This window comes from Cetorhinus maximus, chromosome 8, assembly GCF_964194155.1.
Source record: "Cetorhinus maximus chromosome 8, sCetMax3.hap1.1, whole genome shotgun sequence".
Classification (NCBI taxonomy): Eukaryota; Metazoa; Chordata; class Chondrichthyes; order Lamniformes; family Cetorhinidae; genus Cetorhinus; species Cetorhinus maximus.
Genome location: NC_135886.1, coordinates 18131967 through 18248167, shown reverse-complemented (window position 1 = coordinate 18248167; position 116201 = coordinate 18131967). Strand labels below are relative to the sequence as shown.

The following is a 116201-nucleotide window of genomic DNA, read 5'->3' as shown; positions in this document are numbered from 1 at the left end:
AGTATTTTAGAATTGATGGGGAAAATATTAGATCCTAATTGAACTGTGACCGGCAGACTTTTTTTTGCATATATCAAAAAGATATAACACAATCATTTGTGAAGTGTCCTTCCATATCTTGGCATTTCGAACCAGTTATTAAACTTTTCCCCTCCCTCTGCTTTGGGTAACTTTTCTCTTTCTGCAAGATGTTGTTTGATCAAAACTTTTTTGGATTCACTGCTGTAGCATTGTCTTTTAAATTTTGGAACTCTGCTGGGTTTTCAACTTGAGTACCTTTGGTGTGGCATTATTAAGTTGAATATAAGTTGTTGAGTCATGAATCAATTTGAATACTCTTGTAAAATGTTTACAAGCCAGCTCTGCACACCTAAGTGAATTTTGGATTGCTGCCTTGCCAGGAATTTGATGACTGCAGTTTGGGGATTAGTGGGAGGATACTATCATGCTGATGTTAAAATTAAGGCAGAGAACTGCAGTGCTCACTGACAGTGAGGGATTCATAGCTTGCTGAATGGTCAACAAATGAGGTGGGAGAACTAGCACCAGCTGCCTAGAGAATAGCTAAGATCAAGCAGCACTTTAAATTAAGCCAGGCCATTAAATTAACAGCGTTATAACACACTCAGCATTACTGTATTGTTACAGCGGCTTGTGTCCCTTGAAATTTAAATCAACTTCATCTGCTCTATTTAAAAAGTTGACAGATATTCTGCTGAAGCCTGAGCCAATTGACAATCAATGGAAATTAGCTGCTAGCTTTTCTCTTGTTACATTAATGTATTGCACTGAGTTTTAGAGCTTACTGCATTTAAAAATGAGGTGCCAGGAGATGTGATTTGAAGTTAGTGGTGTACTTGCACCCTAACTTGACGGCTGCCAACAAAACAGCAGGTTCATTTTTAATAAAAACACATACCTGAATGTGGAGTCAGGTATTCCATTTAACCACAAATTGAAATCCTCTGTACCAGCTAGCTGTGTGGGAACACACTAGGTGGCTGCGTCTTATTTATTAAATGAAGCCCAAGGCCCAATATTAGGAATGCATCAGGCTTGCATGTCCCACTTTTCTCTCCTGAGGAGCCATTCACTTCACCCATTTCATCCCTCTCTGCATTCCACTCAGCTTCTATTCTTGGCTGGATGGATTTCTTGCTGTTGGCACTCCCCCAGAAAATGGATCTAGTCTCTTAACCTCAAAAGGCATAGAAACTAAGAGCAGGAGTAGGCCATTCGGCCCTTCGTGCCTGCTCCGCCATCCATTATGATCATGGCTGATCATCCAACCCAATAGCCTGCTCCCGCTTTCTCCCCATATCCTTTGATCCCTTTCGCCCCAAGAGCTATATCTAACTCCTTCTTGAAAACATACAATGTTTTGGCCTCAACCACTTTCTGTGGTATGGAATTCCATACCACCACTCTCTGGGTGAAGAAATTTCTCCTCATCTCAGTCCTAAATGGTCTACCCTGCATCCTCGGACTGTGACCCCTGGTTCTGGACTCCCCCACCATCGGGAACATCCTTCCTGCATCTACCCTGTCTAGTCATGTTAGAATTTTATAGGTTTCTATGAGATACCCCCCATCATTCTTCTGAACTCCAGCGAATATAATCTTAACTGACTCAATCTCTCATATGTCAGTCCCGCCATCCCAGGAATCTGTCTGGTAAACCTTCACTGTATTCTCTCTATAGCAAGAACATTCTTCCTCAGATAAGGAGACCAAAACTGCACACAATATTCCAGGTGTGATCTCATCAAGTCCCTGTATAATTGCAGCAAGACATCCCTGTTCCTGTACTCGAATCCTCTGGCTACGAAGGCCAACATACCATTTGCCTTCTTTACTGTCTGCTGCACCTGCATGCTTACCTTCAGCGATTGGTGTACGAGGACACCCAAGTCTCGTTGCACATTCCCCTCTCTCAATTTATAGTCATTCAGATAATAATCTGCTTTCCTGTTTTTGCTACCAAAGTGCATACCCTCACATTTATCCACATTATACTGCATCTGCCATGCACTTGCCCACTCACTCAGCTTGTCCAAATCACACGGAAGCATCTCTGCATCCTCCTCACAGCTCACCCTCCCACCCAGCTTTGTGTCATCTGCAAATTTGGAGACATTACATTTAGTTCCCTCATCTAAATGATTACTATATATTGTGAATTTCTGGGGTCCCAGCACTGATCCCTGTGGTACCCCACTAGTCACTGCCTGCCATTCGGAAAAAGACCCGTTTTTTCCCTACTCTTTGTTTCCTGTCTGCCAACCAGTTTTCCATCCATTTCAATACACTACCCCCAATCCCATGCGCTTTAATTTTACACACTAATCTCATATGTGGGACTTTGTCGAAAGCCCTATGAAAGTCCAAATAAACCACATCCACTGGCTCCCCCTCATCAACTCTGCTAGTTACATCCTCGAAAAATTCCAGTAGATTTGTCAAGCGTGATTTCCCTTTCGTAAATCCAGAACTCTGTCCGATTCTGACACTGTTTTTGAAGTGCTCAGCTATTAAATCTTTTATAATTGACTCTAGAATTTTCCCCACCTACCAAAGTCAAAAATGGTTGAAAATTCCCTGTTTTCTCTCTACCTCCCTTTTTAAATAGTGGGGTTACATTAGCTACCCTCCAATCTGTAGGAACTGTTCCAGAGTCTATAGAATTTCGGAAGATGACCACCAATGCATCCACTATTTCTAGGGCCACTTCCTTAAGTACTCTGGGACGTAGATTAGCAGGCTCTGGTGATTTATCAGCCTTCAATCCTATCAATTTCCCCAACACCATTTCCCTACTAATAATAATTTCTTTCAGTTCCTCCCTCTCTCTAAACCCTGTGTTCCCCAACATTTCTGGTATGTTATTTGTGTCCTCCTTTGTGAAACAGAACCAAAGTATGTATTTAGTTGGTCAGCCATTTCTTTGTCCCACATTATAAATTCACCTGTAAGGGACTTACATTTGTCTTCACCAATCTTTCTCTTTTCACATACCTCCATAGCATACACCATTGGCTGGATGCTTCCACTGGCTTGTGTATTGCAACAATCACCACAATGTATTGCCTTTCCCATTGCAGCATCCACTAACTCCCACCTAAAAAGAAATGAGGTGGAGAAAGAGAAAACTGGAAAATACATAGGGCAGCATTTTCCCACTGTCGGGGGGGGTTGTGCGGGAGCGGGCGGGTTCCTGATCGGAATTAAAGTCCGTCCAGCGTGATGTCCGCTTGGAAGCGCTGAGCACTCCCTGTGTGGGTTGGGGGGAGGGGGGATTCCCTGAGCTGGGAGCGTGCTCTTTCACGCATGCGCGCGGAAGAGCGCACAGATCTCTTTGCCTCAGGGAGATCAGCTGAAGTTATAAAAAATTTTTAAAGTTTAGAAAAAATTTTCCTGACTTCCCCTCATATGACACCATCACATGAGCTGGGACAAGTCCGTTACTTTTATTTAAAAGCATTGCGAAAATTTTAAATCCCTCATGAAACCTCATCCCGCCCGTGGATGAGGTTTCATACTTTTTCGGAAGGCCGCCTGGACTTAAGGTTGGATGAGCAGGTCCATCAATCATTTCAATTACTTTTTGAATAGTATTAATAGGCCGCTAACAGGTCGGCGCCCACCAAACTGAAAATCTAAATGACACGGGGAGATGTCGGGACGCACGTCTCCCCGCCCCCGCTTGCCGACTGGAAGAAGCTGCCCATAGAATTGTGAAAGTGTGCAGGGTGGGAAGGGGGTATGAAAGAGAGGCACACAAAGATTATTTTGAGAATTACCATTAGCAGTTCTATGGAAGATCCAGTCTATATATTTTTAAATCTATTAAACAAAAGTTCTCAAGTTTGCAATAAGGTAGATTTTATTTGATTTGGAGAAGTATTTAAGATTTGACTAATAACCAATAGGATTATTCAATTTAGATCAAATGCAACTTTGGATTTGTCTGAATGTCCTAGGCTTTCCAGAGGCAAGTATTGGACCAATCCAAAGTATTCAGTTTATGATGAAGCCAAAGTTCAGAAAGCTCCTTGCAACTACTTACTAAAATCAAGATATAACAATGAGCGTTCAAATACTAAAAGCATTATAACTGATAACACTTATGCTGATTCTTTAAGAAAAAAACAACCTGAAGGTAACATTTTGAGATTCATGCCAAGCTGTAACTAATGGATAAGTTTTAAGCCCTTGATTCTTGTTTTTAGCAATGGCTAATAACTTCGTAGCAGGCAAGAGGTAGAAGAAATAAAATGTGAAAATAGTGTGTGCAGTATTCAATGTTAAAAGTACTTTAGATCTGTAATGTTATCATTTAACTTGCATTCTGGTTTAAGCACCAGTTGCAGCATATACATGCATCGGAAAAAAATAGTGCCTCAGGACAATCTCGCTGGAAGGCCTGGTGATTAGCAAGAATACAGAATTTTGTAGTGTTAGCATAGTTATTTGTTGACACAGAAATGGCCATGAGGTGGGCTGGGAGGAGGAGCAACTCCTCCATGGCAAATCTATGCAGAGAACTACAGGACCATCTGCCTGATGTCTGTTATTGGCACGATGCTAGAAAGGATTGCAAGAGATACCTTTAATGATTGCTGGCAAGGGAAAGAATCATTTGAAATTCACAACATGGCTACCAAAAAACAGGTTGCACTGTACACATGGATTTTTTAAAAAATTAAGTCTATATGGTTGTGGACGAGGGAGATCTGATAGATATCGTCTACCTGGACGAAAGCTTTTAAGGTACCTAACAGCAGGTTACTTCAAGATAGAATTTTGTTAAGTCAAGAATTTGAAATGCTTGTTTAGGAATTGGCTCCAAACCTGCAGCCTAACTGTTGGAGTTAATGAATGTGGTTTAGCTGGGAGGCATATTCCTAGTGGTATCTTACTACTGTTGCCTATCTATATCAAGGGGGTGGGTGGTGTGGTACGTAATGCTTTTGGGGATGGGTGGCAGAGGGTGATGTGTATTATTTACCAGCCTTATGAGGAGTTGCTACTTTTTTAGGCCAATTGCAACACCTGCAGTCTGCATCAAAGACCAGTCCATCAGCACAGCGCTCATGGGTGGTTAGTTGATCACAGCGATAGAATCTGGTAGGATCTCGTGGGTCAGCGTAAATTCCAGTTGGTTTATTGAGGCACCAAGGCCCATTAATACGTATTTCTGTGCTGCCATCGGTTTTTCCCTTAATTCCACTGGAAGATGAATTCACTGATAGTTTACAGCCTGGAAGAGAAAAATGTAATATTTATATTTACTGAGATTCACTTGAACATATGAACATACAAATTGGGAGCAGGAATAGGCCATCTGGCCCCTCAAGCCTGCACTGCCATTCAATAAGATCATAGCAGATCTGAATGTAACCTCAACTCCACATTCCTGTCTACCCTTAATAACCTTTCACTCTCTTGTTTATCAAGAATCTATCTATCTCTACCTTAAAAATATTCAAAGACTCTGCTTTCACTGCCTTTTGAGGAAGATAGTTCCACAGACACTCTACCCTCTGAGAGAAAAGAATTCTCATCTCCATCTTAAATGAGTGACCCCTAGTTTGAGATTCTCCCACAGAAGAAAACATCTTTTCCATATCCACCCTGTCAAGACCCTTCAGGATCTTATGTTTAAAAGAAATTGTATCTTACTCTTCTAAACTCCAGTGGATACAAGCCTAGCCTGTTCAGTCTTTCCTCATAAGACAACCTGCCCATTCCAGGTATTAGTCTAGTAAACCTTCTCATTTACACCCTTATACGTACACCGTACTCAGAATCTTAACGGCACAGGAGGCGGCTCTCCAAATGAGCATTATGACCTAGTGCCATTGCCCTGCCATAAAGACGGATGCAAAGTATCCCTTTGATACCTCAGCCATGGCCCCTTCGTCCATGTGTAAATTCCCTTTTAGGTCCCTAATCGGCACTACTCCTTTTACCACCCTTTTACTATTCATGTGCCTATAGGAGACTTTGGGATTCCCCTTTATGTTGGCTGCCAGTCTTTTCTCATAATCCCTCTTTGCTTCTCTAATATGCTTTTTCACCTCCCATCTGGACCTTCTGTATTCCTCTTGGTTCTCAACTGTCCTTTCTACCTGACACCTGTCATAAGCGCACTTTTTCTTCTTTATCTTAATTTCAATTTCCTTTTTCATCTAGGGAGCTCTGGATGTGTTTGTCGTACCTTTCCCTTTCAATGGAATATACCTTGACTGTGCCCGAACCAATTCTTTTTTGAAGGTACTCCAGATATGGTCTCACCAATGCCCTGTACAACTGAAGCATAACTGTCCTACATTTGTATTCAATTCCCCTTGCAATGGACAATAACATTCTTTTAGTTTTCCTAATTACTTGCTGTACCTGCATACTAACATTTTGCAATTCATGCACTAGGACATCCAGATCCCTCTGCATCTCAGAGCTCTACAATCTCTCACCATTTAGGTAATGTACTTTTTCATTCTACCTGCCAAAATGGCCAATTTCACATTTTCCACATTATACTCCATTTGCCAGATCTTTGACCACTCATTTAACCTACCTGTATCCCTTTGTAGCCTCCTTATGTCCTCTTCACAACTTATTATCCAACCTATCTTTGTGTCATCAGCAAAGTTAGAAACCATACCTTCGGTCCCTTTATCCAAGTCATTTATATAAATTGTAAGTTGAGGCCCCAGTACTGATCCCCGTGACACACCACTCGTTACATCTTGCCAAACAGAAAATGACCCATTTATGCCTACTGTTTCCTGTTAGCTAGCCAATCTTCTATCCATGTCAATATGTTACCTCCTGTACCATAAATTTTTATTTTCTGCAGTAACCTTTGATGTGGCACCTTATAGAATACCTTCTGGAAATCTAAGTACAGTACATCTGCTGGTTCCTCTTTATCCACAGCACATGTAACTCCTGCAAAGAGCTCCAATAAATTGATTAAACATGGTTTCCTTTTCACAAAACCATGTTGACTCTGCCTGATTACCTTGAACTTATCCAAGTCCCCTGCCATAACATCTTTAATAATAGCTTCTAACATTTCCCCTAAGACAGATGTTAAGCTAACTGGCCTGTAGTTTCCTGCTTTCTGTCTTTCTTTTTGAATAAAGGAGTTACTTTCGCTATTTTCCAATCTAATGGCATCTTCCCTGAATCTAGGGAATTTTGGAAAATTAAAACCAACGCATCAACTACCTCACTATCTACTTTTAAGACCCTAGGACAAAGTCCATCAGGACCTGGGGACTTGTCAGCCCACAGCTCCAACAATTTACTCAGTGATTATCTTGTTCCTTCCATTTCCTGATTTGCAGCTATTTCTGGGATATCCTCTATAGTGAAGACCGATGCAAAATACTTATTCAATTCATCTGTCATCTCCTTATTTTCTGTTATTAATTCACCAGACTCACTTTCTATAGGACCAACACTCACTTTAATTTTTCTTTTTAAAATACCTATAGAATCTCTTACTATGTCTTTATATTCCTAGCTAGCTTACTCTCGTACTCTGATTTTTCCCTCCTTATTAATCTTTTAGTCATTCCTTGCTTTTTTTTTCATAATCGGTCCAATTTTCTGACTTATCAACCATCTTTGCGCAATTATACTTTTTCTTTCAGCTTGATACTATCTTTAACTTTTTTAGTTAAGCATGGATGATGGGTCCTCCCCTTGGAATTTTTCTGTTTCATTGGAGTGTATCTAGTCAGCAAACCTACAACTGATTGAAGTAACTACTCTCCTCTTCCTTAAACCTAATGTAAAATTCAATCATATTAAGGGAAATATCCCCTTAAATGTCTGCCACTGCATCTCTATTGACCTATTCCTTAACCTAATTGCTAGCTCTACTTTCGTGCCTGCATAATACCTCTTATTTAAGTTTAAAGACTAGACTTAGACCCACTCTTCTCTCCCTCAAACTCAATGTAAAATTCAATGATAGTATAATCGCTGCTACCTAGGGGCACCTTCACTATGAATTAATTAATCCTATCTCATTGCACAATACCAGGTCTAGTTTAGCCTGCTCTCTGGTTGAAGCCAGAATGTGCTATTCTAAGAAACTATCCCAAAAACATTTTATGAATTCCTCATCTAGGCTACCTTTGCCCACCTGATTTTTCCAGTCTATGTAGATTAAAATCCCCCATGATTATTGCCATACCTTTGTGACAAGCTCCCATTATTTCTCCCTTTATACCCTGTACTACCATGTGGTTACTCTTGGAGGACCTGTACATCACTCCTACAAGTGACTTCTTCCCTTTATCATTTCTCATATCTAACCAAGCTGCTTCTGCATCCTGGTTTCTTGAACTCAGGTCATCCCACTCTATTGTGTTAACAGCATCATCGATTAACAGAGCCACCCCTCCACCTTTTCCTAGTTTCCTGTCCTTCTTAAGTGTCATGTACCCTTCAATATTCAGGTTCCAATCTATGTCATCCTGCAACCATGTCTCTGTAATGGCTATCAGATAGTATTTATTTATTTCTATTTGTGCTATCAGTTCATCTGTTTTGTTCTGAGTGCTACGTGCATTCAGATACAGAGCCTTGAGTTTTTTTTTTACTGCAGCAGTTCAAGAAAGTAGCTCACCACCACCTTCTCAAGGGCAACTAGGGATGGGCAAAGCAAAATGAGTGAATAAAAAAAAGGTAAATATTTTACCTGGATTTATTTTAAGAAGTTTATTCAATTTGGTTGTTAGAGGAAGTACTCCCTGTTTGCAATGATTATGGAAATCATCGAGATCTATTGTCCACACAAAGGCACCTCCATATTTATTCTTTTTTAGCCACTGGATCTATAATGATAAAGTAGCAACAAAATTGTTTTAACTCCTGTTTAGGCAGCATTTACAAATCTCACTGCATTTATTTAACTTTCATTGTTTTTGTTCAGGCAGTCCCAGTGACCCAAGCTTTTGGTATCATCCTTGATTGGGGTGAAACTCTGGAGGACTAGGAACCACCATGGAGATGTCCCATGATACTGGCCAACTTTAAGGCTTCAGGGTCATTATCATATTAGTAATAATGCTCCTGTCAGACTGCAGCATTTGTAATTTCTACATATGGATTATTAAATTGGGTTTGGAGGATGATGGATCATGAAAAGTCCATTGTGGACCACTCACCAAACATCATGATTTAAATATTTTTTTCTGTAGATTCTTTGGAAAGAATGATGCTGTCTTATTTTCATTGTTCGTTAGATAAAGTGTATGATATGGAATGGACCAATTAGCTCAACCAATTTGTGCTGATGTTTATCCTTCAAGCGAGCATTTGTCTAAATTAGCCATGCCAATCTTGCTCTCTCAGCTCATTATTTCCCTTTCCTTCAATTGTTTAGTGAACCTATTCTCAAATGTTAAATAGACAATCTCCAATTCATCATATGTAAACTGCTCAAACGTCCAGAGATTGGAAAAAATGCTAGTAATTGTTTTGAAACTGCTGCCTGTGGGCCATATGGGACTCCGGGCCTTCACAATTGGATCCTGAAAGACTAACCAACTCTGCCCTACTTGTTACTTACATTTCTTATTTGTTAGTTTGTTCTGTTTGAATTCCAAGGGTCTAATAGTTTGAAATTAATGCCTCATTGATGGATAAATCCTAAATCATAACTCCAAGATGTGTTAAAAATTTGATAGATGTAAATTAATATTTGGCTTCCGAGATTCTGTGGCGTGTCTATATCTGACCCATATCAACAAATAATTCAAATATCCCTCCTTTATATATAGATTAGTGTAGCAATGTGCACAAATATAACAATATTTTCTAAAATTTGTCTCAACTAGAACAATATAGCTCACAATACACAAAACCATACTTTGGCCTCATAGCTGTCCAGGTTATCATATCCAAGCCATACATCTTTCTTAATGGCATATGAGACCATCTGGTCCTTCAGGAATTTGGATTTGGCGCCTTTCAAAAAGTCACAAATCTGTCAATGAGAAGGATTGGATATTTTTACTGTTAAGTTCCATGAGAAAGATTAGGCACCTTTATTGATCTTTGTGTGTCTCTGTCTACCTCTCTATATGCTTAACTCTAGCTATAATCTCTAGTTGGATAACTCCCTCCCTCGAGTGTATCATGTAGACTGATACCTCAGTGCAGTAGTGCTGCATATAGTCATAAGTGCCATTTTCTGAATGGGTATTAAACTATTTGCAGTCTACCTTGTAGGCAGTTATAAAGATTGAATGCCACAATTTCAGGAGGCAGAGAATTTTCCTGCCATTCCCTCATTTACTCACTTAATTCTTTGGGGCCTTGATGTGCATAAAGTAGCTGTATTACAGTGTATTTTAAAAGTTTCATTGTTTGTACATTTCTCTGGAACACCATGAAAATATGATGGGGTGTTACATAAGTGAAAATTTTCTCTGTGCAATTTTAGATGTAAAGAAAAGGATTATTTAAGGAAAATACCAATTTAATTGGTGGCAAAATAACAGCTAAAGGTGTACTGCATTATTTGCATTTTTTTTAAAATCCAGCAATTTATGGTGAGGAAGAGATAAGCTGAGAGTTTTGAATTGTTACACATTGCTGGATGATTTGTATCAATCCATCATTAATCTTGCAAAAAGAAGATTTCACTCAGTATTCCCATGAATTTCAAAAAATTGTATGTGCACTGTAAATATGAATTAAACTCATCACACAGTTATGGCTGGTATCTCACAACGTGAGGGCCCTTTTAATGAGATTATGTTCCTGCAATGCTATTCGACCTTCAAAGGGAACAGCTGAAAGCGGAATCTCAATCCTACATGTTATAAGCTGTTCCTAGAAGTCTTTGAAATTTAAAAGTTCATATTTTTCTTTCTTTTCCTTTGTCTTTTCCTGTCTCCATCTTAACCTTTCCTCTCTGTATCCAATTTGTCTCGAATTCACCATAGATTGTTGTCTCTGTCTGTTTATTGATTTCTGTCTGTTTATTTAAACTTCGTTGGTTAAGGGGATAGACGGATAGCCCTGTTGTTAAGCAAGGCCCCTGTTATTGGCCTCTTTGCACCTTTATCAACTCTCACTTGCAGCAATTGATGATGCAAAATGAATTGGGTGAGAAAAAAACCCAACTCTCAACGTTCACCATCAGATGTCCTCCTCCAGCAAAGTCTGAGCCAATTTAGTCACGTGGCTGGGGCAAAATAATTACTGGGAAATACCATGCTGCATGGTGACATATTTGTGCAAATAATTAATGGATTAGAAATAAACGTATTCGTATTTTATCACCTCATAATAAGATAGGAAGCCGGCTTCTTTTGTGTAATTGCCAGGTGGTCCAGGACCTTTTGCAGTAGCACCAACGCTTTCATTAGAAGTCTTGAGCTTGAAGGTCTTTCCAAAAGTTGAAAATCCAATTACCATTTTGTTTGTTGGCAAACCATTACGGATCCAATGTTTGGCGGCAAAATCCTGCAGTGGAAACAATGAACGGGTTTTTGGAGTTTTAAACTTCATATTATACTTTGGTTGAGTGCAAATCACACCCATAAGGCAACTTTATATATCCTCTACAAGCCAGAGTGCGCCTTTAATTGCTGAATAACTGGATAAATGGTCAGACCTCGATTCTATTCTGCTTTACTTTACCAAAATGCTGCAATATAAATGGATGATTATCCAAAATTAGCCTGAAGCTTAACTATAACCCCACCAGACAAATTTCTGTGATTTCGGTATTTCAGTAAATTTCTAATCTTCCTTAAGCTCAATCTATCTCAACATCAATTTTAATGTATGAAACATGAGACTGAATTTTATGGATTTCCTAATTAAAGATGGCAGGCAGGCTCCTGATGGTACCAGCCCAGTCAGAGGGTGAGCAGCTCTGAAGCCTCAAACACTGGGAGAGGTGGTAGCCATAAGGAATGCAGGACATTTTGTGCCGACAGCTGATCCATTTTTTTGAAAAACGCTTATCGATGTGTCAGAGTGGAAATTCTCCTGGGGAAATCTTTGTCGCCAGTTTAGCTGGAGGCTTCCCCTCGCGGTGGGGTGTTGCCCTGCTTTTGATAAAATGTCAATAGTATTTTAAAATGGTCCTTGCCCTTTAATAATGGTAATTGATTGCTCACCTCCTTGGAGCAGGCAGTTTCTGCACTTCTGGTTCCGCTGCTCGTAAAATACCCCTACATTGGGGCTGCGTCAGGGAGTTGATCTGACATGGCCCCCCGTGATTTTACCGGACCTCCCGCCCCCCAGTCCACCTTCCAGAGACTGGTAAAATTTTGGTCAGGGTTTTTCCTCAGGTGGAAAACTACTACCACGGAGCCAGCTCTAGCTTAGTGTCTCTACTATCTTAACCTCTCTGATTCAATTTTGTTCTCCCAATTTTTGGAGGTGGGCAGAGCAGTAGGAGTGACTGTCCAGTAGACAATCTGTTCAATTTTCTGGGCTACCTCTCGTTGGTAAATAACAGGCAAACTGCCAACCCGAAATACATTTTCCAATGGCAGCTTACCAATTAGTAGATAGAAATTGCATCGTTAAAGCAGGATCTTAATGGTCTGCAGCAGCTTTAAGGGGAAGGGAACTTTAGTTGTGGACAAGCAGCAAAGATAGGTTGTGGAACTGCAGGAATGTGGCTTGATTCAATGCTGACAATGCTATTGGAGAAAATTCATGAGCGGAGGGAAGCAGTGCTTTTCCCCCCAGTGATTGGCAAGCACCAATGTGAGTTACTGAACAGGCATGGCATGAGGTAGCACAGGACTGTAGGTGTGTTTGTACCAGGAACTGGGTGCAGTGCAGATAGAAATTTAATGATCTCACCAGGAGTGCTGAGGTAAAATTCTCCATCTAGTCTTTCACTCTTTCTGTCCAGTCTTAAGGACCCTACCTCCATCTCTGCACAATTAATAATTTTCTTCTCCATTTCCTATGGATGTCCACAATTCAGCAAAGAAGCATTCAGTACACTTCTGCTTTTACTCACACACTCAGTTACTCCTTTCTGCTGTTTGGCCACAGTTGCTGCTTTCTGACCTTATGCACGTGGGCAGACTGGTTCAAACATAGTGAGGATACTTCCCAGGTAACACATTTATTCAATATGTCTGGCAGCATCTGTGGAAAGACAAACAGAGTTAACGTTTCAGGTCACGGGAATTGAACTCTAACTTTTCCCAGTTCTGATGAAAGGCCCTTGACCTGAAACATTAACTCTGTTTCTCTCTCAACAGATTCTTTCTGACCTGTTGAGTGTTTCCTGTATTTTCTGTTCTAATTTCAGATTTTCAACATCTGTGGTATTCTGCTTTTTGATTAATGCCATTAGAATGTTGAACTACTTAGACAAAACAATTAATTGAAGTGGTGATCAAACTGTACAATGATCTGGTCAGATCACACTTTCAGTATTGCATCCAGTTGTGGTTGTGGAGTATTGAGGAAGACATTCAAGGGCTGGAAAAAGCGACAAGGCTAATCTTCAGTGTCAGAAATATGAGGAAAGTCTGGAAAACCTTCAACTTTCCAGACGGTAATGATATATTTGGGAGTTGATCTCGTTGAGTTAAAACAAAGGAAAAATGGTAGAGGCAAGTTTAATCTGGAATGCAACTTAAACAGAGTAGAACAAGAGTACATGTGTTCAAGCTAGAAAAAGCTAAAAAGACTGATAGCCGAAGATTGTTCTTAATGCAGAACATATGGAATGGCCTTCTGAGCAGAGTGATGGAGCAGAAAATTTTGAATCACTCAAGAAAAGAAACGCCATGCAGCAATGGGGGATTGTAAGGTTGTTCTGAATATATGTATTAAGATGAGTGAAATAGCCTACCTCATTTAGTAAACTTGTGAATGTTGGGAGATTGTATACATACCACGTTAGAATTTGCATAAGCACCCTTATCAGCAGTGCCACGATATAAAGGACTGATGTGTCCAGTGAACTGGTTCCAAGCCCCATGGAAACCATATGAAACCAAATTGATAAAATCTAAATTTCTGTGGAAATAAAAGTAGTTAGCCTTAACTCCAAGTATAATCAGTTGAATACTGATACATCTCAACTGTGCCGACATGATCATTTTAATGGAAAGATGTGCTATTGGTAGCAACATCTTGCCCTTTGCTGAATCCTCACCATCTGGTTATACTTTCCCCCAATCTGCCCTGCCCAAGTTGCCACGGTAATGGTGTGGCCTTTTGGCACTTAATCAAACCTTGATAACTCTCCAACTGCTCTGGTACAACCTTTTTTTTTCAAATCTTTTATGGGTTTTGAGAGCTGCTGGCAAGGCCAGCATTTGTTGCCCACCGCTAATTGCCCTTGAGAAGGTAGTGGTGAGCCACTGCCTTAAACCATTGCTGTCCATGTGGTACACCCATAGTGTTGTTATGGAGGGATTTTCAGGCTTTTGAACGAGTGCCAGTGATGGAACGGCAATATATTTGCCAGTCAGGATGGTGTGTGGGTTGGGGGGTAACTTGCAGGTAGTGGTGTTCCCAAGCATCTGCTGCCCTTGTCCTTCTATGTGGCAGAGGCAATGGATTTGGAAGGCACTGCTGAAGGAAGCTTGGCAAGTTGCTGTAATGCAAGTTGTAGACAGTACAAACTGCTGCCATTGTGCGTTGGTGGTGAAGGGGGTCCTGATGAAGCAGGCTGCTTTGTCCTGGATAGTGTTGAGCTTCTTGAGTATTGTTGGAACTGCACTCATCCAGGCAAGTGGAAAGTATTCCATTACAATCCTGACTTGCACCTGTGGATGGTGGACAGACTTTGGGGAGTCAGAAGGTCGCAGAAATTCCAAGCCTCCGACTTGCTCTTGTAACAGCTGATATATACGGCTGTCCAGTTCAGTTTCTGGTCAAAGGACGCTGATGCTGGGGGATTTACTGATGGTACTTTGAATATCAAGGGGAAATGGTTAGATTATCTCCTGGGGGTGATGGTCATTGCGAATGATATTTGCAACATATCAGCCCATGGCTGCATGTTCTCTAGTTCTTGCTGCATACGGACTACTTCAGGATCAAATGAATCACGAATGATACTGAACGCTATGCAATCATCAGTGAACATCCCCACTTCTGACTTTATGATGGAGGGAAGGTCATTGATGAAGCAGCTGAAGATGGTTAGGCCTGGAACACTACCTTGAGGAACTCTTGCAGTAATATCCTGATGCTGAGATGATTGGCCTCCAACAACCACAACAAACTTCCATTGTACCAGCTATGGCTCCAAGTAGAGAGTTTTCCCCCTGATTCCCATTGACTCCAGTTTTGCTGGGGCTCATCAGTCAAATGCTGTTTTGACCTTAGGAATTCAGCTCTTTAGTCCATGTTTGGATCAGGGCTGTAATGAGGTCAGGAGTGAAGTGGCCCTGGCAGAACCCAAACTGAGCATTGGTGAACAGGTTATTGCTAAGTAGGTGCTGCTTGATAGCACTATCGATGACACCTTCCATCGCTTTGATCGAGAATAGACTGACGGGGCGGTGATTGACTGGATTGGATTTGTTCTGATTTTTCATGGATCTACCTGGGCAATTTTCCACATTGCTGGGTAGATGCCAGTGTTGTAGCTGTCCTGGAACAGCTTGGTTAGGGGCGTGGCTAGTTCTGGAGCACCAGTATTGTTGCTGGAATGTTATTAGGGTCCATAGCCTTGGAGTACCCAGTGTCTTCAGCCATTTTGTGATATTATGTGGAGTGAATCGAATTGGCTGAAGACTGGCCTCAATGATGGAGACATCTGGAGGAGGCAGAGATGCACTCCTGGCTGAATAAGGTTGCAAATGTTACAGCCTTGTCTTTCGTACTGACATGCTGGGCTTCCCCCATCATTGAGGATGGGAATATTTGTGGTCACTCCCCCTCTGGTTAGTTGTTTAAATGTCCACCCATTCACCACTTTGTGTGGCACGACTGCACAGCCTTGATCTGATCAGATGGTTGTAGGATCAAAACAGTTCAGCTGTTTTGCAGGCATGTAGTCTGTGTTGAAGCTTTACCAGGTTACCACCTCATTTATAGGTATGCTTGGTGCTTCTTTTAGCATGCTCTCCTGGACTCCTCATTGAACCAGTGTTGGTGTAATGGTAGAGTGGGGAATATGCCAGGTTACAGATTGTGGTTGAGTACAATTCTACTGCTATTGGCCCACAGCGCCTCGTGAACGCCCAGTGTCAACCTGCTAGATCTGTTCTAAATAAATCTCATTTAGCACTGTGGTCGTGCCACACAACACGACGGATGATATTCTTGGTGTGAAGACGGGACCTTGTACCCAGAAGGACTTTGTGGTGGTCACTTCTACCAATTCTGTCATGGACAGATGTACCTGTGACAGGTAGATTGGTGAGGATGAAGCCTAGTAGGTTCATCCCACTTGTTGGCTTCCTTATCACTTGTCACAGGCTGAATTTGGCAAATATGTCCTCAGGACTTGGCCAGTTCAGCCATTAATGGTGCAATGGAGCCACACTTGGTGATGGGCATTGAAGTCCCCCACCAGAGTACGTTCGGTGTCCTTGCTACCCTTGGTGTTTCTTCCAAGTGGTGTTCAACATGGAGGACTCATCAGCTGAGGGAGGGTGGTAGATGGTAATTAGTAGGAGGTTTCCTTGGCCAGGTTTGACTTGATGCCATGAGACTTCATGGGGTCTGGAGTCAATGTTGAGGACTCCCAGGGAACCTTCTCCTCTATCCCACTTGCCTCGACTTTAAAATTCTAGTTTGCTGCCCCACCCTGACTTTCTCATTAAGACATCCTCCCTTCTTCTCCTCGACTGAATGACTCCTCATCCTGAGTGTTTTCACTTTGTCTTCTCTCTCACATGTCATTGCCCTTGAGTCCTCCCTTAACCTCTTCCTCCAATCTTTGTGATCTCCAGCCCCACATCCCTCCAAGATATTGGAACTCCTCCAAGTATGGCCTCTTGAGCACCCCCTTATTTCAGTCGCTCCACTGTTGGTGGCTGTTCCTTTAGCTGCCTGGGCCCAAAGATCTGGAACTCCTTCCCTAAACCTCTCCATTTCTCTCCCTCATTTTCTTACTTCAAGATGCTCCTTAAATCTATTTCTTTGACCAAGCTTTTAGTCATCTACTCTAATATATCGCCTTATGTGACTCAGCGCCACATTTTGATTTATAATACTCCAGTGAAGCACCTTGGGATGTTTTATTAAATTAAAGATACTATACTAGCAAATCAACAGAAAATTGGATTATGATGATCAAAATAGTTCACTCTCATTTATTTCCAGGGCTTCAAATCTATGGAAATCCTTATTTGTTCAACTGGCCCTTCCTCTTAGTTGTTACAGGCTTTAAATTCTAATTTGCAATCACTAAATTACAACTTTTAATTCATTTACTGGTCCACTACCCTCTTTTTTTTCCCCCAACCTTGTGAATGTCCTGCTTTATGGTCCTGACTCTTCACATAAGTTTCTCAAGCAAAGAAAAAGCTTTGTCCAGTCTGGACTCAAATAAAAGCCTTCAGAGGCTGATTTACATTTGTACAGTATCATTGGGGTTTGATCTAAACATCACTGCTTAGCAGCTATTGTGAAAATTGCAGAGGAAAAAAACCAAATGTATTGAAAGAATGAATACTTACTGAGCAACCTTTTTAATCTCGAAACCAGCGTCAATTTGTTTTTTATGAGCTGCCACAGCTGCTGTAAGTAGTAGCTTATCCTTTTTAGTTTCTTTTGCTTCTTGTTGAAAGGCTTTTTTCAATTCCTGGAGAAATAAAGAGGATAAAATATGGACTTTGAATAAAATCCACCATATTTCTTTATTTGGTGCCTAACCGATTTAATTATAATAAAGTAGCTTATGATTACAAGGGTTTTTCTGGACAAACATTGATGTCAGTTTTGCTAACCAAGTGAACAGAGAAATGTATATAGCAGACACATTTGATGATGGCATTGTGTTAGGGATGGTGCCATCCATTGCTGGTGTAAGCACCTTTCCTAGTTTTGGAGTTTGCCCCCAAGTCATCCTCAATCTTGATTTGATCCTTCCATGACAGTATAACAGCTACAATCCATTTTGATGTGAAGTAATCAGACAGTTTTGAAATCGGTAGTATTGTCAAAAAGGGATGCATTTTTGCACCAATACTTTGGGATATTCTTCTTGCTTTGTTTACCTTTTCTCATTTTGAGCCCCCAAAATTCTTTTACTCCAAACAAGATTAAATGGAAATCTTTTCCAAATTGTATGTCTAACAGCAAATTGGAAAACCCAACCCCTGTTGAGAAGCGAACTTACTTTTGCTGATGACGCAGTGCCCGTTTTGCATTCACTGTGAAGTGAACCTTCACCAACTTAGCAAGCTAGTGAAAAGCTATTGCAATGAATTTGGACCAGCCACCAGTTTAAAGGTGACTGTCAGCATGACAATAGGGTGTACTATAAGTTTCAATGGTGATCAGCACATGAGGAGTTGTACACAAATTCTGCTACCTATAGGATCAATTATACTGGATAACCTATCCAGATGATGAGCTAGACTCTCTCCTCGGAAGGACAGTGTAATAATTAAGGAATCGCCAATCATGTCATTGGACAGCTGCATTTTTTTTATTTCATGGGATTTTTAAATTTAGGTATGGCTGGCAAGGCCAATGTTTATTGTCCATCCCTAATTGCCCTCGGACTGAGAGACTTGTTAGGCTATTTCAGAGGGCAGATAAGAATTCACTACGTGTAGGCCAGACCAGGTAAGGATAGCAAATTTCTTTCCCTAAAGGACATTAGTAAAATAGTTGGGTTTTTTCAATAATTGATGATAGTTGCCATGGTCACTATTTCTGAGGCTAGTTTTCAGTTCCAGAATTATTAATTTAAATTCCACCAGATGCCATTGTGGGATTTGAACTTATTCCCCCTAAGTATTAGCCTGGGCTGCTGGATTACTAGTCCAGTGACATTACCATTATGCCACCATCTCCCCCAGGTTTTGTAAAATGGCATGTTCCTGACTTTACTTGGATGAAATAATCTTGTTGAATAAAATTTGAACACTTCAGATTGAAAATGGGCTTAAATAGTGATATATCTGTTATTTTTCTTTTACTAATGTAACACTACATAAGTAATTCATGTTATAAAATTGAAAACTAGAATCCCTGCTAACTTATTGCTGTTATTGCCCTGAATGCTAACTACCAGATTGGATTGGTGGTATGTATTTGTTAGTTGACCTTATTATGGACAGCTGTGTACAATTGGGTTCTGGGCAATTTTCCACATTGCCAGGTAGGTGTCAGTGTTGCAGCTGTACTGGAACAGCTTGGCTAGGGGTGCATTCTGGAACACAAGTCTTCAGTGCTATTGCTGGGAAGTTATTAGGGCCCACTTGCAGTATCCAATGCCTTCAGAGTTCAGAAGGGAACAAAAAGGACAACTAAGGTGCTTGTCCCAGTTTGGTTTGAATAATGATGGCATCTGGAAAGTTTGTGTGTGCATTTGTGGACTGGGCAAGGACTGAACATGCTTGATTGTGATGCTTCTCAATAACTGAAACACTTGTTGACATTTATTGACCACTCTGAAGGCATTGGATACTGCAAGTGGGCCCTGATAACTTCCCAGCAATATTACTGAAGACTTGTGTTCCAGAATGCTCCCCTAGCCAAGCTGTTCCAGTACAGCTGCAACACTGACATCTCCTGGCAATGTGGAAAATTGCCCAGGTATGTCCTGTCCATGAAATGCAGACCAAAGCCAATCCAGCCAATTACTTTCCTATCTGTCTACTCTCAATAATCAACAAAGAGATGGAAAGTGTCATTGACGCTATCAAGTGGCACTTACACAGCAATAACCTGTTGACCGATGCTGAGTTTGGGTTCTAAACCTCATTATATCCTTGGTCCAAACTTGGACAAAGGAGCTTAATTCCAAAGGTGAGGAGAGAGTGACTGCCCTTGACATCAAGGCAGCAGTTGACTGAACGTGGCATCAAGGAGCCCTAACAAAATTTGAGTCAATGGAAATCAGGGGGAAAGCTCTCTACTAGTTGTTGTCATACCTAGCGAGTGGTTGTTGGAAGCCAGTCATCGCAGGCCCAGCTCATCACTGTAGGAGTTCCTCGGGGTAGTGTCCTAAGCCCAAATTCCGCTCTTTCATCAATGACCTTCACTTCATCATAAATATACAAGTGGGGATGTTCGCTGATGATTGCACAATGTTCAGCACCATTCATGATTCCTCTGATACTGAAGCAGTCTGTGCCAATGTGCCACTAGACCTGGCCAATATTCAGGCTTGGGCTGATAAGTGGAAAGTAACATTTGTGCCACGCAAATGCCAGGCAATGACCATCTCCAACAAGATAGAATCTAACCATTTCCCCTTGACTTTCAACTGCATTACTATTACCAAATCCCCCACCATCAAAATCCTATGAGTTACCTTTGACCAGAAACGCAACTAGAACACTCATATAAATACTGTGGCTACAAGAGCAGGCCAGATTCTGGGAATTCTGTGGTGAGTAGCTCACCTCCTGATTCCCCAAATCCTATCCACAAGGCACAAGACAGGAGTGCTGGAATACTCTCCACTTGCCTGGACGAGTGCGGTTTCAACAACACCCAAGAAGCTTGACACAATCCAGGACAAAGCAGCCTGCTTGATCACCCCACCATCCACCACCTTAAACATTCACTCCCTTCACCATTGGTACACAGTAGCAGCAGTCTGTACCATCTTCAAGATGCACTGCAGCAACTCTTTTTAAGTCACAGCTCCTTCCAAACCTGCGACTTCTACCATCGAGGACAAGTGCAGCAGTGTCATGGGAACATCATTATCTCCAAGTGCTCTACCAAGCCACACACCATCCTGCCTTGGAAACATATCACTGTTCCTTCACTGTCGTTGGGTCAAAAACCTGGAATTCCCTTCCGAATAGCACTGTAGGTGTACGCCCATCAGATGGACTGCAACGGTTCAAGAAAGCTGCTTATCACTTACTTCTCAAAGGCAATTAGGGATAGTCAACGGATGCTGGTGTTGCCAGTAAAGTTCACATCACATGAAAAAATAAAAACAACTTCCTATATGAAGAATTGCTGCATGGAGAAGTTCCTTCAGGGTTGCTTTCCCCTTGGAAAAGGGGATAATGGCAGAAAATATTTGAAGGTTAACTCACCTCAATCAAAGTTGTGTACCTTTGTTTGTCTTCAGCTGGACTTCTCCTCGAACCTGGATATTTCCAGTCTAAATTTAAACCATCAAAGTTATGCTTCCTAAGTAATTTAATTGTCGTATTAATGAATATTGTACGATTCTTCCTGGCAGAAGCCATGCTGGTGAACCTGAGAAGACGGGGGTGAATGAATGAAAAGTTTTTAAATTGTGATATGTGGTTCAAGATATTTTTTTAAAGTATTTTAAAATTAAAATTTATCATCTCTCTTTCTGGGCCGAAAATTGCACGTGAATCAATGAGAACGCTTTCAAAATCCATTGCACATTTTATAAGAAAGCACATCTTTAAGAAGCATATTTTTAAATCTAATTCATTATTCACATTCGGATGCCTATTGGAGCCTAATGCTGTTGAGCAATTTATAGAAAATATTGACACATTTTTGAATCACAACAGTTCTCAGTCTAAATGTTCTTGAATCTGAATCTGTAATGGTGGAAGCTAATGAAGGTTGCCTTTTTCTCATTGGAGATAGTAATTACCTGGCATTGATAGAATATTAATGTAATCTGCCACTTCTTAACCTAAGCCTTAATGTTATAGGTGAACAGCAAGCTTCTTCATTATTGGACTAGTTGAAACTGGAGCTGAACACTGTAGAATTGTCTGTGAACAGCATTACTCCTGATCTTATGTTGAAACAAAAGTCATTGAAGTACCTAAAGATGGCTGGACTAACATCACTTCCCTGTGAGATTCTTGCACTGATGTCCTGGGCTGCAGTGATTGGCTTCTGACAACACAATCCTCTTTCTTTGTGATGGATCTGAATCTAGCAACTGGAGGTTTTTCCCCTTTTTCCCCCTTAGGTCTCAGTTCTGATGGAGCTCTTTGTTGTCATCCACAAGTCGAATGCTAGCTCGCTGGTGAGGCAGCTCTTCTGATATTAATCTCTTGTGTCCATGTCTGGTAAAGGCTTTGACAAGTGCTGAAGCTGAACGGCTCATACAGAACCCAAACTGAGCATGAGAAAACAGATATCACTTGGTAAAACTACTGAAGACTCCTCCGTTGTTTTGCTGCTGATAAGTTAGTAACCAGACAGATTAGTTTATCTTCTTTTACATCAGACTGGGTGCCTTCACACCATTTCCTCTTTTTTTCCCTTGTTCTATTTCACCCTACACCCTGACAAGTGGCTTTAAACAACCACTTTTCTTGCTTTCTCTCCCTCTGCTCCCCCTTTACGCTTAAAGCTAACCCTTTATTCCCCCCTTTCACTTCAAATGCTAAAGGCGTGGACACATGTCTGTAGCCTGAGGAAGACAAGGCTAGCTTTCCCTGATGACATAGGGTCACACATTCTCGTCCTCGTAAACACGAGCTTCTCCTGTTCTCTGCTGTCTTTCTTGCTACTTCAGCTTGTCCACCATCCCTCAAGTCAGCTCCACCAGGCCATTTGTTTAGGTCCATAAGACAGCCAAAAACAATGCAACACTGCAAAATCATCATCTCACCAGTCCAACATAATTTTTCAGATTTGGAAAAAGTTACAAACCTTCCAGAAGTTACCAGCAACCTGAGAATATAAACCAGTAACTCAGCTGTTACTCCACAATCCTTTTTAATAATGCTGATGTAGGGTCTTTCCTGCCCATTAGTGTGGGAGTTATTAAGTTACCATGTGGCAAGTCAGGTATTGGGGCCTACCAAACTGGGAGAACCCTTATTCGTGTGAGTTAGGCATTGCTCTAAATAGTTCTGATGTGCACTCTGGACGTTCAATCCAATATAGTGTGTGGTGCACTTCCAGCTCAAAAGGAGCTTCCCATTTTCCACATTGGAGGCCTAAACACCTGATTAGTGCCAAAACAAATGGTCAAATCAAGATTCAATTTCTAGATCAGTAAATTGTGAAACATCATTGTGTGCATTGAAAAACAAACCAGCCTATAAAAACATATGGAACAGGAGTGGGAGTAAACCATCCACCCTCTTCAGCCTGTTTGACCATTCGTTACAATCATGATTGATCATTGGCATTAACTCCACTTTTCAGCCCACTCCCCACTGTCCCTTGATTCTCTGAGAGGCCAAAAATCTGTCCATCTCAGCCTTGAATAGGCTCAACAATGGAGCATCCAACAACCTCTGGGGACCGAATTCCAAAATTCACAAACCTCTGAGTGAAGAAATTTCTCTTCACTTCAGTCCTGTTCCCTTATCCTGAGATTGTGCTCCTGTGTTCTAGATTCCCCATCCAGGTGAAATAACCTCTCTGGTTACTCTGTCAATCCCCTTCAGGATCTTGTATATTTCAATGAGATGACACATTCATTTTTCTAAACTCCAGATAATATAGGCTGAATTTACTTGGTCTCTCATCATAGGAGAACCCTTTCACCCCCAGGAACCAATCTAGTGAACATCTGCTGTACTGTCCCAATGCATTGTTCCTTAGATATGGAGACCAAAACTGCACATAATACTCCAGGTGTGGTCTCACCAAAGCCCTATACATGTGCAGCAAGACTTCTTTGTTCCTGTACTACAAACTTAATGCAATAAAGGCCTACAATTCTTTGCCTTACTAATTGTTTACTGTACCTGCATGCTAACTTTGTTCCTTGTGCGAGTACACCCAAGTCCCTCCGAACATTAACATTTACAAGTCTCATGACTTTTTAAAAAACCCTGCTTTTCTCTCCTTAATAAGAAAGTGAATAACCTCACACTTCCCCGCATAATCCTGCATCTGCTACCTTGTAGTCCACTCACTTAACTTGTCTATATCTCTTTGTAGCTTCTTTGTGTCCTCCTCTCAGCTTATGTTTCCAACTAACTTCGTGTTGGCAGCAAATTTGGATATATTACCCTTGCTCTCTTTGTCTAAGTCATTTATGCAGTTTGTAAAAAGCTGAGCCTGAGCACTGATCTTTGCCACATTCCACTAGTTGCATTGTATTTATATGGGATGTGGGTGTCACTGGCTAAGCCAGCATTTATTGCCCATTCCTAATTGCCCTTGTTCAGGGGACATTTTAAGAGTCAACCACATTGCTGTGGGTTTGGCCAGACCAGGCGAGGACAGCAGATTTCCTTCCCTGAAGGACACTAGTGAACCAGATGGGTTTTTACAACAATCAACACTGATTTCATGGTCATCATTAGACTTTTAATTTCAGATTTTTTATTGAATTCACATTCCACCATCTGCCATGGTGGGATTTGAACCCTGCTCCTCAGAGTACTACCTTGGATCTCTGGATTACCAGCCCAGTCCAGTAGCAATACCACTACGCCACTGCCTCCCCAGGGGAGAGGTGGGAAAGCCTGTTCAATAATGGTGCTTCAAAGATGTCTTCTATTGCATCTTTGTGATTCGGGCCCACACATTAACATTTCAAACTCTGGTGTCTCCTGCTCTTGGTTTTCTAGCGCTGCTATCCAGTTGGAACACAAGGCAGCAGAACATACAAAGGCAGTGACCAAACCAGTCTTGGCCAAAAGAAAACCACAAGCTGATGGCCCATAAAAACAGGTAATTATTGATCCTCCTGGTCATAATGTAAAAGTCGATTGGCTGGTTGAAGGGAAGAAACTCTTTGCCTATCTTGTGCTAGGGATTACCTTTGCGTACCAAAATTCCATCCTCCAACACCCAGGAGTGTCTTCAATTGAGGACTCCTGTCAGGAAGAAAATTAATGATTATTTCAGTATTTTCCTTAAACCAACAATTTAACTTCTACCTCATAATCTTGGAAGCAAAGATAATCTTCAGTGAGAAAAGAAGGAACAGGTATCTGTGGAATATAGCCTTCTGGAAGGGAATCATTTAGTTTTCGCCTCTCTTTGTAGAAATGTTTTATTAAAAACCATTATTTTTGTCTAGTGAGAGGGACATGGTCATTCTGAGTCTATCATTCCTAATAAAGTATTAGGCTTGGATGTTGCATTGAGAATAATGGTGAGCCTAAGGACACTTAAAAGCATTATGGAGTATATCAGGAGGCTATTTTCAGAGTCCACACATGCATAGTTGAATACAGAAATCCAGTAGTTGCTGTCAGAGTTCTCCTGTTTCTCCACAGGCCATGCTAATCTGGTACCTTATCAATTGACTTGGCATTAAAATCCATGCAAGGGAATACATTTTGCTGTACTTAGCCATTAGTTACTCACTACACGGCAACAAGGCAGAAAAGATCAAGGCTAGTGCATTCAGATGTAAGTGAATATCTCACAGTGTGATCAGTCACAATTACTGTCAAACAACATTTATGGCTCTGAAGATTTCATTTTACATGTATGGAGTCTCATTCCTTCAAAATGTAATTAGCATTGGAGAGTTCAGAAAAAGTACTTTGACTTTCTGTATCTCAAGAAGAAATGTACTATAATTTAAAATGGCCAAATGATAGACAACTGACAGAAATATTTTTTAAAAAATCAGTGAAGTAAAAAACACAACCAAACAACATGACCTTTCATTTATATAGTGCTTCTAAACATAGAGAAACATCCCAAGACATTTCATTGAAGAGAAATGGAACAGATGCTAAACAGTTTGTGAAAGAGTGAGGGAAGATGACCAATGGCTGGATCAACAATTGGCTTATGAGAATTGAGGCTCGGAAAGGCTGAATGGTTTAGGCCCGGAGTCGCATTGAGGTGGTTGTTAGCTCTGCCATCAATAATTAAGGTCACATCATTGGGAAATACATAGGAGGGAAGAATCAAAGGACTAGATGGATGGTATGGGGTTGGTGAGATTTCTAATCCAGTAGAAGAAGCATAGATTTTATTTTTTTTTTAAATTTACATTTACATAGTAGCATTCATAATCTCAAGATGTCCCAAGGTGCTTTTCAGCCAATGGACTACTTTTGAAGTATACCTACTGTTGTAATGGAGTGAAACATGGCAGCCAATTTGTGCACAGTAAGTTCCCACAAACTGCAGTGAAGTGAGATAAATGACCAGATAATCTGTTTTAGTCATGTTGATTGAGAGATAAATGTTGACACATACTGAAGAATGTTACTGCTCTTTGAATAGTGTCATGAGACTTTATGAGCTCTTGAAGTATTCTTACATTAGTATTGTCCCTTGTGTAATATTAAGGCCATATAATTATGAATTCAGTGCAGTAACTGAAGATATTGACTTGCACCACTTTCTAAACTGGGCCCATGGCCACAAGATCACCTTCTCTGCAAATGTACAGTGCTTGATATTCTAATTCAGTGCCACAGGACCACCTCGTTCCTGCAGTGAAGTGCTGCCAGGAGATGTCTTTTTTCAGAATAATTGACCAGGTGAACATGCAGCCCTGCTTTGTGTGTTAAATTCCGATCATCCTGGCATCGGAAAAATCACACAATGTTTCTTTTTTATGTTAATGTATTCTCTTCCATTTAGATCCTTGAGTCAGCCAACTAGATCCTGGTACCTGATGAATGTTTAAACAAGTTTTTTTTAATGATTTACTTGACAAGGCTGAGATCTTGCGTTAGTGACACTCATATGTTTTTTGTAAATTGGCATGGTGACCTTAGTTCTGTCTCATTATTTTCTCACAGGATGCTCAAATGCACATCAAAAACAATTCATAAGGATGATACCATATCTGAGAAAGTATATTTTTGTGGAAAGGCTGAGTAGTCCCTCTTTTCTCCAGAAAAGATAAGGCTGAGGGGTAGCCTAATGGAGGTCTTTAAAATTTTTAAATGAAGGGATTTGATGGTGTAGGCATAGGGAAGAATTTTCCCCCCTGTCTGGGGAGGTTGTGCGGGGGTGGGTGGGAGCGAGCCCGAACTCGATCAGCGCCCCCCCAATTGGGTGTGTGCCGCCATCTTACATGGACGGGCCAGTTAAGGCCCACCCAGTGTGAAGCACACCCGAAGTGCTGTGTGCTCCCTGTGCGGGTAGGGGGGATTCCCTGAGTCGGCGCAGAGATTAGTTTAAGTTGTGGAAAGTTTAATAAAGGTGGAAAAAAATTTTAAGGACACGTCCCCTCTTGTGAAACTGTCACACGAGCTGGGACATGTCCATTAACTTTTTTCAAAATTTTTTATTTAATTAACAAACCCTTCATGAAACCTCATCCCCTTAAGGTTGGACGGGCAGCATTCTTAACAACTTTAATTATTTTCTTAATGGCCTTAATAGGCCTTTGCCATTTTGACGGGCACGCAGCCGACGCCACTGCGCGCCCACCGAACTGACAATCTAAATGACATGTGGTGGCGTCGGGACGCACACCCGACGTCACCGCGCGCCATTTTATGCGTTGGGAGATGTTGAGAGATAGGGAAGATGTTTCTACTTTGGGAGGGACCAAAACGAGGAGCCAAAGATATAAGATAATCACCAATAAATTCAATAGAGAATTGAGGAGAAATTTCTTCACCTAGAGGGTGGTTAGAATTTAGAACATGCTACTATAAAGAATAGGTGAGACAAATAGTGTGGATACATTCAAGGGGAAGCTGGATAAGCTCCTGAGGAAGAAAAGATGCATAGACTAATAGAATTAGATAAAGAGGGGTGGGGAGAAGCTCATGTGGAGCATAAATGCCAATGTAGACCAATTGTGCTAATTGGCCTGTTTCTGTGTAGTAGATTCTATGTAATTTTCTGTAATCATTTAATGATCTAATGCTTTTGATGTGGTGACATGTTGTAAGGCACCACACAGAGACAAAAACAGAAGCTGAGTAGGAGCATTATGGAAAGTGACCAAAAGAGAGTGGTTTTAAGGGTGAGAGAAAAATAGAAAGGGAGATAAATTTAGAGAGGGATCTCCAGAGAATGGGACAAGATAGCCCAAGACTCTGCCAGTGGAGCAGAAGGAGACTGATGTGCTACTAGGGTTAGAGATCTTCCTGGCCTTCTGTAGAATTTCCTGGAGTGTGGCATGGGTTTCTGTGTGTTCAATTCCTTTCCTTGGCAGCACTCACCTGCTCTGTGGCACCAAGCCCTCCCTCTATCACCTCAGCAGAGAGAATTGGCTGGCATGAACAATAACAACAATTTGTAATTATATAGCATCTTTAAGGTAATGAAATATTGAAAGGTGATTCATAGGAGCATTATAAAACAAAGTATGACACTGAGGAGATATTAGGTCAGGTGACCAAAAGCTTGGTCAATGGTTTCAAGGAGTGTCTTAGAGGAAAGTGTGGTAGAGATGTGTTGGGAGAGTATTTCAGTGGTTGTGGCCTTGGCAACTGAAGGCAAGGAAACTAAAATTGGGGTTGCACAAGAGGCTGGAATTAGAGAAACACATATGTCTTGGACGGTTGTGAGGCTGGAGGAGATTACAGACACTGGAAGGGATGAGGCCATGGAGGGATTTGAAAACATAGGTGAAAATTTTAAAATCAAGATGCTGCTTGACTGGGAGTGAGTGTAGGTCAGTAAGCACAGGTCTTACAGATGACATGAATATGAGGTCAGAAGCTTATCTCAGGATCAAATATGACACCAAAGTTGCAAACAAACTGGCTTAATCTCAGTCTGAAGGGTGTTGGGAGATGTGTTGAGGGTGGGGGAAACCTATGAAATGGTGGTTGGAGAACCTTGGGAGGGGGTGTGCCCACATAGAAGTGGGTGGGGGTGGGGGGGGATGTCGAGGGAGGGAGGCAGGAACGGGGGATCAGGAGCGAAATAGAGTCTGGTGATGAGACAGTTGTGACTGGGGAATGGTGTGGGTCTGAATGTGTGGGGACCAGCATTTTCTGCAGAGCTGGGAGTGGCAAGAACAACATAGTGAGTGGACCACTGTCATGAGAGGAACAGCCAATGAAAAGAATGAGTGAAACCTATGGACTTTACCATTGGTAAACATAGAAAAAATTGGTGCTGAATGAGGCTGAGGATTAAACTGAAAGAACCAAGGTAAAAACAATGTTCTTGAACTGAAGGCTATTAGATGCTTTAGACTAGGAAATAATTTAAAAGAGAATGAGATAAAAAATTTCCAAAGGAAGAATATTAACGGATTTGGGGGTACTGGGGTTACAGGAAAGAGCAGCAGTACCAGCATGGGCATTAAAGACCGAATGGCATCCTTCTGTGCTGTAATTTCTATCATTCCCAGAAAACTCTCCTTTATTGAGTGCTTTAAAAATATTGGCGCTAAACTGAGTTTAGGATGATGTGCCCTGTGAGAAGAGCCCATTCGGTGATCCACTGCCTGTATTTGATACATTATATATTAGAACTGTAACAGTGTCAGTTGTGGTTCAGCCCTCTGGTCTGAGTTAGATGATCATGATTTGACATCCAGCACCAGGGACTTGACCATAGAATTCTCAGACACTTCAGTAGTGGACATAAAATATCCTATGCACTATTTGATGAAGAGCAGGAGAATTCTGCTGCTTTGGCTAACATTTACCTATCAACCAAAGCCTGAAAAATCAGATTATCTAGTCATTTATTTCTTTGCTGTTTGTGGAGCTTGCTGCATGTAATTTGGCTGTTGCATTTGCTTTGTTACAACAGGGACTACACTTCTAAGGTTGTAAAGTGCTTTGGGATATTCAGTCGACATGAAAGGTTCTATATCAATGCATGACTTTCCTTTACAACAGCGTTGAAGGGACTTAACAGCAATGCAAGGAATCTTAACACTCACACTTTGCCATCACCTGCACTTGAAAAAATGTTGACAAACTTGTATTTAATGCCAAAAGTAGATTTCAATATGGAATATTTAACTGCCCCCTGTGCTGTGTCAAGCTATACACTCCAGGAACAGCCAGGGATGACTCCTGTTCTATGCTCCATTACCTGATCTCAGCTGGGATAGCAGTCCGAGAAATTCCATTGACCTCATCTTAAAAAAAAAGAAAGACTCACATTTATATAGTACTTTTCATGATCACTGGACATCCCTTACAGCCTATGAAATACTATTTGAAATGTTGCCACTATTGTATGGCAGCCAATTTGCACACAGTCATCTCCCATAGACGGCAATGTGATAATGAGCAGATAATCTGGTTTTTGTGATGTTGATTGAGGGACAAATATTGGCCAAAACACTGGGGTTAACTCTCCTTTGAAACAGTACCATGGGATTTTTTACATTCACGAGTAAGCAGATGGGCCCTCAGTCTAACGTCTCAGCAGCAAGATGGCACCTCTGACAGTGTAGCACACCCTCAAAACTGCACTGGCTGTCAGCCTTGATTTTTGTGTTTAAGCCCTGGAGCGAGACTTGAACCTGGACTCTTGTAACTCAGGGGCAAGAGTGCTACCAACTGAGCCACAGCTCACAAGGGAAGTGATTGGACAGGGTTCTTTTTCCTGATTGTTATCCAGTGATTCTTGCTGGAAAATGTGTTACAGGTGGGAATAGCTTCACATTCAGCTGTGATATCAATCAACAGTCAAGGAGTAAGCCACCTCATGGAATCATGGCTTAGGTGGCATAATGGGAGATCTCTGGACTGTGCTGTGCCAACATCATGTCTTTAGGAGAGGGGGTGGGGAAGAGTGCCAGGGGTGGGTGGGGTAGGGGTAGAGACATCATTGGAACCATTGATGGAGAAAACCTTCATCTGGCAAATGAACTGTTATGAAGTATATGTCTACTCACTGTTTTTTGAGATCATTGAATGATTTGTAAAGAGCTTCGTCATTCTGTTCCCTGGTAGCAATCTTGTGGTTACTACTGATGCTAGCAAATGCATAGATTAAATGAGTGCACAGGCAAGGGGGGATATTTTCTGGCATAAACTTGCCTATTCCTGGTCTGTGCTGGGCCCAGTTAGCAAAGTAACAAACCAGTTTGAAAGTAGTGCCTAAAAGCAGGAAGTAAAAGAATTGTAATAAAGTTTCCACCCTTGTTCAAAATTATTAGCTTTTTCAAAAAAAGTCTAAATATGGAGTTTAGTTCGAGTTTTTGTTCAGAAACTGATTGTTTAATGAAACTTAAATAGAATCTTTGGGAAAACAGGACATAATAGCAATGGGTAGAAGCATTTGCATTTGGCAGTACTGATGTGACTCACCCACTTGTAGTTGGGACAACAGGATGAACCCCACTAGAAAAATGAAAAGGAAAACGAGCATGAAATTAGTTAAAATAAAAACACAGATTTGCATTTATATCATGCTTTTCATGGCTACTGGGCCTCTCAAAGTGATTTCAACCAACAAAGAGGTGATCCGTTCTAATGTGGAATGCAATGATGCAGGCAGGTCAAGGGCTCCTGGATATTTCATCCCTCCCCCAGCCGCCACCACCATCATTTCACTGAAATTACTATTTTTTAATATTGTGCCAGTCCTTCTGTGTCTTACATGATTGGGCAGTACACATAAACAAGTTATTTAAGGGCTAGTTATTGCCGTGTTTTGCATTGCTGCTAATAATAGTGATGTTATCAATGGATTGGTGACGCATAACTATTTTTCTGCTTTACAAGTTTTGACTGACAAAATTTTTTCCTACATTTGCTGCAGTGAGTTGTTAGATTAATTCATGTTTATATTTGAATCTTTTTGTTAGTCACCCTTCTTCAACCACCATGTGGTGTAGTGATTTGATACGATTAACTGACTTGATGGGCCACTTCGGAAGGCAGTTAAGGGTTAACTACACTGGTGTGGAACTGATGTTGCAAATAGACTAGACTGGGTAAGGGCAGCTGGTTTTCTTCCCTCATGGACATTAGTGAACTAGTTGGGTTTTAATGATGATCTGATAACTTCATGGTCACTTTTTTTTAACTAATACAAATTTTTATTTCCAGAGTTCTTTTAACTGACATTCACAAACTGCCATTTGAACACATACTATAGATTATTAGTCCATGACTCTGGATTTCTAGTCCAGTCATATATCTTTTTTATTCGTTCATGGGACATGGGCATCGCTGGCTAGGCCAGCATTTATTGCCCATCCCTAATTGTCCTTATTCAGAGGGCAGTTAAGAGTCAACCACATTGCTGTGGGTCTGGAGTCACATGTAGGCCAGACCAGTTAAGAACAGCAGATTTCCTTCCCTACAGGACATTAGTGAACCAGATGGGTTTTTACAACAATCAGCAATGTTTTCATGGTCATCACCAGGCTTTTAGTTACAGATAGATTTTTATTGAATTCAAATTCCACCATCTACCATGAACATCCCCAGAACATTCTAATGAAGAGTCATACGGACTTGAAACGTTAACTGTATTCCTCTCCGCAGATGCTGTCAGGCCTGCTGAGTTTTTCCAGCTATTTTTGTTTTTGCCCCAGAACGTGACCCTCGGTCCAGTGACAACAGTGACCACTACACTACCAGATTTTATTTGGTCTGGCAAAAGGTAGCTTGCACTGCGTGTCTATTTCCAGATGACCAACAATGCTGCCATTTAGCCAGTCACTAAAAGATATAATCCTCCATTCGATTGTTCCCATTAATTTGCTGGACCTCTGCTCTGCTCCTCCTGACAGTGCAGCTCGGATTAGGAACTGAGTGGGGCAGTGAGGGATTGCACACGCATCCTCTTAATTCATGATCCTGCACGATGATTGAGGGGATGTTTTACATTTTAAAAAAAAGGTACCGGAAACTATGCCATACCTTATGCAGCTTTTAATGTGCTTTTTATATGCCACTACAACTAATAGGACTCCTTAGCAAAACAGCAATCAAACATTAGGCTGCAGCTTATATGTAGACACAATGTATACTCATGGATCATAGCACATGAGATTCCCAGTTTTACTTTTAGAACAAGTCATTGCCAATAATTTTTTACACAATAAGCTACTAAATTATATCTAGCACACATTATAGCAAGTGAGGCAAAGCTCAAAAATTTAGTATTTACTGCTTGTTGTTTACAGCAAATCTTTCTCAACACATCACTGCAATAATCCTTTGCTACACAGTTGAAAATTTAAAAATATAGTTTTGATTTTTCTTTAAAATCATACTTACCAGTTAAAGCAAGTACTCTCTGCATTTTTGGACTCGGTCACTGTCTCTCCAGCTTTATACTTGCTGTAATTGATGTCACTGAGGTACTGGAGCGACCATGCACTGCCACCACAGTTCCGACAACAGGTAATTATTAACTAGGAAGTTACAGTGATGGGGAAAATAGATAGACTTTGTGATGAACAGTGGTATACATTTGGAATCCACCACATAGGTTAGCAGAGTTAATGATATTAGGGGAGTACAGTGTTGCTGTTGGGTGCTGTTAGGTAGTTGAATTGGAATACTAGAGGGATGAGCTCATTTAAGCTAAATAGGCTTTTCTTCTCCTTTAATTTTCTTGTGCTGTTACTTGCAATTTCTAGTCCTCAATAAGGCACATCTCATTATTTCCTCACATTCCTGAATGTAAGCTCCATTTATCCAATGGATAGATATATTTATGAGAAAGAAATTCTGGTCTGTTCCCTTAGTCCACTATTTATAGCTCATCCAAAATTCTTCCCTTTACCTTTCATGCCATATTTCTCTATTTAGGCCAATATTCTCTGGTGTTTAGAAGAGCCAAAAGCGATCTCATTGAAACACACAAGATTCTGAAGGGGCTTGACAGTGTAGATGCTGAGAGGTAACCTTATATTGGAGATGCCCTCTGAAGACTTTAGTGGCTACAGTTGCCAGGCTGTCATTGTGGAGGGGGATCCTCACCACAGGATGGCCTGCAGCTGCAGCTATGGCTCTCTGGCAATCACAGTTGCAGTGGGGGAAAATTTAATAAAGCATTGTTGGTCCCTGGTAAGATTCACACTCCAGCTCAACCCCCCAACGTTGCCCTGTAACAACCTTCATGAAATTACACAGGACGCTGGAACATGCCCATCCCTAATTGCCCTTGAGAAGGTGGTGTTAAACTGCTGCTTTGAACTGCTGCAGGTCCTGCATTGCTATATTTTAATGGGCCAGTGGACATCCAGTTAGGAATATTAAATTCAGTCAAGTCTGCCTGTCACCACCTAGACAGGCATCCTGCTTCCTTTACTATGTTTATGCCTGTGAATTAAAATCAAGTCCTATGTCTTGAAGTCAGTATCTCTTCCCTACCCACCAGTCATAAGGAGCACTGTCCTGATCCCTCCCCCATCTGCAGCACACCATATTGTTTATCTTCTGTTTATCACCTCTCTCCTGAGCAGGTATTCATATAAATCAGAGAAAATTTACGACACAGAAGGAGACCATTGGCCCGTTGTGTCTGTGCCAGTCGGTGAAGAGCTACCCAGCCTAATCTCACCTTTTTACACTAGGTCCACAGTTCCACAGGTCATGGCTTTTCAAGTGGACACCCAGGTATGTTTTAAACATGTTGAGAGTTTTTGCCTCTATTGCCTTTTCAGGCAGAGTTTGCGGTCCCAACCGCCCTTTGGGCGAAAAAAATATTTCCCCAACTCCCTCTAATCCTTCAACCAATTACTTTAATTATTGGTTTTTGATCCCTCTGCTAAGGTAAATAAGTCATTCCTATTTGTCCTCTCTAGGCCTCTCATAATTTTATACATCTCAGTTAAGTCACTCTCAACCTCCTCTGTTCCAAGGAAAATTACCCCAGCCTATCCAATCTTGCCTCATAGCTAAAATTTTCCAGTCCTGGCGGCATCCTTGTACATCTCCTTTGTAGTCTCTCCACTGAAATCACATCTTTCCTGTAATGTGGTGCCCAGAACTGTACACAGTACTCAAGTTGTTGCCTAACTAGTTTTGTACACAGTTCTAGCATAACCTCCCTGCTCTTATATTCTGTGCCCTGTCTAACAAGGGAAGCATGCCATATACCAGTGCTTCCCAAGCTTTTCCCTGGAGTCACCCCATTTTAATGCCTCAGACTTTGTGTGACCCTAAAGTGAAAATCTGGTGGGTACAAAAGCTGTGGAGGGGAGGGGCGGGAGGGGGGCTTCAATTGCAGGAGGAAAACTTCAGTTGATGAGATGGGGGAACCTTCAGTTGTTGAGGGTGGGGGGAGGGCAACCTTCAGTTGCTGGAGAGAGGCAGGGAGACTTTCATTCTTGACCGGGGCGGGGTGGGGGAACAGGAGTTGAACATTGAGGGAGTTGCTGATAAGGCAGGATTTCAACCCCAAAAAATAAATACTTTTTCACAGGTTTTGTGTTTTTTGCAACAGCAATTGGACCTCAGAGAGCAATCCATTAGGCCACGCACCCAATAGAAAAAAGAAATGATGATTTAAGGGGTTTCGCAGCTTAAAGAAATCAGTCCGAGCTCCACGGCAGCCATTGCTGCCTTGGAGTTCACGACCTCAAAATCTTGTTTTGCGACCTCACCAGGGAGCTGTGACCCACAAATTGGGATATGCCTTCTTAACCACCTTATGGACCCGTCCTGCTAACTTTAAGAATCTGTGGTGCATACACTCCAAGGTCCCTCTGTTCCTACACACTACTCAGTAGCTTCCCATTTATTGTGTATTCCCTTGCTTTGTCACACCTCCCAAAATGCTTTACCTGACGCTCCTCTGGGTTGAATTCCATTTTGCACTTATCTACCCAACTGAGCAGGCCACACCCATATCTTCCTGCAGTCTAAAGCTTTCATCCTGATTGTCAACCACATGGTTAATTTTTGTATCACCTGAAAACTTCTTTATCATATCCCCCACATTGAGTCTAATTCATTAATATAAACAACAGTAAGCAAGCCACTGAACACTGAGTCCTGCGGAACCCCACCGGTAACAGCCTTCCAGTTGCAAAAACACCTGTCAATCAATATCCTTTGCTTACTGCCACTAAACTAATTTTGGATCCCGTTTGCCACTACCCCTTGGATCCCAAAGGCTTTTACTTTTTCGTCGGCCATGTTAAAATCGAGGTAGATTGCTCTCTAGGCACTGCCTTCATCAACGATGCTTGTCACATTCTCAAAAAATTCAGTCAAGGTACTCGGACGTGGGCTGGGATTTTCCAGCCCTGCCCACTGCCAGGATCCTCTGGTCCCGCTGAAAGTCAATAGCCTTTTGGCTGACCCGCTGCATCCCCTGTGGCGGGTCCAGCCATGGCCGGGCCAGAAAATCCAAGCCATGGTCTTCCCTCAACAAATCCATGCTGAGTCTCTTTGATTAATCTATACCTTTCTAAATGAAGGTTTATATTGTCCCTCAGAATTGATTCCAATAATTTGCCCACAACCAAAGGTAAGCTAACTAGCCTATAATTCCTTCCCACCCTAAGCACTCCATGCGCTTGCAACCTCCTGCCTTTCACCTTTCCCTCCCTGATGTTCACTGCTCATTAGTGTGGACCTGCAGCCTTGATCTCTTCCCAAACTCATGACCTGAAGCTCATGGCATAGCAGCACGCAGCACTGGCTAGATTCCTCCTGTTGCTCATGCTCTGAAACCACAACTACAACTGCTGTTCCTGCCCTGCTGCATCGTACACAACCCAGCAAAAGAGGAAAAGAAAAAGATAGGAAGGAGAAGCAGAAACGCAGAGCAAGGGGATGGTGGGGTGGGTGGGTGGGGGTGGGGTGGGTGGGTGGGTGGGGGTGGGGTGGGGGGTGGGGGGGGGGTGGAGAGAGAAAAAAAGATACAAACAGAAGTGGGTGGGAAGAAGGAGGTACAAAAAAGACCAATACAAGAGAGTTTTTATCATTGGCAGTGCTAAGATGATCCACCAGTAAATTTACTAAAAAGGTACTGAAAAGAAATTCTCACCATAGTTTGCAGTAAGGTTTTATTTTATTTAGTACAGTGAAGAATTTTAAATTTAACATTCATCGGGTCAAATTTGAGTTTGTGTTTTCATAATTCCTTAATCAGAATTGGACCACAAAAAAAAATCAAAGTATTCAGTCTGTGATGGAAGCTGAAGCTCATTGCTAATGCTTAGTAAAATTAGGGTACAATACAATGAGGCTACAAATAATGAATGATTGGTCGTTTTGTTACTCTGGCACCTTAAGAAAAAGCAAAGTGCGTGGGATGTTTGAGATTCATGCCATAGCTGTAACTAATTGATATATTTATGCGCTAGATTCTGATTTTACTGATGTACTAATAATATAGGAGGCAAAAGGTGGAAATAGAAATTAAATTTGAAAATAGTTTGTTGTGTTATTGGAAAATATTTTTGAAGAATGCTTATGATCATTTAACCTTGCCTCCGGGTTATGGCTACTTGCAGCATTTGCATGTTTTGTGAAACACCAGGCCCTTGGGACAGTCCCTCCAGAAGGTTTGGCGCTGAGCACAAATATAGAATTTTGAAACATTTTTTAGGTCAGTGTAAAATCCATCAAGTTTATTGGAACACCAGTTTGGTCCTTGAGGACCCCTAAGTTGAGGCTGTGTACAACACACGCAATCTTGATCAAAGACCTGCTTCTCAGCACAGCGTTCATGGATGGTTATCATAGCACAGTGGTAGAATTTGGATGCATCTGTTGGGTCAGCGTGAATACCAATCTTTTTATTGGCGCACCATCCCTGATCAAGATCCACAACTACTTTTCCATTGCCACTGTCCAAGTTACTGCTCATATTTGGTTTTGCACAGCCTGAAAAAGAAAAATGTGATAGCATTTAAATTCACCAAAATCAGATTGTTTCCGTTAAATATAAATTCTATTACTGTGGCAGTGAGATGGAATGGTGTGGTCAGACGCTGGATAGAAGGAAGAAGATCATTTTCCTGAACTCTTCTCTGGTCAATTTCCGCATTTATGCTCTTGAACAGTGACGAAAAATGTTTCAATCTTGGATTCTGCTCTATAAGACTTTACAAGAACATGCAACTGTGACCAATGGTTGAAGTAAGACTTCAGAGGCTCCAGTTAGGAGTATTAGAAATTCAGCCCTTTAATCACATTGGTTGCTGCTATAATTGCCATTCTAATCACTATTCTACATTCAGGTAGAAGACTGAGAAATTTAAAAGCTGGTGTATGCACTGGTTTATATTAGTTTTCTCAATCCTTGAATTTATGAGTTAGAAGTTTTCTTCCCTGAAGTTAGGCAAGCATTTGAAAATGGATACAATTTGACAAGCTTTGAATGTATTTATTTTAAATTTTATAGTAGTAAATAATATTTATATAATGAGATATATTTTACAGACACATCGCATATGCGGTAAACTACAATGAAGCATGTTGGCTGCAATCTAGATCGATGTGGTAGTCATTCTGCATGCAGTAATATCCATAAATTGCAATGAGGCTAATGGCCAATTAGCTTTGAAATAAATACTTGAGATAACACTTCTGCTTTCTCATAATGAACCGCCCTGGAACAGCTTTGACCACAAAGCACTTCAATTATAGTTCTCAGATAACACATATTTGCTTTTAAAAATGCAGTTAAAAACAGGGCAATTTGCTGAACCTAAAATTTTTTTAGTTTACTGCATATGCAAAGTGTCTGTAAACTATATCTCATTATATAAATATTATTTACTATTATAAAATCAAAATAAATACATTCAAAGCTTGTCAAATTGTATTCATTTTCAAATGCTTGCCTAACTCCAAAAAGAAAACTTCTAACTCATAAATTCAAGGATTGAGAAAACTAATATAAACCAATGCATACACCAGCTTTTAAATTTCTCAATCTTCTACCTGAATGTAGAATAGTGATTAGAATAGCGATTATAACAGCAACCAATGGGATTAAAGGGCAGAATTTCCAATACTCCTAACTGCAGCCTCTGAACAAGGCAGCCTTGTTAATCACAACATGCATCTGGAAGTGACAGAATCAGACACAGCCCAAGGGGAGCTGTATTTTCATACTTGAGCTTGGCTCATATTCCAGTGTATTGCTGAGAAATTAGTACGTTGTTATCCTTTAATTGGGAAATGCAACTTAGACCTTGGGTCAGGCTTTCAAAGCAGGGTCAGGAATCCGATGCCTGGATGAAATCCGCTCGTGCAACGCTATTTTGAAATGTAAGCGCCCTAATTAGAGAGGAGATGGGCTCCATATATGCTCACCTAACAGCGGTATAGGTGGACTTAATACTATTCAAAAAGGAAATGTTTTCCTTGTAATGGCCAACTGGCTCTCCCTCAACTAAAACCATCATACTTAATTAGTTCTTTATCGGATTGTAGTTCTGTGATCTTTCTGTGCACAAACTGAGTACCACCTTTGCCTACATAAGTCAAAGTTTAAGTAGCCAATTGCATGTGAAGTGCTTTGAGGTGTTCCTTACAGATACAAGGTGCTACAGAATGCAATTCTCTTGTGTTCAAATAGGCTCATTGAGTTGGTAAAATACCAATAAGAGTTATTCAGAAGGCAGGGTTCTAATGAAAAGTTACAGACCTGAAATGCTAACTCTGTTTTTCTTTCCACAAATGTTGGCAGAAATGCTGGGTATTTCCCACATTTTCTGTTTTTCTTTCAGAATCTGCAGTATTTTGCATTTGAATAACTTTTTTCCATTATCCTATTCAAGATTAACTATTCCGACTTTAATTCCAGTAAGTCCAGATCAGTGATTAAGGACATATTAATTGTTTCTGTGGTACTCAAGCTTATACTGGCAAGCTTTTCTTGGTGATGAAACTTATCAGTCTAATGTATATGTTTAGGTAGCAAAGTTGTTGATGTCTTAAACTGAAAACAGGCAGTTAAACAACAAAAAAAAAGTTCTACACACTAGATGTAGGTTGATGGGCATCCTGAATCAAGCCCAGGGGCTGAATTTTCAGCTCACAGGCGTGATTGGCCGCCGGGCCTAATGATGGCCAGTTTAGAAATCGCACAGGCAGCCCCTTGAAGGCTACTGGTGAAGGAGCATACAGCTTGCATTGCGGAGACAGTACCTATGACCTCGGCAGCGGCTGGAGATGCCAGGTGGGAGGGCAGGCCGGGTGGGCATTTGGCCCCCTGCTTTTCGATCGAGTGCCTCGCGGTCCTCCTGGAGGAGGTGGCTATCAGGTGGGACATCCTTATTCCAAGGGATGGAAGGAGGAGGCCACCACACCTAACAAAAAGAGCTTGGGAGGAGGTGGCAGTGCAGATCAGCAGTCATGATGTTGTGTGGCGCACATGGGTGCAGTGGCGCAAGAGGTTCAATGACCCTGCTGTGCTCAAGAAGGGTGAGCATCATGTTGGCATGGATCAGTGTGGTGAAGTGTTGAGGGCTGGCTGTCCCCCTCTGGAGCTCAGGGGTGTTACAGTATAAGTGCCAACTGTAAATGATGCTGAAGCTCGCCAAGGTGGGGTGAGCCCTCGCTGCTTGGACTTTCCCTTTCGGCTTGAGGGTCATGACTCAGATGTGCCCTGCGAGGTGTTCCTCAGGTGGGATTGGCCAGACTGCAATGGCGCTGCAGGTAGGGAGTGAACTAATCAATGCTCCTCTATCCTTTCAAGAGAAGATGAGCCATAACCAATTGTAGAGGTCACGGACAGGCGGAGACCCGCCCAACCTGCTGCTGCTGACCAGGTTTGAGCAGGACTCCCTGGAGCTGGAGAGCCAGCATGCTCCCTGTGCAACCGGTCATGGAGAGGCAGAGGTGTTAGATGAAGGTAAGAGCGTAGTGCACAGAAGTGAGAGTTTCGACTTGTGCAACCATTCTATTGTAGTCTCTTAACTGATGGGGGCCTCAAACCTGGAATCCCCATTGATCATTGAAAGACGATGGCACCGTGATGCAGATCTCCATTGTCTCACCAGGGTGCTTTAGCCAATTACATGTCCTTGTTATCCCTTAGATTCGCCCCAGCACACACTCATTCTCAGCACCCAGAATGGCCACCCTAACGCCAGAGGTCAGCCGGGTTTCATCCGCACCTGCGTCACGCCCACACTCTGAACCAGGCACCAGCGCAGATACTAGCACCTTGATGGGCATTAGATTGTCGGCTACATTGTCAGTGCGCATTGGTGAGGGCACTTCATACTCGCTTGAGGTGCAGGCAGAGGCAGAGAGTGCCCAAGGCACCGGCAGTCGGAGGACTGCTGAAGACCAGGACGATGCTGGGTCGAAGGCAGATGTTGAGCCTCTGGAGTCATCCATTAAGCGGCAGATGCTGGATGTCCAGCAGGATGTGCGGGAGGCTCTGGCAGAGATCCATGAGGGTATGCGTGCCATGGTCTCTGTTGTGGAGGAGTCCATGCAGAGCATCAGCACTGCGTTGACCCTCATGGCCGAGCGCACTGGCTCCTCCATTGAGAGAGTGGTGACTCTCATGGAGAGGCAGCTCCAGGGACAGAATCGGGGTTCCTGGCATTGCGCTCAGAGCTGCAAACCCTCACACAGGCACTGACCTCAGATGGTCAGTGCCAGTGTGCGAGATGGATGAGGAACCCAGTATCCCAGCTCGATGCCCATCCATCAATGGCAAGCAGGGAGGTCCAGAGCGACCTCACATTGGCGCATGGCCTGCTTGTCGTGTCTGCGGGCTCTTTCAGGGCGCTCCCGATGACGGCAGCAGCTCCTCAGCCAGTGTCCGTGCCATCTGAAGAGGCTGTGATGACTGGGAGATGCCAGCCGTGGCACTGGCCACTCCCTCCCAGGCAGGGCCAGCACAGGCTCCACTGACCAGAGGACGACTGCAAAGATCATCAAGACAGCAGAGTCAGCAGGCTGCCTCCAATGCCGCTGCCAGCAAAGGTGTGGGGAAGGGGTGGGGGGCTGCACCAAGATGTAGCATTCGCAAACGTAAGTTTAAGGCACCATGAGCACAAGAGGGACTGTTCATGGGTGACCCTCTGTTCAGTTATGTTTGGTTTATATGTCTACTGTTGTGATTTGAATGTGACAAATACTAATAAATTTGCTGTTGATGTGATGGCCTGAGTACGCTTCACCTTTTATTTTTGGTGCAGGGTAAGCCAGTATGTAATGCTGGACGTGAGTGGCTCTAAACTTTATTGCACAGACATTGAGTGGACTTTGGGTTCACATGACAGGGGCGTTTCAGACATCCTGGATGGAGGCGGCAGCCCTGGCATGAGGTGGGAGCAGATCTTTGGCAGCCTAGTTGAAGGAGCATTGGATCAAGGTGTCCCTGCCTGCCTGAAGGTTACAGAGGTCTGCCTCCACGCCCTCAGTGTTCTCCTCACTGTACTCCTCTTCTGACTCACTACAGGATTCATCCTTTATGGCCTGTGGAGCTGCGTCAAGATCCTCTTCCTCCAGTGGGTCACCCCTTGCCAGTCTCAGGTTGTGGAGAGCGCAGCATGCAACCACGATTAGTAGTGACACCCACTCTGGGTGCTCCCCCTGAAAGCCGCAGGCATCGGAAGCGCATCTTCAGAACACCTATGGTCCTCTCTATCACTGCCCTTGTGGAGGCATGACTCCTATTATAACCCTGCTCTGCCTTTGTTCTTAGGTGGTGGAGAGGTGTCATAAGCTACCTTTTCAATGGATAGCCCTTGTTGCCCAGCGGCCATCCACCCAGATCCAGCCGAGCTGGAGCACTGAACACTCTTGGCACCTGGGAGTGTCTGAGGGTGTAAGTGTCATGGGAGCTGCCAGGCTACCTTGCATAAACTTGCAGAATATGTGTCTTGTGGTCACAAACTATCTGCATGTTCATGGAGTGGAATCTATTCCTGTTGACGAAGGTACCCGGCTGACCCGCTGGCGCCTTGTTGGGCACTTGTGCAGTCGACTGCACCCTGGATGCGGGGGAACCCAGCAATCGCTGCAAACCCTCTGACTTGCTCAGCCTGGCTGGCCTCGTCCGTATGGAAATGAATAAATATCATTACCCTACTGAACAGAGCTTCTGTCACCTGCTTAAAAGAGATCCCCCACTGACCCTTGGAAAGAACTGGAGGCATAGAAGTTGAGGGTCACTGTGACCTTCAGAGCCACTGGCATGGGGTGTCCACCCACACAGTCGGAGGTGATCTCAAGCCAAATCACCTGACAAATGGGGGTCACGGTCTCTCTCAAGAGGGGGACCCTCCTTCGATATTGTAACTCTGACATGTTGAGGTAGCAGTATCACCACCTGTAAAAAAAACTGGCAGCAGGATAGTGGCGTCTTCTGTGGCCCCTTCTGCCTTGGGCTACCTGCTGGCCCTGCGCCTCTTGTGCCTGCGCCTCTCCTCCCAGAGGTCCCTCCCCTGGAAGCTGCATAGGGACACCTGGCCTCCTCTCCCTTTTGCCCCTCTCTTCATCCTTGGAGGAGGTGCCACCAGTGGAGAGCACAATCCCCAGGGTTATGGATGGCTGTCCGATACCTGGAAGGTTCCACACGGTCAAAATCCTCTGGAGGCCTTGGAGACACCAATGAGTCCTCGCAAGCAGCTTGGAAATGCTAACAATGAACAGAGATGAAGCTGCCAAGTACCAAAGAGCAACCAGCAGCAAGCTATCTCCAAAACTCCTCATTACTCACAATGGCAATGCTGCAGACCCTTTTTATCCCGCCCTTGGATGAGGTTTTGCAAAATGTCAGATGCCCGCCTGCCCGCTTTGCTGAAGAGTGCGAAATCGCATGGGCAACATGAAATCTTGGTCAATTGCCTTTTTAATGGCCTTAAATGGCCTTTTAATTGATGGCGGGCGCGGCTCTGACACCAACGTGTGTTCGCCGACCGAAATATCGTGCAAATGCGGAATGGCATTGGGACACTCACCCGATGTCATCTCATGTGATTTCGCGCCCGATCAGGTTGGGCGTGCGCCCACCCAATCAGCATAAAATTCAGCCCCAGAAACTTATCATTCCTTGAAGGAGCATTTGAAGGTTTTATAATAATTTAATGTCTAAAAACACATTTGAAGGAGGATTTATAGTTAATAACTAGTAACATATCTCAATTTGATTTTATGTAAGCTACATTATCATGACCTTTCTATCACTAATAATTTAGTTACCAATACCTTCAAAAAAGTGGTTGATTTTCAAAACTGCACTAGAATACAACAATACATTTAATAACCCTACCTTACTATTGTAATGCATATCCCAATATTGTAAGATTAGCTTGCTGCAATACTATTATTTCATTTACCAATGGTAATGGTAAGTTTTTTACCTGGATTTATTTCAAGAAGTTTATGCAATTTGGCTGTCAGAGGAAGTACTCCTTGTTTGCAATGACTATGCAAATCATCAAGGTCTATTGACCACACGAAGGCACCTCCGAATTTGTTAAATTTCAACCACTGGACCTACAAGGACAAATTAACAATGGAAATGATTTAATTTCTGTTCATCAATAACTTTCATATATCCTGCTGCATAGAACCTGTAATGACTTGATGAAGTGGACAGGAAAGGCTATACCTTCACTTACTACATTTCCTCCCCCTTTAATTTTTTACAGTTTCTATTTACAGAGAACAACACATACATACATACATACATCTTCGGGTGATTAAAGATTAATGGTGGGATTTTCAGCACCCGCCCACTACCGCGATCTTCTGGTCCTGCCACAAGTCAATGGACTTCTGGCTGGGGCGCCCCCTCGCCCGCAGCGGGTCCCACCCCCGATAGGGCCGGAAAATCCCGGCCTAAGTCTCTGAGATGCTTACCTAATTCGGTTCGAGCGGTATAGCTCTACCATTTGAAGTTCCTCCACAGGATCAACATAGAGTGCAGCATTAACATCAACGCGAGACACACCATTAGAAAGTGGCAGTTCTGGGTTAGGCAACTCAACAGAGACATCGGGCATGTCTATTCTAGATCGATCTGTCACCTCAGGAATTGATGGTTCGACGTTAATCAGAGGTGGAATAGTTGGCTGTTGGAAGAGTGGCATGACTGCTGAGTAGTCTTCTCTTTTATTAAGATTTGATGTACTCATGTTAACCAGGCGAGCTGCAGCATTGGAGCTATTTTACCCTCGTTCCCAAATGTAATGGCTTGACGGAGTGGACAGGTTTCAACAAGAAACAGAAGTTTTATTGCAGAGAGCTTTTCAGATGCTATACGCTCGATCAGGACTCTCATCAGGAAGCCCCATCCCCTGGATTACCCATGCTTAGGGCTCATTGGTCAGAGCTTCCAAGAACATCACGTGACCCCTGATAGACAGCAGAAGAGGCTATACCTTCAGTTACTACAGAACCATAGAAAAATTATAGTGCAGAAAGAGGCCATTCAGTCTGTGCCGGCCAAAAAGAGACTAGCCGCTCATTTTAATCCCATTTTCCAGCACATGGTCCGTAGCCTTGTGGGTTACAGCACTTCAGATGCTGATCCAGGTACCTTTTAAATGAGTTGAGCATCTTAGCCTCAACCATCAACTTAGGCAGTGAATTCCAGATGCCCACCAGGGCAGCACTCGCGGTCATCAGTGCCAGGCTTCGCAGGCAGCACCACATCAATTTAAGGGGGGCTCACAGGCAGGCCTCTACCAACCAGACTAGCCATAAGGTGAGGGTGGCTTTTCAATGGCTATAGCACTAGGGCTTGCTTGGGGAAGGGAGAGAAGTGGCTTCAGGCAAGGGAAGAGGCTGCAAGGCGAGGGCTGCTCTGGAGAAATGGGGTATCCTAGGGTTTGTGTGGGGATACATGTTGATCTGTGCAAGTGGCCTCAAGATGCTGAGGACTGAGGAGGCAGTCTCCGGAGGAGATGAGCCCAGATGAAAATGTGAGGGTGTCTGTGAGAGAGTAAGAGGTGATGTCCCATGAGCTGACAGTGAGCGAGATGCCAGTGAATGTGTGATGGCCTTGTGAGTGTGTGAGTTTAGTGTGATGATGGTTGCCTTACCCTGGCAGCATGGAGTTTTCTGCACTGGATGGCTGACCTTGTGTGCAGCGTTGGCACTGACCACCTCCATCACCGTCTCCCAAGCAGGATTGGTGAGACGCATGGGCCTCTTGCGGCCAAAGCAGGTGTAGAGGACATCACAGCGGGCCTCCATGACGTCCAGAAGGTGTCCCCGGGATGCGTCACTGAATCGGGAGGCTGCACTCTTCTTGGCCTTTGAGCCCATGTCTTCACTGGAGCAGTCCTGGGTTGCAATCATTGAGAAGTGTGCATGCGGCTGCAGTTTAAATATGGCGCCCTGTGTGAGGAAGCGGCTAGGTAACGGCATGGAGGGCACATTGGCGGGCGGCCACCATTGAAGCGGCTTGTTTCATGTGGCTGCATAATTAATGAGGTGGGTAGGGGACGATATGACACGAAAACCTGCAATTGCGGCCAACGGGTAAAACGTCTTTTTTCACACCCGCGACTGCGCTTAGTGCAGATCTGGGACAATTCCACCCATATTCTCTGAATCAGCTCTCTGCAATAGCAACTCAGCTAGTCCCACTTCTCCATCTTTTCCCTGTAGCCCTGTAAAATCTCTTCTCTTCAGATAATTATCCAATTCCATTTTGAAAACCACAACTGAATCTGTCTCCATCACATGCTCAGGCAGTGCATTCCAGATCCAAACCACTTGTTGCATAAGGAAGATTTTCCTCGTGTCACCTCTGGTTCTTTTGTTATTCACCTTAGGGTTCTTGACCTTCTGCCAATGGGAACAGTTTCTCCCCATTCACGCTCACCAGACCCCTCATGATTTTGAACACGTGTAACAAATTTCCTTTCAACCTTCTCTTCTCCAAGGAGCTTCACCAATCTATCCACATAAGTCAAGTCTCTCATCCTCAAAACCATTCTTGTTAATTTTTTCTGCACCCTTTCTAAAACCTTCACATCCTTCCCATTGAGGCTGAACCAATGTTTTATGAAGATTCATTACTTACTTGATTTAGTGCTTTGTGCCCCTATTTATAAAATCCAGGATTCAGTATAATTTATTAACTGCTTTCTCAACCTGCCCTGCCACTGTCAATGATTTTGCACATATAAACCCAGGTCCCTCTGCTCCTGCATTTCCTTTAGAATTGTACCCTTCATTTTATGTCACCTCTCCACATTCTTCTGACCAAAATGTATCACTTCACACTTCTTTACGTTAAATTTCATCTGCCTTGTGTCTGTCCTTTCCACTAGCATGTCTATATCCTCTTAAGTCTATCCCAATCCTCTTCACAGTTCACAATAGTTCCAAGTCTTGCATCATCTTCAAATTTTGAAATTATGCCCTGTACACCAAAGTCTAGGTCATTAATTTAAATCAAGAAAAGCAGTGGACTCTCTATATACCATCCCCCAGTCAGAGGTAAGTAAAGTTCTCTGTAATTCATGATTTTAGATAGGCTTGAATTAAATAATTAAACTGTTGCTTAATGAAATTCCAGCTATGTTAAAGACTAATAATTCAAAATACCACATGGTTCGAAATAAAATGCCTTCAAGCACTAATATTTTTCACTTAAAAAGCCTAGTTTTACTGATGTTTGGGGATTCAAATGATTAATACGTAGAAAAACAATGCAATAGTAGATTTAGAAAAGACATGGCCAACTTTCTTAGAGCTCCGGCACTTCAAAATTAGGCACGACACCTCTGGTGATGCCTCAGCCCTGCCCCATTTTTAAGCCCTGGGGTCATTGCTATAATTGGTGTTGGTTATTCTCAACAGAGGATGAAAGCTTCACCTGGAAAAACTTGGGGGCTTGCCGCAGCATTGGAATGCCGGCAGTTGCTGTGCTGTCAGCAGAGTGTCATTGTTCTAAACCAAATACTTTTACACCCTTTCTTGAGCTTGTGCAAAAGGGCATATCCTGAGTGCGTACACAAGCCACATTTGCAGTGGGATTTGAGCTGCCTACTTCTGACCCTTGATCACTGGACATGAAGGCCATGTTTTCCTTCTTTGCATAGATCTAACATATAACTAAATACCTAAATATGAGGGAGTGTATTGTGACCAACCAACTGTGGGGAGGTGTGAATGGACGCCTGAGTACTTTTTCATCCTCAGATCCCAGGCAAAAAAAGTGGAGGGGAAAAGGCCAAATGAAGACTTAAGTTACTTTGGTGGTTTATGAATGTGTTTTCCTAAGCACTGAGAAAGGGAAGATGCCCCCTGATGAAATGAAAGGCATCCCAGTCACTTGAACAGAAATAGCAGGAGAAAGTGACCTGGTAATCTGTCTACACTCTGAATTAGGAAATAATGGTTGCTTTCAAGGGGAAATTCAAAACCTATCTCTACTGTAGGGAGAATAATAGATATCTGTGATTTTGACTTCTGCATGAGGTCTCATCAAGGGAATTGCATTCCATTATAAACCGGAGAATGCACAACTTACAGCTCCTGGAAAATCACAACAAAAGCATACTCTGCAACTGGACTGCAACAATTGCATTTCTGCATCTGAAGTACTTACATGTGTTTAGAAGATGATAAAGCATGATAAGCCCATTATGGACCACTCACCTTGCACAACATCTCAAACTGAAATAGTTTTATTTGTAAATGGTTAATAGCAGGTTTGTAATTATTAACAAGTGAAAAGAACATTGCTGCAGTATTTTCATTTGTACTTCGATTTTGGTAAATGGTACCAAACTCCATTAATAAATGCAATTGTACAAGAGGCTTAAATAGGTCATGTAGATGGGCAAGAATAACAATAAAATCCTAGAACTCCTTTCCTAACAGCACTGTAGATGTACTTATACCACATGGACTGCAGCAGTTCAAGAAAGTAGCTCACGCCACTTGCTCGAGGGCAATTAGGGATGGGTAACAAACGCTGGCCTTGCCAGCAACACCTGCATCTAATGAAGGAATAGAAACAATCTTCCAGACTTTTTGGCAACCTTTTAGTAGAGTTAACTATGGCATGTGGGCATATCTCACCTTGAAGCTCTGGTTCGCTAGCCTGAGAAGACCCAGTCATGCGTGAATTATTTTCGATTTGCGCACTCGCGGGCTTACATTTTATTCCTTGTCCTGTTAGTTTTAACTTTTTGAGCTTTGTGAGCCTGGTGGATTTGGAAAAGTTGCTACCTTATTGGTGGAAGATGGTGGTGGCCCTCCATTGAAAGAAATGTACCAATGATGGAGGAAGCATTTTTTCTCTTCCTGTCACTGAAGTAGTAAACTTTTCCAAGCCTCCAAATATGAAAACAGTAACAACAGTGACGGAAGAAACTTATTCAGTAAACCATCAGCAAGAGAGAAAGATAATTAAGTTGCAGATAGGAGAGCGCTGAGCTGAAAATCTAATGGCCTTTCCTATCTGTTGCATTGTAAATTCAATTTTTGGTGCCTGCAAAAATAGTGCATTATTCCACTGCAAATGCACAATTGTGTGTATGTTAATATATTCCCTGAAGGCTACAAGGACCAAATGCAGTACCATTCTGATACAATTATAGATTAATTGTTCTTTGGCTGCTCCTCAGATCAATTTGAGGCCCGATCAGTTTTATACATTTAAAATATAATCTGTGATGCAACTTGGAAAACATTTGTGTTGGTTGGAAAGGTTCCCTGCATGTTGGACATAATAGGTTCACATACTTTTGTTAAAAATAAACACAGATTTGCACGTAGAATAGTGATGGCTAACTTGCGATGGGTGCATCTCAAAATTTATTTAAATAGAGTTTTGTTTATTGTTGTTGACAAGGATGGTACAAGATTTTCCAACCTTTGACTAAAAAATCTATGGGGAAACGTTTGTATGTGGCTTGTTAGGCTCCCTGGAGTGCAATGAAGTGGCTACTGAAACTTGATTTTGCAGAACAGGTTGGAACAATGAAAGAACTTATAGGTTATACAATTTATATAACTGTTCAAAGTTTAAAATCTGCAGAGCAGGAGTGTGGCACAACATGCCATACATATCACTTTTCAGAACCTTTTTACTAATACGTTCACCAGTACTTAATTGACGAAAGTGTTCTGTCCTTAATGTAATAGTGTTTAATTGGCCTGACCCTTTAAGGCCGCAGAACTTAACTGGAGTGGGGCATAAAAAATGATCTTGTGCTGCCTTTGACAAAGTGCTCAAAATGGGTAGATCCTGTGGTCAATTAGAAAACAGCTGCTGTTACTTAATGCACTTTATCTCTAGATTGGCTGCTGCGTCTGAATTCCCAGTTCTTCCTTTCGTGGAGAGGCCTGACTCGCAAGACTGGCAGGATATGAGTGACTTCTTTTCTCATGTCTTAAATAAGATTGCTTGGTTGTAAATTGTTCCAGTTTTATGAATGAGATATTTGACTGGTCGGATGTGAGTGTGTCTCATACAACATACATGATGGGTGTGTTACTTACTTGACTTTTAACACAGCTTGTCCTAACTGCAGCCTTGGAGCCACATGTGGTTTCCCAGCCCTGACAAAACCCAGCCAACTTGGTCTTATTTGTGTTTATATTTCTTACTTGTTGGTCTGTCCTGCTTAAATTCTATGGTTTGATGGTTTAAAATGCACTGTGGCCTTTATACGATGTTGAATTCAAAGTGGATAAATTCTAAGAACTGTTAGATCAGCAATTTGAGATATATGTAAACTGAAAAATTATTTTTCATGCAAAGAGTAATTAACATGCGGAATAAACCTCCGGATACAGTAGCGGAGTCCAAACCTCTGGATTATTCCCAAAGCAGCTGGATGCTACATTGGGAGAAGGTTTCTATAGAAGGTTCAAATAAAATGAGCTTATCAGTGACTGTCTTGTGATCTTGTAATTTATTGCCTCTGCAGTATACACCTATGTGGCCCAGGAAGACAAAGTGCTGACACTCCTGTTTTAAGGTGCAACAATGTGCACAAACATAACGGAATACTGTACGACATTTGATCCAACGAGAACAAAAATCTTTAGATTCAAATAACTCAGAATGCACAAACCGTACTTTGGCCTCAAAGCTGTTCATGTCATCGTATCCAAGCCACACCCTTCCATTGGATGCATATGGGACCTTCTGTTCCTTAATCATTTTGGATTTAGCATTCTTCAAGAAGTCACAGATCTATCAATGGAAGGATTGGATATTGTTTTATGATTAAGAGCCAGGAGAAGAATTGCATATTTGTGCATTGTTAAAACTTTTGAGTAGAAAATCGCTGATACCTTTGAAATTACATATAGATATTTGTCTTCACTGGGAAGTAATCTGATGGGGCAGATTGTTTATTTCAGTGGAATAACAGTTAGCCTTTTTCTAAAGAGGTGCCGGGCCCTACCAGATTACCGCAGGCATTAAAAGTTATAATCTACCTCTATATTTCTGGTTTCTGCAAATGTGTGCTGAAGCATTAGAGACTGTTCAATGTAGAACCTATTTTTAAAAAGTGATATTGAGCTAATTTGAGTGATTAAAATTAGCTTCATATCTGTGGTAGGGAAAATTTTCCACCTATTTAGATAAATAGAAATTTAGCAATGGCCAGCATGGATTTCAACAGAACATTCATCAGAACTTTGTATGGAATATGGGAATTTTAAGGTTTCCCTGGATTCTGGGTCCTGATGAAAGGTCACAGACCTCAAACGGTAACTCTGTTTCTTTCTCCACAGATGCTGCCAGATCTGCTGAGTATTTCCAGCGTTTTCTGTTTTTATGGCGGTTTCCAGCAATATTTTACATTTGGATTTCAACAGTTCTTGACAAACTTTATAGACTTCTTTGAGAAATTAACAGAAATGGTAGATGAGGAAATGAGGTGGATGCAGTGTGCATGAACTTTAGGAAAGCCTTTTACAAAGGTACCACGTGCAAGATTATTAGAGAAGGTTAGGGGATATGGAATTAGGGATACAATTGAAAAAATAATTTTAAAATTGTGTAGAAGGAAAAAAAAAGAGTAGTAGTTAAGGGCAGATTTTCAAAGTGGTTGGTGGAATCCCATAGGCTTCAGTTTTGGAACCACTTCTGAATTAATATTCAATGTTGGCATCAAAATGCCAATAATATTAGTTATAGATGTAATGGGAATAGTGTAAAAAATGTGAAGATGATACCAAAAAAGGAGGTAGGAATCATTGTCATAACTTATTGCATCAAACCAGAGCTGGATCTGGTGTTGTCATTTATCTTGTGTTGTTCCTCAGGAGTACAGGACGTTGACTGCTTCAGGCAATGTTTAAATGCTCATCTAGGCTTGGCCTAGAGATTGTTTCTCAGCTTTCACTTATTTATATTGTCACCAGTCTTTGCCACCCTACCTCTGGTTGATTGAGGATACTTTTTGTTCAAGGTCAGTGTCTGGATGAAGTTTTTCTAAAAGATCATGTTCTCCAATATTATTAGCAAGTGGTGCCATTTTGTTACTCTGGAGACTGCAATAGGAGATAAACTAATTCTTCAGGAGACTAAAGAAAGCTTCAAAGTGATCTTGATGAGATGGGAGAATGGGCTGAAAAGTCACAAATGGAGTTCAATATCAATAAGTGTGATGTGATAGATTCTGGTTTTAAAAAAGCAGTTATACTGTGAATGGAAGCAGGCTTCATGCTGTGGAAAGGCAGAGAATCAGGGCTACAGGTTCATAGGACATAAAATGCAACACTGGTGACCCTGCACTCCTGCCACTGGTCAATCAACATGTTTATACACACGCCACACTGCCATTTTATGCAAATTGAAAAGTGAATAGACTTAATTACCAATTGGATAATTCTTTACTCTTGGTTAAACAGTCGTTTTTGGCCATGCCCAAAAAATGCATTTTTAAAAACACAATTTCTCTGTGCCAATGCTTTTTCTCCTGGCTTGCTTGCCCTGGAGATTAGTCTTTCATTCTGGAGGACTTCAGGGCAATCCTGGAGGATTGGCGATCCTATTGCTTTAGATTGATGTAAAAGAGTCCATGACACTATTTTAGGAAGCAGAGTGTTTTGCTGGCACCCTGGCCAACATTCCTGGCTCATCTAGCAGCTCAAACAGATTATCTGTTCGTAGGGCTGGGATGTGCATAAATTAACTGCTGTATTTGTGTGCATAAAAATGGTGACTATTTTGCAAAGTAATCTATTGTTGCAAATGATTCTGTGATATATTGACGATGTGATTGGGTGCTTTACTCTTTCTTCCTTCTATGTAATTTCAGCTATAAAGGAATATTTTATCACTCGAAAGGAATAAAAGATTTTACTGGGAAACATCAGGCTTAATATTTTCAGCAGAAGCAGGGAGATATTCACACATTTAATGATGTTTAAAAATGAATTACCTGGATGCAGGCATCACTGGCTAGGCCAGTATTATTGCCCATCCCTTCATCTTGAGTGATGCATCTGAGTAGTTGGCTAGACCACTTCAGAAGGCAGTCAAGAATCAATCATATTAATATGGGACTGGAGACCTATATAAATCAGACCAGGCTAGAATGTTTAGGTTTCCTTCCCTAAGAGCTTTAATGAAACCAGCTGGGTTTGTGTGACAATCCAACAGCTTTGTGTTCACTTTCACTAATACCAGAGTTTCATTCCCAGTTCTTATGGCTGAATTCAAATTCGTGGTGGGATTTTAATTTTCATTCTCTAGATCTAATCCAGTAACCAAAAAATATACTCAAGTTTTGTCACCTCATAATAAGCCCAGTAACCAGGATCTTTAGTGTAGATACCAGCTGGTCCTGGTCCAACTGCTGGAGCACCAACGCTTTGATTGGTGGAAGTCTTAAGCGTGAAGGTTCGTCCATATGTTGGGAATCCAATTATCATTTTGTCTGCTGGTAAACCATTATCTCTCCAGTATTTGGCAGCAAAATCCTACAGCAGAAACAATAAATCAGAAAAATGAGCCAATTACATTTGGACGTTTTATTCTAGGTATCGTAATTTGGTTCAGTGTAAATGATCACTCATGCTTAGTGTTACCAACAAACAAGAGCGCATCTTTAACTATCCAATAGCTGGGTAAATCTAGACAGGTTTTGGGAAATAGAGATCTATTGTTACTGTATTGTGAGATACTCTAATATACAGGAAGATTGGAATATGGGCAATAGGAGCAGGAGTAGGCCATTTTTCAGCCCCTTGAGCCTGCTCCACCATTACAACTAGATCATGGCTGGGTAGCTTGACTTCTAACTGAACACCATTTTCCTGCACCATCCCCATTTTCCTTGATGTCTTTAATATCTAGAAACCTACCGATCTCTGTCTTGGACATAATGACTGAGCCTCCATGGATTTCCAAAAGATTCCAAAGATTCACCACCTCTTGAGTGAAGAAATTCCTCCTCATCTCAGTCCTAACTGGCCTACCTCTTATTCTGAGATTTTGTCCCCTGGTTCTAGACCCCCAAGCTAGGGGAGATATCCTTCCTACATCTACCCTGTCGAGCACTGTAAGAATTTTGCTTATTTCAATGAGATCGCCTTTCATTCTTCTGAATTCTAGAGAATATAAGCCCAGTCTCCTCAATCTCTCCTGATAGGACAATCCTGCCATCCCAGAAATCAGTCTGGCGAACCTTTGTTGCACTCCCTCTATGGCAAGCATATCCTTCCTTAGGTAAGGAGACCAAAACTGTACGCAGTCTCACTAAAGCTCTATATTATTGCAGCAAGGCGTCTTTACTCTTGCAAATCCTCTTGCAGTAATGGCCAACATACCATTTGCCTTCCTAGCTGCTTGCTGCACCTACATACTAGCTTTCAATGATTCATGAACAAGGTCACCCAGGTCCCTTTGGACATCAACACTTTACATCTCTCACCATTTAAGAAATACCCCGCATTTTTCCTCCCAAACTGGATAACTACACATTTTTCCACATTATATTCCATCTGCCATGTTCTTGTCCACTAACTTAGCCTGTCTTAATCCACTTGAAGCGTCTTTGCATTCTCCTCACATCACCGCTAGTTTTGTGACATCAACAAACTTAGAAATATTATATCTGGTCCACACATCCAAATCATTGATAAAGATTGTGAATAACTGGAGCCCAAGCACTGATCCTTGTGGTACCCCCTTAGGCACAGCCTGCCAACCTGAAAATGACCCATTTATTCCTGTACTCTGTTTTCCGTCCGGTTATCAATTCTCAATCCATGACAGTATGTGCTCTAATTTTGTTTACTAACTTCTTGTTTAGGATCTTATCGAAAATCTGAATACACCACATTCACTGGTTTCCCCTTATCTATTCTATTAGTTACATCCTCAAAAAATCCATCAGATTTGTCAAACAACCTTTCCTAAATCCATATTGAATCTGGCCAATCCTACTATTATTTTCTAAGTGTCCAGTTATCATATCCTTTATAATAGAGTCCAACATTTTCCCTACTACAGGCTAACAGGTCTGAAGTTCCCTGTTTTCTCTCTCCCTCCTTTCTTAAATAGTGGGGTTGCATTTGTTACCTTCCAATCTGCAGGAACCATTTCAAAATCTATAAAATTTTGGAAGGTGACCACCAATGCATCCACTAGCTCTACAGCCACCTCCTTCAACACTCAAGGATGTCGATCATTAGGTCCAGTGGATTTACCAACTTTCAGTCCCATTAATTTCTCCGGTAATACTTTTTTATTGTTACTAATTCCTTTCAGTTCTTCATTCTCACTGGCCCCTTGGTTCTCTAACATTTTTGGAGGTTTTTTGTATCTTCCTCTGTGAAGATAGACACAAAGTATTTGTTTAGTTTCCTTGCAATTTCCTCATTCCCCATTATAAAATCTCCTTTTGTAATAAACTTGGAGTGCCGAACAAGTTTCTTGTAAAAAACAATAAACTTTATTTCAGACTCCAGATGAGGCTACATGCTTGCTCCAAGACCAAGGCTAAAAAGCTCCGCCCCTAAGATTCCCCGCACTTAGGGCTGATTTGTCTATATAGTCACATGATCCCCATAACAGTTAGAAATGGTTTAACTTACAATTACTACATTCCTTCCCCTTTAGTTTTGTTTTACCCTCTTAATTACAAAGGTATCTTAACCCATATTATACACAATTATATGCAGTTCATGCAATTATAAAATTTAGTCTTTGAAGGGATTTTCGGGTTCGGGCAGAGCAATACAACTCTACAACTGGAAGTTCTTCCACTGGATCAACTTGCACAGGAACTGCAGCATCAGGGACATCCTCAGGCAATGGTAGTTCAGAATTATTTACTTCAACAGAAACATCTGGTATGTTTATTCTTTGTCAATCTGGCACCTCAGGGGTCGAAGTTTCAACTTCGATTTCAGGTGGATTAACTGGTGGTTGGGGGGTTTCTTGACTTCTGAGATAATCCACAATCACCATTTCCTAACAATCTTGTTTTCCATTGCTCTGCCCAGCCCTGTTTGAATCTGTTTGTCTTTGTTTGGCTCTGCAAGGCTCTGTTTGGATCCATTTGGCTCTGTTTGATTTTGCCAGTATCTACTTGATAAGATATAGGTCCTGTTTCAGAGACAATTCTACCAGGGACCTATCTTGGACCAGTTGCAAAATTTCATACAAAAACTGTCTCTCCCACTGAAAACTCTGGACCTTTACCATGAACATCATTATTCACTTTCTGACTACCCTGGTTTCTCTCCTCCTTCCCCTCTAAATTAGGGAATACTAGACTCAATCTTGTATGAAGTCAGCGCTTTATTAACAATTCTGAAGGTGTCAAACCAGTGGTCGCATGAGGAGTTGTGCAACAGCTGAACAGAGATCTTGAAATTTGTGTCTCTAATATTCCCTCAGTTTCTTCAGGCTTGTTTTAAAAGTTTGTACTGCTCTTTCTGCTAACCCATTGGATGAGGGATGATACGGTGCTGTTCTGATGGGTTTAATCCCATTTAGGTTCACAAATCTTTGGAATTTAGTGCTAGTGAAAGCTGTACCATTGTCTGACACAATAACTTCAGGTAAACCATGAACACTGAAACTCTGGCACAGTTTTTCAATGGTTGCAGACGAAGTAGGTGATCTCACTTCAAACACATCCATCCATTTGGAATGTGTGTCAGTAATCACCAGAAACATGGTACCTAGAAATGGACCTACATAGTCTATATGTAGTCTAACCCAGGGTCGACCAGGCCACTCCCGTAGATGCAGTGGAGCTAAAACGGGCAACTTCTGCTGTTCCTGGCACTGGAGACAGTGCTTCACCACTTTTTCTATATCATTATCTATACCTGGCCACCAGATATAACTTTATGCAAACATCTTCATTTTCAAAATACCAGGATTTGCACCATGAAGTTCTTCCAATAATGGTTCTCTTTCTTGCACAGGGGTAACGACTCTTGCTCCCCATAACAAGATACCATCTTGACAACTCAGTTTGGATCTACGTACAAAGAATGGTTTTAATTCTTCAGAGACTTGTGCATTTGACCATCTTTGTAATATCCGTTCACGCACTCTTGCTAAAATTGGATCCCGATTTGTCCAATTCTTTGTCTGTTTCACACAGGTGAGGAGTCCTGGAATTAAAACGCAAGTACTACCTCTTGAGGTACTAGTACGTGTGTAATACTATCTGGCAAATGGAGACGCCTAAGGGCATCTGCATCTGTTATATGCACGCCCGGACGGTGCATAAAAATGTCGTACCCCGACAAAATTAAAGCCCATCTTTGAATTCTAGCAGAGACTGTCAGTGGGATTGCTTTATCTTCACTAAACAATCCTAACAGTGGTTTGTGATCTGACACTATGGTGAAACGTTGACCATGCAAATATTGATGGAACTTCTTTACTCCAAATACAATAGATACGCCCTCTTCTTCAATTTACAAGAACCTTTCTTGGCTGCAGACAGGGTTCTGGATACATATCCTATCGATCTTTCAGATCCACCCTGTATCTTGTGTGACAATACTGATCCCACTCTGTAGGGAGATGCATCACAAGTGAGTATCAATTCCTTAGACGGGTCATAGTGCACTAGCAGACACGACGAGTGTAAAGGTTTTTTGACTCTTGTGAAGGCTTCCTCTTGTTGTGCCTTGCAGGACCATCTGTGGTTCTTCTTCCATAATAAGTGTAAAGGTGGAAACACTGTAGATAGATTAGGCAAGAATTGACCATAATAGTTTACCATGCCCAAAAAAGACTTGAGGTCCGTGATGTTGGCAGGAGAGGGCGCTTCCTTGATTGCCCTGACTTTCTCTTCTAATGGATGCAACCCTTGGGCATCAACTCGATGACCCAGATACATACTTCCTTTGTTTGGAAGGTGCACTATTCTTTTTTAAAACAAATGTCAGCTTCTAAAAATCTCTTCAGAACCTCTTCCAGGTTTTCCTCATGTTCTGCTTCTGTGGATCCTGTGTTTAGGAAGTCTTTCAGGTATACTATAACCTGGGGAAGTCCTTGTAGTAAACTTTCCATGGTTCTTTGGAAAATCGCACAGGCAGAGGACACGCTGAACGGTAGATGTGTATATTGGTACAGACCCTTGTGTGTGTTTATGGTGACCTAACTTCTTGAAGTGTTGTCCAGCTCAAGCTGTTGATATGCATGACTCATGTCCTTGACGGATGAGTCATACAGGTCAATTCTACCAAAGAGAGGCAGTGCTGGTAAGTATAATTCTTTTCTTTCTTCCCTTAAAATATTGGAATTCTCACAGTCATGAGGTGAGGTGCTGCATTGGCACTATTTATCCTTGTTGCTAGTTGTAATAAACTTGGAATGCAGGACGGGTTTCTTGTAAGAAACAGTAAACTTTATTTACAGATTCCAGGTGAAGCGACATGCTTGTTCCAAGATCAAGGCTAAAAAGCTCCACCCCTAAGAATCCCCAGGCTTAGGGCTGATTTGTCTGTATAGTCACATGTTCCCCATAACAGTAAGAAATGGTTTAACTTACAATTACTACGCCTTTCTCTGCATATAATGAGCCCACTTTTGCTTTGCTAAATCTTTCCCTTTTTACATGCCTATAGAAGCTTTTTACATTTTTATGTTTCTGGTTAGTTTACATCATATTCTATTTTCCCAATCTCAGGCTTCCTACTTTCTTGGCAACTTTATAAGCCTCGTCCTTTCATCTAATTCAATCTTTAACTTTTCGTTAGCTATGATTGGACTACTTTTCCTGCTGGGTTTTTGTGTCTCAAAGGAATGTATATTTGTTGTAAACCATGCATTAATTCTTTAAATGCTGGTCACCATCATCTTCAGCAGGCATTGGTTTGGGCTATAAATTAACAGACAAAATAATTTAATATTAAATAGATAGATGAACAGTACCCTGTGCACACCTTATACTAATGATAGTTTAAAAAATCTTCAATCTTTCTTTCTGAATATCAGAACAATGAAGGTGATTCTTCTAAGCTACCTCTTAATGTAAAATTGATCTATGAAACCGGCTAGCTCACAGATGGCAAAATGCTATGTTCAGTTCCTGCTAGCTCTAAACTTCCCCTAGTTTGTATTATTTGTTCCCTCTCCCACTGCAAGATTGAGGGCAATATCTAGGACAATAGCAATGGTTACAGAGCAAAGTGGTTGGAGAACCAGTCCCATTTTCTGGGCTACCTGTCATTAGCTTATGCGAGCAGAAAACATGCTTCCCATTGGCAGCCTGCCCACTGGGAGATGGGGAATCAGCTATTGCTGGGCTGTTAAGGTCCTGCAGAAACTTTAAGGAGAGGTGAACAGGAATTGTGGCCAAACAGGAATGGTACATTGTGGAACAATAGTATAATGTCTGGAGAGAATAAGAGTTCCAGTATAACCCCCAAGGTCTTTGGGTTCAGCGGTGGAGATGTTGATGAGGCAAGCTGATGAGAGGAGCAAGGTCCTCCTTGCCTTAGATGGTCAGTAAGTGACAAAGTGAGTTGGTGAATAAGCATGGCAAAAGGTGGAGCATGTGAGTATGAACATCATTTACACAAAGACCTGGATGCAGCGCAGAAAGATATTTAATCTCCTCAGGAGTGCCACAGTGAGATTCTCCTTCAAATCTTTCAAATATTTCACATAGCCCTGAAGGACCTGACCTTCACCCTTCACAACCGTCTACAAAAATCTGTGACACCCCTAATAGCAACATTCTGGGGCTATGCAGATTTTAGTCTCAACCATCCTCCCCCTTGGATAGGATGGGAGATCAACCGGAAAGGAGCCTCACTCGGTTTAGTGATCTCCTGGAATGTGCTGTTCCACAGATCGGTAGCTGTAGATCAGTGGTAGACCATTTATGGAGTGGGATGTGCAAATAATGCCTTCCCTCATGGTAACAACACTTCTGTACCCTTGCAGCCACCTGAACAAATGCCTACCCCAGTGCCAGAAAGTAAACTGTGCTGGACAGCTACAACAGAGACCAAGGGCAGGACTGAGCATGGATGAGCTAAAAAGTTTGTGCTGCCGACCGGCGTGCTGGTTTGCATGCTCTAACCCTCCCCCAGGCCATTTTCCTGGAAGCAGGATCAGAGAGGGCTATCCAGTCGGAGGTGATGGGTAGCCACTTAATGATAGTTGAAGGCCAATTAAAGACTATTGTCAGAGGCTGAATAGAATTTTCCAGTTGGCCTCCAGGCCACTGGCTGTCAGGTAAGCTTTGAGGCCCTCCAACCTGTCTGGTCTCAGCTGCAACTGTAAGCTGCCCTGTGGATCGCTAATCCCTCCACAACAGTGGCTTGGATGCTGAGGAATTTTCATTTAAAAGTTAAAGTTGGAGACAGGCCATTTCCAACTTGAGGTACACTTTTTCTCTTTTACCTGGAAAGACAAGCTTCAGATTCTTCAGTACTGGAAGACCTCCTATTGGCCCTCCAGCTTCAAGAGCCCACTCCTTAATTGGAAGGCGAGCTGGCAACATCTACCAAGGGCAGCAGATGCATGGGAACACCACCATCTGCAAGTTCCCCTCCAAACCACACATCATCCTGACTTGGAACTATATCATGGTTTCTTCACTGTCACTGGGTCAAAATCCTGGAACTCTCTCCCTAATAGCACAGTTAGTGTACCTACACCACATGGACTGCAACGGTTCAAGAAGGCAGCTCACCACCACCTTCTCAAGGGCAATTAGGATGGGCAACAAAGGATGGCCTAGCCAACAATGATCACATCTTGTGAAAGAATTTAAAGAAACTAATTGGCCAATTTGGAGAAAAGCACTGCCGGTTGACTGTGCTCAGTTCATAGCACCCTCGCCTTTGAATCAGAGGGTTGTGGGTTCATGTCCCACTCCTGGAAACCAAGAACTGTGATTGTACTTGAAAGAGTTGCAATCTGTGACTGTTGATAACTCGAAAGAGTTTCCCGCACAGCTTGGGCTTGTGACCCTGATGTTGGGATCCTGAAGCCTGTGGAGAAAATCTTGCACCAAATTGCAGTCTGCAGCTGGGTTCCCTCAGACCCAGTCTTCTACAAGCTGACAATAACGAGCATGTCTAGAGTCCTTAATTGAACCACAGCAAGCTTCCTCCTCCTGTATTGCAACATGTCTTTTCGAGCAGGTCAAAAGAAAGCACTTAATCAGGCAAATACCCTCTCACTGGCACGACAAATAGTAAACGGACTATCTGTAAATCATTTAAGCTACAATGCTATTTCAAATCTTGGTCTGCAGAAAGTGTTCCCGGTGGTCCTGCCATGTGATGCGACAAACAGCAATTTTGGCATTTGGACAGACAGTGTTGATCGTGAGTTGGAATGAATGCGGCAAATATTGGAATAACTATCAGTGCTATGGAGCACAGATTGTTCAGCTGAACTCCACTTCAAATAGCAGTAATTTTAGCAGCTGATAACTGCTGGGCCATTCCGCTTCCTTCTCATCCTCTGGGCCATTGGTTCCTTTCCCTCATCATCCAGGAGGTATTCCCCATATGCTGAAAACCAGAGTTATCCAGTGTGCAGCACACAGTGACAATACAGGACATGCTTTGTGGGTTTTATTGGAGGAAGCAACCCAAACCTGTTCGGTTATCTGAATCATTATTTTAGAACTCCAATGTTCCGGCATCAGGTGACCCATTGGAGCAAAGTTAAACTGCTCAAAATGAATCATAGTCATGAAATTTTACAGCACGGAAGGGAGATCATTGAGCCCATCATATCTATGCAAGCTCTTTGAAAGATCTCCAATTAGTCCTACACCCTTCTCTTTCTTCACAGCCCTATAAATTTATAATAAACCAGGTGTGCAGGAGCTAGTCTTATCTCCGGGCAGTTAAGCCTTAACTGGCTGTGCAAAAACTCGGGGAAGGGGGCATAGTTGATTGACGCCATGTAAAAGCATCACGGCAGCTGCCAGGAAAGAAACCACAGACCAGCATGATATGCTACTGGTATTTGCATACTGGTTGTACAAGTTTAGAGTGGTACTCTTATTGATTTATAAAAGTGTTGGCATTGTATCATGGGGCTCATAGGGAGATGTGGGTGCAGTCAGTCACACCATTGGCTTGAGGGAATCCTGCAATCTGTGCACACCCAACAGTGATTCACAGTTTATCAATTATATAGAAAGCTTGTCTACAAGTGCATCTGCCACTGCAGTAAAATTCAAAAGATATCTAGCCATGTAAATCTCAAGTTGACCAAATTGAACAGAGTGACAACTAAGTAACAAGGTATCAAGAAATGCTTCTTTGGAACAATACCATAATGTAAATTTCTCTAGTTTGCAAAGTCAGCCATCAGAAACTAATTCTGGCAAACCAATGGGTGATTTAACACAGGCAAAATTTTAATTTTTGTTAGTAATAGATCATCCACTGGTTCCTTGCTTTGCTTAATTTTTGTCAGAGTTCAAGAAGAAATATATTTTCCAATCTCTTCAAAGAAGCAAGTGTTCCAACAATTGTAAATTAAGTATGTGGTTGTTGCCATTTTGGGTACAAGCACAATGTGAATTTTGGACTTGTACACATACCATGTTGAAAGCTGCAGATTTATTCTGTTCTGAAGAGGCACCATACAAGGGGCTGTTATGTCCAGTGAATGAGTTCCAGGCACCGTGAAAATCATATGTCATCACATAGATCAAATCCAAATATCTGTAGAAATGAAAATCCAATAAATTAAATTCTGAATAATCAATGGAACATTGGATATATCTGCACTATATGTATTTAATTTGTGTACAAAGCATTCCCAATCATTTCCCCTCATTATTATAATACAATTTCATTTTACTTTTAAAGAACAATCAAGAATTCCTTAGCAGTTAAAGTTTGGTGGAGATCCCAGTAACTTTTGGTAAAAAGGCTTTCACTGCAATTATGAGAATGGAATGTAAGCAGCCCCCAAAAATTGCCAGTAGTAATCAACCACCATAATACAGAAAGTGCTGTTCAGCAGGTCTGGCAGCATCTATGAAGAGAGAAACAGAGTTAACGTTTTGAGTCCAATATGACTCTTCTTTGGAACTGAATTCCAAAGTTCTGAAGAAGTCATATTGGACTCGAAACGTTAACTCTGTTTCTCTCTCCATTTTTGCTGCCAGACCTGCTGAGTTTTTCCAGCACTTTCTGTTTTTATTTCCAATCTCAAGCATCCGCAGTATTTTGTTTTTATTAAACCACCATAATACCTCAAATTTCCAGTTTCTCTACTGAACTTAGGCAAGAACTTCTCCCCAAGAGTGACTACAATTCAAAAATACTTAGTTGGCTGTAAAACCCTTTGGGATGTCCTGGGGTCATAAAAGGTGCTTTATAAATGCAAGTCTTTCTATCAGACCTGTAGATTTAGTGCATTAATGTAGTAATTATGGTTTTATTTAGTGTGTAATGTACCTTTAAGAGTAATACTTGTTAGGGAAGATCACATGATCTGTGGTAACAAATAGGAGAGTAGCGCGGGCTACCTCAGCAGTCAGTGCAGAGATAAAGTTGGAGTTGAAAGCACACGTGTAGTTACTGCTGAGTAAATTGTAAATAAACTTAATGTTTCCATCCAAGAAGTGTCTGCAGATCAACTCTATCACTAATAGTATCTCGGCCACCCCACGACAAACTGGTGATGAGGATAAATTAGGATTGAAGGGAAGAAATCAAGTTAGAAAGAAATCAGCACTGTACCTCACCCAGTGATTGTAAGTAGCAAGTTCCATTCGAATTGAAGATGTTATTCCCTCTCTCAAAATGCCACAACTTGGGAGAATTGATCCTTTTGATCCAGCCACAGACGATTGGTCTCAAAACATAGAACGCCTCATGTTCTTTTTTCAAGCAAATGAGATTACGGGGGAAGAGAAGAGGCGAGCGATCCTCTTGAGTACTTGTGGGAGCAAAATCTACGGTTTGATTTGAAGTTTGAAGGCACCCAGTGTCCCATATTCAAACAATTTTGATGAATTGGTGGACCTCGTGACGGGTCATTTTCAACCCAAGCTCTCAGTCATGATGCAGAGGTTCAGGTTCAATTTGTGAAATAGAGCCCGGGTCAGACAATTGCATGCTACACGGCAAATTTGAAGCAGCTAACGGGACATTGTGAGTTCGGTATGACTCTGAACGACATGCTCAGAGATCGTTTAGTGTGTGGTGTGAAAGAGGACTCTATTCAGAAAAGATTATTGTCTGAAGTGAATCTGGATTTCAAAAAGGCGTAAGAGATGGCCATGGAAAACACAGTAAGAGATTCAAAAGCAATACAGGGTGCACAAAATGGCGCTGTCCTCCACATCGGGCAGGAAACCTCAACCAAAAGTGGCGCGAGAAAGCGAGACTTTGCTGAGAAGCAGGAAACAGTCCCCATGAGCCGAAGAATAAAGAAAAATAACTTAGCAGCAAAATTGAAGAATAATTTTAATAGAGGTGGAAACAATCAATCTTTTAGCAATTGGCAGTTTAAAAAGATCAAATGCTACTATTGTCACAGAAATGGACATATGATGAGGCAGTGCAAGGAAACATTCAAGCAGGCTTGTAAACAAGTGCAATGAAATCTACAATGTAGAAGAGCCTGATACAACATATTCTGACATTTAATCATTGTTTAATCTGAAAGTTGGAAAGACAGAATCAATACTTGTCACAGTGAAAGTAAATGGCAAATCTGTTAAAATGGAGGTAGACACGGGAGCTTCCTCTACAATAATTGGGGAATATACTTTCAGGTATTTGAATTATGGTGAACAGCAATTAAGCTTAGAACAAATAACTGCTAAACTAAAAACGTATATGGGTGAAGGCATTCCAGTAAAAGGCGTAAGCAGAGGAATTGTCAATTATGGAAGCCAATCGGAAAAGCTACCAGTGTTGCTATTGAGAGGCAGAGGACCAAGCCTTCTAGGGCGAAATTGGCTAGGAGAAATCAACCTTGATTGGCCACTGAGATTCCAAAAGGAAGCTGGAAGTGTTCCTGTTTTGAAAAAATGTGGAAGGACTCAACAACCTGAAGAAGTGCAGGCTGTCTTAAGCCAAGCCCTGGAAGAACAGCAGAAGAAACTTGAAGAGACCCTGCTTGATGACAGAGTTCGAGATGAGGTGAGCAACCTTCGCAGGGAAAAAGAAAACCTGTTGAAAGACCTTCACACACTACAAGATTCCCTCAGGTCAAAGTTTGTACCTCTGGAAAGGTATGAAGAGAAACAGAAAGAAAGCACCTCTCTGAACAAACTGAAGAATCAGTTGGCAGAGAAGACACACAATTTTCCAGAAGGCAGCAAACAAATACAAAAAAGAGACGGAAGAGCTGAAGAATCAGCTAAATGAAGCCAAAGAGGCTTTGAAAGCAAAAGTCACAGAATTTTCCAAAAAGCAGACAGATAATTAAATTTTGGGAGACTCAGCCACTGAGTTCAGACAAGTTGAGCTTGCATCTGAGAGAAGTTTGGCCAATAGTGAAGTCAAAAAGAAGTCCAAGATTAAAATCTGCACTAGAAAGAGGAAGGCACATAGAAAGAAGATACGGAAATACCATTAGGGTTTTAATTCTTGCAGCATACGAATACACTTTCGTACATAGGCCTGGCAATCAAATCGCAAACGCCGATGCCCTTAGTCATTTGCTTTTACAAGAAAATGATGAGCACGTCCCAGTTCCACAGGAACTTGTTAAATTTCTTAGATTCCTCGCTGGTATGTGCTCGACAAATCAGAGACTGGGCAAGTCGGGACCCAGTACTATCTCAAGTATGAGAACATGTGCTACATGATTGGTCTCAGGAGCCCGTATCCGATGAAATGAAACCGTACTTCAACAGAAGACATGAAATAACCAGCCAGGATGGCATTCTATTGTGGCGTGCACGAGTGATAGTTCATCCAAAGGAAAGGGAGCCACTTTTAATTGAACTACATGGTGCCCATCCAGGAATTTCCCGAATGAAGACCATAGCACGCAGCTATCTATGGTGGCCAGGGATGGATGGCAAAATGGAGTGTTTGGTAAAGCACTGTGTGCAATGTCAGCAACTGCAAAAGTTGCAAGTGATAGCTCCAGTACACTCGTGGGAGTGGCCAGGTAGACCCTGGGTGCGGTTCCTCATTGACTATGTTAGACCTTTCCTGGGGACAATGTTTCTGCTCATTGTCGATGCCCATTCAAAATGGTTGGACTTATATGAGGTGAAGTCACCAATGTCGGGTGCTACAATTGAGGAACTATGGCCAGAGTTTTTACCTTGATGGGTGGGCGGGCCCCACCGGCTCAGCGGTGGGCGGGCAGCTGAACTCTGCCGCCGAAGCGGGGCCCGCCGACATTTTGAGTGGGTGGGCCAATTAAGGCCTGCCCGCAGGGGGGAAGGGATTCCCCATCTGTCAAAGTGTGCTCTTTCGCGCATGCGTGCGAAAGAACGCATATCTCCCTGAGACTAAATGCTGTCTCAGGGAGATTACTGACAGTATAAAAATCTTTAAACATAGAAAAATATTAAAATTATTCACATGTCCCCCTCATGTGACAACATCACATGAGATGGGACATGTTAACAAGAAGCACATAAACTTTATTGAAGTTTTAAAAACAGACATGAAACCTCATCCCACCAGTGGATGAGGTTTCATGTATTATCAGAAGCCCGCTGGGGTTCCTGGCCTGCCCGCCAGCCTTAAGGTTGGACGGGCAGGGCATTTAACAAGCTTAATTATCCTGTCAATGTCCTTAATTGGCCATTGACAGGTCAGCGGGCGGACAGCTGATTTCGCTGTCCGTCCGCCTTCCTCAATATTTAAATGGACCGGGATGACGTCAGGGGTTCCTCCCGACGTCATCCCGTGTCATTTTCCTGTCAGCGAACGGGCCCCGCCCCCAAATCGCTGACGGGAAAATTCTGCCCTATGTCAGAGTTTTGCCACTCATGGACTACCAGAAGCTGTTGTTTCTGATAACGGCACGGCATTAACCAGTGCAGAGTTTCAATGGTTTATCAGCCTCTACGGTATCACTCACGTAAAAACTGCACCGTACCACCCTTCCTCAAATGGACTGCCCGAAAGGGTGGTTCAAAAGTTCAAGGCAGGCATGAGAAAGCTAACTGCTGATTCCTTGGCAACCAAGCTAGCACACTTTCTTTTTCATTACAGGACTATCCCTCACACAACAACAGGTGTCACACCTGCGGAGTTATTGTTGAAACGCCACCTCAGGACAAGTTTGAGCTTAATAATGCCGGATTTAGAGGGAAAGCTGTAAAGGAGTCAGGGAAGCCAGAAAACTAGACACGACTGGCATAGTTGCAAGAGGAAATTTACTGTGGGAGAGCTGGTATATGTGAAAAACTTCGGGGAAGGACCAAAGTGGTTACCGGGTGAAATAAGTGCAGTGACTGGACCTCTATCTTACCACATGGAGGTGGAAGGCCAGATCATCCATAAACATTTAAGGAAGAGAGAGACAAATCACCAAGATTTGGTTCCACCAGCGGCCATGACCGGCTCTGCGTTTCCTGTTGAGGATACTCAACTGAAGCAGTCCATGTCCAAATGCAGCAAGACCTGGACAATATCCAGGCTTGGGCCGACAAGTGGCAAGTAATATTTGTGCCACACAAGTGTAAGGCAATGACCATCTCCAACAAGAGAGAATCCAACCATTGCCTCTTGATGTTCAATGGCATTACCATCACTGAATCCCCCACTATCAACATCCTGATGGTTACCATTAACCAGAAGCTGAACTGGACTAGCCAAATAAGTACCGTGGCTATACAGGAACAGGTCAGAGGCTAGGAATCCTGTGATGAGTAACTCACTTCCTGACTCCCCAAAGCCTGTCCACCACCATCTACAAGGCACAAGTCAGGAGTGTGATGAAATACTTCCCACTTGCCTGGATGAGTGCAGCTCCCACAACACTGAAGAAGCTGTACACCATCCAGGACAAAGCAGCCCGCTTGATTGGCACCACAACCACAAACATTCAGTCCCTCCACCGCCGACGCACAGTAGCAACAGTGTGTACCATCTACCAGATGCACTGCAGGAATTCACCAAGGCTCCTTAGACAGCACCTTCCAAACCCATGCCCACTACCACCTAGAAGGACAAGTGCAGCAGGTAGCTGGGGCCACCACCACCTGGAGGCTCCCCTCCAAGTAACTCACCATCCTGACCTGGAAATATATCGCTGTTCCTTCACTGTTGCTGGGTCAAAATCCTGGAATTCCCTTTCTAATAGCACTGTGGGTGTACCTACACCACGTGGACTGCAGTGGTTCAAGAAGGCAGCTCACCACCACCTTCTCAAGGGCAACTAGGGATGGGCAATAAATGCTGGCCCAGCCAGTGAAGCCCACATCCCGTGAATGAATAATAAAAAAAAACCTAGAACTGACAAGTCTGATGTTCCTGTAAGAGTTGAGGATACAGAAGTGCAAGTGACCATCGAAGCGCCTGATGTTTAAGTAACTCCGGAAAAGGAGGTTCCTGAGAAAGAATCTGAAGTTGTGGAGCTGTGACGTTCCACATGTACCAGGAAACCACCTGAGAGGCTGAACTTGTAAATTCCTTACCCAGTATAAATATTATGTTGTCTTGAAAAAATATGTACTTGTAAATATAATATGTAAAGCCGAGTTAAAGGGGGAGGAATGTAGTAATTATGGTTTTATTTAGTGTGTAATATATATTTAAGAATAATACTTGTTAGGGAAGATCACATGATCTGTAGTGATCAATAGGAGAGTAGCGCAGGGTACCTCAGCAGTGTAGATATAGAGTTGGAGTTGAAAGCGCACATGTAGTTGCTCCTGAGTATATTGTAAATAAACTTAATGGCCAGAATTTTTCCATTGGCGAGTTGGGGGCTGGACCCGTTCGCCGACATGGGATGACGTTGGGGAAAACCCCCGTCATCCCGCCCCATTTAAATATTCAGGAAGGTGGGCGGACAGCTAAATCAGCTGTCCGCCTGCTGACCTGTCAATGGCCAATTGAGGCCATTGACAGGGTAGTTAACCCAATTAAAGACCCTGCCCAGCCAACCTTAAGACTGGCGGGCAGGCCAGGAGCCCCAGCGGGCTTCTGAAAAAACATGAAACCTCATCCACCGGTGGGTGAGGTTTCATGTCTGTTTTTAAAAAGTTTAATAAAGTTTCTGTGCTTTTTATTAACATGTCCCAACTCGTGTGACATTGTCACATGAGGGGCACATGTTAATCATTTTTTTATTTTTCTATTTTTGATGTTTATAAAGCCTTCACCAATCTCCCTGAGACAGCACTTAGTCTCAGGGAGATGTGTGCTCTTTCGTGCGCATGTGTGAAAGGGTGCACTCTGACAGATGGGGAATCCCTCCCCCCCACCGCACAGGAAGCGCATAGCTGGGTGGGCCTTAATTGGCCCACCCAATTAAAATGGCAGTGGGGCCCGCTTCGGCAGCGGCGATCGGCTGCCCGCTTGCCCATCAAGGGCAAAACTCTGCCCAACGTTTCCACCCAAGAAGTGTCTGCAGATCAACTCTATCACTTATAGTACAACTTGGCCACCGTACAACAATTAATAAAACCATGGTTTGCCATCACTGAGTTATTGCATCTTCATTTATTTGATCTTCTTTTACTCTTTTCAATCTTCTTAGTCCCCTGCCTGTGGACCCTATCTCTTCCCCCAATTTTTTTCAATGAAATAATAGCTTTGCCCAACGTGGATTCATCTCAACCATCTAGAGGCTGAAATAGGATTCCATGAGTACGCTGCTATGGGGTTGATCTAAGCATCACTGCCCAGCAACGTTTTTTTCATGACATCCAATTGTGAAAATTGCAAGCAGCAAGTTCCGTATTGAAAGAATTAATACTTACTGACCAACTTTCTTCACCTCAAAACCAGCATCAATTTTATCCTTACTAACAGGAAAAGCAGCTGTAATTAACAGTCTGGGTTTTCCAGTTTGTTTTGATTCTGCTAGCAAGTTTTGTCTCAATTCCTGGAAGAAAGAGCACATTTTGAAGTGGAATAACACTGTGCCATGATTCTTATATGGTGTAAAGAAGCTATGATAATGAAGTAACTTACAATTACATGGGTTTTCCTGTACTAAAAATCTTTTGTTAATTGTTGAATATAGAAATGGAGATGGCGGACACATCGGATGATGGCATTGTGTTAGAAATGGTGAAACCCATTAAATAAAGGCTATGAAATAGGCTTTTTCTGAACTTGTCGGAAACACGTTAAGCCAATGAAACTATTGATCACTTACTGACGTAATGATGTGCTGAAAACACATGCATTTCACTAGACAATAAATATATGTCACAATGTATTCAAAACAGCTTGGCTTAGTTAGTATTGTTAATTAGTATTGTTATTGTTACTGTAGCTGGCTGTTTGTTGTATGGGTGAGTGCCTTAAACTTGTGGAGTGATTTTTTTAATGGCAGGGACAATAGATACATGAGTGCAAGAGGTATAAATTACAGACATTTCTAATGTTCCTTTTAGTTACCATTTTGACTGGATGTGAGACAAGGTGCTAACCCTGTGGGTAGGAGCTTCTATGTAATTCCAGAAATGATTACAATCACTAGAGATCTGACTATTGATGCTATGTGAAAACATGACAAAGAAAAACTCTGCAAAGGGACTGTAATGACTGACAAGGGCTCTTTAACTCTTCCATGAACTGCTTCAAATTATTATGATATTCAAGCTGATTTGAACCACTGGCTGTAACTTATACCACTGTAAAAGTCTCTATTGATGGATAAACCAGATTAGTAATACACTCTAGAACCAAAATATCTGGCATGACTCATATTAATCATCCTTCAAGTGTGAAGCGGGATTCTTACTTATAAATCCTGAGACAATAAGCATGTTTGCTATTCACTCAGGTCACACCATCCACATTTTACATTGCACACCAGGTCATACTTTGCCTCATTTGAAGGAGTGCATTTGCCAGTAGGTGCAGAATTTTTGGTTCGGTGTGAGTAAAGTATCGGGTGAGAGTATAAGTCATAGTCATTGCATCACCAATCATGTCATTGTGCAGCTGTGTTTTCAAGTCATGCAAAATGACATGCTGGTAACTTGGATGAAGTGATGTCTTTGAATAAAGTTCAGAACACTTGGGATTAAAAATGAATTTAAATAGTGTTGCATCTATGTTTGCTTTTCTTTTGCTAATGATGTAGCACTGCATATCTGATCCACGTTATAAAATTGAAAACTAGGATCCCACGCTTGTTTAATGGGTTAAAAACCTTGCTGTTACTGTTCTGAATCCAGACTCCCAGCTTGATTGGTGGCCTGTGTTGAGTTAGTTCACCCTAACATGGAAAGCCGCATAGATGCTAAAATTGACTTCCATTACCCTTGGGAAGGGAACTGAAGTGAAAACAACTAAGGTTCCTATTCCTGATTAGTTTGCAATAACACTACCTAAAATATGTATGTGTGTATGTATATGTATATATGTTTGTGCATATTATAATACTGGATGAGAATGGAACAATGCTGTGCTGTGATATTCTCTGTGATGGATACTTCTGCTAGCATTAATTGATTAGGCTTTCAAGTAAAGCTTGGCCTTGTAAGGTGATGACAGCCTATGGAACCCAAAGCAAAGATTGAAGCCTCAAGACAATAAAAGGTGAAAAAAGAATGAAATCTGTTTTACTCACCTTAAGCAAAGCTGTGTATCTAATCTTGTTACCAGATGGACTTTCCTTTGAACCTGGGTGGTCCCAGACTAAATCTAAACCATCAAAGTTATACTTCCTAAGAAATTTAATCACAGATCTGATGAATGTTGCACGATTGTTCCTATTAGCAACTGTGATGCTGAACCTGAAAGGATGGAGAGAATTAATTAAATATCTTCAAATTGTTTTATCAGGTTGAAACTTTTTTTTAGAACCTTTGTTAACTTTTGTTAATATTTATTATAACATCAACCTTAAATCAAAACTGTGTGTGGAAAATATTGAAAATTCTTTTAAAGAACCATTGCATATTTTATAGGATAACATCTAGTTATAGACAGTTGACACTTTTATTTGATACTGTACCTATATACAATGTTAAGCTGGTGTAAATGAAATGTAAGTGAGATAGAAATTGCACCTAGTTGTGCCTATTTTACAGATGTAGAACAAGTGCAATGAGAGCCAATTTTGCATGCCAATATCTTGCACCTTAAGGATGTCTGATGAGTGTCTGACCTGATATTGGGTTTGGGCATTTTTCAGGCATCGGTGATGGCCACCTATAACAGCCGTCAGGCCCCTCGTTATACACTATTGAGTGACCAAATGCCTGCTTTAGGATCCCATTGGCAAATTGGGTTACCCTTAATGGATCAGATGTTGGGCCTATTTCGCTCATGTTTTCTGAGCATGGAGGGTCTAGTAAATGGCAATCACCAAAATGATAAGTTACTTTATTTTCGAGAAAGAAGAACTCCTCCCTGCTCCACAACACTCCCGGGGGCTACTCCATTGGCCTGTGGAGGCACATCAGATGCCGGTAGCTTACTCAAATAATGTCAATGAGACCCAAAGCCGAACTTCAGGCTGGTCTTGGGGCTCCTAGTTAGGGCGTCAGTTCATTGTTTGGCATCCATTTGAAGCTTGAAAATGGGTGTAAGGGAATTTCCACCCCACGATATAGACAAAATATCAGAGATCTATTGATTGTTAATCACTCTATCAAAGAATGCAATGCAGTTGCACCTGCCAAAGAATGAGATTGCACTCAGAACCATGTTTAGCTGTATCCTTGGAGATGATGCCCCCAAACTAGGTAAGGTGAAAAGAAGTCTCTCCTTAGTATCTTTAGTTACTTTGAGGACTGGACTTCTGTATCAAAAGCTCAGGTTTCTAGAAATGTACATATGGCTCCTAGGGGCTGTAGTGACATTAAGCAAAGACAATCACAAATAAATCCAGTAGGAAATTCAGGAGAAACTACTTTACCCACAGAGTGGTAAAAATGAGGCAACTCGCATAGGTGTATTTAATGGGAAGCTAGATAAGTACTTGATGAGAAAGAAATAGCAAGACAGGCTGATAAGGTTAGATGAAAAGGGGTTAGAGGAAGCTTGTGTGGAGGTAAACATTGGCATTAACCAGTTGGGCCGAATGGCTTATTTCTGTGCTGTAAGTTCTAGATAAACATATGGAAATGGTTGGTGGTTGATAAATTTCCAGTAGATTAGATCCCTCTGCAGAAAGGATAGCATTTGCAATTTATATATTTTTTTAAAACAAAGTGTCCTTGGAATGTGAACAGTTCTGGTAGGCCACCTGTTTTGCTAAGCCTAAGGTATTGTTGGATCTCCTTGAACTTCAGTAGCTCTTGCATTAAGGTGCTCCTATGATCTAAAAATTCCAGGACTTTAACCCAGTGACAATGAATAGACGGTGATAAATGTATGATCAGGATGGTGTGGCACTTGGATGTGATGGAGTTCCTATGACATAGCTGCTTTTGCCTTTTTTAGTGGTAGATACCATGTGAGTACCAGGCAAGTTTGATGAGTTGCTGTACTGCTGAATACTATGGAATTGTCAGTGAATTACCAGACAGCTGACCTTATGATAGAGGGAAAGTTATTGAAAGAACAGGTGAAGATGATTGGGCTGTGACACTTCTCTAAGAAGCTTCTGTAGTTATGATGTGGAGCTGCAATGGTTGGACTCTGGTAGTCATGATCAACTTCCGTAGAATCAGATATGACTCTTGCTGATGGAGAGGTTTCCTTTTGATCCTCATTAAATTCCCTTATGTTAAGGTTCTTTGGTGTCATACTCAGTCAGATGTTGCCTCTATGTCAAAGGCTGATATTCTCACCTTTTACCAAGCATTTGTTGTTAAATCTATGTCGGTATCAAAGTTGTTATTAGGTCAGGAGCTGAGTGGTTCTGGCAGAACCTAAACTGAGCATCAGTGAGCAAGCCATTGGTGAACGGGTATCACAATGACTTTTCCATCACTTTGCTGATGATTAGTTAAAAGCTACTGCAGTGGAAATTGGCCAAATTAGATTTATCCTATCTTTCCTATACACGAAAATCCTTCCACATGTCCATATAGATGCCAGTGTCATGGTTGTACTAGAACTATTTGGATTGGGGTCCAGGTCTTCAGCTAGGGTGTAGTAAGGTTCCATAGCTATTGCAATGTCCAATTCACTCTGCTGCTTCTTAATGTCACATGGAAATAGGTAAACACTCACACTTATGATATTGGGGATATTAGGATGAGGTTGAATAGGAATATCCACTCGACACTTTTAGCTGAAGATGCATGCAAGCACTTGAGTCTCATTTCTTGAGGGAGATTTTTCCTTTGTCGGCGGGTTCGGTGGGGGCGGTTAGGAAGCCGACCGCCGCTTGTGATTGGGGCCGGGCCGCAATTTCACACTGGCGGGCCAGTTAAGGTTTGCCCAGCATGAAACGTGCACGGCAGCGCTCAGCACTGCCTGTGTGGTGTGGGGGGAGGGGGGGGGGGGAGCAGGGCGAGAGCGCAAGTCCACGCATGCGCACGGGTGCGCACTGGAAAAGCTCCCTGAGATACAAAGCTGCCTCAGGGAGCTGAAGAGTTTTAAACATTAAAAATAAAGATTTTTAAAATGTTATAAAACATGTCCCCTTATGTGACTGTCACATGAGCAGGGACATGTTATTAATGAAATGTTAAAATTTATATTTTACTTATGTTTGCTGTTGAAAAACCCCATTCCGCCCGTGGATGGGGTTTCCTAAAAAATGCAAAGGCCGCTTGGCCTTTTCGCCTGCCCGCCAACCATTGCCTTAATGGGCCTTTTAATTGTCGGCGGGCGCGCTGCTGACCAAAATGTCGTGTGAGTGCGTGATGACGTCGGGACGCTCCTCCGATGTCATCGTGCGTCATTTTACGCTTGGTCGGGTCAGGCACGTGCCTGCCCAACGAGCATTATATTCTGGCCCTTGTTTTCTTTTGCTGGGCCCCACCAGGGTTGAGGATGGCAATGTTTATGGAGTCTTCTCCCATTAGTTTCTCGATTGTCCACTATCATTTCTAACCTTGATGTGATCAGGGTTGAAAGGATCTATAAGTTCTGGGACAGCTTAGTTCTGTGTATAGCCTGCTGCTCATAGCAGTTTAGTGTTATAGCTTCACTAGGTTGGTACCTCATTCTAAGGTATGCCTGGTGCTTCGCTTCACATACTATTCTACACTCCACATTGCACCAGCTTTCAGCTTGACGACGATTGAAGAGTGAGGAATGTATTGGGTCATGAGATCACTAATTGTGGCAGTAGCTAATTCTACAATTACAGCTATTACTTGCATCTTAGCCAGGTATTTATTTGGCGGTGGTAACTTTGTTGGAAACCCTGAGGAAATTCCTGGCACTTATATTTAAGTCCACGCACTATTCTACTGTTGGTTAATAGGCCAGTGGTGGCAACCAAATAGGTACGAGTTAGGGGTTCAATAAAACCTATACTATACTTTCAAGCCTGTGAGATACTTGAATTGTGTATACATATACAGTCAAGGTTAGAATTTAGTTTAATCTCATGTGATCAAGGATTTTGCTTTCTATTTCTTTACAAATGGCTTGTGGATTTGTACCAGAGCTAGAATTAATTAAATGAAAGTTGTTCATTCCCAGAATAATTTAGGGTTTAATGTGTCAGAGTAAAATTTAGCTGACCGTGCTGTTTAGCTTCTGCTGAAAGTGCAGGTTGTGTGATTCATGCCCGTTGACTTCTTTTTATGGCCTCATTGTAAAACATGATGGATAGGGACAGTCTTGAGTTAAGGAAACGTGACAATGAATTGAGGATGATTAATTACAATGCTTAGATGATAAACAGTTTGTTGAGAACTATTTCATTTCTGGGGAAGGGTCCTGTTCACAGTAATACTCGTCAAGTCCTAATCAACCAGCAAGGCCAGCACACGTGACTAAAGGCCTGTAATGACTTCAGTTATCCATAACAATTTGTTGAGAGAATCAGGATTGAAAAGATTGATGAAGGTGACGTCCCTGTTCAGAGGAGAACGGTGATATAATTTACATCTCTGTATGCCTATTGCTTAGAGGCACTGGGCCAGTCAAAGGCTTCGTCAAACACAATAAAAGGATTGAAAACCAGAAATCTGGCTGTCAAATTCAAATGTTCTTACATTTACATTTCATGCATATTCTCCGATGGATGTCATATACTTAATTCCAAGTTACCGGAGGTCATAATGACAAATACATTTATTGCTCTTTTTTTGCCAAGGATTGTCACATTTCAGCATTTACTGAAGAAGAGTCATATGAATGAGAAACGTTGGCCTGAATTTTCCCGTCGGCGATTTGGGGGCGGGACCCGCTTGCCGACGGGAAAATGACACCCCCGACGTCATCCCGGTCCCTTTAAATTTTTAGGAAGGCGTTCGGACAGCGAAATCAGCTGTCCGCCCGCCGACCTGTCAATGGCCAATTCTAAGGCCATTGACAGGCTAATTAAGATAATTAAAGACCTGCCCGTCCAACCTTAAGGCTAGCGGGCGGGCAGGCCAGGAGTCACAGCGGGCTTGTGATAATACATGAAACCTCATCCACTGGCGGGATGAGGTTTCATGTCCGTTTTTAAAAAGTCTAATAAAGTTTATGTCATTTTTATTAACGTGTCCCATCTCGTGTGACATTGTCACATGAGGGGGACATGTTAATAATTTTAATATTTTTCTATTTTTTGACTTTTCCTACCTGTCACTAATCTCCCTGAGACAGGACTTTGCCTCAGGGAGCAGTGTGCACTTTGACAGATGGGGAATCCCTCTCCCCCCCGCACAGGAAGCGTATAGCTGTCGGGCAGGCCGCTGGGCGGGCCTTAATTGGCCCGCCCACTCAAAATGGCAGCGGGCCCCGTTTCGGTGGCGGGGGTCGGCTTTCTGCCCGCTGCCGAGCCGGTGGGGCCCGCCCGCCACCCGAGGGCAAAATTCTGCCCGTTATCTCTGTTTCTCTCTCCACAGATGCTCCCAGATCTGCTGAGTTTTTCCAGCATTTTCTGTTTTAATTTTTGCTACTTTTTCACAGAAAGGATTTTGAAAGAGAAGTCACCTTTAATTGATTTTTCAAAGCAAGGGGTATTCTCAAGTTTTTATTAAAGGGTAAATGATCATTAATACACTAATGGTCGTTTTACCCATGATTTAAACAATAAACAATTCTATTGTAAGGTCTTCGAATCTTTTCTGGTCATGAAAGTTGAGGGATAAAACAGAAAAGTAAAAAAAAGGCAGATAGTCAGGATTCTGATACTGGAAGCTGTGAGGCAGAGAGGGAGTAGAAAGTGGGTGAAAATTAAAAGCCAAGTACATTTATTATTTTGTGGTGTCATGCAAAGACAGATATTGATTAAAAATAAGAATTTCTTCCAAACTGTTGCTCTGTTTGTTTAGGCAGTGTGAAATAAAGCAGCTAATGATTCATAACAAGTCTCAACTCAAGTGTTTACTCCATCTGCCTTTGCAGAAATTGATGTAGGAAAGGCATGAATATGTGGTGCAAGTCACAGGGGAGTACCACCGTTACATCTCCGAGTGAGTAAGAAACCCAGATGGCACACAGGAGGAACTGGAATCACTGAACCTAAAATGCATTCCAGGCCTCAATTGGTAATAGGTACTTTTCCTTTATGTGATAGTAACCAAAGTGAAGAATAGCATTTTTTATTTCATCTATATTTGAAGTTTCAGTTCCATGACCTTATTTCCCTTCTGCTACAAATCTTGGAACTTTTTCCCCCCGTCGGGGGGGGGCGGGGTGGAGTTGATGGGCGGGCACGTGCGGGTGCGCTTCCGATCGGCGCCCCCGATCGGAGGCGTGGTGCCATTTTACGTGGGCGGGCCAATTAACGCCTGCCCAGTGTGATGTCCGCACGTAAGCACTATGTGCTCCCTGTGCGGGCGGGGGGAATCCCTAAACCCGAGCATGCGCACGAAAGAGTGCACTCATCTCCCTGAGGCTAAGTGCTGCCTCAGGGAGCTCGCCTCTACTTTCAAAAATATTAAAGATGGAAAAAAAATGTTTCCCTTACATGTCCCCTCATGTGACAATGTCACATGAGTTGGGACATGTTCATAATATCCAAAAAACTTCATTAAAATTTTTAAAACCCTACATGAAACCTCATCCCGCCTGTGGATGAGGTTTCTTGTTTTTTCTACTTCCCGCCGGGGCTCCTGGCCTGCCCGCCAACCTTAAGGTTGGACAGGCAGGTCCACTAATTACTTTAATTGCTCTGTCAATGGCCTCAATTGGCCACTGACAGGTCGGCGGGCGTGCAGCTGATTTTGCTGCGCCCCCACCTCCCTGAAAATTTAAATGGGACGCGGTGACATCGGGAGTTCCGCCCGACGTCACTGCGCGTCATTTAATGCGTCAGCACGTGGGCCCCGCCCCCGCTCGCCGACGGTAAAATCCAGCCCTAAGAGTTCCTAATGAGCTAGGCTTTCTCATAGCAACAATTTGTGAGATATTTATTTTTGAAGACTGAACGTCAAACCAACCATAACTGACCCAAACTCAACCAATCTTCATGCAAAACGCTTTTCTAGGATACCTTTGCTACAGGAGCTTACATTTCTTTGATTTAAAATTTCAGCCTATTAGTGCTTGGTAAACGTAGCATATCCTGAAAAATAGTTAAGTGTATTAACAAAGAGACTGGTCTATGACACAGTATATTGCAGTTAGTTATTAAGTTATTGCAGTGAGAGAGCAGTGTATGTAGGTGCGCAAAGAATAAGAACATTTAATATGGATGCGAATTTTCAAAAGTCATTATGACCTCTAGTAATGTATTTAATTTTCTTGAAATTATATTGCCAAGTATATGAAATCCATTGGAGAATGTAATGAGATGTAAACTGTCTATTAATTAATACTTTACAAAATTGCTGAATATTTAATGTGATGAAGAATAATAGGAAATGCATTTTGATTCTGCATAACAATTGAGCATTTATATATTAATCAAAGCCTGTTCAATTATACTGTTCAAAATCTGTATTCTACTACAGGTCTCACCAATGTGATTCAGGCCCTATGGCTGGGAATTTCCACAGGGCTCCTCCTCCTACCATTTAAAGTGCGGTAGAATCTCCCTTTATGTGCATAAACGGGGGCCCTGTCACACATCGGCTGAAGTTTCAGCAGGTCAATTAGTGGTAGCTCCAAGCAAATTCCGGGCCTATAATTTACAAACTCATCTCCCTCCTTCCATTTGCTTTCCAGCACTGCAGTCCAATTGGCATAATCTATGTGACATGGGATTAGTTAGCTCAGTTGGCTAAATGGTTAAAGTGTGGAGCAAAATAATGCCAAAGGCATGGGTTCAATTCCTGTACCAGCTGTGGTAGCTCATGGGGGCCTGCCTTCTTATCTATCCCCATGTTTGATGGGGAGTGGTGCTTAAGCTATGTAACCAATTGTCTCTCTCTAATGGAGAGAGATCCCTGTGCTCCTTTGTGGACCATGGTTGATAGCAGGGACTGAACCATTCTCAGCACAAAAAAACGCAAGTTGATAATCTGTTTGATCTGTTAATTGCTGACCCTCCTGATCATAATTAGGTGATGTCTTGGACCATGGAGAAAAACATACACATTTACATCTAGTTCATTCCCTGTTTATATCTGTGCTAGACATTACCTTTGTGGATTAAATCCTCCTACAGCCAAGAGTGTCTTCAAGTTAGGATTCCTGATAGGAAAAGCAAAACATGATCAATGTCTCATTTTAATGACTAAGTTGAATATCACAATCTTGGAAACAGAGTTAACCTTTAGTGAGTGAAAGATGTTTCATGAGTAGCTGATATAACCCTCTGGAAGGAAGTCATTCCACTTTGTTCTCCATTTATTAAGCCGTTACTTTACTCCATTGCGAGAAAGTATAACCATTCTGAATCAATGATTCCTAATAAATTATTTGTTTTTTATAACATTTCACTGCCCTATGATGCACCAACTCAGTCCATGCACTCATGTATTTTACTGCAATAAACATGTGCCTTCTAATTTTTTGTTTTCCTTTGTCTTTTACCTCACAAAAAGAAATGTTCTTTGCTTTTATCATGTTCCAATGGGTGAATGATATACGAACATACGAGTTAGGCCATTTAGCCTGCACCTGCTCCTAAGTCATATGTTCATATATCATTCACCCATTTGAACTTGTTAAAAGCACAGAACATTTCTTTTTATGAGATAAAAGACAAAGGAAAACAAAAAAATGGATTGATGCTTTGACATTGTGAGAACAGAGACCAATGGCTGTCAAGCTCAAATCTACATCAGTGTAACTAGCAGTCATGTTAAATGAATCATCTTATCCTCCTTGTATTGTTGAGGTTGAGCACCTTTAAAAAAAGACCAGTCTCTCTAGCCTACTTTTGCATACTGAAGTAAACATGAAAAGCAAATATCTTCACCTCCAAACCCTTTTTATTACATTTCCTGTCATGACAGTTGTCAGGCTATTTTTCAGCACCCTGCGCCATTGGAAAATACAAAAACATAAAATAATGAGATAAAAGCAAAATACTGCGGATGCTGGAAATCTGTTTATCAGAATGTTAGTTCTGTTGGCAAAATCTGTTTCCTTAGTAAAGCTTATAAGATATTTCTTATGCACTGAAACTGCAACTGGGATGTATTTCCAACCTCATAATAAATGTCAGTTATTTGAACAAAACCATTAGGATTTTCCACAAAGGGCTTCCACTGGTCTACCAGCCAACTCCAATGGGAGATCAGCAGAATGCCATGGAAAATGCTGGAGATCATGTTGCTCTAGTTCTCCATAAATTCTAGGAGATTCCAGTTGGCTCTGTAAGACCCAGAACTTCTGCCTGAAGCTTATAAGAGAAATGCCAACAAGCGGGGTGGGACTCTCTGTGTTCTGGTTTCTGCTTAACTGATGCACTGGAGATATAGTGTTTCCCCAAAGGCTAATACACCACATAAACTGAGTCAGATGCCTGAAGCCACATCCAACAGTGGGATCTAGGTCCAAAACTCCTATACAAAGGGAACTTAAAAAAAAGTTCTTCCTTGGCTCCCTTACAATAGGAGGGTGGAGAAGACATGACTCTCCCTTGCCAGTTGTAGTTGGTATATATTGCTAGAGTCTCCTGCCATCTTTTGATATCTATGAGTAGTCCTTAATCTTTTGATATCTTCAGCAATTTTTTTACATAAAAAATCTTACATACACTTCTTTGTTATATACACTTCTTGTTGTTGTATTTTACACATAGCTTTGTGTCAGACATAATATAAATTTCTATGTCCACATTTATAATGGAACTACCTATGCAAGCTGGTATTACAGACTCCTTTCTGTGGTGGCACTATAACCTCTCTACTGTCAATAATATAACTTGGGAGTTCGAGAATCTCCTATACTACGACTAACTTTATTTTCTGCTTCGCATTCTGCTGTAAGTTTTGCTACTTAACTAAAGGTAATAATGTAAAATCAAAGTATCATTTAAAATGACAAAATTACGCCTGTGTGCCATTGGCTAATTATTCCCCATCCTCCAATCTCTCTTCACACAAACACTTTGGTCAGGGCTAATTTTGACCCTGGGCGATAGTTTAAAACGATAATGTAGATTCACGTGCTCATTATACATCATTCCTGATTTCCATTTCCAACAAAGTCAATTGGCTGAATTGATATTGTGCATTTTACACTGTCAGCCAAAGTCAAAATTACCCCATCCCCACACTTTGTCTGCAACACCATGTGAGATTGACTGGTGTATTACAAAAGTCTTTGTCTTGTTCTCATGAATGACATTGGTCTTAAAATTATGGTATGTATATACATGTGCCATATATGTGCATATAAAATCCCTTTGCCAATTTTAGGGGTATGGTAGCTTAATGGTTACGTTACTGGACGATTAATTCTGAAACCAGGACTAATGAGTTCAAATCTCACCAGGCTGCTGAAGAATTTAAACTTAGCTAATTAAGTAAACCCAGAAATAAAAGCTAGAATCAGTAAAATAAAATTACCAGATTGTCATAAAATCATTTATGTCTTTGGGAAAGGAAATCTCTGGTCTGGCCTATATATGAATCCAGACTCACTGGAATGTGGTTGACTCTTAACTCTCCTCTTAAATGGCCTGGCAAACCACTCATTTGTATCAAACCACAATGAGCAAGTCAGTGTGGGTATTCCTACACTAGACCACAATTTCTGCAGTTGTTCAAGAATGTGGCTCACCATCATCTTCTCAGGGGCAATTTAGGGATGGGAAATAAATGCTGGCCTTGCCCCAGCAATACCTACATTCTGTAAATAAATGAAAAAAAAGTTACTCTAATGGGGGCATTGGTGACGCAGTCAACAAAGAAACTTAATATTCATAAAGTGTGATCCCTAGGTCACAATATTATGAAGTTAGTGTAGTAATTGAAGGTCCTAGTTTGGAAATTAATCGTTGTGCAAAGTTTCAACATGCCTGCAAATGATGGCGCTGTTCCAGTTTTGGAATTCTGGGGCCTACATGGGTCCTGCATTGAGGTGTTGTCAAGTAACTCCTTTGCGTTTGAAGATTCTTTTTATGAGAATATGTAACTAAATGAATGTGCAACCCCTTCCAGTGCATCAGGTTCCTATTGTCCTGGCATCAGAAAAGTCACACAATGTTTCCACTTGTTTTAAGACAATAAACTCTCTTCCATTTAGATCCTTAAGTCTTTCAGCTAGTTCCTGGTACTTGATGAATGTTTAAACAACAATCTTCTAATCATTTATTTTGATAAGGTTGAGATCTTGTTTTACATGCTGCTTGCATTTTGCTAAATTGGTTGGCATGGTTGCGTTAGTTATGTAACTCCTCATGTAATTTCCCCATAATTTCCAAATGATCAAACATACAGTGACAATATTATGTGCTTTTGTGCTGCCTTTGATGTGGTGACATCTCTCCAGATACTTCACAGAGGCAAGAGCAGATGCTGAGCATCAGTATTATTGAATGTCTTGTCTGCCAAAACTGGTCACTGTTCCAGGATCATCCTGGAATCCAAAGGTAACTCCCGACTTCTTTTCTCTACTGCAAACCATCTTCTTAAACCCTTCTCCCAGGTCTCCTTTGCCCCCACCTCCTGTAACAAGTATGAGGAGTGCATGGACTTAATCATTAAGTTTGAGACCAGTCTCTGCCATTTCCCTGCCTTCTTCTTACCCACAGGGCCAAACTTCCTCGAAAGATCCCCCCACTTCCCCCCACCACCCTAGCCCTGAACTCGCATCTTTTTCTAGTTTCCCTCCTATCTCCCCTCATGCCATCTCCAAGCTCACGTCATCCATTAGACCAACCTTCTTCTCCCTTCATCCTAATCTCATTAAATTGCTGATGACCCAACTTCCCTTCCCGGCTCCCATGTTAGCTGATGTTGTTAACAGTTCAAAAACAAAATGCTGCGGATGCTGAAAATCTGAAATAAAAACAGAAAGTGCTCACTGACTGCAACTACGGAGAGAGAAACCAATGAAATGTTAACTATGTTTCTATCTCCAAATTTCCAACATTTTCAGTTTATATTATTAATGGTTTTCTTTCCCCATCTACCATCTCCTCTTTCAAATTGCTGTCATCACCCTCTCCTCAGAAAACCAACCTTTCCCGCATGTACAGCTCTACCACGCCACCGCCTCTTTTGATTCTCCCGCTGCCTCTACATTGTCACACTGCTGTCCGACATCCAGTTCTGGATCAGCAGGAACTTCCTCTAAATATTGGGAAGACTGAAGCCATCACCTTCAGTCCCCACCAGAAACCTTGAGCAGAATTTTAGGCCTTGTGGACGGGCATGCGCGAGCGCGAGATGATGTCCGGCGAGTGTTGCATGCGAGCAATCTTCAGGTCGGTGGGTGAGCGTGGCAGCTGGAAGCGTGCCCGCTGACAATTAAACGGGCAATTAAGCCCATTAAGGAGGAATTGAAAGTGATTTTTCGTGGCCCATCCACTTTTACGGTTGGCGGACGGGCCAATCAGCCAGGCGGGCTTTATATTTTTGCTCAAACCTCGATCCAGGGCGGGATGAAATCTCCATGGGGCAATAAAATAAAAAGAGATGTCTGGGGATTGTTTTTGTAGTGAGGTATGCTTTCAGATGCTTGACTATGCTGCATGGACTTATTCACAGCATTTTTGTTGCTTCGTTTATTCTGTGGAGCTGTCTGCCTTCAGGGAGCTTGGTGGAAGCACTCACCAGCACATGCAGTGATGTCAGCGCCCGCCCTCTTCCCGCCCCCACCGGCAGTGCTGAGCCTTTCTCCGGGCGCGTTTCATGCTGGCTGGCCGTTAATTGTCCAGCCAGCGTGAAATCATGGTCAGAGGCCCGTTTCCCGTCTGTTCTTGGCCCCTCCGATCGCGTGTGCCCGACGAGTGAAAAATTCAGGCCTTTGTCCACTAGCCCATCAACTTTATCACTCTGGCAGCTATCTGTTGCTGAACCAGACTGTTCGCAACTTTGTAACTTTGGACCCCAAAGTGATCGTCCAGCCATCAGTCTTCCTGCCATCAGTGAGGTTGCCTATTTCCATCTCTGTAACATCACCCGAGTCCAACTCTGTCTCAGCTCATCTTCTGCTGAAGCCCTCATGCATGCTTTCTTTCCTCTAGGTTTGACTATTGCAGCATTGGCTTCACATTTTCTACCCTTTGTAAACTTCAAATCATCCAAAACTCTACTGTCCCTATCCTAACTTGCATGAAGTCCCATTCACTTATCACCCCTGTGCTCTCTGAACTACATTGCCTCTCAGTTAAGTAACACCTTGATTTTGAAATTCTCATCGTTGTTTTCAAAACCCCTCCCTGGTCTCACCCCTCAGTATCTCAGCAATCTCCTCCAGCCCTGCAGCCCTCCATGATAAAAACAGCAAGTTCTGGAAAAACTCAGCGCATCAGACAGCATCTGTGGAGAGAGAAACAGAGTCAACGTGTTGAGTCCAATATGACTCTTCTTCGGAATTGAAGAGAGATAGAAATGTGGTGGGTATTATGCTGCTGACAAAGGTGGGAGCATCAGGTGGGACAAAAGAGAAGGTCAGGGATGGGTTTGAGGGCAGGGGAGATTAAATATCAAAGATGTCATGTAACACAAAGCAAAGGGAGTGGTAATGGTTGTAGTCAGGAAACAAAGCGTAGGTCCAGAGTAAGTGTTAAAGGGAAAATAAAGGTCAGCTCAGTCTGAAAGCAAGAGCAAGATATAGACTGACACTTGGCAAAAAAAAATCAAAATGGAGGACATAGTTAATAGTCTGAAGCTGATGAACTCAATGTTGAATCCAGAAGGCTGCAAAGTGCCTAATCGGAAGATGAGGTGTTGTTCCTCCAGCTTGAGTTGGGCTTCACTGGAACACTGTTGCAGGCCGAGGACAGAAATATGAGCATGAGTGCAAGATGGTGAATTGAAATGGCAAGCCACCCAAAGGTCGGGGTCACGCTTGCAGACTGAGTGGAGATGTTCCACAAAGCAGTCACCCAGTCTGCGTTTGGTCTCCCCACTGCAGAGGAGACCACATTGTGAACAGTGAACATAGTAGACAAAATCAAGAGAAATGCAAGTTAACTGCTGCTTCATTTGGAAGGAGTATTTGGGGCCTTGGACGGCAAGGAGGGAGTGGGTAAAGGGGCAGGTGTTACTGCGATTGCAGTACAGAAGGTAGCGTGGGAAGGTGATGAAGTGTCGGGGGGATAGAGAAGTGGACCAGGGTGTCGCAGAGGGAATGGTCCCTTCAGAATGCTGACAGGGGAGAGAAAGGGGTGTTTGATGGTGGCATCATGCTGGAGTTGATGGAAATGTCAGAGGGTGGTCTTTTGAATATGGAGGCTGGTGGGGTGGAATGTGAGGACAAGGGGAACCCTATCGTGTTTCTGGGAGGGAAGATCAGAAGTGCGGAAATGGTTTGGACACAGTTGAGCGCCCTACCAATCACAGCGGGGGTAATCCTTGATTGAGGAAAAAAAGAACACATGTCAGAAGCACATCAAGGAAGGTAGAATCATCAGAACAGATGCGATGGAGACAGAGAAAGTGGGAAAATGGAATGGAGTCCTTACAGGGAAGCAGGGTTTGAGGAAGTGTAGTTGAGACAGCTGTGGGAGTCGGTGGGCTTGTAATGAGTATTAGTAAACATTCTATCCCCAGAAACAGAGAAGTAAAGGAAGGGAAGGGAAGAGTTAGAGATGGACCACGTGAAGGTGAGAGAAGGGTGGAAACTGGAAGCAAAATTGATTAATTTTTCCAGTTCTGGACAAGAGCAGGAAGCAGCATCGATATAGTCATTGATATACTGGAAAACCTGAATAGGACTGGAACAAGGAGTGTTCCACATACTCCATGAAAAGACAGGCATAACTAGGGCCCATGTAGGTATGCATAGCCACACCTTTTATTTGGGGGAAGTGAGGCAAGTTAAAGGAGAAATTGTTCAATGAAAGAACAAGCTCAGCCAGGTGGAGGAGGGTGGTGGTGGACGGGCACTTTTCAGGAAGAAATGGAGAGCCATCAGACCATTCTGGTGGGGATCGGATGTCCATAGTGAAGAGGAGGTGGTTAGGGCCAGGAAACTGGAAATTGTTGAAATAATGTAGGGCGAGAGAAGAATCATGAATGTAGGTGGGAAGAGACTGGATAAGAGGAGAGAAAACAGAGTCAAGATAGGAAGAAATAAGTTCAGTGGGGCAGAAACAGGCTGAAACCCTCTGAGATATCTGTGCTCCTCTAATTCTGGCCTCTCGAGCATTCTTGATTTCAATTGCCCCACCACTGGTAACCATGCCTTCAGCTGCAAAGCCTTAAGCTCTGGAATTCCCTCTCTAAACCTCTTTATCTCTCTCTCTCTCTCCTTAAAATCTACCTCTATGGCCAAGCATTTGGTCATCTGCACTAATATCTCCTCATGTGGTTTGGTGTCAAATCTTCTTCGAGTAATGCTACTGTGAAATGCCTTGGTATGTTTTACTATGTTAAAAGTGCTACATCAATATAAGTTATTGTAGCAGTGTGGGATTTCCAATTTCTCTAGTTACAATTGCAGTAAGGCACCAAGTACATCCAAACAATTTTCCTGCTGAGTTAAAATAGTGCAGATTTGCTCCTAATCTTTCTAAAATCTGCCCAAATCCAAACTAGATGTTCTAGATTTTGCATGGATTTTTTCCCTTTCTGATCTTAAATCTGACCATTTTGAGGTAGAAAGCCCAATGGTGTTCGTCCATATTTACCTGATCTGCTTCACTACTCAAAACTGGATCTAGGAACAACATCACCCTTGTAGCCTTTGGACATTTTGTCATTAGTTTGTGAGATGTCAACATAAATTACATTTATTGATAACGGTGAATTTCATTAAGAAATGTTTAATTAAAGTCAAACACAACATGAGGTGCCTGTGGTGATTCCTGTTCTGTGTAGCATTACCTGATCTTAGCTGGGACAGCATTTGGAACAGTTCAATTGATCTCATCTTCCTTGGAGTAGGAAGGGGGCCAGGGGCTGGGGTGGTGGGGAAGTTGGGGGGCGGGGTGGTGGGAGTGGCAGCGGGGGGAAGCAAGTCGACCAGATTCCATCTCCTAATTTCTCCTAATAGCTCTTGCTGGAAAATGTATGAAACTCTTTCGAGTTATCAACAGTCACAGATTGCAACTCTTTCGAGTACAATCACAGTTCTTGGTTTCCGGGAGTGGGACATGAACCCACAACCCTCTGATTCAAAGGCGAGGGTGCTATGAACTGAGGTACAGCTGACATGCTGTGGGAAAAGGATTAGGATTGTGATTAGCTACCCATCTAACAGTCAATTAGTGAGTCACTATATGGAATTGGATGTGAAGATTGGACAATTAGGTAATGTACTGATGGTCTGCAGCATTTGTGAACTATACTGAAAAACATGATCACGGTCAGTACCTTTCCAAGCGGAGAAAGTTGCAGCAAGGTGGTGAAGTAAGATTTAGCTTTTGCATATAATGTATGCGAACTGTAGGGAAAACTTACAGTACATGATTGAACTGGTGAGAAATACATGTGTACTCACTTTTTCTTGAGACCATTAAATGATACATAAAGAGCTTCATCATTCTTTTCCTTAATTGCAATCTTGCGGCTGTTATCAATGATAGCAAACGCGTAGATTAGATGGGTGCACAGGCAAGGGGGGATGTTTTCTGGCATGAATTTCCCTATTCCTGGTCTGTGCTGGGCCCAGTTTGTGAAATAACAAATCAGTTTGTAGCTAGTGCCTAAGAAATAGAAAATAATGAATAGTAAGAAAGCTACTCATCTTCCAACTTTGTTCAAGGATTAGTTGACATTAATACTGTGACTTACCCAATTGTAGCTGGGACAACAGGATGAACACCACTAGAAAAAAATTGGGAAACAAATTTATTTAAAGTGGTGATTCATTCTCTAGTGTAGAATACAATACGTTTTTAAATTATAGAAGATTTATTGTATAGTAGTAGTGTTTGATTGACCAGAAAAAGTGCCATCTCATGAACTAAATTTACAGTTCATTAGCATGCATTGGGTGAAGAGGATAGATACCTTCTAGTAAATAGCAACCACTTGTTTTCCCTCCCCTTAGTAGCCCTATAAGCTTCCAAGGCAGTAGTTTGTGCTGCCATGAAGGCTGGTTAGAGCTGTCACAAGAGGCTGAAAATGGTGGGTTCCCTTGTGATTTTGAGAGATTTGATTATTGGAGAATGGTCTCCAGGCTCCGTTCCAAGCCTTGGAACTGATTTCCTCCATGCTCCACAACAGTGTGTGCAAGCTATATTAGAATGGTCCCTCAGTCTGAATTTCTGTCCTCTGCAGCCGAACTAATATTTGACCTTGCCCCTTATGAGCTGGCTGTAATGATTGTAAGTTAAACCATTTCTTATTGATATGGAGATCAAGTGACTGTATAGACAAATCAGCCCTAAGCGTGGGGAATCTTAGGGGTGGAGCTTTTTAGCCTTGGCCTTGGAACAAGCATGTAGCCTCATCTGGAGTCTGTTAATAAAGTTTATTGTTTCTTACGAGAAACTAGCCCTGCATTCCAAGTTTATCACAATTGGCGACGAGCATAAATAGCGCCCACGCAGTACCTTGCCGTGCGACTGTGAGTATTCCAATATTTTAAGGGGAGCTGGAAAAGAAGTATACTCACCAACAATGCCTCTCTTTGGCAGAAGAGTCTGGTGAGTCGATCGCAACATACATTATGAAGTCAAAACAGTTAATGGAGCACTGCCTGCAGAATTTTCCCCTTGGCGATTTGGGGGCAGGGCCCGCTCGCCGAGGGGAAAATGACACGGGATGACATCGGGAGGAACCCCCAGCGTCAGCCCGGTCCATTTAAATCTTCAGGAAGGCAGGTGGACAGCAAAATCAACTGTCCGCCCACCGACCTGTCAATGACCAATTAAGGCTATTGACAGGCTAATTAACCTTGTTAAAGACCCTGCCCGTCCAAGCTTAAGGCTGGCGGGCAGGCCAGGAGCCCCAGTGGGCTCCAGATTATTCATGAAACTTCATCCACTGGCGGGATGAAATTTCATGTCCGTTTTTAAAAAAATTAATAAACTTTATGTGTTTCTTATTAACATGTCCCATCTCGTGTGACATTGTCACATGAGGGGGACATGTTAATAATTTTAATATTTCTCTATTTTTTGACTTTTATTACCTGTCAGTAAACGCCCTGAGACAGCACTTTGCCTCAGGGAACAGTGCGTTCTTTCGTGCGCATGCGCAAAAGAGCGCACTTTGACAGTTGGGGATTCCCTCCCCCCCCCGCACAGGAAGCGCATAGTGCTTCCTGTCGGGCAGGCCACTGGGTGGGCCTTAATTGGCCCACCCACTCAAAATGGCGGTGGGCCCAGTTTCGGTGGTAGGGGTTGGCTGCCTGCCCGCCGCCGAGCCAAAATTCTGCCCTGTGACTTCGGTGATACTTTAAACGACATGTTGCAAGATAGTTTGTTTTATGGCGTAAACGACGACTCCATTCAGCGCTGTATGCTTGCAGAAGTTGAGATGGACCTGAAGCGCGCCATGGAGATAGCACTAGCAATGGAGAGTGCTGAGAGGGATTTGCAGGCTTTGCAGAGTGTGCAACATTGTGCCGTACTGCAGCTAGAACGGGAACCTGCTGTCGGGCGTGCACGAAGATCAGGGAGGCTACCGCTAGAAAAATAAAAAGAAATACTGGAAGCAGCTCACCAGTAATCAAGAAGTTAAAGTGGTACCGTTGTGGGGGAGATCATGCACCTGAAGTCTGTAGATTTAAAGAGGCAGAATGCCACTACTGCCACTAAAAAGGGCATGTTGTTAAACAGTGCAGGAATAGATCAAAACAGCCATTCAGACATCAGGTCAAGTTGAATGAAGTGCACAATATAGGGGAGCCAGCAGTTACTGAGGCTGACATTTATTCACTATTCAATCTGAAGTCCAGGAAAATTGAGCCAATCACTGTTACACTTCAAGTAAATGGAAAACCTTTGCTCATGGAGGTTGACACAGGAGCATTGACCACAGTGGTGGGAGAGCACATCTTTAAATACCTCAGAGAAGGTACCCAGTCATTGAGTTTGGAGAATACCGCTGCTCAGTTAAAAACATATACAGGGGAAGCAATACAGGTGAAAGGCATCAATTCTGTACCTGTATCATACAGACAACAGACAGCTCAGCTGCCAATAATTGTTGTAACAGAAAGACCTAGCCTTCTGGGCTGTGATTGGTTGAAAGAAATCGAAATAAACTGGTCAAAAATTTTTCAAGTCCAAGCAGGAAGAAATCCTGAATTGACAAAGGAATATGATGGTGTCTTTTGGAATGAGATAGAACAACTGAAGGACCTTCACAGGATGCAAGGACCCCTCAGGTCAGAGTTGGTTCCATAGGAAAATCATGAAAAGAGGCTAAATGAATGCAGTGCCACTCTGAACCAACTGAAGAAACAGTTGGAAGAAAAAAACCCAACAATGTCTGATGTTCCAAGAGGAAGCCAAAAGATACAAAAGAGAGCTAGAAGATCAGAGGAATCAGTTGATTGAGACAAAGGAGGCATTAGAAGGGAGAGTCATGGAACTTTCCAATTTGTGAATGGGTAACTCAACCCCCATACTGAACCAAGATTTCACCAGTGAGAAATTTGGCCGACTGTGAAATCAAAATGAAGGATAAGGCAAAACCCTCTGGCAAACACAAAGACAAGAAAAATAAATCAAATCTGAAAGACTGACAGGGTATGCATCCAGAATCCCATCTGCAGTCGAGAAAGGTTACTCACAAGTTGATAAAGAGGGCTTATCTATCATATTTGGAATAAAAAAGTTCCATTACTATTTGCACGGTCGACACATGCTAAATGGGATAGACTTCGAACAGATCTAGCAACTCAAGACTGGGCATCCATGAGACGCTCTGGGCCATCAGCAGCAGCAGAATTGTACTCAAACACAATCTGTAACCTCATGTTCCGGCATATCCCCCACTCTACCATTACCATCATGCCAGGGGATCAACCCTGCTTCAATGAAGAGTGCAGGAGGGCGTGTCAGGAGCAGCACCACGCATACCTAAAAATGAGGTGTCAACCTGGTGAAACTATAATACAAGACTACTTGTGTGCTAAACAGCATAACCAGCAGAGCAGATAGACCGAGCTAAGTGATCCCCTATTGTTTGTCATTTATATAAACGACATAGATGACAATGTGGGGGGTAGGATTAGTAAGTTTGTGGACGACACAAAGATTGTCCGGGTGGTTAACAGTGAGGTTGAGTGTCTTGGGCTACAGGAAGATATAGACAGGATGGTCAGATGGGCAGATAAGTGGCAGATGGAATTTAACCCTGAAAAGTGTGAGGTGATACACTTTGGACGGAGTAATTTGACAAGGAAGTATTCAATGTATGGCATGACACTAGGAAGTTCTGAGGAACAAAGGGACCTTGGTGTGTGCGTCCATAGATCGTTGAAGGCAGAGGGGCATGTTAGTGGGGTGGTGAAAAAGGCATTTGGGACACTTGCCTTTATCAATCGAGGCATAGATTACAAAAGTGGGGAGGTCATGTTGGAGTTGTATAGAACCTTGGTGAGGCCACAGCTGGAGTACTGTGTGCAGTTCTGGTCGCCACATTATAGGAAGGATGTGATTGCACTGGAGGGGGTGCAGAGGAGATTCACCAGGATGTTGCCTGGGATGAAACATTTAAGTTATGAAGAGAGGTTGGATAGACTTGGGTTGTTTTCGTTGGAGCAGAGAAGACTGAGGGGCGACCTGATCGAGGTGTACAAGATTATGAGGGGCATGGACAGGGTGGATAGGGAGCAGCTGTTCCCCTTAGTTGTAGGGTCAGTCACAAGGCACATAAGTTCAAGGTGAGGGGCAAGAGGTTTAGGGGGGAATGTGAGGAAAACCTTTTTTACCCAGAGGGTGGTGACGGTCTGGAATACACTGCCTGGGAGGGTGGTGGAGGCGGGTTGCCTCACATCCTTTAAAAAAGTACCTGGATGAGCACTTGGCACGTCATAACATTCAAGGCTATGGGCCAAGTGCTGGTAAATGGGATTAGGTAGGTAGGTCAGGTGTTTCTCACGTGTCGGTGCGGACTGGATGGGCCGAAGGGCCTCTTCTGCACTGTGTGATTCTGTGATCCCACAACCAACGGATCAGATCTAAGCTCTGCCGTCCTGCCAATTTCAGTCGTGAACGGTGGTGGACAATTAAACAATTCACTGGAGGAGGAGGCTCCACAAATATCCCCAATTTCAATGAGGGGGAAGCCTAGCACATCAGTGCAAAAGGTAAGGCTGAAGCATTAGCTAAAATCTACATCCGGAAGTGCCAAGTGGATAATCAATCTCGGTCTCCTCCCGAGTTCTGCAGCATCACAGATGCCAGTCTCCAGCCAATTTGATTCAGTCCATGTGATAACAAGAAACGGCTGAAGGCACTGGATACTGCAAAGGCTATGGGCCCTGACAATATTCCAGCAATATTACTGAAGACTTGTGCCGCGCCCCTAGCCAAGCTGTTCCAGTGCAGCTACAACACTGGCATCTACCCGGCTATGTAGAAAATTGCCCAGTTATGTCCTGTACACAAAAGCAGGACAAATCCAACCCAACCATTTACCACCCCATCAGTTTACTCTCGGTCATCAGTAAAGTAATGGAAGTGTTCATCAACAGTGCTATCAAGTGGCACTTGCTGAGCAAAAACCTGCTCAATGATGCCCAGTTTGGATTCCGCCAGGGCCACTCAGCTCCTGACCTCATTACAGCCTTCGTTCAAACATGGATAAAAGAGCTGAACGTCCGAGGTGAGGTGAGAGTGACTGCCCTTGACATCAAAGCAGCATTTGATCGAGTGTGGCATTAAGGAGCCTGAGCAAAACTGGAGTCAATGGGTATCGGAGGGAAACTCTCCACTGGCTGGATTTAACTTAGCATAAAGGAAGATGGTTGTGGTTGTTGGAGGTCAGTCATCTCAGCTCCAGGACATCACTGCAGGAGTTGCTCAGGGTAGTGTCCTCAGCCCAACCATCTTCAGCTGCATCATCAATGACCTTCCTTCCATCATAAGGTCAGTAGTGGGAACGTTCGCTGATGATTGCACAATGTTCAGCACCATGTGCGATTCCTCAGATGCTGAAGCAGCCCGTGTCCAAATGCCGCAAAGCCTGAACAATATCCAGGTTGGGCTGACAAATGGCAAGTAACACTAGTGTCAGGCAATGACCATCTCTAACAAGAGAGAATATAACTGTCTCTCCTTGATGTTCAATGGCATTACCATCACTGAATCCCCCACTATCAACATCCTGGGGTTACCACTGACCATAAACTGAACGAGGCTAGCCATATAAATACTGTGGCTACAAGAGCAGGTCAGAGGCTAGGAATCCTGCGACAAGTAACTCACCTTCTGACTCCCCAAAGCTTGTCCACCATTCACAAGGCACAAGTCAGGAGTGAGATGGAATACTCCCCACTTGCCTGGATGAGGGCAGCTCCAACATCACTCAAGAAGCTTGAGACCGTCCAGGACAAAGCAGCCCGCTTGATTGGCACCACAACCACAAACATTCACTCCCTCCACCACCGACGCACAGTAGCAGCAGGTGTGTCCCATCTACAAGATGCTCTGCAGGAATTCACCAAGGCTCCTTAGACAGCACCTTCCAAACCCACAATCACTACCATCTAGAAAGACAAGAGCAGCAGATAGATGGGAACACCACCACCTGGAAGTTCTCCTCCAAGTCACTCACTATCCTGACTTGGAAATATATCGCCATTCCTTCACTGTCGCTGGGTCAAAATCCTGGAACTCCTTTCCTAACAGCACTGTGGGTGTGTCTACATCACATAGTCTGCAGCAGGTCAAGAAGGCGGCTCACCACTACCTTCTCAAGGGCAATTCGTGATGGGCAATAAATGCTGACCCAGCCAGCGAAGCCCACATCCCATGAATTAATAAAAAAAAGTCACAGCTCAACCCCTTAGTATTAAATATCTTTAGCTGATAGCAAACATATCTCAACATCCCACTCCATTAACTCTTATATAATTGAAAGATTAAGTATATAGGTTTGGCCCATTTCTTACTTACCAATTAAACCAGGCACTTTCTCCATTTTGGACTCAGTAATTCACTGTCTCTGTAGCTTTATGCTTTTGTAGTCAATGAAACTGTGCTACTGCAGGAACCACATACTGTTTCCATAGTTCCTGCAAAGATAATTATTAACCAAGCAGTTAAGGAGGCAGGACAAATAGATAAGCGTATGTGATAATGGATGGCAAACATTTGGAATGATCTACCAGGCCAGGTAGTGGAACTAATGATATTTGTGGAGTGCAATGTGCGGGTAATTACCAGACTGGATGAATTGGAATAGTAAAGGGACGGGTTAATGGATTGATTTTTTTTTCTCCTTATGATTTTACATGTTCTCTCAATTACTATTCTTCAATAATAATAACCTGACCTTATTTCCTTACATTTCTAAATGTGAGCTCCTTGTCTAATATTTATCCCATGAGTAAAGTATTAGAATGAAGGATGTTCTGGTGTCTGCACTCGCCCACCTATTCATTCATTCTGGAGAGATTTTGTTTTTACTGTTCTACCTTTTCTGAACACATTTAGGTCAGAACAGGAGTGTCGTCTAGACATTGTAAACTCAACATTTCTCCCATATCTAGTAAATAGGGAGGTGACGGTCTAGAATGCACTGCCTGGGAGGATGGTGGAGGCAGGTTGCCTCACATCCTTTAAAAAGTACCTGGATGAGCACTTGGCATGTCATATCATTCAAGGCTATGGGACAAGTGCTGGTAAATGGGATTAGGTAGGTAGGTCAGGTGTTTCTCACGTGTCGGTGCAGACTGGATGGGCCGCAGGGCCTCTTCTGCACTGTGTGATTCTGTGATAATAGCTTAAAGCAGAAGACTTTAATCTCATTTAACCTACCTATCCACTGTATTTCCTTTGTTATTTCTAATAACCCTGAATCCCATTTATTGACAATCACATGTCTACTTCCCTCTTGAAGCTTATAGTGATATCTTGTCTGGGCACCTATTCCATAATGTGTTCCACAGACCTATCACCCTTTATGTAAAAATGAAAGCTTCTCCTGCATTTTCTATTTTTATTTGCTTTTATTATATTAATACATCAATGTGACCTCCGCCCCACTTTAATCCAAAATTTCTTCCATGTACAGAATTTATCCACCACCATTACATAGCTAGTGGGATTAATTGGATAGCTCTTTCAACAAGCAGGCACCAGTGCGATGGGCCTAATGGCCTCCTTCTGTGCTGTTTCATTATATGCTTCACATATCTCAGCAGTTGGAAAGTGCATCAAACACTTCCCCTTCTGCTCCTTTGTCATTCACGCCACTTTTTGGACAGGGGCTGATAAGAGTGCGGGGTGAGAGGGGTGGGCGGGAATGTCTATTCTTGTCATTGGGAAAGGTCGGTCTGTAAATCCCCAGCGCATGCGTGCTGCTGGCGGTTACATATAAACACTGAGTAACCAATGGCAACGAAAAGTAACAGTGTTCGGCATGGCTCTGCAATGGACAGGTGAGCTATTCGGTGTGTTATACCTGAGGAATGTGTAGATAGTATAGAGAGAGAGGGAGGCAGTTAAAGTAGCATAACATAGGCGCAGCAGTGCGTCCTGGTTATCCGGTGCAAGGTTTTATTCGGGTTATAAATTCCCAGCTACACGTCTGCGAACTGTTAGGGAGCAGGGAAATCTTCTGTGTCCTGACTGCAGTTTGAGCATCCAGGGTGGATTCAAAGGAAACGATTCCTAATTTTGGGAATGCTGGATTTTAGACTGGTGGGGTTTATTAAGGAATATCATTGCTGGAATCTTCTGAGCGCAGAAGCCAGCCATTTGGCCCATCATATCCGTGCTAGCCATTTGAGGCAGTTGTTGGATCAGTACAATTCTCCACAGCCCTGCATTTTTTTTCCAAGTACAGATCCAATTCCCCTTTGAAAGTGACTATTGAATTCAGTTCCACAATCCCTTCAGGTAGTGTAATGTGTTCTGTTTGCCGTACATTCAAAATAATCACACTTTTAGACTCAAAATGCTGTGTATTTCTTACAGCTCTCCATGTGTTTGGTGGGCCAATACATTATTGCTCAGCAGCTGATTGCTGTGCAACAGTAAATGGGGTATCCTGGATGTACATTCTCATAACAATTAGTTCCTAGCGCTATGAATAATATAACAATATAACATGCTTCTTTCTAAATAAAATACAATACCTTTATATATCAATATAACTGTTCAAATCATTAACTGTTTCTATTATCTAAACTAAAGGAGATTAACAGTTAAATTTTATGATTGAACTGAACACCTTTAAAGTCTGTTGAAAAGCTTGTTTTCTCAAAATATTATTCACGGTATCCCTTAGGTGGTAAAATGTCCGTCTTCATTTGAACTAAAGCAGCACTCAGTTGGTCTTTAGTTCGGCAGTACTTCTCCTTGACCACTGCATTATGATTCTGCAGCATGCATAAGAACATAAGAAATTGGAGCAGGAGTAGGCCATTCGGCCCCTCAAGCCCGCCCCGCCATTCAATAAGATCATGGCTGGAATCCAGGATGGGTCATGTCAGGACCAAGACGGTCAAGAAAGCCGCCTGAGTGATCATTGAGAAATACTACACCCGCCTTGGCAATGACTTCCACACCAACAAAACGGTCTGCGAGGAGATTGCCATCATCCCCAGCAAGAAACTTCACGACAAAATACCTCAACTCCTCTTTCATGCCAGCTCCTCATAGCCCTCAGCTCCTCTGATACAGATCAACCATTAGCTAACTGAATTGTAAAACAAGCTTGAGGGGCTGAATGGCCTCCTGTTCCTATGAAGATGCACATTTTTAATTTAATGCCCAGGGTCGAGCAGCCAATGTAGGTTAGCAAGGACAGGGGTGATGGGTGAGAAGAGCATTTTGTGAGATAGGATACAGACAGCTATATGGGTTAATTTCTAGACGGTCATTTTAATTTAAAAGAAAATTTACCTGAATTTTCTGATGCTCAAGCTAAGTGTTAGTTTGGGCTAAGAACATGCATCACTTTAGGCACCTAGTATCAGCATCAAACATTTCCTGGTAGGGTAAAATAGTGGAGTGAAATGTTTCCTACACTACTACAACCATTTGCCTCAATCTTAACCTCAGAAAAGCACTGCTATTACACCAGTGTGACTTTGGCCACACATGCTGTTCTCTGGTTCCTCTGTGTGTGATTGCAAGATGAGTTCCAAAGTAAGGCAGTGTGTTGTGAGCCCCTGTTCACTCAGCAAGAAAAAAATCTCCAGTTAGGTCAAGAGACTAGTTCGTCTATAAATGAGTGAAACATTGATGGTAGATTGATGACATTATGTTAGTTTTGGTTCATTTGGTAGCACTGTCACATCTGAGTCAGAAATCTGTGGATTCAAGATGCACTCCAGAGACATGAGCACAAAAATTTGGGTTGACACTCCAGTTGAGCACTGAGGGAGGACTGGTAGTGACATCTTTTGTTTGAGACGTTAAACTGCGGCCCAGCCTGCTCCCTTAAGTGGATGTAAAATATCCCATGGCACTATTTCAAAGAAGAGCAGGGGAGTTAACACTGGCGGCCTGGACAAATTTATCCCTCAATCAGTATTGCTAAAAAAAATTATCTGATCAGTGTTACATTGATATTTGTGGGAGTTTGCTTCTGCACAAATTGACTGCCATGTTTCTTACAATACAGCAGCAACTATACTTCAGAGGTACTTCATTGGCTGTAAAGTGCTTTGGGATATTCTGAGGTTGTGAAAGGTGCTATATAAATGCACATCTTATTAGTAGCTCATAGTTAAATGAAGAAAAGGTGCCAAAATAATTCAAAATTTTCACTTCATTAATGTGAAATGGTAACTAGGAAGTAATTGGTTGCTGTTTCTGAGCTGTTGCACTAGAGTCAATTGGATCAATGTTTTCTCTTGAATTCCACTAGGGAAAAAGAAGAATTTGCGAACACATATTCCCGATCGAAAGCTGTTTCCACTTCACTGGGCCCCAGACAGACATGGAAATGAATATCCCCCAATAAGAGGAACACCAAATTGTGGACCTGGTTGCTATGACACTTATCTTGTATGCATGAAGCTACTATTCTTTTTATTTCACCAGCCATGGTACATTGTGAGAATAAATGTAATCATGAGAACTATTGTAAATCTAAATGCTAGCCATCGATAGTTGCAAGTGTCATAAAGTGAGGGTGGGCTTAATGATAATGGCCAAAGTACCTTATTTTCAGCCACTCATATGAAATGTTATTAGCCAGGATGGAAGGTAATGCTTCTTTGATGTACAAGGTGATCTGGTATGGGCTGCCATTCAGATTATATGGAGATCTTTGCTGGAGAGGACTGAAGACTCTCTTGTCTGCTATTTCTAGAAATAACATAAACACATTATTAGAATCTGTTTAAGATTTCATTGGAGATATCAAACAGAAGCAACCCTTGCAACATATTTTCAATGTCACTGCACAGAGTGACAAGAGCAAGTCTTACCCCTTTAATCTACGAATTTCATAATTATTTCTTATCAACGTATTGAAGAATATGCTGATCTTTGAAGACAAAGGACAAATCTTTGAAGATTATTGCAAAGACATTTGACTCTTCAGTACTTGCCAAGACGCAAACAAATCTGGATTGGTTAAAACTATTTTATATTATTAAAAATGTTAGCATTTGCATTAAACTTGTATGTCATGTGCCTAGATTGTAATATCCTGTTGTTTCCTTTTATTTATTCATTCATGGGATGTGAGCATTGCTGGCAAAGCCTCATTTATTGCTCATTACCAATTACCCTTGGAGTTGGTGGTGGCAACTGAATGGCTTGCTAGGCCATTTTAGAAGGCAGTTAAGAGTCAACCACATTGTTGTGGGTCTAGAGTCGAATATATAGACCAGATTGGATAAGGTTAGCAGATTTTTTTCCCTAAAGGACATTAGTGAACTAATTAGGTTTTTTTCTAACAATCTAGTAGTTTCTTGGTCACTATTACCAGTTACTATCTTTTTATTCCAGATTTATTCAAGTCACTGAATTTAAATTCCCATGATGGGATTTGAACTCACATCTCCAGGTTATTAGTCCAGGCTTGTTCTGGTTTATTAATCCAGTAAAATGACCAATATGCTACCATACCTGAGTATAGTATTCATTTCAAGTGGTCTCTGATTTACATTTTGTTTTGCAGAAATACAGTTTGAATGATAACCTAGAAAAGAAACCAGAGAGTAAAATAGGATATGTGCTAGGAGCAAGGACAGCAGTTCGATTTCTGCCTCAGGTATGCTACGAATTAGGGACCAGGAACTTTTTTTTGTTAAAGTATATGAAATTTGAAATCCCAGATATTTACTACAAGAATAAAGACGCAAGATTCCATGCTTTAAACAAACAGAAGAACTTTTACCATACAGAAGTTAACAAAGCAAGCAGTAAATACTATCTATCTTATACTCCAACATCCAGAATTAACATGACATAAACATCAATTTTAACAGGCAAACTGTGGTTGAACACAAACCACAAACTGCACACCAAATGGCAATCATAACCAAGACAGGTCCCATGAATTTCTCAGCAATGCACCCAGATATAAGTGATCACCATGTGTCACAAAGTTCTTCCATCTCTATTTTCCTCACAAGGGATTTCAGCTTCTCCCTTTTGAAGAATTAGATTCTGATTTCCCTTCAACAGCAACTCCAACTCAGCCTGCCCCAATGACTGCTTCCTCAGTTGCTCAATTTCCTCTCCCGTGACTTTGTCCCACTAGATTTAAAAGGCTGCACCCCAGCATCTAATCTCTGGCACAATGCCAGCTCTTTAGCTGTGCTGAGCAGAACATCATTGCTCAGTGGCTGCACTGAACAGATACCTCTTCGGTTTCATTGAACTTGCAATTCTTCAGCTTCACTGAGCTGACACTACTCCCTGGCTGCACTGAGCTAACGACAGCTGCTACTCCCGGGCTTCTCTGAGTCCTAGTTTCCCAGCTGCGCTGAGCAATTATTGGTCCCCTGATTCTCTGAGCCCCAACTCCCAGCAGCGCCAAGCACCACCGCCCTTCAGCCACGTGCTCCCATAGCTGCTTCGAGACTAGCGCTGCTGCGCTCCTGTGGTTTCTCCAGCCCGGGCTAATCTCGTCACGTGAGCTCGTTTTTGTGCTCCAAAACCTTGGTTACCTGATCAACATTTCGTTCCATCCCCCCAGGTCCCCTGGTCACTTTCTTCACTCCATCTCTGAGCATGGTCTCAAAGGAAATCTGTAAATTGAGCACGCGTGGCATGTTCCCCTGCCGCACTCTGCGCTTGTGCCAGGAGTTGTAGTCCTCGGCCTCCACCCCAAAAACACACGGACCAAATTTAAAAGAGAGAGATTCCCTCATAATTTTTATAATATATATATTTTATTGATAGTTGTACTATCCGACAAGAGCTTTTGTAAGAAAGGGTGAAAGGCTGGCTGGCTCAGAGGGTGAGAATATTCAACCCTAAAATTCGATCAGAGAAAACTGGAAACAATCTCTCACTCATGCTATAATAGTTGATTATTGTTTAAGAAGGTTATCATGGTTTATATGCTTCACCATGACCTGTGCTCTACAATGTGCACTCCTGATGACTGAAAATGCCTGGGCCTGGAATAGCTAGAGGATAAAGACTTCAAACAGAGCTTGAAGCAGTCAATATACAATAACATCATTTTGTATCCCTGCTGAACTTAAATTTCTTCCTTCTTCTGGGTTCTTTCTTGGCTGAGAAGGCAGGCAGGTATCATATTGCCATCCTTCTGTCCATTCTGCTATTGGGGCTGATGCTGAGAGATGAGGACATGTGTGTTGGAGGGGTTTAGCCACTGATTGTTCCCTTCCTCTTTTTGGAGAATAGTTGCTTCCACTTACATCTTTCTGAGATCAGAAAGCTGCTGCAAAGGGAATTGCAGAGCCTGTGTCCTGTCATTCGATAGCACAGTGTACTCCAACATCAATGTCATGATTCTCCTTCACTCCCCTATATCTCTCAGGCCACTTTGTTGCTGGAGACAGTAACTGGCTAGTTATTTAGTTGAACTGACTACTATAATTTTTGGTCTTGCTATGACATTGAAACTTAGTTTAAACTATCATTTACAATATTTAGGTACTGTACATCAAAACAGTCATTAAAGAGAAATCACTAATTGCTCTGATCTGATCAGCATCCTTTTTGGTACATCCTTGTTAACTTAATGCTTGCTCATTCTTCATCTTCTTACAAAATATATTACCTAGACTTCTGCTTTTTATCCCTCTATCATTTTACCTACATTACCTTTTTGTCTGCATCATTTCTTCTGTTTCTACCTCGGTGGCTGTCTCATTCTCTTTACCTTCACTTTGTCTTCCCCTCCTTCCTTCTTGCATCTACTCTTCAATTGTCTGCTGCCATTTTGTGAACTGTATCTCTGTTGTATTTTTTTTTTAACTTGCTCTCAACAGCTGACTATGTCGCCTGGCCCTGCAGTATATCAGAGAAAATTGGGAAAAGATCAGATTTTCAAACCAGCAAGTGCCCCATTTGGTTCCACAACTCCAAGGAGCAGACAAAGTTCATTGAATAAATTGGTGGTTCCTGGGTATGTAAAGCTACTAAAAGGTAGAATGATTCTTACTAGTAAATGATCTCTTCATTTCTCATCTGCATTCCTACCCATATGCTCATCCTATGCTTCTGTCATCTCCAGATTCAATGCAATCCTGCATCCGCTCCCATCCTTCGTGCCCTGTAAACTTTAGTTCATTGCAGACTCTGCAACTCGTACCCTGTACCGCACCAAGTCCTGCTCACCTATCATCCCTGTCCTTCCTGATTTATATTGGTTTCTGGCACTTCGGTGTGTTTAAAGTTCCTAACCCCAAGTTTAATTCCCTCCAAAGCCTCACCCCTCCCTGAGCTGGGTTTTATGATAGATCATATCCCTCGCCCATCCCCTCCCCAGGTCATCAGCCTGCCCACCCAAAATCTGGCTGCTCCACAGCCCTTTGACGCTGGGAGCAGCCTTAATTGTTTCAGAGTGAGGCTTCCATCCCCAACTGGGAGGAGGTCCAATCTTCAGTCAGCAGCTATGTAGTCCCAGCAGCATCATGTTTTGTGGTGTGCTGGGACAACAAGCAGTCCCAAAGAAGAAGTGATGGAGCCCAGACTTCAAGGTAAGTGAGGGGATGTGGGGGACCAGGTTTGACAGGCTGGGGGGCGGGGAGTGGAATGGTTAAAGAGGGGTATGATTTTGTGGAGAGGCTTGCCGCCAATGGGGACAGGGACCCATACCACACCCCCGCCAAAGGAGGTCCACCACCTTCCCCCTCAGCAGCCCATGCAGTGAAAACTGCCAGGCTTCCCGCTTGGCTTCCACCTTCCTCTGCTCTGGGCAAAATAGAGGCGGAGGTGGAACGAGGTCCTTAAGCGGCCAATAATTGGCCACTTAAGGGCTTTAATAGGCCCAAGGGTAGGACGCTTTCCTCGCCCATCATAAAATGAGGAGACAGGTCGGGGGTGTGTGGGAGGGCAATGGGAAGGCCATGTGCTTTATTTTATGAGCACCCCCCTTCCACCTACTTCAAATATACTGGTGGGGTCCGTAAAATCCAGTCCCCTATCTCTGTAACCGTCTGCAGCCTGACAACCTCCCAAATTCTCTGTTCCTCTGATTCTGACCTCTTGTAGATACCCCCTCGCCTTCACCCCCACCAATGGTGACCATGCCTTCAGCCACCAAGGTCTCACACTGTAGAATTTTCTCCCTAAACACCTGCCTCAACGTCTCACTCTCCATGATCGCACCCCCCCCCCCCCCCCCCCCCCGCCACCACTTAAAGCCCACCTCTTTGGCCAAAGTTCTTCTAATATCTTATTCTTTGGCCCAGCATCCAATTTTTTGATTATACCCCTCTACCTTGGATGCTTTTCTACGTTAAAGATGCTATATAAATGCAAATTATTGTTTTCGCCCCACTGGTCCCTTCTATGTATCAATTATGTCTACTTTATCATTGTTCCCATTTGCCACAGAAATATGATATTTATGAAGCTGTATTTCAGCCGCAGTCAGCTTGTGTAAGTTTATGGATAAGTCTTAAAACAATATTTTTTTCTGGGTGACAAATCTTCCCTAGTTCATATTTGCTGGAGAGCTGTTACTTAGCAAGCTGGCTGCTAGAAGGCTACCAGGTCTTTAGTTTTCTATACCACCTGTTGAAGAAGTGCTGATTCTTCATCTGCTTCTCCTGCCGGTTCAGATTTGGGAACTGCCCCATTGCATCCTACTATAGGGCACTGTGGGGTTGGGGGTGGGTGGGGGGGGATGTGAGGCGGAGGCTCCATTGCGCTTGGCAACTGAGCTGCCAGAATGAATCTTAAGCCTAAAGTATTTCTTCAAGCTGCTAATATCAGAAATTCTCCACAGGCAATTTACTTGACAAAGATTAATTAATTACTTTGTCATTTATTCTGTATATGTATTGTTAGACCCTTTCACTAGCACTGATTTATTCATCAAGCTATCAATCTATATCAAGAGAAATTTTAGCAGCAGGAAAATGCTATTTGCTCCAACAAGCTTTTTCTCAATCTCATCTGTTCAACAGTTCTACTACTTCCCTCAATCTTTTCTGCATCTTAATTGTCTCTTGAACATTTTTCTATTGTGAGTTTCATTTGCACATTAATTACTTATTAAACTCACCACAGGAAGTTAGGTTTAGTAATTGAAAGCGTAAGCAACCTCTTAACAATGTGACAATTGTTAATGACTGATAACGAACCCCTCTAGCCCAGAAAGTAAACAATAACAAGTGTGGAGACCCATTCCTTCAGGTTGTGAATTTTAATTGTTCCTTTTTTTTCTTTTCTGCCTCTTTTTTCTTCCTTAATCCAACTTTTTTTTCCCTCTCCTTATTTCTCTTTCTGTCTCTTATTTGACATTGAATTCACTCACTCCATTCTTTAATTCACACTCCTTCTCAGGCCTTCCTGTGTGTTTCTCAATTCTTGAGTTTTATTGATGATGGAGATACACTCTTTCTTCTGTTGTTTGCTAATGTTCCAGATGCACTGTTGCCCTAATTGCTGTTACCAGTTCACACTTTCAACAACTTTGCAGAAAAAAAAATAAAACCTAAAAGCACACAAAGAAGTCTTAAGTACCAGGGCACTCCATCAGATGCCCCGCTCCAGCAAAGTGTGGCCTGTTTAAAACAACTTCAAATAAGGATGCAGGGAAATGAAAAATACACACATTTGGCCACTAGATGGAGTATGTGTGTGTCTGTTCTGTGTTTATGTGTGTGGTTTAATCCTTCAGTTTGTCTATCGTCTACAAAGAACGAATGCTGATTTGTCTTGTCGTGCTGTATGTATGGAGTATTTACTTTTGTGAAGCATCACGATCTGGAGCAGTGCCATCTTTTCCATCTATCACCAAGGAGCTCTGTGTGGCTTCTGTTTTTTTTCAGAACGCACCCTTGCTACCAGTTGTGACCCTGATAAAAAGGACTTGCATTTATAGTGCCTTTCACGACCACTGGACATTTCAAAGTGCGTTACAGTCAATTAAGTACTTTTGAATTGTAGTCATTGCTATAATGCAGGAAATGCAGCAGTCAATTTGCGCACAGCAAACTGCCACAAACAGGAGTAATCTGTTTTTGTGGTGTTAATGGAGGGATAACTATTAGCCAGGACACCAGGGATAACTTCCCTGCCCTTCTTCAAAATCTTGCCATGGGATCTTTTACATTCACTCAAGTGAACGTCTCATCTAAAAGACGGCACCTCTGACGTTGCAGCACTCCCTCCAAATGGCACTGAAGTGTTAGCCTTGATTTTTATGCTCAAACCCTGGAGTAGGACAGTGATAAGAATCAATTAATTAAGGCTCGCATTGAGCAGCATGATTTCTGAAGGTCACAATGAAGGGAGAGGGTAACGTTGAGAGGAGAGTGTCCCTGAAGTGGACCTGGGCCATATCACGAGTATTGCTGAATTTTTAGTATTTTGCATGTATCCTACTTGTTTGTGATCATTTCTGAGTATTTATTTAGTAACAAAAAACCAAGTTATTCAAGACATTTGTAAAATAGCTCCCTATACCTTTTAAGAAATTGATAGTTTTATATTGCATCTGGTTTAATTTGCAGTTTAAAAATTGATTCTTTCTCCAATGCTTAACCTAGGATGGTTCAATTCCTTGTGTGGCTTCCCTCAGTGCAACATTTTCAGGCTATTATTTGAATAGTAGACCATCTACCATTTCTGGTTTTATGAAAGTTAGATGGAATCTGTGTGCTTTAAACTTTTAGAAAAAAAGTGTAAGAACATTTAATAAAATATGTCTAGACAGTAATACACAATCGATGAGCAGGCAGGCTTTGAAAATTAAAAACTATTGAATGATCTGTACAAAATTATTCCTATAAAATCTGTCAAATTCAAAGCACAGCTGCAGAGAATGAAAACTGCCTTTCATCTCATTAAGTAGTTCAGATAATGACATATACCGAGAGAGCAAAGGCCAAATTATGTGAACTGTGATCTAAATCTAAGATGAGATTACAGAAACAAATGATTCTTATGAAAATTTTTTAAAAATCAGTGTCTCCCAAAAATATATCTCTTGGAAGGCTTAAAATACTTGACTTGATTAAGTAAATTCTGTAATTGCTTATTTGCTTTTAACTTTTGTTCTAGCGATAATGATGAATGATATATTTCATGATGTGTGTGTGTGATACTGAATATTAATGTTTGCGACATAATCAGTGGAAGTTTACCAGATGAGAATTCATCAGTGAAAAATAGTACAGTCTAGTTTAATTCAGTAACCCTCTGTTATTGGCTGGTTTACTACAGATCCTGGTCTCAGACCAGTACCTGTGAAATCCGATACATAACCCTCTGCCTGAAGTTATACATCTACCTTCTGCATAATTCTTGTGATGTGGTTGTGGTTTTTAATGCGGTCAGGTTTCAGGACGGAGCTGATGGGGGAGTTAGTTCTTTACTAACATTGAAAACATTCGAAATTCATTTGAATTGCTGAGCAACTTTATAAACTTAGCTTTGCCGTGGACATTCATCCTGCATTTGTGAGGGGTGAAACCATCTACTGGTTATTGGAGTAGTTTTCATTTTGGTTTTAGTGGAATTAGGAGATAACATTAATGAGCCAGACCCAAGTCCACTTTGTATCATTCCAACAATGGTGTCAGTTAGCTGGATGGCAGATTTGTGATGCAGGGTGATGCCAACAGCGTGGGTTCAATTCCTGTAACGGCTGAGGTCGTCCATGAAGGCCCCGCCTTCTCAACCTCGCCCCTCACCTGAGGCGTAGTGACCCTCAGGTTAAACTCACCACCAGTCATCTCTGTAATGAGAGAGCAGCCTATGGTCCTCTGGGACTATGGCAACTTCCATTCACGTCATTGCATCATTCTAACAACAGTGTCATAAAGTGATTGTATGAGTATTGGCTTTCCTTACTGGAAAACCTTATCTTTGGATGGGGTTTTTTTTAATGCACACCCTACTGCATCAGTTTTATACTCAGATTTACATCAGTCATATTTCTGTTAAATGGTTCCTCTCAGTTCGTCTGATCGATATTCCCTGAATATTGATGTAGTTAGTTAATTTGTCGGTAAAATCTCATATATAATACCTGTTACGGTCACCTGAGGAGGGGTAAGAATGACTCCCCTCTCCTACCATAAGACCATAAGACATAGGAGCAGAAATTAGGCCATTTGGCCCATCGAGTCTGCTCCGCCATTCAATCATGGCTGATAAGTTTCTCAACCCCATTCTCCCGCCTTCTCCCCGTACCCCTCCAAATCTGACTGTAAGAGGGTTTTTGTATGAATTTAGCAAGAATGAAGGCACTTACACAATGTCTGTGCTTAACCGTTTATGTGCTGATTGCAAAGAAACCAGTCTGGCAGGCTTTCTTGAGTGTAAAACAAAAAGGGGTTAGTTTTTATTGAATTTAAAAGCCCACCCAGGATAAGATATAAAAATATTTAAAAAGATAAACCTGCGTCCGACCTTTACAATCACACACACACACACACACACACACATGCAGAATTCCAGGCTAAACATTAGGAAGTTACTTTTCAATAAAAAATTGCAATTCAATGCTAAAAGGTTAAAAAATTGAGTGTCCACTGTGCATGAGTCCTTTGCTGGTATTTGTGACTGTGGCAGAGTTTTCTCCACGGTAGTCTTGAGATTCCAGAAGTTGGAGCCCATGTAAAACTGCAGTTGCTGGAGACAATTTCTTTTTAAGATGCAATCCTTCTTTTCCAAAAGTCAATAATTTTTGCATCTTCTGATGAAAAATTCTCCATCTCTGCACTGGCTTTTAAACTGGAATAGAGATAGGGCCTTAACTTGATATTATTATTGCCCCACTGGCATGTTTTTTCCTTAGCAGCTTGTTTCTAGAACAGAAATGGCTGTTCATGTACATGGCCTTTCTCCCCATAATGATTTCATAAGGTATTTGCTTAGTTGATGTCTGGATAGACCATGGCTTTTGTTTTACAGTTGAGGTGATTAGATTCTGTAATATCCCAGCCATTAACTCCTGAGTATCTATTTTTCATCTTGATGAGATAGGCAGAACACCTTTTCATTTGGCTATTGTCCTAGTGAGCTTTCTGTCTCCACTTGAGAGGTAAGTTTATAGGAATACAAATGTGAGGTCCAGTGCAGTTTCAGTAAATCTGAAGTAGTTCCTGACATCAGCAGGTATGAAATTCCATGCGGATGTCGTGACATGTCTGAATTGTAATTCACATTGGAACTTTCTAGAAACTATACCAGAGATCAGGTGACTTGTAGCAGCCATTTTAAGTAAGTGTCTTTTCTTACTTTCAAAATGTCCTTTCTGAACAATTCAATATATGTTTGATCAGCTGATGAAATCACAGATTAATATCACACATGCACAAATCACATCATTATGACATACCTACTAGGAAACACTGAGGGCTCTACCATCCAAATGCAAACCAAGCAAAATAATGCAAATATATATATAAAAAAATATTTAAGCAACCAGCCTTGTGTTTTGGATGAACTGCAGATTTTTTTAAACCCAGGTTTACTATGATGCACTGAATTCAATAGTTCCTTTTAAACCATGATCTGTTATGCACATCAATAATATTTATTATGTTTTTAAATTGATGTTAGATTCATTTGTGCAACCAGGACTAAAAGGAGAATTTTGTGTATTTGTAGCCCTGGTACATATGAGCCTAATAAACCAAGGAACAGGCAGGTTACGTGGCCGATGAAATTTGGTTCTCCAGACTGGAATTTGGTTCCTGCTCCAAAAAAGCGAACATTGAGAATTGAGGTATGGCTACCACGGTGACAGGAATGTCCTTTGAGCCTAATCACTAGTAGTTCAAAATACGACAGAAGGGTAGTTTCTATCTTTGTGAATTTTTAAAGAAATAGAATAAACAAATATAATTTTAAAATGCTGGTAATTTTTGAGTAATTAAGAATAGAAGCATAAGGCCCTTGAGATAATATGCAAAGCTTTGCTGGTCGTTTCATCAGTGATGCACCACCAAAATATTACTGAGCCGTGCAAATGAGGAACTCAAGTTTGATTCTGGGTCCCGTGTTAGGTTGGTTGATCTCTGCTTAAGTGATGCTACAGCTGTCTTCAGCATGCCTGGTCAATGGAAGGAAAAACCAGCTGAGGTTTCCTTTCCTGATCACTGTCCAGCAATATCTGTTGGAAAATTGTGTGCATGGATGCCAGATGAGGATTGGGCTCAGCTGTTATATGCCCATGATCGAGTAACTCGCTAATGCTCACTGTCTGAACTCACAGAAGAATGACCATTTGGGCAAGGCACCAGCATATGTATAATACATGTAGAAAACAATACTAATGAAAATCAGTTTTCAGAAGAGGTGAAAGAAAGCAAGCATAAATTTTAAGAATTGTTTTATTTTTAGCTTGCCAGTGACAAGGAATTCAGGAAACACAGGAACAGAGTGGCATATTTCAGCCTGTATTTCACCTGATAATTTCAAAAACTGGGATGTTAAATACAATTCCCGTCCCTCAGAGTCACCAGTCACCACTATGCCGATAACATAACATCTTTTGAGGATGCAAATTAACGGAAGGAATCCTTTAAATGAATGTGATTTTTGCTTTTGTCATCATTTCACGCTGTAATTATGTGCCTGTGTCGTGCATCTTATTAAACAAATTCAACATTGTGAATAAATGAATTCCTTTCTTTTGTTGTTAAATGTATTTTGTTTGCACTATTTCGGAATGAAATGTCTCTATGGACAATAATTAGAAAAATAGAATGACCTTAGAATTAATTGGCCACTGCCTGAACAGTGTCAGTTTAACTCAGTGCTAGAGGTCTTGCTATACAGTCAGAGGATTGTGAGTTGAAGCCCTAATATAGGACTTCAGCCTAAACCTAGGCTGACACTCTACATACTGAGAGAGTGCTTCATTGCCAGAGCTGCTGTCTTTCAGATGTGATGTCAGACCTGTTCAGATGGATGTAAAAGGTCCCATGACACTATTGGGAAAAAGAGCAGGGAAGTTCCCTCAGTGTCCTGGCCATCATTTGTCTGTGCCAAGAGCCACCAAAATAAATCATTGTCTTCATCTCTCTCTTGGTTGTTTGTGAGACCATGCTGCCATAATTGGGCATTGCCGACACTTCATATGTTATTTATTTGCTTTGAAATATTTTGGGAGTAAATACGAGTCCTTACCAGCATCTCCACAATCTGCAACATGGAAAAACAGTAACACTCTGACAGCTTCTTTTTAATGGACAGATGCAAAATGCAAATAAGCGGCTGCAAAACAATCCATGTACATTGCTGGGGGTGGGGAGAGATAAATAGATTCACTAACAAACGGACACTCCTTTAATCCTCTCCCCTAACCAATTTCTGCCATGAATTCTGTTATGGGGTAAAAGTTCATACAATTACTACTCTTGTCCCATTGCTTTCTTTTGTTTAAATTACTATAATATAGACATGTATTTTTTTTTTGTATTGTTGTAGGAACTAAGACTGAATATTGTGGTAAAACTACACAAGTCAGTTGTGGGATAGAAATATAAGTTTCAGATAGCTTTGACAAAGCACTTGGAAGATTTGTCTTTTATCAATGAAGAGGTCAGGATACATTGATGGGTTGACCACTTATGACTTACCTAAGCAGCTGTCATCATTTAAATGCAACCTAATGCTCCATCATAATGAATGCTGGATAGCATCATTCCGAACACTCTTGGCCCCGACAGGTGAATCAAAAGCAGGTTTTATCAGTTTCATCCAGAATTACAAATGGCAGCTTGGTAACCTTGGTGATCAAAAAACTAGACAGGGAACGTATGGTCTTCTATTACCGTTTTCAAAGTTTGCACAATTATAATCGGGCTTGTTCTTCTCTATGCCCCCACCCCCAACCTTATGGAACACGAATCTATTTTCACCTGTGTATTCACACAGGCTTTGCGCATATATGTAGGTTTTTTAAAGATAATCTCATTATGCTTGTTAATGCCGAGAGCATTAATCAAAATTAAGTGAACAGCACACTCAGATAATTTGCAAGTAGCTGTTTAAAATTTCTTATCTTGAGCATCTTTCTTACATCCTTAATTTAATATGTCATTGAAATGGAAAGTCAAAACATTTCACAATACAATTATCTTTTGCAAAGTTGTTCTGCTCCGGAGACATAGGGCAGAATCTTCTGGCTGGTGTGTGGGTGGCGGAGTCCGCACGCCAGCGCTTAAAATGTCGTGCAAGCGTCCCGACGTCAGCGCGCGGCATCGCAATATTTCGGTCAGCAGGCGCGCTATGCAGCAGGACGTGCGCCCGCCATTAATTAAAGGCCTGGTTAAGGCCATTAACTCTCCAATTGACCAGGATTTTGAGGGGCCCGTGCGAACTTCGGGTCGGCGCACGGGCCCAACGGGCAGGCGGGTAAGTGATTTTTTTTTACAAACCTCATCCAGTGGAGGGATGAAGTTTGATAGCGGGTTTAAAAACTTTTAATAAAGTGTGTTCTTCACTAACATGTCCCATCTCGTGTGACATTTTCACATGAGGGGGACACATTAAGGATTTTTAAATTTTTCTATTTTTAGAGTTTCACAGAGTTTCAGCACTCTCCCTGAGGCAGCACTTAGTCCCAGGGAGATGTGCGCTGTTTTGTGCGCATGCGTGAAAGGGTGCACTCTGACAGTTGGGGAATCTCCCCCCGCCCGCACAGGGAGCGCATAGTGTTTCAGGTCGGGCGTCCCGCTGGGCGGGACTTAATTGGCCCGCCCACTTAAAATGGCGGCAGGGCCCGTTTCGGCGGCGGCGATCGGCTGCCTGCCCGCTGCCGAGCCGGTGGGGCACGCCCGCCATCAAGAGCAAAATTCTGCCCACAATGGGCTGAATCTTCGGCTCGGTGAGCGGGTCAGGGCCCACTCGCCGAGGCGTAAAATGACGCGGGGTGACGTTGGGGGTGGCTGTATAAAAGGTATGATGGTAGACCGGCAATCGCTAGTATTTAAAGAATTAATACATGTTTTACAACAAATTTACATTCCTTTGAGGCACAAAAACCCAGCAGTAAAAGGTGATCCAACTATGGCTAACAAGAGAAGTTAAAGGATTGTATTTGATCAAAGGAAGAGGCTTATAAAGTTGCCAAGAAAAGGTAGTAAGCCTGAGTTACCTCCCTAAGCCTGGAAGGATTTAAGAATTCAACAAAGGAATACCAAGAAGCTGATAAAGAGAAAATAAAATATGAAAGTAAACTAGCAAGAATCAATCAAATGGACTGTAAAATCTTATATAGGTATGCAAAAAGGAAAAGATTAGCAAAGGCAAACGTGGGCCCATTACAGGCAAAGACGGGAGAATTTATAATCGGGATTAAGGAAATGGCAGAAAAACTAAACAATACTTTGGGCAGGTTTTTCGGTTGGTGAGCGGGGGCGGGGCCTGCTTGCTGATGCGTCAAGTGACGCAGGGATACGTCGGGCATGCGTCCCAATGTCACTGCGCATCATTTAGACTTTCAGTGTGGCGGGCCGCAGCTGAATCGGCTGCGCACCTGCCGAACTGTCAACGGCCTATTAAGGCCATTAAAAAAACTAATTAACCTGGTTGATGGACCTGCCCGCCCAACCTTAGGGTTGGCGGGCAGGCCGGGAGCCCAGGCGGGCCTCGGAAAAAGCATGAAACCTCATTCCTGGGCGGGATGAGGTTTCATGAGGGCTTTTAAAATGTTTATCAAATGTTTGAATAAAAGTTAAGGGCATGTCCCAACTCATGTGACAGTGTCACATGAGGGGACATGTCAGGGAAGTTTTTTTATTACCTTTCTGTCAACTTTTTAATCGGAGCCGATCCCCCTGAAGCAGCACTTTGCCTCAGTGAGATCTGTGCGCTCTTCCTTGCGCATGTGCAAAAGAGCGCACTCCCGGCTGAGGGAATCGCCCCCCAACCCCCACCCCCGCCCGCACAGGGAGTGCATAGCGCTTTCTGACAGACGTCATGCTGGGCGGGCCTTAATTAGCCCACCCACATAAAATGGCGCCCCCCCCCCCCACCCCACAACCCCCAATCGGGGGCTCCAATCGGAAGGCCGGCCATCGATGCCTGCTCCCACACTTCCCCCCCGACGGGGGAAAAATGTTCCCCTTTGTGTCTGTCTTCATGGAGGAAGAAACAAAAATCCTTCCAAGACTACTAGAGAACCAAGGGACTAGCGGGAATGGGGAACTTAAAGAAATTAGTATTAGTAAAAATGTAGTACTGGAGAAATTAATGGCACTGAAAGTTGATAAATCCCCTTGACCTGATTATCTACATCCCAGAGTGTTGAAAGAGGTGGCTGTTTAGAGATAGTAGATGCATTGGTGATCATCTTCCAAAATTCTAGATTCTGGAATGGTTCCTGCAGATTGGAAGGTAGCAAATGTAACCCCACTATTTAAGACAGGGAAAGAGAAAACAGAGAACAATGGCCCTGTTAGACTGACAGGGGCTGAGCGGGAGAAGGTGCGTAGCTGATTGCATCCCGCGATCGGATGCGTGCCGCCATTTTACGTGGGCGGGCCAATTAAGGCCCGCCCAGCATGACGCGCACTCGGAAGTGCTGAGCGCTCCCTGTGCAGGTGGGGGGAGGAGGCTGAGTCGGGGCCTCCGCAAAAATCTCCGAGGCACGGAGCTGCCTCAGGGAGTTTAATTCCATTTTGAAAAATTAAAATAAAGAGAAAATAAAATTTCAGACATGTCCCCTCGTGTGACAGTGTCGCATGAGCTGGGACGTGTCAATAAATTTTAATGAAAAAATTTATTTGATTTATAAATCCTTCATGAGACCTCATCCCGCCCGTGGATGAGGTTTCATGATAAATGCGAAGGTCACCTGGGCTTGTCGTCTGCCCGCCAACCTTAAGGTCGGACGGGCAGCTCCATTAATTGTTTTAATTAGTTTTTAAATGGCCTTAATAGGCCCCTGACAGTTCGGCGGGCGTGCAGCCGACTCTGACACGCGCTCGTCGAACTGAAGATCGGAATGACGCGCGGTGATGTTGGGACGCATGCCCGACGTCACCGTGCGTCATTTTACGCGGGCCCCGCTCGCCGACTAGAGGATTCAGGCCCAGGAGTAGGGAAATTGCTAGAATCTATTATAAAGGATGTAATAACTGGATACTTAGCAAATAATGGTAGGATTGGGCAGAGTCAACATGGAGTTAGGAAAGAGAAATCATGTTTGACAAATATACTTCTATTAAATCACTACAAGTACAATAAATTGAGGCCCAACAGAATCATCAGATATTCTTTATGCAACAAATAACAAGACCACAAGAAATAGAAGTTATATACAATGGAGACAAATGGTTTGCATTTCATTGCTATCACTATGCTGTAGCTGTTACGGACAGGAGGGAGGTTTAATTTAGCACAGCCCTGATTTCTCCACTCACTACCTGTCCGTAAACAGAAAGTGCTTTTCATCTCACCTTTATAAGTGGTGCTGTATTTTTCCCAACCCTTCAGTTTTGGAATGATCCAATCCTCTATTAATAACCCCACAGTAAACCTGAGGTAGGGTAAAACCAAGGGGTTGGTTTATTTTACACACAATCAAAAATATGGGAAGAAGGTTTGCCATGTCCCCCATTTCTGCATTCATACAATGAAAGTGGGATGAGGGAAAGAAAGGGGTTCAGGGCCAAGACCACAGACAAAAATAGAATTATGGTTTCATGTGAGTCCAGAATCAAAAAGTCCAATGATGTATTCCTTCAGAAGTTAGCACATTGAAACTGTTGCAGGGTGATCCGTTTTTCCAGAAGCGATGACTTCCATGATGGGAGATGGCACGTAGAGATGAATTAATCTTGTAGGCACAGATATAGAAGTTCAAATGTTTCAGTGGAATGCAGTGTAGATGAGGGCCAGGCAATTTAAACCTGGGGAGAGTTCTTTCTGTTGCTACCTGTTAGGTAGTAAATGGTGGACAGAGGCAGGCTGCTTCTCTTCTGAGGTTAAACAGCGACTGAAGATAAAACCTAAAAGCTGTATAATTAAAGCAATTCAAACAGCTCAAGTCTTGGTCATGTGACAGAATGGTTTCAGGTTGAGCTATTCAGCTAATGAGGCTCCTTGTTAAAACCCATTGGCCAGGATTTTCCCCTCGGCGATTTGGGGGTGGGGCCCGCTCGCCAAGGGGAAAATGACGCGGGATGAATCCCCAACGTCATCCTGGGCCATTTAAATTTTTAGGAAGGCGGGCGGACAGCGAAATCAGCTGTTCGCTGGCCGACCTGTCAATGGCCAATTGAGGCCATTGACAGGCTAATTAAGATAATTAAATACCCGCCCGTCCAACCTTAAGGCTGGCAGGCAGGCCAGGAGCCCCAGTGGGCTCCAGATTATTCATGAAACTTCATCCACTGGCGGGTTTTTTACAAAAATGTAATAAATTTTAAGTGTTTATTATTAACATGTCCCATCTCGTGTGACATTGTCACATGAGGGGGACATGTTAATAATTTTAATATTTTTCTATTTTTAGACTTTACTTACCTGTCACTAATCTCCCTGAGACAGGACTTTGCCTCAGGGAGCAGTGTGCTTTTTCACGCGAAAGAGTGCACTTTGACAGATTG

General features: G+C 42.3%; 3 protein-coding genes across 3 annotated transcripts; 1 reads left to right on the top strand and 2 right to left on the bottom strand.

The window, feature by feature from the left end:
* Positions 1-4323: 4323 nt before the first annotated feature.
* LOC144684070 (acidic mammalian chitinase-like) lies at positions 4324-33180 on the bottom strand. The gene is made up of 10 exons (XM_078547785.1): positions 33156-33180; positions 30818-31022; positions 24837-24893; positions 21207-21372; positions 17655-17779; positions 13908-14031; positions 11314-11496; positions 9893-10009; positions 8720-8855; positions 4324-5260 (listed from the first exon to the last, which is right to left on the bottom strand). The coding sequence occupies exons 1-10, from the start codon at positions 33178-33180 to the stop codon at positions 5001-5003; spliced, it is 1398 nt and encodes a 465-aa protein (XP_078403911.1). The 3' UTR covers positions 4324-5000.
* A 3710-nt stretch (positions 33181-36890) lies between these two features.
* LOC144683478 (acidic mammalian chitinase-like) lies at positions 36891-95041 on the bottom strand. The gene is made up of 11 exons (XM_078546530.1): positions 94969-95041; positions 88685-88717; positions 88392-88596; positions 79968-80018; positions 71947-72112; positions 70121-70245; positions 62804-62927; positions 53544-53729; positions 50869-50985; positions 44177-44312; positions 36891-37724 (listed from the first exon to the last, which is right to left on the bottom strand). Exons 1-11 carry the CDS (start codon positions 94991-94993, stop codon positions 37342-37344), a joined length of 1551 nt encoding a protein of 516 aa, XP_078402656.1. The 5' UTR covers positions 94994-95041; the 3' UTR covers positions 36891-37341.
* A 1395-nt stretch (positions 95042-96436) lies between these two features.
* On the top strand, positions 96437-110104 carry LOC144684069 (ciliary microtubule-associated protein 3-like). Its single transcript, XM_078547784.1, has 6 exons — positions 96437-96455; positions 98894-99033; positions 100157-100249; positions 103021-103157; positions 109249-109366; positions 109984-110104. The coding sequence occupies exons 1-6, from the start codon at positions 96437-96439 to the stop codon at positions 110050-110052; spliced, it is 576 nt and encodes a 191-aa protein (XP_078403910.1). The 3' UTR covers positions 110053-110104.
* Positions 110105-116201: the final 6097 nt, after the last annotated feature.

Bases quoted from the DNA above. Each gene is read 5' to 3' on its own strand.
- LOC144683478 (XM_078546530.1), bottom strand. From the start codon at position 94,993: ATGGAGAAAGTGCCTGGTTTAATTG. The intron at 53,730-62,803 runs GTATGTGTACAA...TTTCTGCTGTAG, and splicing joins AATCTGCAGCTTTCAACATG to GATTTTGCTGCCAAATACTG. The intron at 44,313-50,868 runs GTACGGTTTGTG...TTGTCCTTGTAG, and splicing joins TGAACAGCTTTGAGGCCAAA to GTCCAGTGGTTGAAATTTAA.
- LOC144684069 (XM_078547784.1), top strand. The intron at 103,158-109,248 runs GTAAGTGAGGGG...GTGTATTTGTAG, and splicing joins GATGGAGCCCAGACTTCAAG to CCCTGGTACATATGAGCCTA. The intron at 109,367-109,983 runs GTATGGCTACCA...TTTTATTTTTAG, and splicing joins AGCGAACATTGAGAATTGAG to CTTGCCAGTGACAAGGAATT.
- LOC144684070 (XM_078547785.1), bottom strand. From the start codon at position 33,180: ATGCAGAGAGTACTTGCTTTAACTG. The intron at 17,780-21,206 runs GTGAGTTAACCT...TTATTTCTCCAG, and splicing joins GGTACACAACTTTGATTGAG to GAATTGAAAAAAGCCTTTCA. The intron at 5,261-8,719 runs GTAAAATATTTA...TTTCTCTTCCAG, and splicing joins ACTTCTTAAAATAAATCCAG to GCTGTAAACTATCAGTGAAT.